This window comes from Opisthocomus hoazin, chromosome Z (genome assembly GCF_030867145.1).
Source record: "Opisthocomus hoazin isolate bOpiHoa1 chromosome Z, bOpiHoa1.hap1, whole genome shotgun sequence".
Classification (NCBI taxonomy): Eukaryota; Metazoa; Chordata; class Aves; order Opisthocomiformes; family Opisthocomidae; genus Opisthocomus; species Opisthocomus hoazin.
In genome coordinates this window covers 62,485,988-62,630,166 of record NC_134454.1, presented here as the reverse complement: position 1 = coordinate 62,630,166, position 144,179 = coordinate 62,485,988, and the positions used below count along the sequence as shown (strand labels likewise).

At 40.1% G+C, this 144,179-nt stretch overlaps 1 protein-coding gene across 2 annotated transcripts; it reads left to right on the top strand.

Annotated features, from left to right (window-relative positions):
* Positions 1–56,259: 56,259 nt before the first annotated feature.
* Positions 56,260–127,081, top strand: ST8SIA4 (ST8 alpha-N-acetyl-neuraminide alpha-2,8-sialyltransferase 4). 2 transcript variants are annotated; one of them, XM_075411241.1, is made up of 5 exons: positions 56,260–56,698; positions 61,237–61,368; positions 72,045–72,302; positions 84,516–84,809; positions 122,165–127,081. In XM_075411241.1, exons 1-5 carry the CDS (start codon positions 56,586–56,588, stop codon positions 122,445–122,447), a joined length of 1,080 nt encoding a protein of 359 aa, XP_075267356.1. In that variant the 5' UTR covers positions 56,260–56,585; the 3' UTR covers positions 122,448–127,081. The 2 variants fall into 2 exon arrangements, with proteins under 2 accessions (XP_075267356.1, XP_075267357.1); XM_075411242.1 differs by lacking the exon at positions 56,260–56,698 and adding an exon at positions 58,631–58,771.
* Positions 127,082–144,179: the final 17,098 nt, after the last annotated feature.

Genomic DNA, 144,179 nt, shown 5'->3' with positions numbered 1-144,179 from the left:
GCATCTGTGAAAAGACTCATCTCTGGGTTATTAAGTGGTTGATCTGTTATGTTTTCTCGAGACTTGCTAGTAAATGTTAAAATTTGCGTACAGTTATGAGTATCTTTTTCACCATCAGCTGGAAAAGGTAACAGTGTGGCAGGGTTAAGCATGTTGCACCTTTCCAATTTCAAATTGTCAACTAATAACAATACCAATTCATAACGATGTGCTCTTTGGGGTGAAAGAGACTTTTCAGCATATTGTTTTAACAAAGTTTCCACCTCACAGGGTATGCATACGGTTAGTGCATGTCCTAAAAGAATTGACCTAGATTTGTCTACCATCTCAGCTGCAGCTGCAATTGCTCAGATACAAAACGGAATTCCTTTTACTACAGGATCTAACGTAGCTGAAAAATAAGCTGAGGCCCCAAAGTTTGGACTAAAATTCCTCTGGTTGTTCCCTTTATCTCATCACAATTAAGTTTAAAGGGTTTGGTATAATCAGGGAGTCCTAATGCTGGGGCATTCAATAAGGCATTCTTTAGTGTTTGAAAAGCTTTTTCTCTTTTTAGATCCCAATGCTATAGGTTCCACCTCCTCATTCCTAGTTGCTTCATGCGACGGTTTTGCTATTTCACTAAATCCGGGGATCCAAGGTCTGCAAAATCCAACTTGCCCTAAAAATCCCTTAACTGCTTCTTAGTGTTAGGTCTTGGCAGTTCCTGTATAATTTTAACTCTTTCAGGATCAATTTCTTTTTTTCCCGGACTTAATAAAAATCCCAGATATTTTACCTTAGTCTGGCAAAACTGCAGTTTGGATGGAGAGACTCGATGACCCTTCTGCACCAATAGACAACACAAATATTTAGTATCACATATACAATTTTCTTTTGTCTTACTCACAAGTAAAAGATCATTCACATATTGTATCAAAACAGACAAACAGGGAAAATTTAAATCTTGTAAATCATTTTTCAAAATCTGAGATAAAATAGTGGGTGAACTAGTAAAACCTTGCAGCAATCGTGTCCAGGTTAACTGTTTTCCTTGCCAGGTAAAGGCAAAAATATGTTGACTTTGTTCTGCTATTGGTATACAAAAAAAAGGCTCCTGTTAAATCAAGCACAGTATAATACTGGCCCCAAGGTGGTATTTGAGTTAATATTAAACTCGGGTCTGGAATGACTGGATGGGGTGCAATGACATGCTCATTAACTGCTCGTAAATCTTGAACAAACCTGTATTCAGCGTCTCCGTTGTTGTCCAACCTGTTTTTACTTACAGGAAAAATTGGAGTATTATAAGTGCTCCTATATTCTTTTAGAATTCCCTTTTTTAAGAATTTATCAATTTGTTTACCAGTACTAGGAACTGCCTTTGAAACTATTGGATATTGTCGAATAGAAGGATGTGTCCCTCCTTTTGTTTGGATTACCACAGGTTCAGCTGATTTTAACAGCCCTACTTCATCTCCAGAAGTGCTCCGTAATTCATGAGGAATATCAGAGAGTTCCACAGCGATTTTTTCCCTCCTTTTTATTTTCTGGTATTTTGATTAAAGACATTCCAATTACTATTAATTGGATACCAGTTGGAGTTAAAGAGATTTCAAATTCTTGCAACAAATCCCGTCCCAGCAAAGACACAGGTGTTTGAGGGGAGACAACAAACTTCCCCCAAGCCATTTTTCCTCCCAATACCACCAGAAGGGGAAGTGAAAGGGGCAATTCCTTACCTCGCACCACTCCATATACTTTTTTTTCTCCTGATAATTGCGGAACAAATAAAGTTTAATAATGATATAGTTTCTCCCATATCTACTAGAAAATTGACAAAAGTACCGTTTACCTTTGCTGTGACGTGACCGTTATGATCTACCTTAACTCCAACCGCGTCCATCAATTACTGTGAGTGAGGTCTGGGAGGTCTTTCTCCGTAGTTTGTAACTTCGACTGCCTAAGTCACTGGTCTCAAGGGGCATGCATGCTTTATATGACCTAAATTACCACAATAAAAACATTCAGGAGTGTTAAAATAAGGGGAAACAGAGGGAGGAAGACCTCTGCCTCTTTGGCCTCTTTCTCTAACTCCTACAATTAATTTCTATCGCAATTGCAACATACGGATTGTATGGCTTCTTAACACAGCTGTGTTTACACAGCTGAATCTACGCTCTTGTTCTAAGATTTTATTCTATTCTATAATCAATCTTTATAATCAATTTCTAACAGTCTAGAGAGCACTCTATGTGAGTAATAAAAATAATCCTATTAATTATGAATAAAAATTGCTCATAGATTTTTTTAATGTAAGGATCAGCATCTATTTGTGGAGAATGTTTGTGAAACGTAAGAACAAAGAAGGATCAATTTAGATGCAATTTTAAGGACTCAATTTGATTCATTAGAAAGAAAAATTGTGACATAGTATATCTCACAGTTAATCATCAGCTTCTCCAGTGCTGTTCATAGATGCTGACTTCTCTTATGTACTAAGGCATTGCATGATGAAGAGAGAGGTTACTTGGCAAATAGCCTGAAAATTTGTACCGATTATTAGCATTTGCATGTTAAAGACACATGAACATCCTGCAAAAAGCACGGCATTGAGATGATACCCTGGAAATATATAAGAGACATAATTATTTTCTGAGTCTTCCAAATATGTATCATTCTTAACAATGAATTCTACCCACATACCACACCATAATGTTCAAGGTGCTATGGAGGAATTTATTATTTCTTATTTTCACAGGCATCACAGATTACCTGCATTAACACGACATGCATTAATGTGCCACTTTGGCAGAGCTGAATGCCAACTAGCATACCAAAAGTGCTGACATCTGTAAAATTGTCCTGCTAGTTTGCTGCTCCTTTCACAGCAGTCCTGCAAATTTTTAATTTTTTTTTAAAAAAAGTGAGTTTATTTCCAGTCTGAGCCCCAGCTTCCTTTGGAAGGCAAACATTTTTTCCTCCCTTAATTCCTCAGTAACACTACATTCAGTAGGTACAGCTGCTTCTGGAGTGTGTTACTAAAACTTCACAAACAAATGAAAGAAGATATGTCATACTTTCTCCTCCGCTTAGCATGTTTTCATGAAATGTGAGTTGCTCACAGGCCAGTTTGAGGACAGAGAAAAGACTTTGCTGACTGGTTGCATTTTGGCAATACCTCTTCTACAGTTTAAATTAGTCTCCACCTAAATAGCCAGGACAATTAAACTGGCCAGGGAGGAAGCGCACAGGGATCTCAGGAGTTTGCAAATGGAAAACAATACTGGAATTTCAGCGCCTTCTGCATAGAGAATGTTCTAGTTTACTTTATGATAGACTTTGCCAGCAATTGTCATTACCCTTATTTTCAAGGCTTTATGAAATACTGACAGACTTAATTTCTTGTTTAAGTTTTGTGACAGTAATAGCTGTAAATGCTGCCTGGTTCATATTGGTCAATAAGAAAAAAAAGTAGCCTATCTTCACTGACATAAACTACATTTCACAAAGAAAGCAGATCTCTGGAGGCATCAAATTCATGCTGAAACATTCTTTTTTCTGGGATACTTCTTGTTCAAGAACATTCCCATAGCATTGCTTCCCGTTTTGAGAGCAGTGACTAAAACATCAGTTCATGAACCTCTGAAACTGCCTTTTTGCCCTGCAAGCAAAGAAGGAATTTTTCTTTCACATTCTCTGTACTATTTGCAGTACTGGTTTCTGAATGTTGTGACACCCAACATTAGGAAAAAATTGTCTTCAAAATCTTCAAAACCTACAGCTTCTAAATTACTGTGCAGTAGGAATGATCGTAGTAAACCTCCTGCTTTTTTCTTTCACAGAGGAAGTAGGATTTCCTGAGCGTACAGCCTTAGCTATCATATAATATCCTGAGAATATTTTCAGAGAACTGTGAGAGAAAATGTATTTCAAAAAATCAAGTAGTCCCTCAAATAACCAGAGAACAGAATGTTTCATTTCAGTACTTGTATGAGCTCCTGTTAACTATAAAATAGAGTATATGGCATCACTGTGCACTAGTTCTATATCTCTCCAATGATTTTATATTTATTACTTTGTATTATTGAATAGATACATGAACCTCTTTGTTTATTCCTCTATAATCTGAAATCAGTACATGGCACAGACTGATGCATACTGAAATTGGAAACAACAGGTTAATCACCAATGTCATATCTTTTAAACAGAAAATGGATCTGAGTTATTTTATAATGTCGGTTGAAACAGCTAATGATAGTTGATATCGGGACAGGACAATATTCACTGAACTTTGAGCTTGATTTTCATTGCTTAGTTTGTAGAAGGACAGAGGTCAAATTCCATGGGATAAGTACTCTGTTTAGAGTAACTTCGCTTGAGAACGACATTTGCTTTCAATGAAAAAGAGAGAGCAATGGAAATATATTCAGGTCTTTTACGAGTGACTTGAAAGCTTCTCCTCTGTGTTATTGTGATCTTCTAAGCAACAAATGATCTGGAAGCCTTCGCTTCTAATGCAGCTGATGTTCCCACTAGAATTTATGTGAGTTGTACTGATCTAAGTTTTTCTCTTTTCCGATACTTAGGCTTCTAAAGTGCACTTCATTCCAGTGGTGGCTGATGGTACCATCAGATACCATTGCATTAATCCAAATCATTTTCTTCCAGTAGCAGATAACTGAAAGTTGAAGTAGCTTCTTCATCATATTAGAACTTAGAAAATAATGTGATATGTCATACTTCTCTAAATGTATCCATATACACACATGTATTTACATACCCACCCACACTGTACATACATTTCAGATGATTCTTTTTGGCAGTATACTGCTCGTATCATGCTACAGGCTGATGCATCAATGGGAAAGTTTCACCATGGACTTCCTTTCACACATATTTAAGCAGTGTATTTTTTGCTTATTTCTGCTGTTACCTGATAAAATCAGAGGGATTCTCGGTTGTTTGCCTGTCTTTGTCTAACTTTCCCAGTTAGAGACAATTTTTTTTTATTTTTTATTATAAGCTATCATGAAAAGCTATGAAACTACGTGGTTAGTAGTAAAACCTAATTACAAATTCTTGTATTTTGCTGTTTATGAGTTTAGTAAGGTGGCAGTGCTTTCAAGACCTTAAGTTTGGGCAATGCTCATGTTCTAGTCTTTTGCTTTCATATCAGATACAATTCCTCAAATTGTAGCAATGTTGTGTAAGCCCTGAGAAGACCTGGGATGTTGGGCATAGAATTAGAAAGACGTGCACAAGAGTTTGTGGGTTGCTATTTTTGGCCTCTGAATGGAGAGTCGAGATGTCTGTAACTGCCCCAAAGCTTTTGTTTTGGCATGTCATTCCATTTCTTATATTCCATTTTCTCCCACTCTGAATCACAAGTAATATTCATCTTCCTTAACAAAGACAATGCTAACTTTGATCTACTATTAAGAAGTTTCTTATATTAGAAGCTTTCTTCCATGAAAATTACACGAAATACAATTCATTAAATTGAAACCACTTTCAATCACAAGTCCAAACTTAATAGTGTGTTCTAGCTTCTTTGCCTTCCTGTTTTAATTCAAAGTAAACATCACCTTCTGTTCATATGAATTTATAGCTATTTTGCATAACTAGAGCAGCAAAAACAGTGGATTGCATCTGTGAATCTTCACCATTATTAAGTTTATGCTAAATCTGCTTTCTAAAATTCAGATTATGGGGTTTTTAATGTTCTGCTCTTTTAGGTGCATCATGATATATTTATTTTTATAAGCCTGGTTTATTCTGCATTGCAATTTCAAACAAAATGTTTAAAAATGTTCACTGCAGGAAATGTCTCTACGTATTTTGCTTTGACTGTTGCTCACAGATTCCATTGTGACTTCTCAATGAACTACTGAAGCAGTTTCACAGATCACTTGCTTAAAGAATCCAAGAAAGAAGCAATAATAACAGCTTATGTTAGTCATTCTTGCCTCAATCAGTTCTTGTGACAGGCATATTATTTATTCCTGTTTGGATTTCATGCATGCCCTCTAAGGATGGTTGACAGATATATTTAAGACCTCAGTGAGGAAACACGAAAAGCAAAAGTAATGCATACTCTTCAGATTAAATTTAGCATATCACATTGCCTGTTGAGACAGAAAAAGACATCATACAGTCACTGTTTAGAGCATACATTTTTTTACGCTGAAATAGCAGGATTTCACTCATGGGTGACAATAGCTTCTGAATTAGCCTGAAAAGAAATAATATACAAATAATTCAGCAAAGAACATTCTTGCATTCTGTTGCTGGAAAGTCTCAGAAATAATTTTTAGTAAACAAGGACTGGAAACTGAGGTCCAAATTCTATTCTTGGAGATTCTAAATCTTGAGGAAAACGAGAGAAAGCTCAGTGCATTTTCAGCTGACGTGTGGAAACTGTTGGAGTTAATTGATCTTCTGGTCAGGATGTCAAAATGCATCTTTGAGTGCTACAATACACTGAGGTGGAGTACTTTGCATTTTCTCCTGATAGTACAGCTACTGTTACAGATAGTTTCGTGCTACTAGAAACTCTCACCTGCTTTGTAACATGTTGCTAGAAGCAATCTTAATTATTTTAATATTTACATGGGCATATCTGTAACATTAGCAATGTGAAGCAGCTTGGGATATGGACATACTAGCTGCACCACTCCCCAAACCCCAACACTTTTCTCTGTAGTAACTAAGGAAAGCCAAAGAGGTAGGCAGGTACTACCTCACAAGGAAAGTACTCCTGCAGTTATTCTGCTCAGTAAATTCTACCTATAATGCATCATTTGTCTTCATTTTAACTTTTTTTTTCAAAAGCTCTGAGCTTCCTGAAGCTTAGACATCCCTTGCATAGCTGTAGACAATCTCTGTTGTCTTACTGAAGATGCATAACACTGTCTCAGCAAGATCACCTTTCAGTCCTTTGAGCTCTGCATACCACTCCAATGGAGCTGAATGCAGAAGAGGCTCACTCAGTTACAGTGATGTCATCTGGACCAGTGACATTGTCACTTTCCAGTGTGAGCTCCAGATAGAGCTCAGCAGCTTTCAAGAGCTACCATTGACCCCCTGGCTATGCAAAGATACTGAGAGAAGGGGTACATCACTCCAAATCAAAAACGCTCTGCTAGTGGGCTAATGACAAAAACAGGTACTGACCCTAATCATTTAGTCATTGCCAAATATGCAATCACACTCCTACACTATGGGAATAAGAAATCTAATTTCTGGAAATATCCCTTATCTCAAATATTTTCTTACCTCTATTATTTGGTAATGATGTATACAGTTTGAGCTTGGAGTGTTACCATTATAAGGACATACACTGAACTAATACTCAGTTTTAAAATTTACTTGCATTTCTTGGTTTCTTTTGCATGACCCGAGTAATTAACTGGTCAGCTGACTACACATTTTGTCACTTAAAAGCTTCTTTCACTATAAAGCAAATTAATATCTGAATAAGCATCCCATGCCTTGCTTAGAATGAAAAGCTACAGATTTGGACAAAATACTTCAAGATGGCTTAGTTATTCGAACTGCTTACTAGCAAGTTAGCATTCAGATTATTCTGGGTGCTTTCAGTGATTGTAGTTATTGATAACAGAGCCATCTCACTGTCTGAAGATAAAAAGTAACTTTTCCATATCAGAATAAATCCTACTTTTCAGCATTCTCATGAATTAGATGCTGACAGGATATAATTCAAAGGGAGCTTCTTTAGGATGTTAAGCTAGTATATCATAACAGCAAGCGATGCCAAATGAATTCTGTAGTCTGAGCTTCTTTTTAGTTCCTTTCCCAGCCTTTCTTTTCCATGCATAAACTTCTGTCTTGCAGTGGTAAGAGTTGTGCACTATTCAAAATAAACTTTGCAAGATGACTTATACTGGAACTTTTCATATGACCAAAAGAGAGAGGTGGAGTAGGACAGGTCACTGTAGTGTTGCCAGACTCTGCTGCATGCTTGTCTTCCTTTCTTGACTGCTGTAATATGTTTGTGATGATGCTTTATATTATCTCTGTTTCTTTATTTCTTTTGTTCCTCCTCTCACTGAGCCTACAGTGCATTGCAATGAGAAGTGACACTAATGAATACCTTTTACTTGACAAACCAAGTATGTATAATAAATTGTCTGCTTGTAGCAACAGTGGCAAGACAGTGGATTATAGTTTTGTCAATGGATTAACCACTTTCATTCAGTGAAATGTGAAAGACAATGACAACACTGTTTTAAGATGAAAATTAAAATCAAAGAAATCTGCACTTAGGGTACAGAAAAACACATTGGCCATAACACATTGATAGTAGTTCATAGGATACTCTTGAGATGATGACATGCCCCCAAAATAAATGATAAATAATCATTCAAATGGTTTAGAATTAGTGATTTCTTGTTTCTAAATGGTAAAAGTATTCATTTTCTTGTATCATTCATAATGCTATTTAGTTGTGCATAGAAATTTATTTGATTTTATCTAGAATGGAAAATCCATAGATGCCTCTTTGTTACAAGGTGGCATAGCCTCCCTTTCAATGAAATATGGTGCACTTCACATTGTAATATTGCAAACAATAAATCCTGGGGTGCTATAGGAAGAAGAAACTTTCACAATTCACAAGAAGTTTTATTGGTCTTCATACTTTGGAAATTAAATCTTTTTGAGTAATTTTATTTGTATCTCATCAGTAAGGTATATATTCACATTCATACATGCAGTAATGACTTAGACACTTGTATGTCAAACAGTGATTAGTAATTCTCAATAGCAAAAAGTAGAATTTGCACTTTTGGGACAAGGGAACTAAGGTGTGTTAAATACAGAACACTACACAGCTACGAATCCTAAGGGCAATCAGTTTCCATCACATTTTCCCCTCTTATTCTCTTCGTTTTTCTTCCTTTCTGCAGAAGAACTTTTAAGAGCACCCTCTCAGATCTTCTGCTGTGTAATGTGACATCAGGGGCAGTTTAGAAGTATACACTGATTTTTAGACCCTGAGCTAGGGAACTCTTTAAATACACAATTTATTTGTTTCTAGCAAGTCTAATAATAATCCTTTGAAGGCACATGAAGTTTGGGAAGTTCCAAGGTGGCAAAAGGGGGAGTGATTGATACTTCTATATTTCCACTGTTACATTACCATAAACAAAGTTAAGTAATTTAGAGAAAAACCTCATGTATGATCCCACAAGGGGAGAGACACGCTAACTCTTCTTATTTCTATGCTTAAGAGTCACCATTTTTAAACTCAGACACAGAGAGTAAAAGAGGTATTATAACAAAAACCTTTTCTAGAGGCAGAAAGTTTGCACTTTTAGTCTGTCTCATATGAGTTACAAGCAGCAACACCTAAGGGACTCATCAGTCTTATCTCTCCTGCTACAGATTTTCGTCATTCTGTGTTCCTACTGCCTAGTAGAATAGGGTGCCTGTATTGAGTGTAGGGGTGTCGGTACTGGCAAGGTGGGGCTGCAGGGGTGGTCTCTGTGAGGAGGTCTGGGGCTGTCCACTGCTGGACACAACTGATTGCAGCTGTCTCCAACAGACCCACTACAGAGTACAGCTGAGCCCCTCAGCCAAGATAGTGGTGCCTCTGGGAAAACATATTAAAGAGAGGGCAAAACACAGTACAGCAGAGAAAGGAGTGAGGAAAAATGGTGTTAGAAACAGCCCTGCAGTCACCAAAGTCAGTAAAAAAGGAGGGGAAGATGGAGGAGGTGCTTCAGGCACAGTAGTGGAGATGCATCGGGAGCCTGTGGAGGGGATCATGGTGAAGCAGTTTATCCCCCTGCAGCCCTTGGAGGACCCCATCGGAGCAGCAGGAGGACGTTCCCAGAATTACAGTATCACAGAGTGGTAGGCGTTGGAAGGGGCCTTTAGGGATTGTCGAGCTCAATCCCCCCTGCCAAAACACGTTCACCTAGAGCAGGCTATACAGGACCGCGTCCAGTTGGGTTTTGAATACCTCCAGAGAAGAAGAATCCACAATCCCTCTGGCCAATCTTTTCCAGCCTCAGAGTGAAGTTCTTCCTCACGTTCAGACGGAACTTCCTATGCTTCAGTTTGTGCACGTGGCCCCTTGTCCTGTCGCTGGGCACCATTGAAAAGAGTCTGGCCCCATCCTCCTGACACCAACCCTTAAGATATTTATAAGCATTTATAAGATCACCTTTCAGCCTTCTCTTCTTCAGGCTAAACAAGCCAAGCTCTCTCCGCCTTTCCTCATATCTTTGTACCCTTCCTCTAGACTCTCCAGTAGTTCCTCATCTTTCTTGAACTGGGGAGCCCAGAACTGGACAGAGTACTCCAGATGGGGCCTCACTAGGGCAGAGCAGAGAGGCAGGAGAACCTTCCTCGACCTGATGGCCACACTCCTCTTAATGTATTCAAAAATACCATTAGCCTACTTGGCAACCAGGGCACACTGCTGGTTCATGGTTAACTTGTCTTCCTCCTAGGTCCCTCTCCACAGAGCTGCTTTCCAGCATGCCACCCCCAAGCCTGTACTGGTGCATGGGGTTGTTCCTCCCCAGGTGCAGGACCCTGCATTTGGCTTTGTTGAACCTCATCAGGTTCCTCTCTGCCCAGCTTTCCAGCCTATCCAGGTCATGCTGAATGGCAGCACAGCCTTCCGGTGTATCTACCACTCCACCCAGTTTTGTGTCATCAGCAAACTTGCTGAGGGTACATTCTAACTCTTCATCCAGGTCATTGATGAAGAAGATGAACAAGGCTGGGCCCAGTACTGACCCCTGGGGGACACCACTTGTCACCAGCCTCCAACTAGACTCAGCGCCGCTGATGACAACCCTCTGAGTTCTGCCATTCAGCCAGTTCTCAATCCACTTCACCGACCACTCATCCAGCCCACACTTCCTCAGCTTCCCTAGGAGGATATCATTGGAGACTGTGTCGAAAGCCTTGCTGAAGTCCAGGTAGACAACATCCATGGCTCTCCCTTCGTCTACCCAGCCAGTCATGTCATCGTAGAAAGTTATTAGATTGGTCAGGCATGATTTCCCCTTGGTGAATCCATGCTGACTACTCCTGATAACCTGTTTTTCCTCCACGTCCAGGATGACCTGCTCCATCATCTTTCCTGAGATGGAGGTCAGGCTGACTGGCCTGTAGATCCCTGGGTCATCCTTCTTGCCCTTTTTGAAGACTGGAGTGACATCGGCTTTTCTCCTGTCCTCAGGCACTTCTCCTGTTCTCCGGGACCTATCAAAGATGATGGAAAGTGGCTCATCTATGACATCTGCCAGCTCCCTCAGCACTCTTGGGTGCTTTCCATCGGGGCCCACGGATTTGTGGGTGTCCAGTCTACTTAAATGATCTGTAACTCAATCCTCCTCAACCAAGGGAAGATCTTCCTTTCTCCAGGCTTCCTCTCTTACCTCCAGGGACTGGGATTCCTGAGGGCCAGCCTTGGCAGTGTAAGGCTGAAGCAAAGAAGGCATTCAGTAACTTCGCCTTCTCTATATCCTCTGTCACCAGGGCACCCAAATCACTCAGCAGTGGCCTCACATTTTCCCTAGTCTTCTGTTTGCTGCTGATGTACTTGGAGAAGCCCTTCTTGTTGTGTGACATCTCTTGCCAGATTTAGGTCCAGGTGGACCTCAGCCTTACGCATTACTTCGCTGCATGCTCTGACAACGTTCCTGTATTCATCTCAAGTGGCCTATCCCTCTTTCCACATTCCATAGACCTTTCTCTTCCATCTGAGCTCCACTAGAAGCTTCTTCCTCATCCATGCAGCTGTCCTGCCTCCTTTGCCAGATTTTTTACTCAGGGTAATGGACCAATCGTGAGCATGGAGGAAGTGATGCTTAAATAGCAACAAGCTCTCTTGGACCCCTCTACCTTCTAGACCCCAAACCCACAGGATTCCTTCAAGTCAGTCCTTGAAGAGGGCAGAGTTAGCTCTCCTGAAGTCCAAGGCTGTGATAATATTTATTGCCCTCCTTCCTCCATGCAGAATCCTGAACTCCACCAGCTCACGGTCACTGCAGCCAAGGCTGACCCCAACTGTCACATCCTCAGCCAGCATATTCCCTGAAAGAAGCTGCAGCTGATGAAGAGGACCCACTCTGGAACAGGGGAAAAGTGTCAGATGGAAGGAGCAGAAAAGAAGAACTGTTATGGACTGACCACTGCCCCCATTTCCCACCCCACTGTGCTGCTCAGTAGAGGAGACCACAATGAAGGAGTTGAGTCTGAAAAAAGAGTGTGACTGTGGGGGAAGGTGTTCTAGTTTTTGTCTTCTTTTCTCACCATCCAAATCTAATTTGCTCAACAATAATTAAATTAATATTCCCAAATTTGTGTCTGTTTTGCTCATGATGGCAACTGGTAAGTGATCTCCCTGTCTTTATATTGACCCATGAGCTTTTTTCAATCTTATTTTCTCCCCCCGTCCTGTTGAGAAGGGGGAATGAGAGAGTAGCTGGATGGGAGTCTGGCAGTCAGCCAAGGTCAACCCACCACAGCGAGCAACATGAAATCTGGTCTGATTTATTTCTAGTTCTGTACTTAATTTCCCAGCCTAAGAAATATGATTAGAATAACTGAGGAATGCAAAATGGCAGATTTTAAAATGAGTATGTGCCAACCATTCTACATTTGGAATTCAGCTTCATTTTGTACAATATTTATGCGTGCATGTATATTTAGACAGTCTGGGCAAGATTTAAGGCACGAAATAGCATAGAAGTTGGTAAGAATTATAACACAGTTACTTACCTGCAAACAAGTGCTCAAACGAGCAGTCCCATGGACATAGCTGAAGTGAACTATTTCTCATTATCAAAAGTATTATTTCAATGCTATACAGTCACATCTTAGGTTGTGAAAACAAGTCCATATCTTCTGGACAATATGGCCAAAAATAAAATGCTGTGAGTGATGTCTTTTCTTTCACTTGTAGAAGTCAATCACTTTAAAATATTTCAGTGATTCTGCAGAGATGTCACTGATTGGTACTTGAGTTGCGCAACTATTCCTGTTGTTAATAAACAACAGGGATAAAATTTAGCTCACTTTTTCCTATGTGTCTTGTATTGATTATGATAGTTCCCAAGCATAAAAAGAGGAAAATAGTATATAAATCCTTTAAAAATATAATCACTTCACTGAACAACTATGTAGAAGTCAGGTGCTTAGCTTGATTTAGTTATATGGATTTCTTCTGTAGCCAGCAGACAGACAACTCCAGAAGGCAGTTCTACTGTTTACCATAGATTCTTAGTTTAGGATAGAATCAAACATCTTCTGAAGGTAAGGGAATTTGAAAAATATAGATGTGTTGATAAATGCCCACAGTGAATTTCAAAATCTCCTTAGGCCTTGCAAGACACTGAAAAATGTCTACTGATTATCTCCTATTTATTAGGCAGCTAAAACTACTCAAATTTTCTGCTTTTATATGGCAGCTGGCAGCACTGTGTTGGAGTTCTCAAGTTATATGCCAGAATGACTGTTTCTTGGCACACCAAGAATCACCTGCTACTAACTAATGGTTCCTCATGGATGGTTTATTCCGACAGTGTCTCTCTGTCTCAGAGTAATTCTTCTGTAATCATAATTTCCTGTTGTGACAGACCACTACGCTTGTATTTACTCACTTTCTGTAACAGTGAGTGAGTTGGAGGAGTAGAGGGCACTACGTAGGGAAGTGCGGTTGGGTACTGATCATAGGTGGACAAGTTTATTCTAGTTTTAATATTTTCAGTCTTGTATATGTGTGCACAAACCAGTATGTGTGAAAAGAAATAGGGTGAACAGGTGTCAAACCTGAGAAATACACGTATTAACATTTCAAACTGAGAGGACCAGAGGTGAATCTAATTGCAGTTTTAAAAAAGGTGTAATATATGTATATTCCCTGTTTGGGAAAGAAAAACTTATAAGGTATTTGAAGGGAACTCAGGAAACCAATGTTACTAGAAACAAACGGTATCATGGATTTTGAGGATTCACTCCCTCCCTAGAACTCCCAGATCCTCCTTTTGTGGTCTGTTTATTTTTCAAATAGCATGATGAGATACGTACAAAACTTTCAGAAATTTGTTCTCATTTTCTCCTCAATATTTTACATCAGCCTTTGTGCCTTCTCTCCTTGCATGCCAAAGGAACTTAGATTTCAAATTTTCACCTTAGGTTCCATTATCTAACACAGGTTTTCAACATAATTTCTTCTTCTCTTCTCCGCTCTCCTTCTCCTCAAAAAGGAACAACACAGTGCAAACCAAGCCAAATTCTCCTGCATTTTCACTATGTCTGGAATGATGTGGCAAAATTAATTGTTATATAATGAAACTGCAACACTGTTGGGTTTAATTTAACACAACTTGTAATTAATCTGGTCCCTGATTTTAACAATGTGTAAGTGTTCTAAGTCAAAGTCTATGGGATGAATGTACTTTTCAGACAACAAAAATTTTGCAGAGAGATCACAGAATCATAGAATGGTTTGGGTTGGACAGGACCTTAAAGATCATCTAGTTCCAACACCCCTGCCATGGACAGGGACACCTTCCACTAGACCAGATCGCTCAAAGACTCATCCAACCTGGCCTTGAATTCTTCCAGGGAGGGTGCAGCCACAACTTCTCTGGGCAACCTATTCAAGTGCCTCACCACACTCATAGTAAAGAAATTCTAATGTCTCATCTAAATCTACCCTTTTTTGGTTTAAAGCCATTACCCCTTTTCCGATTACTTCACGCTCTTGTAAAAAGCCCCGCTCCAGCTTTCCTGTAGGCCCCCTTCAGGTACTGGAAGCCTGCACTAAAATATCCCCAAAGCCTTCTCCTCTCCAGCCTGAATAACTCAAAATCTCTCAGCCTTTGCTCACAGGAGAGGTGTTCCATCCCTTGGATCATTTTTGTAGCCCTCCTCTGGACCCGCCCCGATAGGTCCATGTCTTTCCCATGCTGACGGCTCCACAGCTGGATGCAGGACTCCAGGTGGGGTCGCACCAGAGCAGAGCAGAGGGGCAGAATCACCTCCCTCAACCTGCTGGCCACAATTCATGTGATGCAGCCCAGGATATGGTTGTCTTTCTGGCCTGCAAGTGCACATTGCCAGGTCATGTTGAGTTTCTCATCAGCCAGCAACCCCAAGTCCTTCTCTCAGGTATGCTCTCAATCTGTTCTCCACCCAGCCTGTATCTGTGCTTTGTATCACCCCAACTCATGTGCAGGACCTTCCATTCAGCCTTGTTGAACTTCATGAGGGTTGCGTGGGCCCACCTCTCAAGCCTGTCAAGATCCCTCCACACCGCATCCCTTCCCTCCAGCATGTTGACCATACCACATAACTTGGTGTCATCAGCAAACTTGCTGAGGGTCTCCTCAGTCCCACTGTCCATGTCGCTGACAAAAATGTTAAACCATTCTGGTCCCAATACCAAACGCAGAGTAATTCTGCACTTGGACATCGAGCCATTGACCACAATTCTTTGAGTGCAACCATCCAGCCAGGTCCTTATCCACGGAGTGTTCCATCCATCAAGTCTTTTTCTCTCTAATTTAGAGACAAGGATATTATGTAGGACAGTGAAAAATGCATTGAACAAGCCCGGGTAGATGACAGTAGTTGCTCTTCCTTTTCCACCCACGCTGTAAACCCATCATAGAAATCCACCAAAATTGTCAGGCACGATTTGCCCTTAGTGAAGCCATGTTATCTGTCAACAGTCACCTCCTTATTTTCCCTATGTGTTATCATGATTTCCAGGAGGATCTGCTCCACGATCTTGCCAGGCACAGTGACGAAACTGACTGGGCTGTAGTTCTCCAGTCTTCCTTATTACCCTTTTTAAAAAATGGGGTTGTGTTTCCCCTTTTCCATCGGTGGGAACTTGGCCAGACTGCCATGACTCTCAAATATAATAGACAGTGCTTACAATGTCATCTGCCAGTTCCCTTTGGACCAGTGGATGCATCAGGTCCCATGGACTTGTGCACCTTCAGGTTCTTTAGATGGTCTCGAACCTGATCTTCTGTTCTTCATTCTCCCAGTCTCCGCCTTTAACATCTGCGCTGCACAGCATGGCTGAAGGACTTACATGTTGTAAAGGGTGGTGGAAAGCTCAGGTCTAGGTGAGCATTCCGGATTTGCTTTGCCAGCACTGTCATGTTAATGTCCAACACTGGTAAAGTGTTTCCAAGTTCAATGTAGTTTTCAGCAGCAACTTGTTCTTTTTCTGGAGTAACTTTTTCTAGAATCTTATTCCAAAGCAGATGCCAGCCAAATCATGTTATTTTGGTATAATTAAGGACTTTCAGCAGCTAAACTATGGTGGTCATAAACCAAACCACTGCTAAATATATCTGCAGTGATCAAAATTCTACTCTGTAGAGTTGGAAATTGAATGCCTTGGTGTCAGAAAAAGATGAACTTTCTAATAGCAATATGTGGTCCTAATGCTTCAAGTTCAAAAGTATTTAGAGTGAGTATGTCCATCTACCACTATGCAGCAAAAAACTCCTTGTTAGCGACTGATTTATGTCATTACAAAAAATTATTTTACTATAAGAAATAACATCCAAATTACACTGGCATCAAATTTACCATCTTGTATTATGATTTCTGAGCTTTTCTGCCCTCTGCTGATTAAATAGCCATCCCTAATATAGACAATTATGTATCCAAGAAAAACGGTAACAACTAATGTTACCACCCAGTAAGGCTACCTGGACCACCAGCTTTAGTTGCCAGATTGAGGACTGGACAGACAGAAGTGGCTGTAAAGAGTTCCGCTCTTTTGGTTGGCCTTTTTTGGCAGCTCAAATGGGACAGCTCCTGCAGAAGTCTGAAGAGACAGTGAAATGAGAACTACTGCAGAAGTCCCAGAGGGCTGGCAAGCAGGTGAGTATTACCCCATACAGATGTACTGCAGTCCTTCTCCATGGCATAGAGGACAGAGCTGGAGAGGACAGAGCTGTAAATGTATCTATACATCAAAAGAATCTATAGTCTTTCTTGCTTTATCTCTTAAGTATACTTGATCTAGCAAGCTTTTTGCTAAGATTTTACCTGTTTTCTTTCATTGGTTTACATCATTTAAGATGTAAACTTTAACTCAGATTCCTGGAAGCCTGCAAATGCTGGACAGCTGTGGAAAAATGATGCAATGGCCTGGGCATTTGCTTTGTGTTCTTCCTACTGTCACAAGGACTATAGTTTCCATCTAGAGAACCAATGGCACAACTAAACTCAAGCAGGCTTTGGTCATGTGAAGTTCAGCATTTGGATATCTTCACAGTGGTGTTAGCAACCAGGAAGAAGAGCTGAACTTGGTTCACAGTATAACCACAGCCAAAGTAAAACCGAGACTGAGTTTGCAGTGCGTAAATTCCTGATTCCTGTATGTTAAAAGACTAGGATTTATCATTTTACAGGTGACCAATGTCAAAGATCAAGTGAAAACCTTTAAAAGAAAAAAAGAAATAAGGGGTATTCTAAAGTCAAGAACTCTCCGAGAGTTACAAGCATTTAAGGAATACTTTCCTGCATCCTTCAGTTCCTAAAAGCTCATAAAATCAAACATGCGTTCTGTGTATCCAGTGTCTGCTTTTATTATATACAAAAGAGTTATAATCTGATATTTGCTCTAAAACATACAGAAAATGCACAAAGGATTCATTTTACTATTTATATCAGAGGAATGAGTAGGGATTAAGCGTATGTTCTGTTTAGACTTAGTGCTACAAGTTATGTGAGTAAATTTATCCCATAGTATAGTATAGTGTATTTTTTAGCTTTCTTTCTCCCATGTATTTTCTTTAGCGTTTTTAGATTCTTCTTTGTCAAGTGATACCCAGTGTAAGTTGCAGCTATTATTGATATTATAATCATCCCATCTTGCATTGATACCTTTCCTATAGCCTGCTCAAATCTGGATTTTAACATGGATGGGTTGTTTCGTGTTTACTGACAGGTTACGATTATTTTTCTGTTCTGTCTCTTTTCTTAGATAGGTATTGAAAATCAGATTTTGTGATCTTAGGATGCTGGCCTGCTCAGTACTGCATTTGTGACAGATGGTGGATACAGCTCCTGAAGAAGAGTCCAACACAAATGTAGCCCCTTTCAATTATTTCAGGAGGATTGTAAGAACTCTTTTTAAAGCTGGAGTTTACAGAAATATTGTTGAATGAAGTACAGATGAAGGACGGTGAAATAAAAATAAGTTTACCCTTGACATTCTAGTTCAGTATTTATTGACTGTGTTATTCAGGGCTTATTGGTGTTTTTCTTCGATACATTCCTGTGTGATGACTGCCTCGAAGCCTATGAACAGGGTTTAGGACTATTCAGCTTCTCTTCTGGTTGTTGGAAGATCTTGAGTTCTGGCTATGAATAAAATCCTGTTAGACAGGGGTTAGGATTATATGTTTTCATTTTAAGATAGGCTTTCTCTTTTCATCTGTTAGAAATTGCTTTTACTTGACGTAAACGCTGACAAGCCCATGAGTTACTATGGTCCCAGAGATCAATTTGTTTCACTTCTGGGATTCAAATGAAGCTTTCTCATAGGACAGAGATGCTAAAAGTAGTGTTAACGTATTTCAATGTAATATAGAAAATACACTCCCCATTTTACAATAACCTTGTGTAAAATCCCAAAATAATCTCCGAAATGTTTGTTTAAAAAAGCATTAACCTTTCCCCCTCCTTTTCCACAATTGCTTATATATGGGTTGTAATTAAAACTGTTCTACAGAGGAGATTATTATAGGTACGATATGTTTGCTTTAACTTCCCACTAACACAAAAATCCACCATCTCTACCTGTATCTTAAAGCTATTCACTGTTAATTCCCAAGGAGCATTAACACATCTGGTATCCATGTCAAGCAGAAAGCACCCAGTTACAGCTCTCCCTTTCAAATTACAGGCAGACGAAGATCACTCTGATGTGACAGAGGCACATAAGGGCTTTTGAGTGCTACAAAACAGATGTCATAAATAAGGACTCAACCTGTCTTCTTATGAGCAGGCAATCAGTTGACATAAAAACCTGAATGCTGCTTGTATGCAGTGCGGACTTGAAATCTGTGCTGCAGTCCAGTGCAGAGATGCTCCAAGCATATGCAAATGGATTAGCACATTTGCCAGCAGCCTTCCTGCTGCTCAGTATTGGCTACTTTGTCCTGCTTATCTCCAGTTGTTGCAGTTTATCATTGCTCGTGGTACCTAAGGAGTGCATTTGAAGGCAGTTCAGATATCCTACACAATCAGCCAACCTGCAATGTAGATATATTTTTGAGTATACTCCAGTGCTGCTTTCACTCCTAAGGCTAATGATAGCAGCAATAAAATCTCTTCTCTCTCCCTTCTACCATCCTTTTGCAGCCTCTAGAGTTGTTTCTTCTGACAGGTACTTCTAGAAAGCTTTTACAGTGAAGGCAGGTTTTATGCTGATACTGGCAGTGTTTTCACTTCCTGTAGTGCTACAGCTCCAGCTGCTTCTATTATCTGTCTCAGGCAAGAGAAGTTCTGGAAGACAAAAACGACCTCTCTTTCATAATTTGTTTAGAAAATTATTTCGAACTACTTACTGAGAAAAATACCATTAGTGACAGCTACCCTTCTTTACACCAAAGACCACTGCAAAAGCATTTTTTAGAGGGTCTCTAATCTCCTCTAACGCTGTAAAGCATAAAAGATTTAATCAATCTTTCAGACCTTGAAGGATATCATGAAGGAATTTAAGGCATTGCTTCTGTTCAGAGAATAAATGTAGCTTAGATGCTGACAGGTGGGCATTTAAAGGTCTGACTGATATGAAGATATAGTAATGCACTACAATTTTAAAGTGTAAAATTAGTCACTGTATCATATCCAAAGCAGGAAGATATTGCTTGGGGAGATGTAGCAGGAATGAAGATATCCAAGACATTACAGCTATGTCTGTATTAGTATGTTAAATAGCTACAGGGAAAGTTCCTAGGTAATGGAATTCAATCCTGTCTACTATTAAACTGCTAGAAAAATCTCTGCCATTATTTATTCTTTTATTTATTTTGGGCCCATGTCAGCTGGGCCTTTCCTTTCTCTTTCTGTGTATACATTAGAAGATAGTGTGGGATAGGAGTCCATTTCTACTGGGTAGCTGTGACACCTTTTTAAAGATAGCTTAATAGTGCAGACACATGTTGCTCCATGCTAGTTGGCCCCAGTAATAGGTGTTGTTCCTATATTAGTTTACTATATAGTAGTGAGTTTCCAGCATATTCTCGAATATCTAGCACAATGGTGCAAAATTTTCTCCCCAGGTGACAATTGTCACTGGAATTACAGAAGCGTGTGTAATCATATAAAGGAAACTACACGACCTTATTCCAATGAACTGAACTAAACATTCAGTTCTTGAAAATTGGTATGGTGGTATTATGTGATGGATGCAAAGCTGAATTAGATTCACCTTTCTACATTGTGATTGCCTAGTAGCTCTGGAAACAGGGCTGCAGACATGGCAAAGAATGAAAGGTGCTTGGTTTGGGTGCATTGACTGTTCAAATATACCTGAGTCCTTTAAGAGAGAAGAGGTTGGCAATGAACGGTCCTGAGACAATGGGGCAACATAAGAAGAACTGAAATGCCTCACTGTAACTTTCCCAAGTGGGGTATGAGATTGCTACTCTCTTGTGGTGCAAATTTAAACACTTTGGTATGAGGCAATGGGCCTAGCCAGAGTTGGTTAAATATTATCTTAATTTGTGAATAAGAGAAAGCTGGACAGTTTGAAGTATGTTGTCTCAGCTGAGGGCAGACCAGTAAGGAGGCTGTTAAAAGTAGAGCCTAGATAGAATAAATATTTATTTTAATTACAAATATTATAATTTCATAAAGGAGTTAGTTACCATAAGAAAAGTTTGTTCTCTTTTCCTCATAGGAGAGTCAGTTAGTTCCTTGTAGTATTTTGGTTTGACAACATGGTTATTTTTCTAGCAGGTCTGGACTGTCATGGGTAAATCAGGGCAGAGTGGATGAAGTGTCACAGTTCTCAGCAACACTGTAATAGCTACAGAGCAGTTGTATGAACTTGTTACTACCCTGCTACTTGAAAATCAATAACCAGTGCTGTATTTAGTATTCCTGACAGTGCCTGCTTGAAAATGTATGCTAAACCTTGTGCCTGGCCTTTTTAGACTTGAATTTAGGTTTTATTTAGATGATTGAAGTTTGTTCACCAGATTTATAGATGCATTTTTACATATGTATTTCTGAATATATTCCCCAGTTGCATCTTCCCAAAAACGGAACAGCATGCCCTGCTGTGCTGTTGAATACATTTCTTTTCTCTTATTCTCTGATCTTGAAATTGAATTCAGGAATGTGGAGCTGTATTATTCTTTATGTGTACCGGTTAATCTGTGATATAAAAACAAAAAATCTTTTCCCAACTGTTTTGTACATCCTTCTTAAATATTACATCTTAGCTTATTATGCACTTCTAAGTTATGTGCCCTACTTCTGCACCATCCAATCTGTAGTGTATTTAACATCACTATGCTTCACTGTGGTTTTTTTCATTTGCTGCTGTTTCCATAAAGCTGGTATTCTCAAAAATATTTGATATTGTGATCGGTGAAAGGCAGATAAATAGTCTTTTGAGGATCTGGGCACAGTTGATCTTTGTGGAAGTCTGTGACAAAGCAAGGACATAAGCATTCCAAAGACTGCCCAAGATATTAATGTATGTGCTTCCAATTAGACTGGTTAAACCAACAGTGATAAATAATCAGATAATTTCTTTGTATTTAAGAAGAGGTGGTGGTAGGAGGAAAGCTGATTGGTTTTTATGTACATTTTTGGTCTTCAGTGATATAATCCTATCATAAGCAGTGCATTTAGCTGCTTAAATCCTTCTAATTTCAGTACACGCTCAGAATTAAGCTTGGCCTTCAGCTATTTTCTAAGTGGTGTCCTCTTCTGTTAGTAAAAGTTAATATACACTTGCTGATTGATTAATGTGGTTAAAACTGGAAAAGAAAAAAATGAAAAATTGTAGGTGGCTAAACACTTCTCATTGTCCTTAAAAATTATTTACACATGCACTTTTCTAATGTATACAGAAAACCCTGTCTTTGTGAAACAAAAAGTTGCTTCTAAACATCAGCACGAAAAGTGGAAAGAAAAATCATTAAAATCTCATCAGACTGAAATACGAGTTATGTTCTGAACAAATAAATGCCTTTCTAGCTTTGGAATTTGGCAAGAAATTTCTGTAGTCCAAATGTTATTGGAAAGTATTGCAAATAAAAAATATTTAGAAAGAGAATGTTAGCTTGGGAAACTACAGGTAAGGATAGATTTTCCACTTCCAAAGTATTATTCAGATTTTTAAAACGTAGAGTAGCTGGTGAATGAACTGAGTTTTAAACACGTATATTGACATGGCCCACTGTGCTTGAGTAATACAGTCTGTAATTTGATGATTAAGGTACTCACCTAAGATACGAAGATTTAGGGTAGACTCTCTGTTTTATAAAACAAATGAACAACAAAACAGGAATATTCTGTTCCAGGGATCTGTTTTTCACGTGCTTGGCAAGTTCTTCATTAATCAGTATGATTTTGATAAGAAGGCTCAGATATGTTCACTACTAGATAAAATAAGCTAGTATTTTCTGATGGACTAGGGCAATTTGTATGAAAAGTTTGTAGACATCTTTCTGGCTGATAGACAAGGAAGGAACCTTATGGCCACATGGTAATGCTGAGGAAGCTTTCAATACCAGATTTCTGTCTCTGCTTCTACAGAGTAGCAGAGTTGCTAGCAAAAGCTCCAGATTTAAAGCATTGGAGAACCACTGAATTACCTTCTTTAATCTATCATTATCTTGCACCTTCTATACAAATAGTAATTTCTGGAAAAGAAAGAAACAGGGAAATGTACATCATTACAAATAAACTTAGACTTCCTACTTTGGCTGAAAAAAATAAAGAACATCTGAGCATGAAAAGATGCCTAGTGCCAAAACAAATCAAATATGTCTGCGTAGCTCTACAAGGAATACAAATTAACTTACTCGCATTTAAACAATAGTGAAAGAATTTGAACAAGGAAGAAATTTTTGGATATTGCTTCAAAAGCATCCTGAAAATATGAACTTGAGTTGAACCCTTTTATAAAAAGATAAAAAGCCAAACAAAAGCCATTAATATTGATAAAGGAGTGTGATACTTTTGCTGTAATTCAGTGTGTGTTTAATTAGCAAGAGATTTTTAACTTGGTGGAATGCATGAACTGGGTGGAATGCAACGTGAATCTTCAATACAAACCAACACAAAGTCTGTCTGTCTTTCTCTTTTTAGTTAACTTTGGACCTCGGAAAACCATTCCAAGAACACTTTGTCTGCTTTATGGAACTGCAGTATTAACAAGCTTGATAAACAAATAAGTTAATACAGAACTCTGGGATGTTTTGGTTATTTTAAATGTATTTCAGTTTTCCATCAGAACAACTTTGGAAGTACCATTCTACTATCAAAGCCTGTTCACTTCTGTGGTCTTTATGTCTAGAATGAGCAGCAGGCATGATCTCATTTACAACTGAGCACTGAAAACTCCATAATACTTATTACTTTAGAGTCTGGTGCATCCCATAGACCAGTGGAATAAAACTGCTGTTCTAATAAATGTAGGAAAGAGAGTTTATGGGGTCAGAAGTGGGGTTAAAAATGTAGTCAGTATACCTTGAGTAAGAAAAGTGTAAGAAAGCTACATCTCAGCTACACGAAATGTTCAATCTAAATTACCAAAGCTAGTGTCAGATCAATGAAAAGCTGGAAATTACAGGCAGAGTGAATGTATCAAAGCATAAAATTATTGTCTTGGACACACTGATTAGCTTCTGTGGTGCTTTTGAGTATTCCTCCCCTGACTGTGGTATAATCATTTCTGCATGACAACAGTTTCAGCAAGAGATTTTGTCAATCAGAGTAACACTGTGAAAGCATTGTTGCAAAAGCCAAGAGTGTCTGTTCAAACTCCTTAAGGCAAGGAGGGAATTCAACCTAGATCTCACTGTATGAGTGAGAGCTTTAAACTGAGAGCTTGGAACCGTTGTATGAAAGGGAGTACTTTACTACCAAAAGCAGACTACAATAGCACTATAGAAAATCATGATTCTCCCTCGGTTCTTTGAAGAATGGCTGGAGATACATTTGTAGAGTATGGATCATAAACAGCTTCTGATTAGCAGCTTAGTGGCCCTTCTGGAATGGCTCTTGCTTGATTTCCTTTGCTGACACTGATCGACTCTAAATAAATCCGCATTTTTTGAGCTGGAGGAAGAGGTCGTCTTCAAGAGAAGCTCTTTAGAGCTCCCAGCATAGAGGCTATCAGAGCATCCATGAAAGGAGGCAAAGCCTGAAAAAGTCAGGGAATAAAAAACATGTTTTGCTTGTCATAGCACTATGGGAACTAAATTAAGGTGCAAGAAAGTTGATGGTGATACTTCCTAGCTCTAGGGTGCTTACTTTGGTAAAAACAACAATACTCTCTCAGTAATGATACCACTATTTCAATATTTTCATGTAATGATGGAAATTGCCTCCTGTGACAATTGTGAGTTGAAAAAGACAATGAAACTTCATCAGCCTTCTCTGCTGATGTTTGAAGCTGTTTCTCTCTCTGACGACGTTTTAGCCCAAACTTACCTTCTGGTTAATAAACTTCAGACCATCATAATCTTTGGTATCTTGACCATTCAGTTTTCTTTTAGAGGCAGGGATGTAGCTATATTCTGATGGATTTAGACAAAAGATAACCTGCCTTGTATCTTGTACTAGACTGCTAAAATAAAACAACACAAAAACCCATCCAACTGAAAAGAAAAACCCCAGGCAACTACTAAAAAGGCAGTTTCAGAAGATACTTTAATTATCTGGGGGATGTGCAACTTACATCTACATAAATAAAATTAGGTCTGCAGAGAATGACATTCAGTCTTTCAAAATGCCATCTTAAATGTCATAAAATGTCATAAATCATTAATCTTTTCAGATATCTGACTAGTAAACTGGAATTCTTGAATAAGCTTTTATTAAAAAACCTTTGTCCTATAACAGAAGATTGGAGACTTTGATTTCTTTATCAAGAAAGCATTTCAGAGGGATTTGGAGTGAAAGGAAACTAAATTAAAAGTATTTTAAAAATATTTTTTAATCTTTTTTCAAATACATGGTACATCACCTACAGGGGATCACTCTCATAGTTGCTGCATCTGTTTCTTTGCTGTTTTTACCTCAAAAGAAAGTTCATTACAAGTCCCTTTCATTCTATAAGCACCGAAATCAGAAGTTCAGTTTCTAACTTGTGGAGGTGTAAGAATCATCAAGGAAATCACAGAATCACAGAATCACAGAATGTTAGGGTTAGGAAGGGACCTCTGTGGGTCATCTAGTCCAACCGCCCTGCCACAGCAGGGTCACCTACAGCTGGCTGCACAGGACCTTGTCCAGGCGGGTCTTGAATATCTCCAGAGAAGGACACTCCACAACCTCCCTGGGCAACCTGTTCCAGTGCTCCGTCACCCTCAGAGAGAAGAAGTTCTTCCTCATCTTCAGCTGGAACTTCCTCTGCTTCATTTTGTGCCCGTTGCCCCTTGTCCTGTCACTGGGCACCACTGAAAAGAGTTTGGCCCCATCCTCCTGACACCCACCCTTGAGATATTTATAAGCATTTACAAGGTCCCCTCTCAGCTTTCTCTTCTTCAAGCTAAATAAGCCCAGCTCCGTCAGCCTTTCCTCATAGGAGAGATGCTCCAACCCCGTAATCACCCTTGTAGCCCTCCACTGGACTATCTCCAGTAGCTCACATCTTTCTTGAGCTGGGGAGCCCAGAACTCCAGATGGGGCCTCGCTAGGGCAGAGTAGAGGGGTAGGAGAGTGAAATAGACAGAAAATTATTACATTGTACTTATTTTAGCATAGGATTGGAACCAAGCTTGAGCACAGGCTGAGACATTATAAGCAGCTCCACAAAAAAGAAACAAATGTAACTCTAAAAATGGGTACCGGCATAAGGATGGTGTCAATGCCTAAACTGGGGGGGGAACAGAGTTTCCTGATACTTTACCTAGTTTAAACAATTCCTTCATACATCATAAATCTGCAGATATAATGGTCTTACCCGCCTTGTTTTGGAAACTGTTAAGCCTGGTGACAGCTTCAAAGCAACTTTCTTTCATATGAGGCAACTTGTAGCTAGTTGGGTTTAAGATAATCACTCGAGCTCTTAATTAATACAGCAGCATTTTTCCCCCATTTATATGTTAAATTTTGTACACCTAAACTTAAACAGAAAGAAGGAAGCATTCGTCAGAACCTCCAGAGTGTCTTCTAATCCACCAAAAATAATCATCTCTCTTTTTAACTGACTATGAGGAGTCACAAGGTATTTGTTTCCGTTTTAGATCCAGTACTTTGTTTGGTGCAAAAAAATTAAGACATCATATATAGTTACATGTACATATGTATGTGTGTGTAGGCAATTTTTTATAAATACATATGTATATATACACATAGCGATATAGCTTTTAAGTTTCAGATTTGATCTGGAAATAGGAACAAATGCTGCATGGTGCTGATTCAAAAGTGTAGTAAACCGGCAGGTCATGGAAAATTATGACACTCCAGTATCTTGCATAGGTACTTAGAACCAGACCAGATATAACTTACAACAGGGACAAGAGATTTTGCTATGTTTGAAGGAGTTTGTTTTGGAGTACTAGCATTATAGATGTTATTTTATGACTATCCTAAATGTTAACACTATAAATACTTTTTCTGGAGCAGGTTCCTCCCAAATAAGGATAATCCTTTATTCATTGTTACAGGCTTGCTTATCTTCTCAAGTTTTCCATTGTCATAGTTTTCCACAGTGCCCACAGCAGGACTGGTAATCTTTTTTTATTGATTCTAGATGGAGTGCACATTTACGTAAGCATCATCTGTTTATTTTCAATTTAATTCTTGCACAAAAATAATCTGTAGTGCAGGTAGCAAGAAGAAGCTAGAGTGGTTATCGCTGGAAGAGAATACTGACCTGTGCAAAGTATACACAACTGTAGATTGTGCAGAGTAAGATCAGATGCTCTCTGTCCTTTATTTGGATGGACAGTCACCACACAGAAAGCAATCCTGATCTGAAGGAAGTAAATGAGAATTTAGTGTTGACATTATTCGATAAGGCTGCCCTGTCAATTGAATATAAAGCTCTAGAGCAGGTTTGCTCATGTCAGATTGTTTTACTTGCCCTCTTCCATTTAAATTTCTTGTTTTCAACTGTCTTACTGACCCTTCATGCTTAGAGAGGCCTGGACTGACTGTAAGGCTGTTCCAAACCTTTTGGATAAAGTCCTTCTGGGAATGGTCCTTAATGCACTTTTTAGACCTGTCTGACTTGATTCAGCAAGGTTTGATAGATGAGGGAGCAAGTTTAGGTCCATTTTAAAGTATCAAGCATGGTCCAATGCTCTGACTCTTGTTGCTAACTTCAGCTCAGGCTGAAGGACCCTTTTATTCTAGGCTTGCCTGTTATCTGTGTGGATAGTATATTGTCTGTTTGCTCCACTAAGCTCTGTGCTTATCAGCTTTTGAAGGCTTAACATATTGCTAGTATTTCATTGCTCTTCTGTTGAAAAAGAAAGATAAGAATATTCATCTCTGTCCTCCACTGAATACAGGGCTATATTTCTTTCCTTACAGGATATTTTAAGCCTACAAAACATGGGAGTCAGGAATGCAGGACGTGCTTCCTAAGTTTTACAGTGAACAGAAGAACTGGCCAACCACATAACCCAGGGTGGGCTGTTTCCTGCAAAGGTTTGCTGAAAGGCGTCTTTGAAATCTTGGCTATTCTGGGCTGCACGGTCTAACCTAGTGCTTCTTCACTCTAAGATTATGCTGCATTAAAGAGGTGACTGCTAAATGCAGGAAAGATGCAGGCATCAGAATGAAGGGATGTGAAGTTTAAAACCTCTTCTCTATTTGAACAATCTACAGAGCTGCCTTACAAATTCTCAATCTGGAATCACTTTTTATGAGGAAAGAGTCTAAGTTTTTGTCCAAAACTGAACAGCCAACAGCATCTAAACAATGCTGCTATCTAAGAAAATAAATTAATTACATGCACCTAATCAATGAAATGCACAGTAACAAATCCCCAGTAGGAAAGTAGGAAAGACACTAAAATACAAAAATGGCAAAATTATTAGCCATATAATGTAACTGTGTTGTTTCATGAAGCCTCAGTACCACAACAGGAAAAAAAAAATGTATTTACCAACATTGAAAAGCCCTTTAGGAGGATCATGGAGCAATACAGTGTTGAGTCTAGTTTCTACACTAGGCAAATTATTTTAAATGATAACAAAAAAAGAGAAGAATTCATTGCCATTAAAGAGGATCCAGATAATGTACCACTCTGATATTAAAGCAAATTTTAACATATACATTACTAAAGACACTTAAGAAAAACCTTACATTTCATAGGATAAAAAAAGACAATCTTCTTATGTACTAACTACTGATCAGAAATCATTATAAAGCCAGAAACGTACAGTCAGTTTTCACAAAAGGATGTTCCTTGAGGGCTGTCCCACCTGCCTCTGACATTTCAATCCATGCTTTAGAACGAATAAGGTCTTTAAAGGAAGTAAAAAGTGACCCAAGTATTGTGGGTTGGCCCTGGCTGTTTGGCAAAGCACCTGCACAGATGCTTGCTTGCTCCCCAGGCCCCTCTCTGTGGGCAGGTGAGACAACAGCAACACAGGATTGAGAAAACTCATGAGTCAAAATAAAGGCAAGGACATCATTTATCAATTACAGTAGAGGGCAGCCTGGGCTTGACTTCAAATTTACTGCCAGTTCACCTATTTAGTTACTGATTGGGGTACTGGGAAACAAAAACATAAAAACATATAGGGAGAAAACCACCTCCCATATTTCCAGGCTCAGTTTTACTCCAGACTCCTCATCCCTGTTAGTGCCATCAGTTACACATTTGGCCCCTTCAACAAAGCTGTGAGCAACACAGGGTGTTTGAGGTCAGGATGTAGCAGTTTCTCTTTTGCTCCTTGTTTGTCACAATTTTCCTCTGCACTGTTGTAGGTTCTCCAGAAGCTGCAGTCCCTTTGGGAGATTACCTGCTGCACCATGGAGCACCCCCTCCTTCTCCTCTGACCGTCTTGCTCCTGCTATTGTTTCTCATCCCTGCTTTGTTTTCTGCCTCTCTCTTTCTCCAGCATTTTTTGCCCTTCCTTAACTATCTTTCCACAGAGGCACCACCACCTTGGCAAAGAGGCTCAGCTGTGCCCTGTGGTGGGTCTGCTGGACCTGACTGAAGCCAGTTGTATCTGGCACAGGGCAGCCCCGGCCTCTTCTCACAGGGTCCAGCCCTGCAGCCACCCACTGCTGGCACCTGGGCACCTGCATGCAATACAGGGACTAAGCTGGAGGAGCAGCTGGCTACTACTTCAAAATTATTCAAAAAAAGACAAAACAAAAATCTCTACAAATGATTGCAGATACCAGCTCATTACAAGATAACATAATATGTGAAATGCAGAGTTGATAAATGCACAATGATGAACATAAGCAGAAGCACCCTGGACGCTGGTTTGACAACAAAGAAATCCGGAACAAAGGGCAGTTTTTCCAGCCAGGAATAGTAGTGGGCAGCTCAACGTTCAGTTCAAAAACCTAGAAAATGTTAGGGAAAAACAAAGAATGAACCAGAAAATACTACTATTGTACTGTCACATCTTGAATATTGTATGCAGTCAGGCCTTGTAATCCTATTTCAACATACTGAAGTATACAAATACAGAAAAGGATAATAACAATGACTGAAGTTATGGCATGATTTTTACAGGGAAACAAGTTAACTAGACTATGACTCTTCAGTGTGGCAAAGCAAAGACAAAAGCAAGAGATGACACATCCCTGCAAAATCAGGTATGGTAAGGAGAAGGTGAGTACAGACTGTTCATTACTCCTTTTAGCACAAGAGGTGGCAGGCATCCACTGAAACAAGCAGACAGCAGTTTCTTCTGGGCTTTTTTTAAGGGGTAATGCTTTTTCACAGTGTGCTTAAAATTAAACTGCAGAATTAATTTCCACAGAAGGTTGTAGGGGCCAAAAGTGAAAATGAATCTGAAAAAAAGATTAGGCAAATTAATGGAAGATAAGTCCATGGGGACTACTAAATGCAATCACCTGTCTTGGGATGTCACGAAACCACTGATGCCTGGGAACACATACTAGCAGATGCATCACTTTATATTTGCCTTGGAGAGCAGGCATTGCAGGACATTGCTAAAGGCAAGTTATTTGCCAATGTTGAGCCAATGAGACAGTCCTTAAACTCAAAAGGAAGGGAGTAACCTGACCTGGCCTAATTCCACTGAAGAATACGTGTACTAAAGAAAATGGTCTTTCAATTTTACCTGCTTTTCTCTGTCTTTCTCCTTTTGATAAACTGCAGGCCTTAGTTATGCATTTTCTTTTCATTACTTTTTTCGCCCCTAGAAAATGCAAGAGAGGGCAGTATGAAAATAAAATTTCAGTACCAGCTCTACAGCTACTTGTTACTGACCGATATAACCCTATTATCAAAGAAGGGTTAGAAGATATCGTCAAGAGTGATGTGCCCATGAAGCTCAGAGAATAATGCATGGTATGACTGACCACAGCTGTTGTAAAGAAGCTGACTTTATCCCAACACACAGAAGACTGGAAGGTGGCCTTTGCTTCAGGTAAACAGCAGTTACATGGATCAACTAGTGGTGTAAATGTTTCTCCCCGAGTTCATTAAAACAGTGTAAAAGTCTCACTGTCTCAGCTAGACCAGCATGGGACAGGGTGAATATGTGGCTCAGCCCAACGTAGAGTACAAAAATCAGGCAACTAGCAAAAGAATTTCAAAGACAGCAACAGTCTTGAGATGGCTTCAATCCACATATGCATTCCCACTGACTGGGGAGGCTCAGTGTTGTGATGGTGGGGATGTTATAGAGATCGGTACTGGGAATCACATTGGTACTGTGACTGAACTGTGTATTGCAACTGCTATATTTTGCTAAATGTAACTTACATTTGTATTGTGTTTTCAGCATATTTTGTACCATTCTGTTAAATCAGAAATATCATGTAACATCAACTATCTTCAGATAAGTAAATTTGATATTAAAGGTATCCCTCCACACATGGAATATATAAAAGAACTTGGATGGACTCTATTGGACTCCGACACTACTGTAAATCAGCACACTTCGTTCGAAATCACACAATTAATGACATTATGCTGAGGAGCCAGACATAGCTGAGGAATATTTTGAAGTTTCTGTTTGCTTTTCTGCAAATGATCTGTCAGGGCACATTTTAGTTCCAGTTTGGATGTGTTTGTAGATACAGTATTGACTGCAATGGTAGGCTTCTATTTATTTTTCAGTATACAGTCTGACACTTGATGAAGGTATAGTGTACAAACAGGACAGCAAAAAGGAATTTCAATCTTTTCTGCACGTTCATTTTATCATTTACAGCACAAATAAAGCTCGGCTCACCCTATCTACTTTGGACTTCTCTTCCTTGTTGTTGATTTCATAGGTTATATAAGTAAATATAAATATAAAAATACTACAAAGCATAACAAGATTTTCAATCCTCTCCTTTCACTTAGCTGCACTCCACTCATACCTCATTCTTAATAAATTCCAAACATATCCATCCTTTTTTTCTGACTAATTTCAGAGCTGATAAATTGTTGAGCTCTCAAATAATCTTAGCATGTTTTGAAAACACATGCTTTCTAACATTAAGTATTTTCCTCCAGCAATTAGATGTCCGTTGGTGTCTTCTGGATTCCCAGCTTTCATTTCCACAAGTTAACCTTGAACCAGTAATTAAATTGAGACTGCGTACCTGTAGTTTTGCCTTTAATTTTTAGCCTTTTGTTGACCAAACCAGTTTATGAAATCATATAAGTTGGAAACACCTGCCATTTTGTTGCATTATTTACATTTGCATAGCCCAAATAGTGTGCAGTTATTGCTGAACATGTGAATTGACTCAGCTGTTGTATTCATTTGGCTGCTAATACACTGTTTCCATTGAAATATGCTAAGGTCATCAATGTTAAATATGCCATTTCAGGGTGATGACCAATCTGCTTGAGTTTTCGTAGCGCTAACACATAGAGTTATAACAACAGTGAAATGAAAATTTTGATTTGCAATTCGAGGTTGCATTCTCTCATCTCTAATGGTAGGCAGAGAAATTACCTTATCATGAGAGAAAGTGTGGGCATACATAGTGTGCATGTAATAGAACAAAAGCTATAGTCCTTCTGAAGTACATAAAGCACATATATTCTTTCCAGTCATTTGACATTTATCTTGTTGTTGGCGTGGGTTATGGATCCATTGTAATGATGTGACCCCAATATGAGTATGTTCGTTCACCTTTATTAGTCAGCAAAAACAAGGTTTATATAGCAAAACTATTACAGCATCTGAATGGTTAAACCCCAATCCATATATAGGCAAAACTAATGCAACTCGTTGTGATTGGTGCAGAGCTGCCTTTCGAAGTGAAAACAGTGCTGTGGCAGGAAACAACAGTGTGGCAGGAAGGAAGTGACAGTGTGGCAGGAAACGGTGACGTTCCTCCTGCTCCAGTGTCCCGAGCTTGTCGCTCTGCCTTCCCAGCAGGGTTCCGTGTCAGCTGCTCCCAAGGCTCACTTCCGGATCGGAACCTGTGTTGCTCAACGCACCAAGCTATGTCCCCTCTCGTCCAGCCAGGACTCCACAATTCCCCCTTCTTGTTTTTGAGCAAGCCAGGTTTGCTTCGTCATCTTGGAGAGAGCCCTTTTAAGACAGCTAAAGCAAATACATATTATAATTCCAACAGCAAGTAACATGATACATATACGCAAAATTTCTACAATTAAACTGTTAAGCCAAGCGGGCAGATTACCAAAGAGCGAGGTGAGCAATCCATCCAAAAAATCCCTGGTCTTGTTGTATTTGATTGGCATGCTGTTCGAGCCATTGTAATTGCTTGTGGATGGACTTACTATGATCGGACAAGTTCATACAGCACATGCCTTCAAAATCCTCACAACCATGTCCTTGGGCCAGCAGTAAAAAATCAATTGCAGCTCTACTTTGCAATAGCGCATGTTGTAGACTACTCTGATCTTCTAGCAGGGATTGCAAGACTTTTGTGGTAACACTGGCTTGCTTCTCTGCCCAGCATGTCAATTTCCCTAGCTGGTTTAACGCTGTGCCGGCGGCAGCACCGGGCACTAATAATGCCATAAATACTTGCTCGGTGGTACTCGGGAGAGTGATTCGATCATCACAGTCAGGAGGAAGACCCGCAACACCTCGCTTGGGACGAGTTGTTACCTTCTTCCACCACCGTCGATCTGGAGTTAGCAATGTCAGCTGACCTAAGTAACACGGGCCGCCATAGATGTTACGAGGAATTCCTTGCCATGCCCTATCGCCACAGATTAAGAATACATCAGGAGGCAAGGCTTTAGGCGTAGCATTATTCCACAAGGGAGAACAACCTTCCATCCCGTAGGCGCCCAGACTTTGGGGGCTTCTTTTGTTCGTATCATTGGTACCACAGAAGGTGACAGCTCTAGAGTGGCCCTGATAGTCATAATAAGAAGCAATTGGAGTGACATTTGTCCACCCTGATTGGTTGAAGAAATGGCGATGGTTAGGCCTAGCAATAACAGGCCCTGCAAATACAAAACAAGTTTGAGTCCAGTTTTTGGTCATGTTACCAATCCTCATCGATCCTAGCAAGTTCAACTCTTGAGGATCCCAGGGCAATGTGCGATTCAGACCTTGTATGATCTTGGCACTGCAACCACTCACTTGAATCTCCTTTGTACATCTGCCTGCACTATAATTAGCAAAATGAGTAACATTGTAGCTAGGTACTCCTATTAGACAGGTGTGAAAAGGTTCTGTTGCAGAAGCAAGAGACAAACAAAATGCTGATTGGCCCGTTTTGTTCACCCAGGTAACCCACAGATTTTGTCAGGGCTCAATGCGGTAAAGGGTTTCTTCGCCTACTATAATCTGACAACATGTAAAGAGTACGGCTAACAGGGTAACCACTCGTTTTCCTGCCATTCCCTTCAAAACTGATGTAAGCATCGCACTCTCGTCTTTCCCCCTCCGCTTTGGGGACGGTTCAAACAGCAGGCACTAACTTACTTTAACTGTATTAAAAGAACTACTTACCCTTACGGTTTTAATTCTCTGGTTTGCTAACTTTACTTACTTCAAGCGGCTACAGAGATAAGCATTGCTTCCTTTTGTCTTGAGCTTTGTAACAATTAAAGCGCGAGCTACGCTGCGCCCTATTAAAGGCACTGATCACACCAATGCTTTGCAAATGATATTCGCCGCTGCCGCTACGGTTAGTAAGTGTAACAATTACATAAAACCCGAGGCTTACAGATCTTACAAAACATCACAGGTGGTATCGGTGACACGTACCTCCTGGTAACCACTCTTATACTCTTCAGGTTATTTCTACTTGATTGCTCTGCTCGTGAGAGTCTGCTTGTTGCTCCTCGGCTAACTTGTCTTGCTGATTCAAAGCAGGCTTCACGGCTTGGCTAGGCACCCAGACTGGACGGCGATCTGTGGAAACACACATATACCCTCGACCGTTGAATATCACTGGTACGGGTCCAGCCCATTCTCCAGTAGTCGGGTCTCTATAGAACACTTTAAACCGCGGTAAAGTCGTTGCACTATTGAATTTTAAGTTCTGGTGATGCATCACAACAGGCTTCTGATCACCCATAAGGCACAAACTGTTTAAAGTAAAAAGAACTCGATGCAACCTTGATTGCGCTTCTGTCTCAACTCCTCACTGTTTATCTAAGTAGTCTTTCAGCACAAGATGAGTGCGCTCTATGAGGCCTTGCCCTGTCGGAGAATGCGCAGTTCCCGTGGTGTGCTTAATTCCCCACGTCAACAAGAATGATCTCAACTTTTGACTGACGTAGGCAGGCCCATTATTGGTCTTAATTTCTTCAGGGACCCCAGCACTGCAAAACACGAAAGCAGATGTTTACTAACATGTTGCACTTTCTCCCCAGGTAAAGCAGTGGCCCATATCATTTTTGAAAATGTGTCTATTGTGACATGCACGTACTTCAACCGCCCAAATTCGGAGAAGTGTGTGACGTCCATCTGCCACAGCGCAAGTGCCTGCAGCCCTTTTCGATTAACCCCTTGGCCTATACCTGGTCCTTGGTTTCCGCACTTAGGACAGGCCTGTACAATATAACGAGCCTCATTCTCTGTCAGTCCAAATTGCCTTCGCAGACCTCTTGCATTTTGGTGAAAATTCTCATGACTCTGTCTGGCCTGCTGAAACTTGTCTACTGGAGGCATAGGGCATGCGGGACTGACTAAGTTGTCAGCAATCTGATTGCCGTGCCCTAGTCCCAGATCCCATTGGTGGCTACGCACATGAATGACACAACAAAGTACGGGCCGTTGAGACAGATCCCATTGGTGGCTACGCACATGAATGACACAACAAAGTACGGGCCGTTGAGACAGTACTGGATAAACAGCTTGCCTAATCTAGGGTTGACTGCCTCCCTAAGCAAGGCATCCGGTATTCGAGGCACTATCCCGGCTACATAAAGGGAGTCAGTTACAACATTTAAAGGCTCATTTAACCAATTAGTTAAAGCCCAGACCACGGCAGTCAGCTCTAAAATTTGTAGCGAATCTCCATCCTGTCCTTGTATCATATGATACACTGGCCCCCTTCTTGCCAAACACAAACTGCCTTAAGTTGCCTCCTGCCTGCATCTGTATACACTGTGATTCCTTCAGCCAGCAGCTTCTCCTGAAGTTTTAACTCTCAAGCCATAGATTACGCTTCAAGAACTGCCACAATCTCCCTTTCGGCTGTCGGGAATGTATCCTCCCATCATAGCCTAACAGAGCTTCCTGTATGGGTAGAGCATGCCTCAACCACCATTCCAAATCTGCTGCTTTGACCGTTATACTGATATCCTGCGGCTCTTCCCCTGATATTTCCACTATCCTCATCCTACCTTTTCTGATTAGCTCTCCCACAGCTTCTGACCTTGTCTGTGTACTAGTTTTCGGCTGCACACTTAAAAACACTCATTCTAGTATGTAAAATAGATCATCCCCCCTAATAGGCTTGTCAGTGGCAAAATCAGGACTATTCAACGATGCTGTACAGGAATGAGTCTCCCCCTTCTTGTTTTGCCACAGACAAACTAGGGCATATGGTGACTCTGCAGGGTTACAAATAAGCAAGGAAACAGGTAGGGTTAGCAATCGCCTAGCAGTCCAGGCTGTTTGAAGCTTCTGTACGATGTGTTGCAAAGCTGCTTGCTGTGTCTGTGATAGGGTGACTGCTGTGCTGGGATGTGAGCCACGCAGTAGTAATGTCAATGGTGCAATGTCAGCATTGGAAATACCAGCACAGTTGCGCACCCAATGGATATCTCCAAGTAAAGTCTGTACATCAGTCAATGTGCGCAAATTTGTCGCTAACTCCACCTTTTGTGGTTGGATCTTAGCGTCAGAGATGCGCCACCCCAAATACTTCCATGGTGCAGATCGCTGAACCCTTTCCGGGGCAATAACAAGGCCCTTGCTGGCTAAAACAGTACTCAGCTGTGTCAAGGAATCGTCATTGAACGCTTCCTGTTGACAGCAGAGGATGTCATTCATATAATGATATATGATTGTATTCGGCCATTGCTCCCTGAGTGGAGCTAAGGCCCAAGCCACATAAAGTTGACACAGCGTGATGAGTTTCTCATGCCTTGCGACAAGGCAACCCACTCATATCGCTCTGAAGGTGGTGCTTTGTTGGTTACTGGTATCGAAAAGGCAAACCACTGAGTGTCTCGCGGATGTAAAGGTATAGTGAAAAAACAGTCTTTTAGGTCAACAATGATCATATGCCAACCCGACGGAAGCATAGCAGGTGATGGCATTCCAGGTTGTACGGCTCCCATGGGTTGCATCTGCTCATTAATCTTACGTAGGTCGTGTAAGAGGCGCCATTTGCCGCTCTTTTTCAGAATGACGAAAATGGGGGTATTCCATGGGCTGACTGAAGGCTTGATGTGGCCTGCAGCGAGTTGTTCTGCTACCAATTGCCTTGTTATTTGCAGTCGCTCTTCTGCCATGGGCCACTGGTCAACCCACATGGATTCGTTGGAAAGCCAGGTTAGCGGTGGGTTGGGTGACTGCTCTCCAGTGCCCATAACTAAAAAGGGGTAGTAGTTAGTACAACTCCAATTTGACTCAAAACGTCGCGCCCAATTAGGGCTGGAAGAGTTTCGGGCAGCTGCTTTCGGGCAGCTGCATGACATAGGCCTTTAAACTGACCTCCTGCCCTTCAGGAAACGTTATTTGCACAGGGTATCAGCTCATCATGGGAGTGGAGTGTCCCCAACACCTGTGATAGCCATTGTGGGAACACTTAGTGGCCACTTCTCCGGCCAAATACCCGTACTTACGATTGTCATCCATTAACCTGTACCACAGGACAGGCTAAGGCTTGTGTATCTCTCATAACGGTGGCAACGTTCCACTGTCCATCTAGGATGGCATCTCTTATAACACTGCTCCAGCGGGTAGGTGTGATCCGTGCCGGGGGCCCAGCTAAACATCTCGGAGAGGAAGCCTCATTTTCCCGGTGGGGGGGGCTGGTAATGATTGACATATGCTGGAACTGCAAGCTCATGTCTTGAAGACTCTGCAAAGCTAACTGCAAAAGATCGCATGCTTTTTTCCTTGCAATTTGCCCTGGCCACCATCAGAGGGCATTCGGAGTGGAGACGCCTCGCTGGAAGATGGCAGGGGTGGATAGAGAGGAGGGGCCGATATTGCAGGCCACGCCCCAGGAGGGGCCGACGTCGTAAGCCGCACCCCTTCTCCCTCCCCCTGTGGGGGTGGTACTAGCCACAGAGGAGAGGCCAATGTTGCAGGCCGCGCCCCAAGAGGGGCCAATGCTGTAAGCCGCGCCCCTTCTCCCTGCCCCTCTGTGGGGGTGGTACTAGCCGCCTCTCCCCTCTTCTGGAAGGCAGTCGCACTTCCGCGCCCGACTCCTCCCCGCTCCCCGGGGGCGGTTGTACTACCGCGTCCGGCTCGCATTTCGAGTTGATCTCTTTAGCAGCAACTTCCGGTGGGCCACCCTCCTCCATGCCCAGACCGGAACCACGCTCCACACTTGCCCAAATCTCGGAAATTGTGTTACAGGTGATCCCAGCCATCCCTCTAACGGCAGGTAGCCCGAAAAGCCGTGATAATGTCCCAGGCTTAGGTGCGTGATCTTTCCCGGGCTCTGGAGCTAGCATCTGAGCTGCAGCACACGCCACCTCTCGCTCAGCTTTCATGGCATTTAAGGTCTGTAATACTGTTCGCCAGAGCTCACGGACGGCTTTTATCTCCTTTTCTTCCTTTTCCTCCCCCGTTACTGTCCTTTCCCACATAGCCTCTCCTAACTCTTGCCATTCCAAGATGGAAAACAGTAGCGGGGTATCCGCAAAGTGACCCCATCGTTGCCCCAGTTTAATCAACTTCATGAGTTGCTTTGCCGTTGCGTCTATTCCTCTCTTAGAGAGAATACCGACGAGCAACATTGCCGCAGCATCCACCTCCATGCCTGCGACCACGGCCTCCACGTTCAAATTTAGCTGCGCCAGGCAGCCCCAGTGTGGCTCGAAAATTCCTGGGAGTCAGCAGTCCGTGTCTGCCCTGCGCATTCGCACCCAGGCAGGACCCTCCCAGCCGTTGTTCCCACGCCCCCTCTCTAGCTGCTCACCACAGACCGAGGGACTCCTGCAGGGAAACTGTCCATCCGCTGCTACCAAATGTTGGCGTGGGTTACGGATCCGTTGTAACGATGTGACCCCAATATGAGTATGATCATTCACCTTTATTAGTCAGCAAAAACAAGGTTTATATAGCAAAACTATTACAGCATCTGAACAGTTAAACCCCTAATCCATATATAGGCAAAACTAATGCAACTCGTTGTGATTGGTGCAGAGCTGCATTTCGAAGTGAAAACAGTGCTGTGGCAGGAAACAACAGCGTGGCAGGAAGGAAGTGACAGTGTGGCAGGAAACGGTGACGTTCCCCGTGCTCCAGTGTCCCAGGCTCGTCGCTCTGCCTTCCCAGCAGGGTTCCGTGTCAGCCGCTCCCAAGGCTCACTTCCGGATCGGAACCTGTGTTGCTCAACGCACCAAGTTATGTCCCCTCTCCTCCAGCCAGGACTCCACATCTTGTAACTGTCAGATTTTCCGCCAGTTAATGGCGGACACAAATTGTAAGAATGAAATCGTCATGCTACAGTTATCATCTGTGTTCTTGTTAAACCGTTCACTTACCTCTGCACTTGCTTTAACTAAGCAAGCTGTCCAGTGAAGCTACATAAATACTCAGCCACATGCAAATACATTTTTCTCTCTGGATTGCAACATCATTTCAGCCAGCTCTACAGCCAACTGGAAATTGTTTCTTGACACTAGTCTTTGGATGACAGTTTTCTATGTTAATGGAGCATGCAAAGCCAGTGTATGCTTCCTCTTAAAATTACTTACGCAGTTTTGTCCTAGGAAAAGCTGGGAACATACATCCATCCTTGTGGGGACAGTGCTCTCCTGAGGCAAGTCCTGACATCCCATGCACTGCTGTTACACGTCTGGCATCCAGGCTGTGGCAACTGACATTGCATTTTCACATTATATTTGCCATGGTTGTGCTCTCCAGCCTTGGCATTGATGCCTGACATTTTTATAGATTAAATTGTTGGTTTAAGCTTGAAAGGCTTTTTGAAGTTGATAATTGATCTTGTCATTACAGCTGTGCAGTTCATACCATCACCAGTTTTATGGCTTAGACCCAGTGTAAAACCATTAAGCTCCTAGACCATGAGTAATTTTTCTGATTTGGAAATCATAATTAATGCTGTTTTCTTTGAGAGAAATCCATCTTACCTTTGTAACTTCATTATGACTTTGTTCTTTTTACTTCATTTTTTATCTCCTATTTCTCTACAGTCATTTACTCCAAGAAGTTTGACGTTATAGTCCTTCACGTTTTCTCTCTGCCTCCATGCTTTCTGTTTCTTCAGACAACTATTTTGTGTTCCATAAATCTATCTGTAGAGTTTGCTTCTCCTTTAGTACCTGAATCCTCAAAGGCCTTTTTTATCAAGGCTCATCAGTCAAGCAAAATCAATGCCACTATTTTTATTTCATTCTATTTTAAGTTTTGTTAATACAGACTTTTGACCTTTCACTCATTCTTCTTCCTGAGGCCAGTGAAATTATATCTTTTTCTGCCTCCTGTGCCCACCGGCTCATCATTTGTGTGCATTTCCTTAGCCTTGTTTTATGAAATTCTATTTTGATTATTTGGAAATTTCATTTGTATGACTTCCAAACAGCCTTTCTTTCTAAATAACATAGTACTACCTTCTAGATTTAGATAATTGAATGTTTTCAATCACAAAAATGTTTTGACCCTTGAAAGGATTTTCAGCTACTTGTATTTCCTTATGAAAACTACTTGCTAATGGAAAAAATATTAGCTCTCTGGCAAAGAAATCAGCACCCTCATTTTTGGTCTAACACTGAAAAAAACTCCGTTTGGAGAGTACTGTTATTGAAAGTACCTGTGATTTATTCTCTTCTATATATATTTTTTTTTAAACTGGACTACATTTCATAGAATAACAGAAACTGACTTTCAGTCTGTATCACATTAACTAAGCAAGACAGCTTATGATATTACATCGAAGGCACTGTCCAAGTTAGTAAATTTTAACTTTGTAGGAAAATAATGCACTGACCAATGACAAATAGAGATTGCCATCAGACACCATAGTAACACTTCCAAACTAATATTTTCTAAATTTGGCTGAAGCTGAAAGTTTCGTTATTTGTCTACAAAAGGAAAAAAACAAAAAAGAAAAAAATTGTGGCAATTGCATAGAATATAACTTCCCCCCAACATTTTTTTAGCTCCAGCACTTATCACATATCTGGCCCTGAGCTCTAGACATGAGTATCTTTAATGTTCAATATGCATGTCATGCTCCTATAGTAGTAACTTTCAATGAAAGTGTAAGGAGAGCATTAACTGGATCATATTAAATTTACAACACATGCTAATAGGAAAGTAAAGCGATTAAATTTTGTCATGACTGCTTCCTCTCAAATTGCAACTCTTGAACAGATGCTTGACTGCACTCATTCTCTTTATACTTCATTGTCATGGAAGTAAATGCAGTTTCTAAAATGAGAATTGTATAACATATATAAAAAGGATTATTTTGAAGTTTAAAATATTTCTTTATAGACAGTTAGCATTGTAAGTAATAATGACAAATCTCAGTATTTCTAGTGTGTTCATTACACACATCAGACAACACTCTTCTCCAACCTTGGATCTCTCTGTAGCCAGAAAAACCTCCGAAGTCTGGTAAGTATCTGCTTTATTTCAAATGGAGATAGCTACATGCAGCAGAATAACAAAGGTGAGGGGTTTAAAATTATTTTTTATACAATCCAGTACTAAAAGTTTTTGTGAGGTAACTATGTGTTTCCATTTTCTAACTGTGTTCAGCTGGATAGGCCAAATAGCACTGGAGGCAAAGGAGTGTGATCCCTGCTTGGAACAGGAAAAAGAGATATGAGAGACTATTTTGGACAAATTAGATGTATTCAGATTGTCTGGGCTTGGTATTAAAGATCTGACTCCATCTCATATTTAGTGTAGGCCATTTAAAGAAAAACTTTGTTATGGTAAAAATAGTAATTTACCAGAAGAGACAGGCTCCAGAGGCCGAATTAATCTAACAGTAAATTTGTCCCATTTATATTATATGTTTTCTTCTGGTCCCGAGACCGTGTGTTTAAAATTGCTTCCCTAATGCTTCAATAATGTCATAATTCCAGAAAGAAATTCAGAAAATTTTGAATTATTTTCACATGAATTAAAGGCAAAATATATCCCATCATCTTATTTCATCTTCAGCAGGTCTGCCCTTTGAGAGCTAATTATTATAACAGGTAGGAATAATTGAGGCCCTCACAGATTCTAAAATGATCAGCCTGTTCTACTCATGTTCCTGACAAAGTGGTAGTATTTTAACCTCAGTGTAGGAAGAAATTAACTTTTTTCTCTTATTGAAAATAGACTTTATAAAGTGCTAACTTCACTTCTGATTCCCAGCTAAAGTTTAAAATAACCCTTTCATTCCATTTGTCAATGTGTGTTCATATTGACATGTTTCCAGATTTACATGAAGAGAAGAAACAATTTACAGCATCTTTAGCACAGAAAAGAAAGAGACCCTTATAGGTCATACGGCATTAGAGATGACTTTTATTCAAAAAGACAGAAATTGCACTTAATTTGGAATTGATGTATAATTTGAAGTTTATTAGTGAACTCAAGGATATATTCTTCATTTTTGGGGGGACTTTTTTCTTTTTTTCTTTTTCTTCTGTTTTCTATTCGATCATCAAAGACTAAATATTGTCTGGATGATACAACCACTAGTGTCATCATTCCAGTGAGTCTATGATTGAAAAATAGAATGGAATTTCTCTTTTGCAGTTATTAAACAGCTGAAGCTGACAAATGGAGAGACCTTTCTCTCTTGCCTGTTTAACTGCTTCAAACAGTAAGAACATCATCTGCAGACATACATAATCTTTTTATATTAGTATAAGGCTGCAACTTATTGATATGGGAATTCTTCATTATCAGTCTACAAATTAATAATATATGTATAGAAGACATACCAAAAACAGGGAGGGACAGTATTAAAGAATCCAGCAGTTCAGTAAGTACATGTTTATTTTCTGTTTTTTTCTGATCGTGACTGAAAAACGCATCCCTGTTCAGAAAATTGTTATGATGTGAATGATTCTCTGAATAAGGTCTACATATGAAAAAAGGAAAAAAATGTGCAAGTAATCAGTTCTAACACATTAAAAATAAAACACAATATACAATTTAACAAGAAGCCAAAACGCTTTAGAAATAGATCGAAAAAATGATGTGTGTGGTAGATATACCAAAGGACTTCACTGTTATTTTTGGCAGAAGAGTTCAAACACTGAAATGTTCAAACATTATGTTTAGACTCTACTTCAACATGGAGTTACTAGGCACTCGTACACTTTAAAATTCACCCAGTTGTATGTTTTCTGAGTTATCACTCAGAGCTTGGGTATATTTAATGGCCAGGATTGTTGTTCATTTGCATACTAGAAGGTGAGATTTTTCTCTTGATTTTTGCATTTTCTCCTTTTGACTGGGCAGTCCCTGGTGGGTAGCTTTCTTCAAATAGTTTATCACTGTCTTTACCTGAAACTTATCTCTTGTTATTTAGTCTGCTCTAGTAAATGAGTTAATTCTAGGATGTATCCCTGTATATCTACAAAGACTCCTGACACGACTGATTCTGCGCCACTACCAACCTCAAATTCTTTGCTTTTTTCATCTGCAGTTTTTTTCAATAGCACATGTTGTTAATGTTGCCATTACTGTTTGTGTGATCTTTTGCCCATTGTCCTGCACTCTTTGGCATTTCGCTTTGAGAACTGTCTCACTTACTGCTCAGACAGCTTGTTTCAGTCGGTGATCTACGCTTCTGTTTTTTTCTGTGATATCCATGTTTAATTAGGTGGAATTTCTTTTTACGTCTGTTTTCTAACAAGAGCATTTGTGAAGCACTGTTTTCACTGGCCCTGGAGATATTTGTTGAGATTTGCAGAGCTAGCCTCTTTCCTCAAACTAACTTTGTATGTTGCCTTCTATGTCATGCGGAATGTGGTCACTGACTAACTTTTGCCTGGGATGTTCAAATACATATGACTCAGCTACACTGAAGACTTGTAGAAAGATGGGTCTGCAGTTTCACAGAGCATCTTGCAATTTCCTCCAAACCCAATCCTTTAAGCACGGATCAAAGAATTCTTTAAATTTTTATTAACTTAGTCCAGCATTTTTTCCTGCTGCTGGTGCAATATATCACAGGTTCCTGAATCTTTCAATGTGTAGGATTTCACACATCCAATTTCTTTACACTGTGATTTGCTTCAAGAAGAAAACAAAAGCTTTACAGAGGCTTGGACAGACAGAGGCGGGAGGGACTGTGGAGGCTTTACTTCATTTTTGCTAAGTATTTGTTTTCTTTCTCAAAACATGTAATGGAAATGTGACATGCACAAGTGATGGCAAGAGGAAAAATTCTAATTTGCTGGGCTTTGTCAAACGTCTCGTGGCATGAGGTGTTACCTCTGTTACTGAAAACCACTGAATTTAACATCTACTCCTACAGATCTCCTTAGCTGCATGATCCAGAAACTTGGTGGGACAGGCATCCAAAAGGTTGCCTTGTTTGGGTACTGAAGGATATCACTGGGAACTGAAGCAAGTTTAAAAGATCAAGGAAGCTGAATTTTCTTTTCTACCTTCAAATTCTTTCTAGAAGAAGGCAGAAAAAGCTCAGATATTCACTTTGGCTCCTGCTGTGAGACCTCCCCTCCCATTTCAACCTCATTTAAACTGATGAAAAGACCAACTGCATAAAGGTACATACAGCTTCAATCAGGAACTCTGGTTTTAAATTGTTTCACTTCTCAGATACAGAAACTCTAAGGAAGAACGTCATGAACACACAAGACAAGTTACAGAGAGACAGGTAGACTTCTTTCACTGCATGAGAAAGGGTAGAGCAGCCTTGGACTGACTGTCCACAGAAAAGCGTTCCCACCGGACACGTAAGAAATACAGTGACTGGAAGCAGGGGGCAGGCAAGTGTTCCAGCAGAGCTAAAAATGTAACTGTAAGAGACTGGCTGAAGTGGTGGTTTCAGTTAATGTTTACTTGAGACCTGAGACAGAAATTGAAGGTCCGCTTTACTTAAAATGAAAAGGGAACATACCAGACTAACAGTTTTCACCTGAAAAGTAAAAAATGACTGAAACAACAAAGGAGTAAGTCTTGCAGTCTTAATTCTTTAAAATGTGTCCTTCTTGAGAGAGACGGCAGTAGCTGGAATATGGAACAATCTATTAAAACAGACAGAAAGATGAAACCCACTATAACTTACTGGACCAAGAAGAAACTTGGAAATATGAGTGAACAGTGCTTTGATACAATGATTGCAAGTTCAAATTGGCTTAAACAATAAAATTCTATTCTGGAAATGTAAATATCAGAGTCAAGGAGAGGAAGATCTACAGGCTGTGACAGCCAGCAAGCCAGGGCATTACTTGGCACATGTTAAACAAGGTGCAAGAAATGCAGCAGAGTTTGCATCATCTGGTCAGCACCCTCACAGCATGCACAGTGTGGGTAACGAGAAGGACCACTGCAGAGCAAGCTGCAATGTTGTATTTTCACTTCTACTTTTATCTCTCTAACGGAATAAGAGTGAGCTATATCCTAACACAGGACTTTATTGTTAAGTAGTATTATTCAGCATGGTTATAAAAGCCTCACCTTATGAAAATGCTACTTTCAATTGAGTGGTAAAGGTTCAAACCTTTTGCAGGAGTTCGAAGACATTTCCCAGCATTTAGGAAGCCATCAGTAAGGCAAAAATCTAAAGATGAAACTGAGCAAATAACACACAATTCAATTAATCAGAAAAACTTCTTCTGGAGTACATGAGACAAAGCAAATCAAATGAGCAGTGCAGTGGGTAATTGCCTAGATTTGTGGAGTCAGGACAAAGGAAAAAACATTCTGCACACAAATCCAAAGAACTGGTAGCCTGACAGAAAAGATGTATCTATTGAGGACAGAAGAGGACCATTTGTGTAGTGTAGCATCTGTCAGTGGAGAAACAAGCCTGTGAACACCCAACATTTCTTCTGGAGAGAGTCTAGTTCCTCAGATTGATTTTTGGGTTGCCCTGTAGAAAGAATTTCACAGAGGAAAACAACAGAATAGCACAGCTGGGATAAAAGTTAAGCTAGCAAGAACACTGATTTTTGCAGCAAGCCTGAGCTCATTCATCACCAACTTGCTGGCTTCCCCAGACTGTAGCAGTACAAAGTTTCTTGCAAAAAAGCACATTTTTCTTGAAAATCATGAGCCTGAATTCTAAAATCTTTGCCCTAAGAACACTGCTTTGCAAGATGTACAGCTCAAATCTTGATAATCCGAGATGCTGACAGAAATACTAAGAGGAGTCCTAGATGTGACACATCCAGCATTAAGTTCTCCAGACAAGATTCTGAGAAAGGTGCTGCTAAAGCCCATTTGCAATGGTGTGGTCAAAACAGGCTAAAAAAGCACAGATGCTTATGAAAGACGAGTGTTAATACACTCATACTGAGAGATACTCCTACATTATACTCTAAAATCTGCAAGTCACTGATTCTTGGGAAGCAAATACCACCTGGAACTCATCACAAGTACTATATTTTTATTGCCAAAAGGGCTTTCTAAGCCCTTCCTCATCCTGAGAACACAGAATATTTCTGTGCTCTGTACCAAAGCTTGGGCTGGTAGGACCTGGCTCTAAAGGAATTTCCATTCACTGCCAGGGGAAGATTAACATAGTACACTACAGCTCTCTTCTGTCTCTCTTCCCTCTGCTTGGCATGTTTTTATTTTGAGGCAAAGACATGGAGAGGAAGCACAGACCTACATGTGGCACGTCTGTGCTTTGCCCTGTGGAAATTCTCTACTGAGAGCACATCACCAGACTACAGGACTTTGCAGCAGCTGAACAAAATTATTCCAAATTACCTTTTTCTGGGCACAAATCTGTATTAATCATATACTTCTGTCTAGTCTAGGATGAAGACAGATTTTCCCACTCTCCAGTCAGCCAAAATAGACACAGAAAAATAAGTTCTCAAAAATCTGCCCAGTTAGGTGGTGATTTCCTGTTCAAGCACTTCAGACTCAGATTTCTCCCTTCCTCTGTAATTAGAGAACATTTACATCTTGTGACTTATAGCACTTTATTTGTGTGCATATACATACACATTATTTCAGTCAGGGCTGGACCAGTGATTTCCAAACCAAACATCCCTTTCACTCTAATGTTACATTCAGTCTGTGATAAGCTTGGTAAATCAAATTTACTTTCCACAGCATTTCTCTGAACAATAAAAATAGTTATTGTGTTATTTGCTTCCATCAAAAATAGCTATGTTTGATTTTGTGACGTAATTTCCCTTAAAGAGCACTAAAGCATAAAGTATTCTAAGCAAAAATAAAAATTTCTCTGCCTTTCATTTAATGCTAATCATATTTTTAAAAGTCAAAAGAAAAAGTCTCTGAAATTGATACAGTGCTTAAAGATCCTCAGACGAAAAAACCTTAACATTGAAAAGCTTCTAAAGGACTTCTGTAACTGCAACTGGTTAAATTTTTGTATGCTTTTCCTGAGTCATCAAAATATGGAAAAAAAATATTTCTCTCTATACTGTCTTTGGGCAGACTACAAGTAATAGGATTAGCTTATTAATGCAATTTCTATGGGATACATTTGCACTTTTTGTAATTTTTTAAAATTTTTAGCCTAAGAGATAATGTTTAATGAAACACATTAAGCAGGGAATATCTTTCTTGATATGTAGTGGCTTGATATTTAGTGGCTTCTTACTTTGAGCATAGGACTGGAAGGTAGGAGAGCTGAAGTGATATCCTAACACTGCTGAAGTCAACCAAAATTTTAGCATCTACTTCAGCAGAGTCAGAAACTCAACCTTAGATCTGCTTCACATGTCTGCCCACTGACCCGGGTGACATACGGCAAATCCTATTTCCTTGTGCATTATTCTTACCCTGGTTGGTGCCAGGGCCTTCTGTATAGACTGTAACTTCTGATATGGGCTTTCCGGTGGGAACTTCAATACCTAGGACCTTGATCATCTGTGACTGTAATATCAAATCCTAGTTTGCAAAGAAGTATGGGGGGGAGGCGTGGGGGAGGATATGATTGCATTTTAGAGAATGACTTGCCCTGAAGAGGCTGTTGCTTAAAGATCTTACCTTGAATGTGGTAGATAGGGGTTTTGTCCTATCTTAAGCACTAGCCAATGGTGTAAGCCTCCTTCTCTCACTCATACTGTAAAACTGGCATTGAAAGCTGTCATTAAAATGAACTTGATCAAGCAACACAGGCTCAGAATACACTTTCACAAACAAGTTACCACAGTAGAGGGTATACTGTGAACTTGGAGCATCTGTTGGTTGTTATACAGTAACAGTTTGCATGCATGCTTTTGTCTGCAGGAAATATGAGATCATGTTGAGGTAGCTTAGCTGTGAACAAAAAGGGCTTGGCTGCTCATCTGCCCATACAAGGTCTATAAGCTGCTGAAGAAGACAGAAAAAAATCTTCGCTGACAGGGATTTGAGTCCAAATCTTTTATATGTAGGTGGGTGAAGAACAGACTAAATCACTGGTAGGTCTGACCTCTCCCACTGACCAGAAATTCAGTTTTGGACATGAAGAACATTTCCTTTTGTTGAAACTTATAAATATGCCATAAAAGTGTCATTGAATTACAGTTTTTAAATTAGAAAAAAAAAAAAGGAAAAAAAATCACAACAAGCTGTAGTCTTGATCTCAGCAAATGCCTCAAAGTGTTACCATCAAAGAGATAAGAAAAGACAGCCAAAGGCATATGGGAAGCTCTTTTGTGTGTCTTTATCTAAAACAAAGCAATAAAAGTCAGGCAATTTCGCAGTATCTATCTATATACAGTTTAACCACCATTAAATTAAACAAAATTAAAAATAGCAATAATAAAAGTGGGAATTAGTTCCCAAACTGTGAATTTCTCCTGCTGTGGTTTGAATTCAGACCAAAAGTTTCCTTCCCCGCCTCCAAACCTATAGCCTAGGTGGGTCTCCTGCTGAGAACTATTAGCAAAATGTTAGTTCTCACTGGGAGGCCATTCACAGTTATTAAAATATAGCAGAACCTCACAAATCTACCATACAGCTTCTCAGAAAATCCTTTTCCAGTTCTCAGACATGCAAAATCCATGCATTAATCTCTCATATTGTATTTTCCTTACACTGTATTTAGGAAATATATTACTCTGCAGGCAGTAATGAGTTATGAAGTGTTATAAATAAATTAAACTAAAGCATAGACTTTCAAACATAGGAAAAAGTCATTTAATGCTGTATATCCCTTGGTTTTCTAACCATGATTGCTCACTTAGAGAAAAAATAAATCAACATGCAAGCTCCACATTAATAGTTGTAAAGCAAGTAGTATTATGTCTTTCAGATACTTCCTTAAACTTCATTTCTGCAGTAACAACTGAAGTGTAGCCTGGTAGCAAGTGTGCTGACAACATGTCTTAACTCCCATCAATCATGTTGTTCCCTGTCTTGCATTTCTCTACTGCCTCTTAGCAGAGAGCAGGACTTAAAATTTCAGGCAGACCCAATCAACATTGCTTCTGAATAAGTACCTTTGTGCTGTATTTTGTGCATGGGTCTGGGCTGTGTGGAAACCTAAATTCACCTTGCTGCGATTCTGCTTTAGAAGCTTGCCTAAAGCACAGAAGAACAGAAGAGAAAGCTTGAGTTTGTTCTAAAACCAGCCTGGACTTTCAGTGCCATGTTGCATGAGTATGCAAGAACAGAGATAATCTAACTAAGTCTGATCTCACATTCTGTCTTGGGAGGCCTATTGGAAACACCATAGGGCTGATATGGGCAGACGGTTTGGAGTCTTCCTGATGTCCCATGTAGTAAGGGACTCTACTGCGATCATTGATCTGAGGCCACCTAAAACCAGAACAGAATCCATGCAGCTGAGTTAAACATAACCCTAACTGTAACCCCTAACCTCAAACCTAACCCTAAAACTAACCTGTAAGACCCAGTCCCTAACACCTAACATCCCAACCGTTAATGACCATAACCCTAATCCTAAACACTCTAATCCCTAACTCTAACTCCAAACCCTAACCCCAGCCCTGATCTCTCACCCCAAACCTAGACCCTAATCCTAACCCCTAAGAGAAGCCACTTTGGACAAAGTTTTCACTGTAGGCTTGAGCAAGCACAAAAAATCAGGACTAACCCAATGCTAACATATAGCCATGATCTTTCTTCATCACCTTTCTGCAATGTGGACATCTCAATTAACATCATAAGAAGGTATTCACAGTCCTTTTAAACTCTTCGTAATTTTCCATGACCATAGGGAAAGTCTCAGCGGGGCTGGACAATAGTGAAGTTTTTCTTGATTAACTCCCAACAGTCTTACCTGGAAATACTTAAACCATTAGGCCTAGGTTCAGTCTGAATGAAAAGATGCTTTGTTGTCCTTATGAAGAAAGGAGATGGAAGTTTGGTGTAATCATTAAGAGGAGTGCTTTCTGGACTTCTAATCCTTTATCCACTTATTTTTTAATTGTGTCTGTAATTTATAGATCATTAAACTGCAAGGATGGAAACATGGCCAGAAATTTTCTTTACTTTCTTTCACTTGACCAAAAAGAAACTTCTGAGTAAACAGCAGTCTCCTAGCTGAACCATGCTTTACGTTCTAGAAAGATTCTTCATTCAGACTCCAGAACATAATTGTATCTGAACAGTGAAGTGAACTTAGGGGTTGAACACAGGCTCAGGCACATTTCAGCAAGAGAGAGAATAGTTTTGTTCTCACAGGAAGGATAAATCAAGGCAAAAGGCAGACACAACTGTATGTATTTCATAGCTCAGCTTTTTCAGGAGGCCTAAGCTAGTCATGGTCCCCCACTGAAGCATTTTCTTCGACCTTGTCTGGACTCTCAACTTTTTCTCTCAATTCTTTTACTGGACCAGCTGTTTCTCTCTCCGCCAGTTCCCAACCCGTTAATCACTTCTTCCCAATCCTTCTTCTGTATCTACTTTCTCTTCTCACTTTCTCTTCTGTTAGTTTCCCAGGGTTCTCTAATCCTCATTTCTATTTCCTTATTTCTTCTGTTCATCCCAATTATAAAAAACACAGGATGACTGTATTTCCTATGGGCTGTCTTGAGCCTCACTGAAAAAATATGGGAAGTAGTGCAGCTCATCATTATCAAATTTCACACATACAGCCTCTATTAATGTGATAGCCATTTTGATTTAAAGCAGTGAGATTTTAGCCTTCCTGAAAGGCATACTAGCTGATAGTCATTTTGAATTAGCAGAAAATTTGCATATTTGTAACGAGCATTGATGGGACATTTGTAAAATCCCATGTCATAAAAGTAGGGATGAGATTATGACAACAGACAATGTCTTCTTTCAGGTTGGTCTCTATATGCATGATCACTCTGCTTGAAATGTTAATGTATTTTATATTTTACTACTGTAGAAAATTGTGCCTGGATCAGAGAAGTCTGAAATGCAATAACCACAACAGTGTGTGCCCCTAATTAAACATCCTTCTTTGCTGTTACCCTGCAACTTCACCTGGGGACCTCTGCACTGGATAAATACACTATTTCACAAAAGAACGTAAAACAGAGAATATGGCTTCTTTGGGACTTAGTTCCAATGCTTTCTAAGGAATTGGTGTAGCATTTCTGCTGAAGAAAAATATATTCTTTTCCTATCACACACACAAAGAAACTGCTGAGAGATTCAGCCAAGCTTATTGCAACTGTCTCCACATTATTGATCCTGTGGTTGTTCTGCAAGGTGATTACAAATACTAAGTCATCATTGCATATTAGTCACAAAAACAAAAGGGGAATTGAATCTGAATATGGATTTTGACGTGCTTTTTTTGTCTCTGAACATCAAGGGAAATTTAAGCACCACCAACCCAAACCTTCAGTCCTATACAGTTGAGTAACTACACAAAAATGCAGTTCACTGCACCATCTTTAATTTTGCTGCCTATAGAAAAGCTGTTTCATTATACAGCTGAGATATCTGAAATGCTGATATTTGCAATGCAGTAATGCTAAAAATGTAATACATGATTATACTTCCACTACAATAGCAAGTAGCTTATATTTCAAAGAGGAAGACATTATAACTGAAGTATGTATGGATGATGACAAGTAGAAGCATAGAAGATATTCAGATTTTAGCTGTAAGAACACTTCTCCAAAGTATTAGTGTTCTGTGCACATTAACATTAAGCAAAGAATGGGGATGTCTGATGTCTTTGCTTGAGCCATCAATGAAAATACTGAAGAATATTGATGTCTGCATGAAAACAGATCTACGTATCAGTAGTACTTAAAAATTTCTTGAAGAATCATTAATTGTTTTAACCAATTTCTTTTTTGAAAAAAAATAGTTAATACTATTAAATACATTGCATAGGACTAAAACAGAGTTTAAAATGTTACGCAAATCAAGAATGAAGCATCAGCCATGCTTATTCCTGAAACAGAAGCCTGTAAAAAAACACATGACCTTTCCACAATATTGAGTATTCTGTTAAAAGTTATTGTATAGGAATCAGAAAGGTCTACTTGCTGTAAATCAAGCAGATTTGCCTTAAAATTATATACTAAAAAACTAGTTAGACTGGACCTGAAAAAGTTACCTCATCTATCCTTCCACCTTGAGTTAAGAATCCATAGATTTTTGTAACTTGGTCCTAAAGAAATCCAGCGGTGGAAATGCTACAGGTTTCTCAGGCAATCTCTTCTAGTGCTTCTCTATCCTCAGCGATAACAAGGACAGAATTAAGTCAGGAGATAATTCTGGACACCCACACACAACATGATGTACTCTTAATGTAAAAAGGACTTTATATGGTAATATGTTTTAACAAATGTACATGTTTCAAGTTTCTAGCTACTTTCTTCAGCATGAAATGCAGCCTTTCAGCAACTCTTTGCCATAGAAACTAATTAGCACTCTGAAATCTGAAATGCTTGAATGAATTATTATTTGTATTGTTCATATTTTTGCTCCTCCAGTAGTTTTCATAAAAGAAATTTTACTGTCATCACCAGCTGCCACAAAATAGGATTTACTGAACATGCTTCTGGGTTCACAGAGCTAAACCATTCCTTTAATTCATATAAAAGAAACCATACTATTTGATATAAACTTTATTCATTATTTAAATATCATTAGATTCTATGAGAAAGAGAAAGAAATTTCAAGGCATAATCTAGGTAGCTTGTTAAGAATTACGAAGTGCTGTTGATGCTACATTCAAGAAAGATAAAGGAATTAGTGAAGTACTAGATAGGAATGTTTAAATTCTCCATACTGTAAGCACATTTTGTGTTATAATAAAATCTGTCATTGCAAATGAAATGTACCACCTGGCTCAATTATGTTATATATATCCTATATACCTATTTACTATATGCATCTGCCTATTACTTGTGTACATCAGAGGGCTAGAGAATAAGAGTGTATTAGGAGGGAAATCTGATCAGAACAGCTATGAGAGGGGTCTTCCTCACTGTAGTCACAGCTGTAAGGCTATTTCTGAAATAGAGATAAGGACTGATTTGGGAGAGCACAGAACAAGTTGGGAAATTGCCCTGGATCAACTCTTAGGCAACTCCTGTGACTCTAGGACCCTGCTACGGAGATAATCTTGGAGTTCAGAACAGCACATGCAGAAGGTAAAGACAGTGAATCATGGCAGGATCAGATCAGTGGAGATGATAGGTGGTGGAGTTGCTAACAACAGAAGTCTTCAAGAACAGGTTAGATGATATGGGTCAGGTACGTGAGTGACATCGCAAATCCTGCCTTGTGACAGGTGATGTGCTGGGTTACCTCTCAGGATCCCATGGTTCTCTTCAGTGTTTTTTTGTGACAGTAGAACGACAGGCACTGGAACAGCCTGAATTTTCAGGAAAATGGCCACAGATTATTAATGTGTGTTTTGGAGAAGTGTTTTTCTCCATATTTTACTCAAGTGTAAACTGACAGTTTTACATTTTAATAACCGAAGAAAAGTTTTGGAGTCTTGACGGGTTAGAGGGTGCAGTTACAATAATAGACAGGTTTCTCAAGGGTGCTGGAAGCTTCATAGAGCACCTGCTGCTATTGCTGATGGTATTTAAAACCACACAGACATAAACATCTCTCCCCTCCTGCCCCAAAAAAAGGTGTCTGCTTCCCTAGATGAGGCTGCTGTGGCTACCTGTACATAGAGTCAGTTTGGACTCAACTTCTTCATCCTCTCCAGGTGGTGGAGGTCAGTTTCAGTCAGGCTGGTTGCAAACAGACTGAGCACAGACAGAAAAGTGCACTGCTGGGCAGGGCACCTCATGACAATCATCACCACCAGTCCTCAAGTCTTATGGATGCAAGCAAGGGTTCCCTGTGTGGGATGAGGAATTGTCCATATGAAGCAGCAAGGGAGCTGGGTTTTAAGCTTCAGGGGGAAGGAAATGCAGCAGAAGGTGGGGAAGAAGACGATGAAGGCACACTAGAAGGCATGCTACTTTCTGAACATGCACATGGCCTGGCACGAAACCAAGAGTTGCTGTGGCTAACTGATATTGTAAGCTGCCGTTGGTAGTTTTGGGTGGAACTGAGTAAAACCACCACCGAAGCTGGGTGAATTTGGGATCCTCCATATACATTTTCAATATCTGTTGCTGATGAACCCTTCTAACTATAATCTAATACACAAAAATAATACAAAGTATAAGAAAGAGTATTACACATGTTCAACGGGACTGACAAGACTGATGGAATCCTAACTTCTAAGCTGAACAAGTGATGCAGTTTTCACAATGGTATTAAATAGGGTTCTGCATTGAATCCACTTTTTTTCTAGAAGAGACTGTCTGACATGAATTATACCAAATGAAATTTGAAGTTCACACTCACAGACTGAACAAGTTTTTCTCCTTTTGCCGCTGATGCTATTTAGGGGTCACTTCCTGAGACTAGGCTATGTGAGCCACAGCAGAGAAGAGCAGAGCAAACACAGCTTGTGGCTTGGGTGGAAGGAAATTTCAAAGTTTCCATTCCATTCCACTCAGGTTGAATGAAACGTTTCCCATTAAACAAAACTCTTTTTTAGAAAATAACAACTGTTAGCAGCCCTGACATTCTCAAGGATTTCTCTAACCACTCTCCACTTTAAAAGCTTGTGAGGGAATAGTCTCTTGGGAAAGAAAAATCTGTGCATATCTCCAAATATGTTTGCATCTTGCTGTGAAATGTCTGTTACCAACCAGTTTTGGAGACAGCGTATCGGACCAAACAGATGCAGGAACGGTTCTGTCATGCCATGAGCTGCTGTTCTTAACCTAAGCCTAGAGGAGAGGAGTCACACTAGCTTTGGCACAACCCCTACCTGGACCCCTGGGAGAAAGAGTGATGAAGCCTGCTCCATAAATGCAAAGCTAAGGGCCGTGGGCAGATCACACAAAATAAGGATAGTCCAGGACAGCCTAGTCACTTCAAAGAGGGCTAAATAATACTGAGAAAAGTGGATATGGCTCACGATTTCTTTTTCATGTTGCACTATGCATTTTAAAGTTTTTGGTTTGGGTTCGGGGTTTTTTGGTGCATTTCAGAGAAACTGTCCTACCAGAAAGTGACGGCCATGTTGAGACCGCGTAGATGAAACAGGACGCACGGGAGCGAGGGCCGGGCAGTGGATCTGGCCAGGTCCCGGGGCTAAACTCCCAGTGGGGGCTGCAGGGGCCCTGCCGTTCCCCTTACTCCCCTCGCCCCTCATTCCCCTGCTGGTGTCGGGGCCGGCGGAGCTACCGAGGCTGTGCTCCGAGGCCGGGGAAAACCTCCGCCGCCCTTTTCAAGCTCCAACTGTCCATCGGGGGAGAGAGGGGGAAAAAAAAAAAATAACAACCCCCTTGTCCTTCTCAGAACAGGAAGCGTGTCGCTTCTTCACCCACACTTCCTGACACCAACCACGCGACGGGGCACGACGTGCTCTTCGGGAGGGAAAGGGACCGGCTCCCCAGGTACCGCGGCGCTACACGGGCAGGGGGCCGCCGGCCCCGGGCCAGCGCCTGCCGCCCGCGCTTCCGCCGCCACCACAGCCGCTGGGCGCCCTCACAGCCCCGTGCCGGCGCTGCCCGCCGCTCACCGCTGCCACCACCCGCCGCCGGCGACGAGACCCGCCCCCGCGCGGGGCTCATTGGCCGCGCTCCGCCCGCCACCGCCCCGCCGCGAGGAGGGCGGTGCCAGCGTCGCCCCAGGGCCGCTGGCGGTGCTGCGATTGTAGCGGGGCCGCAGCGGACTGGGAGCGGAGCAGCGAAGGGAGGATCGAGGCTCAGCGGGCGCTCAGGGGCGGCGCTACGCGCTTATCGGCCCGGCTGAGGAGGGCGAGCCGCCGCCTGCGAGGCCGGCTGCTAGGCAGGGGAGGACGAGGCGAAAGAAAGACAAAACTAAACGCCAAACAGCTCCCAGCGTCTGCGCCCGCCTGTTTGTTTTTATTTTCTTTTATTATTTCGAAAAAAAAAAAATCGTGCTTTTTTGGCAATTTCTGCCTCGTGTGGAGTTGTTTTTCGCACGCCCCTGACAAACAAAGGAGAAGGGGGAGGGGGACCGCGCTTCGCAGAAGACATGCGTTCCGTCAGGAAGAGGTGGACTGTGTGCACGATAAGTCTCCTCCTCATCTTCTACAAGACGAAAGAGATAGCGCGGACCGAGGAGCGCCGGGAGGCACCGCTCGCCGGGTAACGGCCGGGAGGGTTCCCCGGGAGGGCGGCCGGGCGGCGCCGCTGTCTGAGGCCCTTTCCGCGGCCCCGCCCGGGTCTGCGGGTCCCCGGCGCCCCGCGGGCCGCGAGCCGCCGCCCTGCGGGTCCGCTGCGGCTTTGCGCTCTCGCTGGTGGGCGCAGGGGAGAGGGGGAGGCGTGTGCGGGGCGGGTGTGCCGCCGCGGGACGGGCTGTGAGCGGGTTTGGCTGGCGGAGCTCGGCGGACGCGGGCTGTGGGTGAGGGGGACGGGGGCGGGCGGGAGGCTGCCCTGTGCGGGGGTGTGCTGTGGAAGCTCGCCTGGCCGCGGCCGTTTCCGACGGGACGGAAGTGGTGGCGGCGGCCGCCGGAGTGCGTTGTGCCCCGCTCCGTGCTTGGGAACGCCCTCGGAGGCGAACGCACCGGGGTGCGCGGCCGCTGGCAGCCCTGGGTGGCCCCTGCTTCTGTCCTTCGAATTTGCCTGGGAGGTGTGCGCTTGACTTCGACGCTTCCTGGGGACCCTTGCTCTGAGAGTGTGCAGGACATCCCCCTCAGCTCCCGAGGCTCCTCCGCTGGAAACTCTGGTCCCTCGCTGAGACCCTCAGTTACTATTTACCCTCTTCTGCCGGTGTTCGGTTGGAAATACAGGGGGAGAATTCGCTTGCTGTTCTTTTTTGCACCTCAGCTTTCTCTTTGTCGTGCGATGTGTTTGGGTACATGCATGACTCTAAACCTCATTTTTCTCCCAACTTAAGGCTATCCTGTGAAGGAGCTGGGTTTTCAACCAAGCCTAGTTTTCCTTGGAGGGGTGTAATATTTTTTTTTTCAGAGGAGGGATGCGTGAATTCCGTGGTGTGTTGGCGAAATCAGCAGAAGTGGGGAAGGGGCTCGCACTTTGTGTTCGCTTGCGCATATCGGCGGGGTGGGGGGGGAAGATGCGTTCGCAGCAGATTTTCATCCTTTGGTGTAAGCCCATGCCTTAATTTGAGGAGGAGGCGTAAGGGGGTTGTAAATGTACATACGGGCCTGGAGGAAGCTAGGGCAGAGTTAAAGACAGAAAGTGTCACTAATAACCATAACCTTTAACTGCTAACGCAGCACTTGCCCAAGGCAGGCCGGTGCAAGCAGCTGGTCATAGCTGGGCAGCAGTGGTACAGGCACCTCCTGGGAGCAGCGGCTGGCCTCGCTTGTGCGTGTGCCTGGTTAACGTGATGCTTGCTTTCCTTGGCGGTACAGATTTTCACGACTTGCTGGTAACTTTCCCTCTTGTTCAGCCTGGGTGTTCGGCAGTATCTGCCACGATGCTGTGGTATCTGCATACTCACGACATGCATTGAAGTTTAACATTTTGCGGTTATAGGTGTGCAGAAATACATGTGAAAACGGATGTGTGAGGGAGAATCAGCGTTAAAGATAGCTGTTTCTTAATGCACACTCCTTCCTGTCAGGCTAGAGGTAGCTGCTAAAATGATTCAGAACTTAGTCTCTAGGTAGAATGCATATATATTTGTAAAAAAAGGCCCCTCCAGCTTTGGACAGATTGTTTGACATGATTTAAAAGGTACTAAAAAGAACTGATGATTTAACATTAAATGAAAGAAAATAAGTGTATTTAGTAATAAATATTAATGTCCTTAACAACACTTTAAAATATAGCTGTAATGTACTTTTGCCAGGTCATTTGATGATACCTCTACTTCTTTGGTATCAGTGAGACTTCTTGTCCAGTATTGTGCTACTCACTTTGGCTAAGGATATTGGAATATAGTTTCTTTTCTCAGCCTGTCTTCCCGTTCATTACTGTGTGAAGAAGGAAAAAAACACCTAATTGTACTGCTAGCGTGTGCTGCTACTACTGATGTTACACTTGCCCTTCTCCTGAAGTAAGGGCTCATACCCTTTGGTTGGTTTGGACTGGCCACGTGGGCAAGCAAAGTCAGTTTTCCAAGGGATGTTTTACTTCCAGAAGTACCAGTAATGCAGAACTATGAAGGCGCGAGGTGACCCATTTTATGGATGTTAGTGACACTGCAAGTGAATCCCGGATGTTCCAAAATGGACTGCGTGCAATTCTGAAGTATGTGATAAACCTGAAATCAGCTGTGTTCTTGTAGCAAAGTTTGCTAGGACAGTAATTGTGAAAGCATGCCCTTGTTTGACTAGACCGTAATGTCCCTTTAAAGGTTAAGCAGGTAATGAAACACAGGTACTGATTGGAATGCAGTGTTCGTAAACAGTGTTAACTTCTACTGATGTGGAATATGCTTGGAGACATTTGTATTTAATGAACAGTCCTCAGGAGAAGAGATAGGTCTTATTATGTTGGTATGATTGGTCACCAAGGCAAGGTAATTCAGAGTGAAGAGTGACATTGTCAGCTACAAGTTGCTGTCACACTATGGCATAGGTTTAATTTACATCACAGAGGATTTGCAGTGATTCTAGAAGATACAAAGTAGCCCAAATTTATGTCACAGTTGTTTACACAATGAAGAATTTTCTGGAATAAATTTAGCTTTTTATGTGTTAGCTTGTTTGATGTTACTTTAAGTGAAAATTAAATAAAGCAATACCAATAAAAGGGAGAGGAGCATGTAAGTGAACGCCTTTGTATTCAAGGTAACACTTTAACACAGGGTGCCTAGGACCTTCTTTTAGCTCACCAGAACATAATTTAACATTGTTTTACTGTGAAATATATGTATCTCACTGCAGATGTGAATTGCGAATATGGAAGACAACCACGTTTCAAATGCTACGGTACTTTAGGTGTTCACAACATATTTTTTTCCTAAGTTTTGTCGACTGTGTCACTGTTAAAGTGTCTGCCGGATATAGTTTAACCCAGCATAAACTGGAGACATCTCTGAAGTACTTTTAGACTGTGTACTTTACCTGCGTGTATTTTGGTAATTTTCCTTTAGATGCATACACTCCACTCATCTAGAAAATACATGTAATAAATGTATTTGCAACCATTATGGAAAATTTTTAGGGAATAAAACATTTTAAAATAGCAAAAAGTATTAATTACATTCTGGTTATTGAATTTAGGGACTCGTGCAGCATCCTCCTATGCCTTCAAGTTAGCGTGGTTTGGATAATTTGCATACAGTTCTGGTATCTACATGACTGCTTAAAATTGTAGGTTTTTCGGTAGGTGGCAGTCTTACCTATCAGTCGGTGCAATGTCAGTGCTGCAGCGTCTTGGCAGAGAGGGGATTACGGAGGGAGAGCATTGCTAGTAATGCTGGACTGTTATTGATGAGGTATATAATACTGATTTATTAGTTACAGGGGCTTGTGCAATCATAGCACTTTTTGCAAATGACTGCATGTTACTAGTTTTGTTAATTTAGCTTAATTAATATCCCATTGCAGGTTAGCTTCAGTTTAGTATGCTGTATAATTTACCAAATAGTAATACTTTTTATATATACAGCTGCTCTAGCTCTTACTAAGGGCCAGGATCCAATTCTTTTAAGAACCTACAGCCATGGGAAAACAAGAATCAGTGATTCCGTAGAAAGCTTACAGTCTCACATCTTTTGCATTTTGTTGGTTGAATGGCTGGTGGTCAAAAGTTTGCAAGCTAAGTGAAGTTACTGTTATTGGCAGTATTTCAGAGCACACTTACTTAGCAGATAAAGAGATTTCTGTATGTTACTGTTATATATACTCTGGAGATACAAGACATTCTACATGGTGGAATGTTATATCCAACAACTTTGAAGTATTTATGATTCACAGCTATGTTTGAACTCAGCTGAACATTGTTCTGACACCCAGATGGAAACAGTATGGAAGATAATGGAACAAATGGAGATAAAAACCGAGTGTAGACCTAACACCTTAAGTTGTGCTTGCAGTGTTTTAGCTTCACTGTCCCATTTTTGTGACCCTATTGCTAATATCATTGCAACTGGTAACGTTATGATACGTCGTCAGATGTTCAGTGGTCATCACCCGCAGCTTACTATATTTTTTTATTTTTTAAGGTTACCTTATCGAAGTTTATGAATATGATAAGGTTGATGAAGAGGGTAAGACAACAGAGGTTGTTTGGATGTGTGCATGCAGAAGTTTCAGGAAATCTTCTGGAAATTTTGTATGCCATTAGGCTCCAGAATTCCTTGCATGAAAGTCTTTTAGTATTAATAGGAGGCAAAGGGTGTCTATTAGGTCATTGTTGGACACACTTAATTCTTACTTTAGTACTGGAAATATGGAGCATAGAAGTGCAAAGTCTGCCTCACAAACATACTGAAGTTTGGTCCAGGTTCACCATTTGGAGTTTATTGTATTTTTTGTTATACCCATTTCATTGCAGATATTAACATATTTAAGCTCTTAAATTGCATATTCAACTTTTAGATATACATGGCCCATAGATTTCTTACAGGTACAGTTTGTTTTGGCAAGCAGAGAGATAATTGCTTCTTCTTGTGAATAAAAGGAAAGAGCACTGGTGCTTGTGATGTAAATAGCTTAAAATTAGCATTAGCCTTGATGTAATTGTGTCTTGTTTATATTGCATTGCAGAGATGGTGAACTGAGTTTGAGTAGATCAATGATCAATAGCTCTGATAAGATAATTCGAAAGGGTGGCTCCTCAATCTTCCATCATGCTGTAGAAGGTTGGAAAATCAATTCTTCTTTGGTACTGGAAATAAGGTGAGTGTCTCAAATAAAAAGCAGTTAATTTCCTATTACCTATAATTCTTTTCATCTCGTATTGCCTATAATTATTCTGGTCTGGAAAACAGTAATTTGATTTCCATTTGCAAGTGGATGTTTTATAACTGTGCCTATTTAGGTTCTTTGTTAAATGCAAATAAATTATGTTAGACTCCAAAGTCAAGTCATACTTCATAAGAATAAATAAAATGTTTTCACATGGCTGTGTCAGTCAGACCCATGCAGTCAATATCTACATTATGCATGTTCACGTTTGAGCTGGTTGTCTAGAACTCTTTTGCAGTCAGCGGTGAGAAACTGGCACTTCTAGGACATGATTCCCTCTCATCCTAAAGGTTTGAAATGGAAGAGATGGAAGTAATCTCAACATACCAGTTTTTCTCCCTGAACCACAAACGGAGCTTAGGCAGACAACTTAGATGTAGGAGTCAAGAGCTAGGACCTCAGGTGTTGCGAATCCAACCCTGTGCTTGGCTGGTCCAAGTCACAAGGTCAGATATTGACAATACCCGTATCTTACGCAGTTTCCTTTCCTGAAGTCAGAGAGGCCAAAAAGAGCCTTAGGTTCATGCTGAGGGGGGAAACACGGTAGCATAGTTAAAGTGAGTGATAGTTCTGAGGTGCCTTAGTAGTTACAGTGGGTCTGCTCACCTTGGGGCCTGACAGAAGAGAAGGCAGAACCCTCGTAGTGTGTTGTATCGTCATCGTATCTTCCCTGTCTTAATCAGGAAGGTGGCCAGTGAGAGAAGTATATGGAGCATGGGGTGGCAGTGTGGAGGGCTAGGAGTGTTGCGTTCTGGAAAAATGATAGAAAACTATTTTTAGGAACAATCACATAGCACAGTAGATATGATTTTCTGAAGATTAAGATTTTGAATAGGAATTTGATCTAATTAAGATGTGGTTTCTATGTCATTTCCCTTTCTATTTTTTTTTTTTTAATTAAAGGACAGCTTACAAAACCCTTAAACAGGCAGTGTTTCCATGTAGAAAAGCATGGCTTCTCTAAGAAAATTAGGTGGGGTATTTTTTTTCAATGACTGCTTTTTTACGTCCCTAATTCTAAAACATGCAGAAGATATGGGTAGCTCAGAAACGTATAAAGCTGTAGTAAAGGGCTGATGTTCTGGAAGTTTTGTGCTGTGATGGACATAGTGCAGCCCAGCTGCGAAAGCCGAGGAACAGAGAATCAGGGATGGAAAGAGTGGCAGGATTTGGGTAGGCAGCAAATTAATGTTCTGGAGCCTGTAGCTGTGTCTCAGCTGCCTGGCAAGTGCTCTGTGGAGCTCTGTGGAGTCCCCAGTCTCTGACTTAGCAGACTAAAGGACCCTTGAGCACTCGGCGGCTCCCCAGGTATCTGGGTTTCCTACTGGTGAAGACTTGATGATTGCCCTAAAATGCAGCTGAGGTGCAGCTCAGGAATGGAGTTTCTTCCAGGACTGTCTGTTCAGTTGCAGTCTGTTTGACCAGTGTATGGCTGTTCAATGAAAGCTAAGTTCTGCTCTGAAAGATAAGCAGATTTTCTATATAAGTAACAGTATTTAAAATGTATATTCATATAACTGGCAATTTAAGTTGGACAAATATGATTAACTTCAGAAGACTAGTGTTGAAATTTCAAATCATAGGTTATGGTTCTGACAGAAAATAGCACACTTTTTATTTGTGAAATAAACTGATTTGGAAGTCATTGAATGATTGTAAATAGAGACAGGTAACTCTTTTCAGACATTTTGGTGAGAAATTAAGGGTCGTATTTCAGAACCATTTAAAACTGATACACCTTGCTGCTCAAGCCAAACAGCAAACAAGTGAAAATATTACAATAACTTTCTGATTAAAATTGAGAGAAAATGAAGCTTGGGTTATGCTCATTTGACACCTGTTTCAAAACTAAAATATATCATTTAGACAAAGAGGTAAAACAGTAGAGAGTGCTTTAGATTTTTTTAAGCCTGTTACTACGCGTGTATCATCTCAATCTACTAAAATCATGTGTTTCAAAATCAGTTTTTTCCTTACTGTTGGGCAGGAGGGAGGCAAGTTCTCTCATTTTCTAAACCACGGATGTAGTTTTAAGAAACATCATGATGTGATTATGTAATGGTTTTCAAAAATTGTACAGCGAAGCATGTTTTTTTGTCTTAGTAATACAGTGAAGGAAAACATGTATTTTGTACATTGCTTTAAGCACTGAAGGTTCCACTTTATCACTGTAAAGATTTTCTGTACAGTAGAGAGCATAAAGCTAAGATATTTAGATGTGCACATTGCTAGTCTTGTTTTGAGATGAAATACCATGAACACTGAGGCAGAGAGCAGGGATTTTCACTGAACCAGTGAAAGATTTTAGATTAATGTGACTTAGGGCCAAAATTTGACATAAACTGTATGAAAGGAGTCTGTGCTACCAGCCAGTCATATTCTTTCCAGAAATCCTTTTTGCTAATGTGCATAGTATATTCAATAATGGTACTCAGCGGTGAGGGAAGGAAGTTTGGTGTGTTTTCGCCTGAGGAAGCCACATGCAGGCCCTTGTGATATGTGTTCCATTTTGATGCTGACTAAACAATGTGCATTCTTCTTTCACTTTTGCAGGCGGTTTGCTATACGCCTTTCTTCACTGTCACAGCAGTAAGAAGCATCTTAGCTGTAAATATTTTTACACTTACGGACCTATCAGGATTAACTTCAAATGTGTCTATCAACCTCCTAGATTGTTCATGTGGTTAAACTAACTGTTTAGCCCTCCAAAGTACATTACCTGCACTGTGTAGACTGTGAAGATGATTCATACTCTGTTATTGCAACTGTTAATGTGAACAGTGGTGGTCTTGTGGTGTGAGGTTGACCATAGCAAATAACAGTAGAAGAGAAACAAACAAAGAAAAAAACTAGTGCCTGTTGAATACTGTATAAAAAATTAGCCATTCTTAGCAGTGGAGATACAAGTTGTGAAACCATTACTGTACAACATTAAGACATTTCATATAACTTATAATTATCCATAAATGACCACTACTTTTGTGTCTTACATCAGCTTGACACCCACATTAACAATTTTAAAATGTAGGAAATATTTGATAGTGAGTTTTGCGCTGTGTGAGGACTGTTGATCAATGGTATGTCTGGACCTAGCTGGCTGGCAGATGCAGTATTATGCTTTTCTATTTGCTTTGCTGACAGTGAGCATCATCTCTGGCCATCTTATTTTTGCTCAGGGTAGTGACTGATCTATCAGCCTCAAAGGTCCTATGAATTCTTGGCAAGGCCAGGCTCAGATAGGAGTCAGTGACTGAAATAACTTCTTTATTGGGAGGATAAAGGGACCTCCCCATGGAAGGACGAAAAGCTGCCACTGGGTTTCTGGTGTCACAAAATGCTCTCTGGGACTTTGGAGCCAGAAGAGGCGGTCTAGGGAGTGTAGCAGCTCTTTTGGGAGAACAGCAACCCTTTGGAGATGTTAGGCTGTCATTAAAACAAAGAACAGACTTTCTGTGATTGAGGTGGAAGTGATGGGTATGATTAATTACTTCAGACTGTAGCAAATTTGCTGCCTTGCCAATCATGATTGGTCTTGTGGGAGAGTCATTTTTCCAACTGATGTTACTTTCTGATTGCTGTTAACTTCTTTGAAGAATAATTGGTAATTCCTGTGCCTAAGGGAAGAAGACTGCTTGCTTGGCTCCCCTTCAGTCTGAATTATTTCAGTCGCGAAGAAGATAGTGTCCACCATCTGCAAGGTTTTGTGTCTTAAGTACTTTCTACTCTCTGTAGCAATATGGGTTTTCCAGTTATGGAAATGAGGAAATTTTAGGTGCATTGAAGGCCATGCTTGCAGAAAGGAGAGATGTGACTGAGATGGTACAAACCTATTCACACAGGACTGGCACCAGCACATCTGTGACCTGTGTGAAAAGAACTACAGTCTGATGTCTCGGTGTGGCTCTCTTCTTCCACATGTTTTTTGATTAAATGTGGGTGTTTGTGTTGGAAGGAGCAAGCAGATGAAGGTTTTGAATTGCAGGAAGAAGGCAAAATGAACAAAAAAAAAAAAGTATGTCAAAGATGTATTTATCTCTTTGCAGTGTAACAGATGAGTGGAAGTTTCCTGTCAGAAAAATGTGAGAACTTGTAAGATGTTAACAGCATCATAAAAACAAAAAAGTGCAGCTTCCTCCTTAGAAAGTTTCAGATTATTATCATTGTTTATCTTTCAAGTTAATATGAAACAGCTATGGAGCAGTACAATTGTTCTGAAGCTTTTGGAGCAACATTCTGGGGCCAGTTGCACTGTTTCCTTCTGGTTTTCTGTGTCTCTAAGACATGCAAAGTGGGGCTGCTGAGCCTTGTTTAGTCATAATAAACCTTAAGAGCTTTTTTTCTCGTTAGACCATTGCCCCAACTGAAAGGCCAGTGTTCACTGTCAGTGGAGCGATTAACTCCTTTGACTCCTTTCTTTTGACACTAGCTTGCTTAACTTAATGAAAAGCTGACATACGGCTGGCCTTCACATGGTGAGCAGTAGTTGGGTCACAGTCTACATAAAAGCCCTCTTTTTCTTTTGCATGCTTGCCTGATTAGCAAGTGCTTCAGCTGCTGAAGTGACCTTTCTGGTCAAGGGAGAGTGGGGTGCCCTGAAGGGCACGAGGAGGGCTAGAATAGGGGCAGAGCCAGACAGCAGCTTCCCATAATGTGGCACTTCTGTTTGTGTGGTCCTTCATGGGCTGGGGAATGCCAGGAAACTTTCCACGGTAGAGTTGCATTTAGGCGTGTTTTTAAGAAATCCAAATCAGGGGTTGGACTAGATGACCTTTAAAGTCCCCTTCTAACCCAAATTGTTCTATAATTTCTAGATGCTGCTTTCCTTGAAGAGGTTTTCTTAAAACTCTTTCAGTCAGACTAAAGCCAGACCTAACACAGATACAAACACTTGCAGTCCCCGCTGCCTCCTCAGGTGGCCAACAGGAGCTGTAGCTGTAGCTGTCTACAAGGGCAGGCTGTGACCTTGTATTACCACACAGTTAATTCTTCTTTCGTTTTGTTTTTTTAATTAAACTAGTTTAGCTGGCAAAAAGTATATTTTACCTAGGTTGTAGACCTTGAGGATTTCAAAGACTGAAAACCGCCTTCTGCCTTCCAGCTGGGGAGTACAAGGAAGTGTTGGGACTTCTTAGGGTTAGAAAATCAAGTTGTTTAAAGTTGTTGTGTGAATCAGTCAGAGAAAGTCTGTAGGTGAGCAACAAGAGGGGTCAGAGATCTACAATATGTGACCTGTCCAATTAAAACATAAAAGTTTTAAAAATGTTGGATGACCTCTTAGCCTTGGGTAAATGAAGGCTGTTGCCAAGAGTCAGGAATAGGCTGTACTCCACAGGCAAGGTATAAGGAACAAGAACAGGCTTCATTTGCTGTGGGAAAGATCTGAGCTAGCACAAGAATTATTGTACTGCCGGTAAGGCTAGGGAAGTACTGACGGACTGTGTGGAGAGTTTGCGGAGTCCCCACCACAGGAGGTTGTTGGGAACATATTAGATAAACATGGGCTGAGGGTGATGTAGATAAAGTCACATCTTCAGTGGGGGCAGACTGTGAGCTCGGTAGTCACTTAGTCCATCTGTGTTTCTGTAACGTGGTTGCTGGTGAGCTAGCCCAGCTTCCTGGGTACTGAGGACGCACTTTAGGGGCTTCCCCTCATGGCTGGAGTCCAGATAAGTCCAGATGCTGCAACAGCGAGGACTTCTGACACTGTCTTGCTCGGAAGGAATGATTTTCCCAGGAAAAGTGTGGGAGGTCATATTTCAGTGGTCTTGATAATGTCAAAAATTGTAAACTTATTTGTAATCTTAGAAGTCAAATGTTTAAGTGATTTATTTCCCTAATCACACAATTCTGAGGCAGATTGAGAGAGAGTTTGCCATTATACAATAGTTCTGTTGTACAAAGGCTACAGTACAAAATAAAACCAGAAAAATGCTCAGAAGTAGAAGAATGTCACCATGTTGTCCCAGAGCAATACATATTTATGTCATTTGGAAAGCTATTCAGAGACAGTGCTGGCTGTTACATGTACTTTATCAGATAACTGGAACTTGTAGTTGGTATTTGAATGTTATGAACATCTGTTTCTCGCTATCAGAGAAGAAAACCTACGTGAACCACAGATTGCGACACCATGTTTCTGTGAGTCTGTTGCAAACAGCTGCTTGGCTTCAAATAAGAGCAAGCCATATCTGCCTCATCTGCACACAGAGGGCTTAGGCCACACCCCAGATACAGTTTTATTCATCAAAACAAATCTTGAAGACCACCTCAAATAAAACAGTTTCTTTACACATTTTAGCTTAAAGTTGCAGAACACCTTTGCTTCAAGGTTTACTAAAAATCATGTTGGTTTTTTACTTCCTCTAATTGAGCTTACTTTTGAATTTTATGTGCAGATGGGTGTGGATTAGCACTTACTTAAATTGTTTTGTCGTGTCTGTTTAATCAGAGTAACCTTCCTCTGCTATTTTCAGTGCTCTTTGTGGCACTGAACAGAGGTTTAAACATGTTGTTATTATTAACCAGCATCAAGACTGACTGAGACATTCATGTATGTACTTTCAGTCTTTGTCATATGCCTTAGTAAATTTTTTTTCCCTTAGCACTTATGTAAAAACGAGAAGTACTGCAATCCCTGTGGTACAGATGAATTAGTAGCACAGAGGAACTTAAAACGGTAGCATGAACTTTGCATTCTTAATCTTACTTCTTTCAGTATTAAAACATATCTGGATACAGTCAGATGAATCCATTAAAATATTTTAATGATAACATTACTACACATCTCTTATAAGGGATTCTTACGTGTACTGTAATACCTGTGCATACATTTTATTTAAAATGCTACTAAAAACTTCAGATAAGAAAACATTTTTAAATATGTGAGAAGATATTAAGATTCGGTGACTTTTGCCCATGTCAAAATTTTATTGAAAAATTAATTCTTTAGATATTTTGGAAGTTTTAGCTCTGTTGAATAAGTGGTTAATTATCTGAATCTAATTCAGGTCCACTTGAAACCCTTTGGAGGACTTCGATGAGCCTATGTAAGCACATAGATAGATAAATAAGCCTTGTTGGCAAGTAACCAAATTAATAATGGAAGCCAAGGCGCTTTTCTTTTTTTTGTCACTGTTTGGATAACTTCACTGCCTTCCTCTTACGTTTTGAAATAATATGCCAGATACTCTAATCATGCACAAATATTGCTACTTGTTTGCTAACAGAAATAGTGTTAGGCTCATTAATTCCAGGTATCAGGAACGGGTGCTTTAGATTACTAAAATGAATCTTCTGGTAATCACATGTGACTTTTTTTTAGTCAGAGCCCTAGGTTTCTGTACATTTTACATAATTTCTTTTGCTTTTTGTGATTGTTTTGTGGTTACCCCTTCTCATGTCGGAGTGCATGTGAAGCGAGTCTTTGCATAGCTTCGCTGATGCTATTGATACAGTGAATGGAGTTAAATCCAGCTAGCGGCCGGTCATGAGTGGTATTTCCCAGGGCTCAGGTTTGGGTCTGGTCTTGTTTAACATCTTTATCAATGATCTGGATGAAAGGATTGAGTGCTTCCTCAGTAAGTTTACAAATGACACCAAGTTGTGTGGGAGTGTCCCTCTGCAGAGGGATCTAGACAGACTGGATCAATGGGCTGAGGCCAATTGTATGAGGTTCAGCAAGGCCAAATGCCAGGTCCTGCACTTTGGTCACAACAATCTACAGGCTTGGGGAAGAGTGACTGGAAAGCTGCCTGGTGCCTTGGGGTGTTGGTTGACAGCCCGCTGAACATGAGCCAGCAGCGTGCCCAGGTGGCCAAGAAGGCCAACGGCATCCTGGCTTGTATCAGGAATAATGTGGCCAGCAGGCATAGAGGGGTGATTGTGCCCCTGTACTCAGCGCTGGTGAGGCCACACCTGGAGTACCGTGTTCAGTTTTGGACCCCTTACTGCAAGAAAGACATTGAGTTGCTGGAGCGTGTACAGAGAAGGGCAACAAGGCTGCCGAAGGGTCTGGAGAACAAGTCTTATATAAGAGGAGTGGCTGAGGAAGCTGGGGCTGTATAGTCTGGAGCAGAGGAGGCTGAGGGGGGACCTTATTGCTCTCTACAACTACCTGAAAGGAGGTTGTGGTGAGGCAGGTGTTGGTCTTTTGTCCCAAGTAACTAGCGATAGGATGAGAGACAGTGGCCTCAAGCTGCATCAGTGGAGCTTTAGATTAGATATTAGGAAAAATTTCTTTAGTGAAAGAGTGGTCAGGCATTGGAACAGGCTGCCCAGGCAAGTGGTTGAGTCACCATCCCTGGAGGTGTTTAAAAAATATGTAGATGTGGCACTTCAGGATATGGGTTAGCAGGCATGGTGGTGTTGGGTTGATGATTGGACTTGATGATCTTAAAGGTCTTTTCCAACCTATGATTCTATGATTCTGTGATAACTTTTGATGCATGCATCTTGTCCCTTACAGCCACCGTTCTTGTAGCTCTGTTCTTTGGTAATGAAGAATTTTAGTCATTTTTAATACTGATAGACTGGGCAATTCTATCTTTCTTGCTCTGTTTCATTTTGTAGCAATTTATATGTGTGTTGCAGGGAATCCACAAAGTGAGGCTTATCAAACCCATGGAGATTTTAAGTCCATTCAGTTTGCAGGCTGAGGTGAAGTCATCTTCTTTCTTTTACAGAAATACCTGGCCTGACCTTAACAAAAGCTATAGATACTCGGGATTCTAAAATTGTCTATCCTGCTCTGTTATTCTGAGTACCTCACAAGCCTCAGCACAAGCTGCTTCATTCAGACATGACAGCTATAACAGACAGCCCAAGACATTCTTTGCTTTTTTTTTTTTTTGTCCTAGTTTAAGAAAAGAGGTGAAACACTTGAAAAAATATTTTTGCCATGTTTCACTTCCCCTATGGCTTTTAAGGTTAGTTCCAGGCTGAGTATTTTGTGTCACTGGTTGCAAGGTTCAGATACATTCTTCCCACTTGAGGCAGTGACACAAGAGCTGGTTGGTGTGCATGGTGTTCCTGTTCACTTGTGGGGGATTATTTCCCCTTTATGTCTCTCAGTGGGTGTTGCAGCAGCTAGTTATCTTTTCCTGTTTTGGTCTGCTCTAGGGAAGTTCTGCTCTAAAAACTTACTACGTAAAACCAGCATTCTCTTACTCAAGAAGATGTCTGTTCAGTTTAAATTCCACCTTACCTGCTGACAGCAGTGGAAAATATATGGTTTTTCTTCTTGTATTGTTAGAGTTGCAGAAGCAAAAGTTTCTATTCAAATTAACACATAGTCAGCACCCTGCCCCAGCTCAGCAGTCCGCGTCTGTTCCAGAAGTATGTTGTACTTAAGTATGCGCTTAAGTTCAGGTGTGATCTTTATGCCTCTTCACAAACGTACATGCTTTGCAGAGCAAGGATGGACACAAACTTGTAAGGCTTTGCTCATTTGCAGTCCTGAGCTACCAGGGACTCCTGCAGCTCTGTCCTGGAGTCCTTTCCAGCTTTGTATACTAACAATAAGTGTGTACTGAAAACTGCTCAACACTGCCAGTGCAGGTATCAGTCATTACATACCTGCAGTCATTAAAAGCATCTTTTTGGAACTTATGTATTGAAAGTGTGTCAGTTTTTAGACGCTACCCCCACCCTGTAAGGAAGTACAAATACCATGACTTAACTTCTTCAGCTGACATTTAAGCAGACATTCTTCACCTGTTACTTGCTACAGACTGGGGGTATACAACTGTGTAGTTACTATAGTTCACTTGACCCATGGTAGCTTGTTAAACCCTCATATCTTGGTTGTGTGTGTCTGAACTTGGCTAATAGTTTAAACAATTGGTTGCCGAGAAGCAAGACAAAGAATTGGACTAACCTGATTCAAAGCAATGATAGAGTTTGTATGTGTTTCTACGAGTTCAGCTAACAGCTTGACTAGACCCTGAGCTGCAGTAGTTTAATATGCTGTATGTTTTTAAGCTGATTTTGTTTAAAGTGGTACAAAAGACTGTGGGTATTCTTTCAAGTTAATTGAGATAATTTTGGCAGAACTTAATTAGGAGCAAGTTTACACTAAACTAGTATGTTACTCTTGCGGTGAAACAAGGATCTGTAAGAAAACATGGCCGTTCCGGAACCAATCTGATCTGTGAGAGATGAGATTGTAGTGAAGTGTTTGTTTCCTGAATCATAAATACCTCATATATTTGACTAGGTTTCTATGAAATAAAACTGCTCTAGTCTTTTATAAAATATGTGTTTATTCTAAAGTTTTGTAAAATACTCAAAAATAGTATGCCTTCTAATTTCCAAAGTCATCTTCCCTTGGTCTCTCAGAGCCGTTGTCTGTAGGAAGTCACTAAGCTCTATCACTGTAGTGTTTACATGTTATATTGTAAGCGAGAGTTGAACTCTGTTCTAACAGCTTTGCTCTAACTCCATCCTAGAGCATGGGAAATGACCTTAGACTGTCTGGTGCTATCTACCCACTGCTTTGTGTTGTACACTCTCTTTGTGTTGTACGCTCTCTAAAGTCAGTATTACTATTAGATAAATACATGTGAACAGTGAGTGTCGGGTTTTATCTGTGCATTTTTCTGTCAACCCAGAAAGAACATTCTTCGATTCTTGGATGCTGAAAGAGATGTCTCAGTTGTCAGAAGCAGCTTCAAGCCGGGAGATGTAATCCATTATGTACTGGACAGACGTCGCACACTAAACATTTCTCAGGATTTGCACAGCCTTCTCCCTGAAGTTTCTCCAATGAAGAATCGCCGATTTAAAACCTGTGCAGTTGTTGGGAATTCTGGCATCCTTCTGGACAGTGGATGTGGAAAAGAGATTGATAGCCATGACTTTGTAATAAGGTGAGTTTTCATGTGCTGTTGAAGATGCAGCCTGCTATGTTCCTTGGAAAAAAGCAGGAGCAGATGTTTTAATCTGAGGTGCAGATTTCAGGCATTATCTGATAGACTAATATCCTTTACTGAGTGATTCCCCAAATTTAAATATATGCCCATATGCTTGACAAGAAGATTATTTTTACAGTGAAAATAAGGGCCAGAGGAGAGAGGTTTGTTGTTTTTATTCCAGACAAAACAAATACTCGTATGGAGGCCTTGGTGGAATAAATGCTAAATGTTTTCTCTTTCAAAAATGTTCTTTCTTAACTCCTGGCCAAGAAAGATGGTTTATTGTAAATTACTATGTTACTTATGTGCAGCATGGGGTAAAATTTCAGTGTGATGTATTGATGTTGAACCAGATGGCTGCCATTAAGGTAATTGCAAGTCACACATCTAAATCCCTTCACATTATTCTAAAAATGTATCTCTGCCGCTTGGGCAAAAATGTTAATATGCTTCACTTTCTATTCATTCTTCAAACACACACAGTAGAATACCTTTGGACTTCACATATCAATAGACAATAAAGAGGAATAGTGGGACTCATTTCACAGCCTGGCATTATATGGATATAGAGAAGGTTAGCGAAGAGACTGGTCCTTTTGCTTTTGAAGCAGAACTTTCAATTGGTTTGGTCTGAGAAGGGTGAAAGGGCAGAAAACAGAAGGGCAGTGACAGAAAACAGTATGGAAATAGTTGTCATTGCAAGCTATTTACTCGTTTTCTTACCTTGAAGAAAGATGGTGGCAAAAAAAAAATACCAAAAAGTATACGGAAAAGAAAAATTAAGTTTTTCAGTACATAAATCAAAATGGGGTATACACATGGAAGTTGTATTTTATTTGAAAGGTGTACTAGGAAGTGGCAACTCAAACAATAACGCACCACTCTATCATTTTCTTTAATTGGTTTGCTTGTACCACTCGTTTTTCAAATTGACATCCTTACTGCAGAAGGAATCCAAAAATAAATACCACATTTAGCCTGTGGTGTGCTTTTGTACTCTCTCAGAGATTAAATGTGATTCATTAAACAGGACTACAGAAAAAAAACACATACTGGATTTTCTAGATGAAAATTTTATTTCAGAAGGCAAAGTACCTAATTAGTGTGCTGAATTTCTTTGGATTCATCTCCCATACTCTTCCCCATGTTTTAACTAGCCGTGAAACTAGGTGATGATATCTGACAGAAGATTTTTAGCTGTTTCAAGCCATGTGGAGTAAGCATAATATTCTTGAGTATTTGTGTATGAGTAAAAGAAGAATGGTGAAATGTAATAGGAACATCGGGAAGTTACAGTTGCTAATCAGTTATTTAGATGGGAGGAACATCTCGTGGTGTATGACCAGTAAAGTAATCAGTATAGCAACGAGTCTGATGATACTGTGGATAATAATCTTGATAAGGTTCTAGGAATAGAATACTTGACGCTGGGGCTTTATAGAGAGTTTTAATAGAGTGAAATTTTTGGATTCACAAATCAAAGTTAAAACATTTTGGAAGTTCACAGATTATTTCATAGATTAAACTGTGATATTTATTTATATATGACTGGATGAGTACATGGGTACATAACATCCGTTTAAAGTAAATAGCAATGAATTAATTTGTATTTTGAGTTAAAATCAAAGCATTCTTCAGAGTCCTAGCTTCCTACATTATTCTTCTTCCATTTAAAAGTGTTGTATGCAACATGATATGTAATCATGTGATTTAATGGTACTGGCATACTTGGTAACCACTCACCTTATTGCTGTTAGGATTCTGGTATTCAAATCTACCATGGCACTATGTTGCTGTCTTTATTTTCAGATGATTTCTCTAGAAGCAAAATGCACTCATTCTGCTTGCCACCTGATGGTGTTCTCAAAAGCAGTCACTGTATGTACTGTATGCAGGTAGATGTATAGGCTGATGAGCAACACTTTTGTAGAATCTTCTGATGCTGAGTGGATTCTGCGTATATGCTGTGACAAGTATGTCATGCTATTTTGGTTGAATATATTAGCCAGTTAATTTTGATGGTACTGTATGTTCTTTTTGAGATCGGAAACAAAAGTGTGTGTTTTTGAGAACGTTGTTGCAGTAGTTCTAATGTTAGATCCAGCACCAACACCATTAATTTAATGATAAAACTGATAGTGACGATCTATGAAAGAGGATACAACAGACATCCAGTAGTATTTGCATTACAGTGCAATCAACTCAGTATCCTGAATTTTAATACTTCCGTACAGGTGGTATGAAGATGTTAGTAATAACTGATAAAGACACAGAATGTACGCTTTACTAAGGGTAAAGAAGTGTGTCAGTACCTGGCACTTTAATTAAGCTTCATAGTATCTGTCAATGTCTTTGAAAGTCATCCAAAGTTACTGATAACTGTCCATCTTCCTTTGAGACGACATTCCAGCATATTCAGTGCCTTCTATATAACAATGCCTGTCAAAGAACATAGATCCAAGAGAGACACTGGGTAATTAGAATACTTCTATTATGAAAAATGTTTGAAATTAGGGACCTACACTAGAGTCAAATAATATGCGTGCTTGCAAGCCAATATAAAATTCTGTCAGCAAATTTTACAGGTAAAACATTACAAAATTATTCTTCTTTGGATGTCTCTGGAAGTGCATAAATAAGGGTCATTTTTACAAGCAAGGTAATATCTTGTCAGCATAAGCAGATTTACTGTACTGACTGAATTTACTGAACATTTTAAAGTGGCTTGGTTTTAATTAGTTGATCACATACGTGCTTATTTTGTTCTCACAGCGTAAGAAATCAAGAGTCTGGGGAGGTGTCTTCTGCTAGGACAAAATGGATTAGTTCCACAACTTTAGTGACGTATGACTACTTTGACAAAAAATGTGACCCATCTAGTTAACATGGGATGCAAGGAGACTCTTTGCTATTAAAAAAAAAAACCTATGCTGACTATAAATTACTTCCTGTTTCACATATTCCTTTCCTTTCTACCTCTTATGTTTTTACACCCAGTTGCTTAGTCCTTGCACCTCTGCTACCTTTGCGGTGTTGAGTTAAAGCATGCTGCATTTGATACTCTACTGAGAAAGGGTCTAAAGCATTCAAAAATCTCTGACTCCGTGAAAATAATTTAGAAGGAAAAGATGAGATAATCAACCAGATTACATTTAAAATGTATAAATGGCAGAGTGCTGTTGCAGGAGCTGTTTTTCGCAGGGTGCTGTTTTCAGCTGTTTCTGTAGCTGTGGTGTCAGATACATGGTGCTCACTCCCTGTGAGATTTAAATGCAATACATCTTATTCCCCCATTGTCACACTGTCTCATGCTGAAATTGTCATGCCATGGCTGTTAGCTGTTACAGAAGAAATGAACTTGTTATAGTAAGTGGTGCATTTTGAAATGCAGTAGTTACATAGGACTTCCTGAAAAATACAACTGTGTTTTGAGCAAAGGTAAAATAACAACTCTAAACTATGTCAACTAATAACTTTCAGATTCCTGAAATTACTTCTGACAGCCAGTAAGTATCAAAAAGAATTCAGTTCAGCTTTGGGTTCAGAATTTGAACAATGCCAAAGAACAGAACAATTTTTTTTTTAATTAGTGAAATTCAGCATTTATGATGGAAGAAGAAAAGGACAGACCATCTAACCATACAATGGAGGTGTGGTTGCTCATTTCAGGAGAACAATTTACATTTCCCTGCTAATATTAATATGTAAGCAGAGAGTGGTAGTAGCTTCTTTCTTCTGTGTTGTTCCTTCAACTGATAGGAAAAAACAATCATAAATTTGTCAGAATATTAAGATTTAGGCTATTAATGTACTTACATGCTGGAACTTTCTTTTTTTTGTTTTTTTGTAACTTGTATCAGCTTTTATGTCCAAGTATTTATTTAATACACCTTGCTGGGAGCATAACCGCTGTGCCAGTAGAGATAGATTCTCAGAGCCAGCAAATCTGTTGAAATTGAAGTGACTAACAGACTTATTTTAAAACATGATTCTTGCCTTAAAAATAACGCTCGAATACATGATGACTAGCTTGTTAGACCTTTTTGAGCTCCCAAATGTGGCAGCTCTATTTTTGCTGTCTCTTCCTACAAATTGTTACACTACATTGAAACATTAAATGAAAGCAGAAGAAAGCCAGAAAGCCGTCATCTTCAGATGTTCTTGCTCAGTGATTTGGGTGCCAGAGAAAGGGGGAGTACCAGCGTAGCTCTTATTTGTTTTCAGTCAAGTTAGACACGTTTGGCCTCCACCTCAGGAGAACCTTGGAGAAGGCCTGACTTCTTGCAGCCATGCTTTCCCTTTTTGGCTTCACCTCATGACTTCTTCAACTGCTAGAAGGGTCCTTGCAAGACTGCTACTCCAGGCAGCCCATCATGGGGCAAAAGCTGATACAGCAATGTCTTCTTATGAAGCTGAATCTCTTGCTCAGTCAGTACATAGCAGCTGGTGCTGCCTACACGGGTGGGCCACAGTACTGGGTACCCTCCATAAGCATTAATAATTCCAACTTTGGTGCAACTTCCTATATTTTTTTAAAAAAGGAAGTTAATTCTTAAGTAGGTGATATGGGAGGAGATTTAAGGACAAAAGTGTAGAAGGCTAAGGAAACATCAGCAAGAAGCGACTTCTGTAAACACATACACAAATGATCAAAGATTCCAAAGTGGTTTCTTAAATAAGTCGGTGTCCTATGAGCATCCAAATGTAGAAGACATAGGGTTAGCCTGACTCTTTCTATAATTATCCTGAGATAAAAGGATAAAATTATTTTAAAGTTACTTCTCTTTTTGTTGATAATACAGAGCTTTTAATTTAGTAGCTTTCTGAGCAGTTTCAAATGCAAGAAAGCTTCACTAATCCATTTGTTCATTGACCAAGTATTTCGATATAGAGGTGTGATGATGTTCAGAACAGTCTTAGTCTAAACATTGCCTTTTTTGCTGTTCTTCATTTTTCAGTGTTTGAACTACTGTTTTTTTTCTACATTTCAAACTGGTGACCTGAAAGTGCTTCTCCAGAACAAGAAAATTATCATTTTGTCTGAATTTATTGCAAGAATAAAAAAAAATGTATTACCCTTTCTGTCCCCGTGGTGTTGCAGAACTGTTCTAAAGTCTTCTATATCAGAACAGTAACACTTCTTTAGCATTTTGATGATTGACCTATAGAATATGCCCTTTATAGACAGTAATACATAAAGGTACGTTCACATGAAAAGGTAAAGATAGAGGTATTCAGGAAACTACTAAGTTCCATTTCTCAGGTTTTCTTACATTAAAATATCATCTTCAGTATTTCACTGCTGTAGGGTTTTTTCCCCGTGTGCAACAAACTTTGTGATAGAACTTCCGGTCTTTGTTTTGGTGTCAAAGTAATGGTATTGGAAGGAACAGTAAAATTCTGTAATTCATGGGTAATGTTGCAGCAAGGACTCAAAATAAAGAGGTAAACAATGTGTTTTTCCACTGTTTCTAAAGTGGCACTTAGACCTTTTCTGTCACTTCACTGTGCTCTGTCTGTTGAGGATAACTTGCGTTGCAGTCACTTGTGTTAAGGAAGGTGTTAGGAAGAAGGAATTTAATGATTATCACTATAGGTTCTAGTTTGTGCAACACGAAATAAGTTTATTAGCAGGTGATGTTGCAAAAATGCATCCCTTCTGACTAAGGTGAAATCAGTTATAAATTCAGGATTATTTTGGACTTGTCTTATAAAAGGGAATATCAAATCCATAATGGTATATGGCGCATCTTAAAAGACGGCTATGATAACTGTGTGTGAATGGAATTCATACTTGTGCCTCTACACAGGTTGTAGCTCTCATGCAACATTCTCTGTTTTGCCATGCAGAGGATGAGGACTAGGATGAAGTGGGATATGTTAGGGGATTCCCTGCTAATACAGATCCCTATAGTTAATTTGCAGCAATTTTAGTTTTATCAGGAACTTAACCAGTATACAGAACATGTGAGAATCCATACATTTTACTAAGCGTTAGATTCGGCAGGGGGAGATAAGAGGTTTGTGCATGTTTTTTTGGTAAATATCCTTTTTTTGATGTGTGTGAAAGTTACCACAGTGCTGCTGCACACCTTTGTTTGAAGAATGGAGTGAAATGATGTGCTACATATACACAGGTATTAGGATGATGTGCTTCCTGCAAGTAAGCTGAGTAGAGAGTACTCCGTTATGTTGTCTGCTGCCTTGAACTTAACTTGTTTTTTCCCCCCTCCTGTGTACTTGAGCCGTGGATTTTACTTTCATATCCAAGTGTTTGTTTCTTAAATGTCAAGAATCTTTGAATTTAAGATTGCAATTTTGATTCTTACAGGAACATGGATATGAACCTCAATACAAAAGCTTTCAGGCTATTCAGGAAAGAGTGTGTGTTATTGATACCAGTTTAGGTAATGCCTTATGTTTCAGAGAGGTTTAATGTTATGTCTTCCAGCAGCAATCTAATTTTTATTTTTTTGTCTTCTCAGAGTGTATGTGGGTAATATTGTGTTGATGCATATTTTTGGCTTTGCTCTGCAACAAAAAGATACTAATGAAACAAAGCACATTTTTACAGCACTTTTGTGTGGCTTGGGCTTCAGAGTGGTATCTAAATACTCATTTCAACCTGTAAACCTCAAGTGCACAGATTGTTAAAAGAATTAACAAGTATACAGATTCATGGTGAATTCTTGCATTATTGCTTTATGAAGAATATTCTTCTCAGTGTCAAATAAAATTGAAATAGGAATCACTTTTACTCAAGCAAATTTTGATGGCTTTTATTTAAAATTAACTTGAAAATACTGGTATGTGGCCTATGAATATTACATACTGGACATTTGCATGCATATACATGAGCTGTATGTTTATTAGTGACCAAACAAGTTCAACTGAATTTCTGTGTAATAACTGACTTCTCATTTGAACATATTTTTGTGAATATTTTTGTGAATATTATTTCATTATTTTCTTTGTTAACGTCTGCTCTCTAAAAGACTAGGTATGTAATGGATATATTTGGGCCATAAAGCTGTAACAGCAAACCCAGGGTTGATTACTTTGATGTATCTGTGGTATAGGAGCGCTTACTCTGTTCTTCAGTCCTTTTTCATGACATACAACTCCAGCCAAAAAAGCAGTTTGCTTTGTTTTGCCCCCCACACTTTTTCTTAATATATCCCACTGTAACTCATATATGCAACAGACAGTTATGGAAGAAGCAGGTTTTCAATCACTAAGACTTCTTGGTCTGTGTATCTTAGGACCTCAGTTACTCTACAGATACCCAAATACCATGTGATATTTCAGATATGAACTAATTTTTCCCTTTGACTGCAGATGTCTTTTTAGTGATAGCATTGCAGTGCATGTTCCTGTTGAAAGTCTTCTATCATGCTGAAAGGTCATTTGTGGGAACCTTTGGATTTTTACTATGAATATTTTCTATACATATGCTTGCCTTTCCAGGATCATGATTATACATGAATACTATGTAAATTAGGTGGCCTTGTAAACTTACTGATTACTTAAATTGTATAATTGTTGTCTGATAGTAAGTTTAGACTAACCACCCTGTTGAAATGGCTGTACTTAGTTTTTGGATATGGTCTGGGCTGATGTCATGGGAAGAGCAGGGACTGCAGCATTAATTTTAGGTACCTTGCATATGATTGCCTATGATGCTGTTAATCACACAGATTATTAATATTTCCCACCCACTTAGGTTTTTTCCTAACCACCTCTCCCAGATGTACCAATCTTTGCCTCATTAGACCATATTCTGAACACTTCTACTGGAGACAGTGCTTAGAACAAGTAAGGGAGTAAATAATGACTCTGATTTTTTGCTAGTTTAGTGCAAGGGAAAAAAGAAGAAGATAGAGCTTCTGATTAAGCAAAATTATGTAGAAAAAAAATATCCATAAGTTTGTTAGCTCTAAAGAATATGTTTATAGTGAATTTTTATGGGGAAAAAAATCCCGAAGGGACTAATGAAAACCATTATTTTGCAAAATTTTTTTTTCTGGGGCAAACCACATTTCATTATTTTCTCTGGAAACAATCAATAGCTTGGGCTCAGGAGAAGCAGGTTTACAAATCTTTTTAAAATGTGATGTATATTCTTAATGCTCATATTTACAGCTGTTTGCTTAATTGCTCAAGTCAATCTTCAGTGCTGTGTGTGACTGTTAATTACAACCTGTGCTCATATTCAACTTTCAGGTTGACTAATATGAATGCCATACTGAAGTTTTTTTAGGATGAATGGAAGATAATCGTATGTTGCAGAAAATTGTGTTTTCGAGTCAAATTTTAAGCAATCATGTACTTGCAAGGTATCAATAATGAGGCATGTGAGAGAGGAAACTCAGTAAATTACAGTCTTCTATTTATTCTTCCTGATGGACTTGGTATAGCAATGACAACTTAAAAAAAAAAATAAAAAAAAGGTGTCATTTGTTGTGTACAAATTCCTAGGTACGTAATGGTAAAGTGGTGCACAGTGCCCCTTGCTTTCTTATCACTGTTGTATATATATTTGGCATTCTGTGCTTTAAGACAAATGAGCTAGAATTAAAGTATGTATCAAGGGAAGGGTATTACATTGCCTATTTCAATGTTGTTAAGTTGATAGGCTTCTTAATTTGACTTAAAAAAAAATAAGTAGATGTTTATGTGTCTCTGAATACTTGAAAGGGTCCTGAGAATTGATGAGAGATCATTGACATCCGCTAACAAAATAAGCTTAAAAATTCCAACAACTCGTGAAACTGTCGCATAGCATAGAGATGCATTAGGGGTTAAGATAAAAGCTCTGAAACAGATAACAAAAGCTGTTTACATGTACTCAGGTCTATATGAAAATACACAATAGATAGCTTTATTAGCCCTGAAACATATAAGGAAGATGGGGACAAACTTTTTAGCAGGGCCTGTTGCGCTAGGACAAGGAATAATGGTTTTAAACTAAAAGAGAGTAGATTTAGACTAGATATAAAGAAGAAATTTTTTACAGTGGGGGTGGTGAAACACTGGAACAGGCTGCCTAGAGAGGTGGTAGATGCCCCATCCCTGGAAACATTCGAGGTCACGTTGGAAGGGGCTCTAAGAAATCAGATCAAGTTGAAGATGTCCCAGCTCATTGCAGAAGGGTTGGACTAGGTGACCTTTAAATGTCTCTTCCAACCCAAACTATTCTATGAGCCTATGATTATACAATACTTTTCGTTAAAATTTTCTTGAACTCATCTGGAAATATGAATTATCCGGTACTAGTAGTTTAGGTAAGTGTTACAGTTCATCACTAATAAATAAACTCTTGAATGCATATGGAAACACTTCTGACGTAACAGCTCCATTTACTCCCTACTGAACAATGATGGGGTTTTAATTGATGGGGTTTAGCAGGTCTTTTGTGTTTTCCAGCTTTGTGGATAGAGTAAATATTCCATATTGACAGTTCTAATTTAATGAGCACTAGTATAATTATTTGAAGGAAGTAAACTCAAAGCAAATGAGAAGCAGCTTAATAAGAGTAATATTTTTATAACTTGGTCAACTACAGCTAATTTAGTAATGTTTATTTCCTTAACAAAGGTGTAAATTTGTGTAGAGCTTGTCTTAACATTTGTGTTCTACTATAATAATAATCTTAGCAGAACATTGCTAACAGCATCTAGTTACTTCTTTGAAAAGAGTCTTTCAAAGTGCAGATGTACTTACCGCATTATTTCAAACTTCACCATTGCTGCTAATACATATTATATAACCAAATTTTTAAAAGATCAAAGGTTAAGAGGTGCTCAGCATTTGGAAAGCAAAATGCCTTACCTGCTTCTAATACTATAATCAGGTGTCAGACACTAAAGCTTGAAAAATTTGACTAATATTCTAAATAACTGTTCGTAGACAACCCCATTCTTACTGAGTGCATTTGGATTGCACATTATTTACTTTCTGGTCATACTTGAAAAATCCAAATATGCAATATGTTAAGAATTTATACTTCTTACACTGTGTACCTTTCTAAAATACAGTATCTGAAATTAAGTATACTACTGATGAAGCAATAATGACATGCAAGGTAGGTAGGCGTATTTGGTATACCTATGATGATTTTTTCAGGATTTAGGTAAAATTACATTTATATGCTATTTTCAAACTACATACACTTTGAAAATTTAGGCACTCATGCTGTTGGCAGATTAGAAAGGAGCTGTCAAAAGATGTGGAATCATATCAGAACCATAAACTTATGTTATATGTGCACACTTTGCATATGGCGTACAGCTTTTTAAACAAGGTAGTGTTGGTACATAGGTTCTTCTCAAATTTGGACACAGAGCAGGATTTGCAGTGTCAAGCTCTGTCTTGTGTTTGTTAGTAATAGATGTCATCGTGTATATATGTGTGACTACTGAAAAAAACGCTGCTGTGGAAGAATCCTTCATTATGTTGTGCGGTCTGCCCTTAAAAGAGGTATTTTCAAGAGCAGCAGTAATTCAGTAAATTTGACTGGTTTATTTTAAGTCCTTGGTTTGATTTTTATTATTTTTGGACTTTATGGACCACCAGACTTTTGACAATTCCAGGTTATAGGTTCACGCATTAAGGTTTTTAGAAACAATTTTCAAAGCCAGTAGTGAAATCAGTGGGAGTTTTTCTTGTGCCCTAAATACCATTTTCTAAAAGATATTACTCTTACCAGTCTCTAATACATGCAGATGGTTTGTGGAATAGGTGTGTAAAGATACTGAAGAATGTAAATCTGTTTCCTAAGAAAGCTTACATCTGCCCAAATGTCACCAGAAACTTGGACTGCTTTATCTCCTAAGAAGAGATAGTTTTTACGGTCTTCAGAACATTTCTTTCTGAAGAAAACAGGATTCTTCTTTAGTTGATAATTACAGAATGAAAATAATGTTCTGAGGAATTAGTTGATAATTACAGAATGAAAATAATGTTCTGAGGAATTAGTATTACCAGTCAGCACCGGGTCATCAGTTGGTGTTAATCAATATTGTCCTGCTACTTCAGTTACTTTTACATGACATTGGAGATCAGGCCATTAGAAGATTGTAGGGGGTAAGCTTAAGTAAAAAGTTTACAGTACCAGAAAAGAATTGCAGAACTAATAGAATACTATTCATATTAGAAATATAATAACATGCAGATGTTTTGAAGGACTTAGTTGTGACATTGCTTCTTAGCATCCTTCACCTCAGTAGAGCGGTTTGTTAAACTGTGAAAATATTGTGTTGGGATACTTATTTGGGACATACTAGCTACAGGCTAATTCACTGAGGATGTTGTGGAGGTGATTTGTTTCAGTCAGATCACAGTGGTCACTGAAATCACAATTAATTTCTGAATTGCATTTTGTCACCTGTATCCAATGCTGCCCATGGAGAATGCTGCCTCTGTGTCATTACATATAGATGTATTTATATAACTGAGGTAAAAAAAATGCTGAATGATGGCCTGATGAGTCCTTTTTCTCAAGCCTAGAAAAAAGCACAAGGCTACTGCAAAATTAAGCAAGGTTTGAAAGTGAGACATCAAGGAAAAATTTAAAGCTTTTTGCCAAAAATTTAATTTCTAAATGCAATGAAAATAGTAAATTTCAAAACATCCGATCAGCTGCAGTGATAATACTAAAAACCAAAATACCAAAAACTCATTTAACACGGGTTAAGGTTCATTTGTAGCTCATACTTAAATACCGTATTGTAAAAAAAGTGCAATTAGTAACCTGTATAAATTATACCTTAATGGGCTAGCATGGCTTGCTTCAAGAGTGTGAGCTGTTGGTAACATGATGACAAATGAACACTAATGAAAGGTAATAGGTGTTAGAAAGCATACTCTTATTCATAAGGGCTATTTTAGCTGTCAGTGCGTTTTAAAGCATGGTGACATGATTTTCACCTGTATAAAGAATCTTTTTTTTCTCACAGCATTATGCATATTTAATGTTTTTAAATTTTTCTAATGAGTATCTAGGTTGGGTAAAATTCTGCGTGTTATCACAGCTATTATCACTGGTATTATTTTCTCACATTGAAATGGGCTTGCATGTTCATTTTCAGCTTTCCCTTCACACACACATTTTTCTAAGTTAATGTTTCATATTTATTTTCATTTTTCCATTAATTTCTTCCTCTTCAGGTGCAATCTAGCTCCTGTGGTGGAGTTTGCTGCCGATGTGGGAACTAAGTCTGATTTTATTACCATGAACCCATCAGTTGTACAAAGAGCATTTGGAGGCTTTCGGAATGAGAGTGACAGAGAAAAATTTGTGCATAGACTGTCCATGCTGAATGACAGTGTCCTTTGGATCCCTGCTTTCATGGTGAAAGGCGGAGAGAAGCATGTGGAGTGGGTTAATGCATTAATCCTTAAGAATAAATTGAAAGTGCGAACCGCCTATCCATCACTGAGACTTATTCATGCTGTCAGAGGGTAAGTGTCTGGAAAAGACTCGTCTGTCCTTGACACAATGAAGCTCATAACTAGAATTCCTAGCAGGGAGAAAAAAGCTGAAGTAAAATGTTAAAAGGAGTATGATATTTCCATTATTGTTGTAATGGATTGCATTTATGATAAAATAAGTTTGGTAATACAAGTCATCCACTCATTTAGCCTGCTCTAATGCAAACAACTGAAATGCATTGACACAATAACTTTTCGCTTTCAATTTTATGTACAGAGTTTTTTTACGACTCTTACAGTAATAAATTAATGAAAAAATAGTCTGAATTCAAATTGAGTCATTAAATCAGAGGGTCATGAAAGTGCTACATGTCTTCTTTTGGGCAAGACTATGGAGATAGAAAGCATAATCTAAATAGTGTAGAGGGTAAGGTAATAATCGTGTAAATGATGAAGTCTGGCAGATCTGACAATAATGAGCTCCTTCCTAAAACGTCTAGGATTTTGTAGTGATCTCTCCCCTTTTGAATTTGGCCAGATGCTTGGCAATTCAAAAATATTGATCACAATCCCTGAAAACATGTATGTAACCAGTTGTTACGAAAAAAGTGCATCCATGCTTTGTGCAGAGACTCTTTTTTTAAACCCCGTAATTAAACAAGGCTGTCAGATTAAGGATCCAATGTCTTTGTCACTGCAAGTAAGAGTATACTGGGCTATGTGTGAAAAATATTCGGAAGATGATGGTAGCGCAATATCTGTTCGTGCAGTGAATTATGATAGTATGATAATATTCAGCTTGAGTTCCTTGAACTATGCTGTCTGTCTGTGGGGTTTGGAGGAATGCCTTTAAGTGTTGGTATTGGCTTTATGCCAGTTAATGATTATGTGTCTGCCTAAAAAGTTCTTACTGTTACAACAGCAGAAATGAGATCAGAGGGGTTGATTGAACTGTAACCCTAATCTAGTATGAGAGTAGGAGAATAAAGCTTAAAAAGATGTTCTTCAGGATATTGGGAATTCTGAATGTGCTTTTCGCCTTCTGTCGTGTCTCAGATAGATTAACTGCTATGTTCTTCTTGTGGTACACTTCTGCCACTGGAAAAAAATAATCTGTTCCCTTTGAAATTTGGAAATCCTTTGGAAATACTTTATTTTTTTATCGAGCTACTCAGTTTCCATAGTTGTTTGGATAGTTGTTTTGTTATACAATTACATTAGCTATTTATGGGCCTCAATTGTGTTGAATGTTCAAGTCTTCAAAATGTGTGTAACATGGATAGGTGTAGCGGGTATTGTGTGTATAAATCTGAATAAATAATATTACTTCCAGTTTACAAGCAGCTGTTCTCATTTCCAACTGCTGCATCTGGACAAAACTATCACATGTGAATGGTAGTTCAGGATGTGCAGTGTTTCAGTTGGGCAATTTGAAGATCCTTTAGGGGGCTTTGTCTTAAAGAATTAGCACCTACATTGTCTCTCTGAAAGAAAGGCAACAAAGGCTCTGCCATCAGTATTGGTGTTGAAACTTTAGACTTTCAGATTATACCTAGCAGTGTCATCTGATATGATTGAACAAATGTGTCAGGTTGTTGGATCAGTGCTCTAGACTGTAAGTTCTCCACTTAGGTTCTCCACTTCAAACCTTGTTGTTCAATCACTTCGCTTTCTCTTTTTTGTTCTTGTGGGAAGTAACCGAATATCATCATGTATTCTTTACTGTTCTTTTTTTGTAATTTGAGTAAGAACATAACAAGAAGTCAAATTTACCTTTGTCTAACTCTTGCGTTTACAAAGTGAGGTGTATGTGGTGAATATGTCTTTATGAGTCAAGTTTGGAAGTGATACACTTAGCAGTAACGCATTTGAAACAAAGTTGCTTTAGATTTCTTTCACAGCAGTCTTAAAACACCAGCTAATAATAATGAGGTTTGTATTACAGCAAAGTTAAATCTAGTGAAAGAATATTGTGTCTTTACAGGTTGAATTACATCTTTCTAAGATCTGTTAGGTTTATATGTCAAATAGAATACCATGGTAGTACGAGAAATTCATAAGCAGAAACTGTTCTTAAATTAAAGTGTGCCTGAGCTAAAAATTAGTATTTTCTACAAATAAGTAAAGTAACCTGAAAAATAAAGTAAAATTTAAAGCTGCATTACCCGATTACCATATCAATCCATTTTGAGCAGTAAGACTTGGGAAAGTTTAAGCAAGTTACAACTGCTAACTTCAGTTCAAAACTAATGGACTAAAAGCTAAGTCTGCTGCTGTTTAAAACAGTGTGTGCAACTTACTCAGTTTTAAGGAAAATCTTCGTAGTACTATATTCTATCTATTGTGCTCACATTTATTTCAAATGTAGTGTAAACTGATGATATCAGCCTCTGAAGAGACACCAGCTAAAAGGAACTCCTATAAAACACTCTGTATTTTATGAATCTAAACAATTTTTGTGTATTTGTTTTGATACATTTGTATATTTAATGCTTTTGCAAGTTCTTTGCTTGCAAGTGACTTTGTGACCATGTTAATAGGGATGACCTAGTGGAGGCCTGTGTTGCTGCAAAACAGAAAGAGTAAAATAAGCAGATTGAAGATTCTTATTAGTTGAATGACAAGCAAAAACAGGAAGTCTACCCACAAAATTTTCATGTTAAAACATACAGTAAGACCTGTGCAGAGCACCTAATCTCCTGCATAGGGTGCCTGAGTATATATGCAAGATAGTGAGAATGCAAGGCTTATACTATGTCTTTCAGCCTCTTAAGCTGTAAGAGGGAGATACGAGTTTGATTTATTGATGAGAGCAAGAAGTGGTTTTTGTAGACTCTCTTACTTTACACAAGGAAACTAGTTGCATCTGAGCAAAACTAATTGCAAACTGAGCTCTGAGCAACCTGGTCTAGTGGAAGATGTCCCTACTCATGGCAAGGGGGTTGGAACCAGCTTTAAGGTCCCTTCTAACCCTAACAATTCTATGATTCTATGATCTGCAACCTTGGTTTTGTAGACTCTGAGCGTTCTCAGATAATTGTATGTTTGTGCTTGAATGTAGTCCAGTGGTTTTCATTAAAGACTACAGAAGTTTGGCGCAGACATGTGGGAATGTAGCATTTGCAACCACTGTCCTGTATTAGTATTTGTAGCATCCCCAAACTCCTCTTAACCTCCATACAAGTGAGTATTCATTTCTTTTGTTTCCAGCTTGTTGCCCTGATAATTTCAAAGCATTCTGGCTTTATTCTTTATTTGAATATGCATGTTTTGCATTAAGTAATAATTTATATGAAGATAGTTATAGCTGTTTGAAATTAGACTTTAATGATAAGAGACTCAGTCAAGACAGTGAGTGTGGGTCTTACATTGCTTTTTGTATCTTGAAACCCTCCCAAATTTGTAACAACTTAAACACAGTGAGATGTTTTTAGACTGTGCAAAAGACGCAATACCAGGAGAGTCTACTGAAAAACTGTCCTCAGTTTGAAAGCATGTTCTTATGGAGACGAATGACAGGTTCAGTTTTATGTTTAATATGCTAAAAGATTCCATTAAGCTGTTTTGGAAGACTTATGCACCCATACTGTTTTTCCTACACCTGTAGATGTGGTATACCACCGGGCTATACCATAACCATATCATTCAGCTGGTTGAAGCAAGGCTTTTATTTGAAACCTGAATGTATTATATTGCAACTACATGTCGTCATAATCTGAAAATATAAACCACTCTGCAACAGGCCTGAAAACTGCCTAAGAAGAGGTCTGTCCTAAAAAGTTACAGTTATAAAGTCTTCTTATTTTTGTGGAAGCAAACAAACTCCCAGTGTAAATTTAAATTGATATCAATATTTCTTTAAGTCACCTAAATATTAAAAATATGGAAATATAGTGTATTCTGTCATATAGTAATTAATATTTACATCAGTAAAGTGAAGTTCATAATTCGACTGACCATCTGAAATACTAACAGAGTTGTTTGATGCTGAAGGGTGCAAGTTGATGGCTGCAAGGTTTGGAATATATTGTCTTTATTCCTTTTTCTGTGTATCACACTACCAAGTTGTTCAGGCAAATTAGATTTTTAATCAATCTTTAAAGACTGATTAGTTTCATCAGTCTTAAAAGTATAAGGCACAGCCAGTTTCTGAAGACAGAACATAAACTTTCTTAGACTGCTATTCTGATCTAGTGAGGCCACATTCTATATTCTCATGTACTGTTTTACATAACAATAGGGTAGTTTTTCTGCAAGCAAATACAGGACTGAAACTCTCTCTCCTATTTTTCCTTCTCTTTTAATGAAAGAAACTTTCTGAGCAGCACAGAGTATTTGGGAGTTGCTTTTGATCGGATGGTAGAATAATGACTGCATTCTGAGAACATTTTGAAAAAAATTTTTTTTCCTGTTCTTTTGTGCACTTTTTGGGTCATAAAAAAGGCAATGTGGTGTTGGAAAAAGAAATTACTTGTTTTCAGATTTTATGCCTTATTAAACTTCTGTGACTGATGGCCACTCCTATAAGATCTCAAAGGGATTTGAAGTTTTAGAAACAGATTATGTAAACATGAAGTCCAACATGATAACTACTTTTTTATCATTAGCGTATCTTAAATGGCTGTTGGATTCAGATTTTTTACTTCAGTAGATTTACGTCAAGTGGTTTCATGTGATAATTTGTTTTCTCTATTTTGCTTTTGTTATTCGTGATCAACAAGTTTGTATTTCAAGTTAGAGTATTGGGTTTGGAAAGTGATTTGGGGGTGATCACGTGATTTTTTCAGAAATTGTTTCAAAAAGCTGTTTTATGGAACTTTTAACGTAGTTGCAGACATTAGTCACGAAGAAGTTGAGGTAATCAATATGTAACGGAGTTCAAGATGTAACTAGAATCTATAAATGAAGAGCTTAACTGATTAAAAGGATTTATTTGCTCTCTAATGCTACAGCCAGGAAGGTTAATTATAGTAAAGTAATTATAATAAGCAAACCAGACAACTTTTTTTTTTTCTAAATAGAATTTAGCAACAAATTTCAGAAACTTTGATTTATGAGTGGGCCAGAGATTTAATGCTGAACTCTTTCATTCGGATTATTTTTAATATAATTTTCCAAGTGAGATGATAGTCTTTGAGGTGTAGATGGTGTATAGAGTCTGGTCTCAGTAGCAGAGATCTAATGGAATATGCATTAAACAGTAGACAAACAGGAACTGAGCCTGCTGGGATTAGAGTCCAGATCTTGTTGTTTACTTCCAATGGTGGCAGACAACCAAACCTGAAAGTAGGATCAGCAGATGCTTTCTGCTGTGGATCCTGCCTTGCAGTTCCCTGGAGGGAGCAGAGAGGGCTCCTGAGACTAAGTATGTTGTTGGTACGTTAGGTGGAGGCCCAAGTAAACTCGCAGAGCCTTGTGTGGCTCTTCTGCTTCTCCTGGCAAATATCTGAATACATCTGCTGAAGAGGCAGAACACCACCACCCCTCCCCGACCTTCCAAGCAATATGGTCTTTTACAATACAGCAATTTTCTGAGAAGTTTTTTCTCAGATTTCCTCTCCCAACTCCACAAAACAAAGTTCTCACGTTCATCTTCATGTGTAAGAATGTTTTCTTGGCTTTTTTTCCTGTTGGAGCCATCCCGCAAACTATTAGTCACTCAGCAGCAATGTTGTTGAAATTGCTTCATGTAAGATTCCTTCCTGTATTTTGGGTAAGGAACAATCCTGTGGACATCCTGTGGGATATGCGTGTGCTCAGATTATTTCCTTGTTGACAGTGCATGCCAAAGAGCGGTATGAGAGTTGATCCTGCATTAAACATTGCAGAATTCCCATTGAAATCTCTGTGTTTTGCCTGTAAAGAGTATGCTGTGCCTATTTATGGTTACTTTTTCAGTGCAGCATCTTTTTTCCTTTATTAGTGAAAGCAAACAGCTGTTGTTTGAATGTAGTGACCTTTTAGACAACTTCACCACAGCTCTAGAGTCTTCTGCTGTGGGAATTACAGAAAAAATACTTTGAGAAACTCGAACATGCAGAAATCGGAGTTCTCCAGCAGCTGTGTGCTAATAAAGAAACAATTGCTGGGAGCAATCTATACTGTAAACACTTCTGTTTCTTTTCTTACTGCTAACAATCTTTACTTTTTTCTTTATTGCTAAAATACATTTCTTAAGAAAAAACATTTTCGAGTACATGGGTGAATAAATAATCACAGCAGAAAAGATTTTAAAAAAACAGTCGTTAGCCTAAAAGCACAAGAATATAAATAATACAAAATGGCCATATCTTTTGCATCATATCATACAAATATTCAAAACATTAGGAAAAAAATTCACACATTTCCCTACTTTTCAGTGGAGTACTATCCCATTTTTCATATCTGTGGGTGTTAAAATAGGAGTTCTGTATTGCAGTACCCTTGTGACCTTGTGTAATGTATCAGTAGAGCTGGCTTTGTTTGATAAGTTATACAAACAGGTGGGATGCCAGTTAGTTTGGATTTTGAGAACTTAATCTATTGTCTGAAGTTGTTCTTTAGATCCTAGGATCCTGTTCTAATAGATGAGCAGGAGGTGATGTTCCCATTCCTGAAATGGAGACACTCTGGGCTTGATCTTTCAGCCTAGCCACTAGGGATGCAGGGCACATGCACCTTATGAGCATGCCTCCTTATCTGGTTCAAAGTTTCTCAGGATAAGCTTTTATTTCCTTTGTACAAGATCTGCTATTTGATTGTCTTTCAGGAAGATTTAGCAGGGTCTGACAAGAGATATGTCACTTTGAGAGAAAGGAGAGCTTTTTCAATGGGCACAGACACAGCTGAAGTAGAGGAGGGCAGAAGGGGGAAACAAAGTGCACTAAACTTGTCTGCTTTTTATATTTTTTATTGTCTGGTCCATTCCACAAATTAGGCCATGAAAACCCTGGTCATGATGGTAGGTAGAGAACCATTGTTCTTACTTTCATCTACTTTTTGATAATAAAGTTCTGTGAGGTTTTGTTTTGGCTTTTTTTTTTTCTTTATCCCTTTTGCTGTGGTGACTGCTTTGTTCCTGATTATCAGCAACGTATGCACTTAAGACCTGTCCAGTTTACACTTCTAAGGTTGAATTTTACGTTTCCACTAGAGGAGAGAAACAGAATTGGTCATAAGAAAAATAGTGATGAACTTACCCATTTTCATTTTGCTGCTTAGTTTATCTACCATGAGCAACAGCACTGTACCTAATGCTAATGACTGTTAGCAGCTAAGCAGGGATTAAATAACACATAGTTTATTCATACAATGTATTTGCAGATTTCTATTTTTTTGAAAACTATTTTACTACTGTGGTATTATTATTTTTCAATTTTAGGATTTTTAAAATTTATCTTCCTTTCATAAAATCTGTTAATTTTTGTGTTTCTGAAAACTACAAAAAAGTGCAGAATTAATTAACTCTCACCTGACTATATAGGGCTCCTGTTACAAAATTTGTAGCTGTGCAGCTGAGAAGCAAACCAGAAACAGTTTTTATAGTCTGTGAGGGCCAAAGTATAGAGAGAACTGGAGTCGATACAAGGGTCATGCTGGGCAGATATTATTAACAGGATGGAGAGTAACTTCTCTTTCTTTTGACACGTGAGGTGAGCCATCTGTTGGTTCTGTATGATACCTATAAGCATGAGGAAGTTCTGTGAGGTTTCCTTCCTTTTTTAAAGTGATGTTTCTAAGGTAAAACTTACAATATCAATTCTGCGATTTTTGTTTTGATTGTAATACCTGCCAAGAGTTTTCAAAGATGTGTGCATTTAGCTTTGATCTTACTGAACTTTTGTGATGGGGAGCAGTTGTATTGAATATCCAGCCAGTAACAGATTTCTTCAAATGCTTAGTTAATTACTGAGGTAACATGGAAATCAGCAAGCGAAGCTCTAGGTTTATATGCTATATAGTATGGTATTTCCCTTTGGTCAGTTCAGGTAAGCTGTCCTGGCTGTGTACCTTCCCAGCGGTTTGACCACTGCCATCTGGTTTTACAGAATCACAGAATGGTAGGGGTTGGAAGGGACCTCTGTGGGTCATCTAATCCAACTCCGCTGCCAAAGCAGGGTCACCTACAGTAGGCTGCACAGGACCACGTTCAGGCAGGTCTTGAATATCTTCAGCACAGGAGAATCCACAACCTCCCTGGGCAACCCGTTCCAGTGCTCCATCACCCTCAGAGTGAAGAAGTTCTTCCTCATGTTCAGCTGGAACTTCCTATGCTTCCGTTTGTGCCCATTGCCCCTTGTCCTGTTGCTGGGCACCACTGAAAAGAGTTTGGCCCCATCCTCCTGACACCCACGCTTAAGATATTTGTAAGCATTTAAAAGGTCCCCTCTCAGCCTTCTCTTCTTCAGGCTAAACAAGCATCTAAACTCTTCAGCAGAAGTGGAGAGTTGTTATGATACCTTATCATATAACAAATTCTACTAGTTCCAAATGTATTTGTTAATATTTTTTTCCAAATTGATCCCTTCATCTGGAAAAAAATAATAAAAATAGAAAAAAAATTTTAAATACTAAGCTTTTTTCTCTCTTTTGACCTTTGTTAGATCTTTTCAGAGGGGCAGGGGCAAAACAAAACAAACAGCCCAGACCAAACCAAAAGAGAGAAAATAGAAATGGATACACATGCCTGTGATTTTTCTTTTTGTAATTCTGTATTATGCTTCTAGCTGCCACATTGGCATTAGGACAGCTAGATCAAGAACAGAGTATGGCATTTCTTTCTGCACAGATGACCATGACAGATGAAAGATGATGCCACCAGGTGCTGTCAGTTACTTTATACCCCAAGTCACCAAGTTGTTTGTGAAAATGAATAAACAGTCCAGTCCTTCAGTGAAGTAATAAACTGGGACAGTCGTTACAGTGTTGTCAGCATAGGAAGGAGAAGTTTGGCTTAGTATCTTCTGTAGGCTCACTTTTTAGTGCAGATGAGTTTCTTCAAGAATGCTAAAATGGGTTTGCTTGAAGTCCCTCAGTTCTTGTTTGTGTATAGAGAAAGACTTAAGTATTTGAAGTCAGAAGCACTGAGTAGCATTTGAGCATTTTATGTCTTGAAATTACCAAATGCCATGGCTGATGCCTACCTTCCTCCCAAATACAGCTTGTGGGGAAGCAGGCCGTGACTCCCTTTTACTCAAGAGTCCAGGGTTTAGAGTATTTGTCCATTGTGTATGAGAAAAGCTCCTGTTCATTCCTCTTTCTGAGGTGTACTGGGACTGGCTGGGATGGAGTTAACTTTCTTCATGGCAGCCCTGTGCCAAAACACAGGTGCTGTGTTTTGGGTTTGTGGGTGAAACAGTGTTGGTAACACACCAATGTTTTGGCATTTGCTGAATAGTGCCTTCTCTGTGTCTCACTCTTCCCCCCACAAGTGAGTGGGCTTGTAGTGGTCAAAAAGCTGGGAAGGGATACAGCCAGGACACCTAACCTGAACTGACCAAAAGGAAATGCTGTACCGTGTAGTGTCATGCTCAGCAAGTGATAAAACTGTGGTAGTGGAAGACGAGGAGCGAGGTTGTCTTCCAAGGTGTCTGTTACTGAAAGACGAGGTGGGCCTCAGTCTGCTTGTGGGTGGTGGTGAGCAATTGCCTTTTCTTGCCCTCTTTCATTCAGCTATTAAGCTATCTTTATGTTGATGTGTGAGTTTTCTTGCTTTTGCTCTTCCTGTTCTCTTCCCCATGCCACCAAGGAGGAAGCAGGGAGCAAGGGGGCAGCGATGTGGGTGCTTGGCTGCTGGCCAGGGTCAATCCACCACGTGAGGGAAGGAATTTGTGTGTTTGCTACACCAGCCAAGTACAGGCTTTTCAGGGACTAAGGGAAGCCTGCTAGCCTGTTCCAATTTGCATCAAAGAATTAAGAGATGGAGTTAGAAGGTGAGAAAAAGGGTGAGCATTCTGTATTTCAGACATTTGGGAGATAAAAGAGGCCACGTGGTTTGGTCAGCTCTGTTGTGCCTGATGATGTTTTAAGCACAGAACATGTTTTGAAAGAATGTAACTGATTCATCAGGTGATGCCCGTCTTTTGGATGGAATGAGATTTAAATCTCTCACTACTCCTCGTTTCCTTCCCAGGCTAGACTGAAGTCTCTGCGCTCTTGTGCATTCTGTTTTACGCATCTCTTTCAGCAGAGGTTGTTCTTGTGAATCCTGTTTTTAGGTGTCCTGCTGTCCTTATGCTCATGTGTAGATATAAGAACATGTCTATACATGTGGGAGGGTAACGTGTACGGATTCGCATTATGAGTTTAATACCATCAGGTTGCTGTATTGAAGTCCTTCCTTGAGATTTGTCCTTCAGTCTTCAACAAGTGAATTCATGGGCCACAGGAAAAATTAAGAAAACAACCATTACTTCTAAAATGTAAAAAAACCATTACTTTTATTTCTATCTTTTTTAAACAGTATTTCTGTATTAAAACAATAGTTGATATACCTCATGAGCACTGTGGAGACAGCTTATTTACATTTTCCAATCTGTATTTTGTGGTAAGAAGAGTCATCATTTGCACTTTTGAAGCATGTATTTAGTGAAGTAGTCAAAGAAAATCAATTTAGAGAAAGTTATTGCTGGAACTTGCTTTTCATTTTAAACTTAGCTGTACTTTGTTGGCTAGCTAGGAATTTCCAAGCAGAATGAGTAATCATTTTCTCTCATAACTTGCAAGCAAAGAAGATCTGTAAAAGGATCTGAGATAAGACCCTACTGAGCACAAGTGCAACTGCTGGTTTCAGAAGATTTTCGAGGCTCATGAGGGGTTTTTTATTTTTTTGTTTCCATTTCAGTGTAAATGTGGGCACACTCACCGGAAGTGTTGGCAGAGAGGAAGTAGTGGGTATACCAGAGTCATACTGAAACTTACAGGTGGCATGGCTTATGCTCGTGTCAAAATCTTTAGCTTCAGATAAAATGTAACATACAGGAGGGCCAAGAGGGCAGTATCCTCCTGTTTGTTCCAAAGTGCTCCTACAACGTAAAATCCATCTGTGGGCTTTGCAAACTGTTTGAAAGATTTGTGTTTGGCATGAACGTTCCAGATTACGCCTTTCTCACTGTTGGTCTGTGAGGGAGAGAGTACTGAAGGAGATTCAACAGAGAGAAGGTAGACTACAGAACATAGCTCTCAATGACAAGAAGTTTTCAGAAAATAATCTCAGTGTTGCTTTTTGTCTTCCCTTACAGAGCTAGCAGTCATTTTAAAATGACTAAAGTGAAACCCTGAGTGAGGGCTGATAAAGACAGGATCAAGGAGGGGACCCCTCCCTCAATGCTGCAGTGTGTTCTTCTCTCTAAGCATTGAGGAACACACACCTGTACCAGCTGAGAAGCTGCATGGTTACATGAAACCTCAGAAGCATAGCTGTGAGCCATGCTGTGGAGACTGTGTGCCGAGGAGAGGGTGCAGCATGGCTGGCTGTAGGGAGTTGCTGTAAGCTCGTACTGGAAACAAAATGCAGGGCTTGACCTGGAGATCACTGATGGCAATTGGGATTTCTGCTGCCTGCAAGGGATTTGTCATGGGTTTTCACAGAGGAAATGACTTGCTGTAGTTTGTGGGTTTCTTTCCCCAAGGAGCTTTCACAGTGGGGGCAGGTCCAGAGAGATGGTTACTGACTGGCTGTGGAGTCAATTAGAAGGCGAACTGAATGAATTCTGGGGAGGCAGTAGGATGGGTTTGAGGGGATATGGTTAGAGGAAGATCTGGCTCATGCATTTAGAAATATCAGCTCTGATGTTGTTAGTAATGAACATCTGTCCTTTTCCTGCTGAATCCATTTCAGGATGAAATGCTGTTGCAGAGTGCAAAATTTGCCTGAGATCTCCTCGTTTTAACTCAGATTGCTAAGACATTATTGCTATGTTGGTATGATGATCATCCCCTGAAACAGAGGTGAAAGAGGAAATATGTCTTTCTGGTTTTGTTTTCAATTTCTGTAAACCTGTTTATAATACGCAAAGCAAGTTCCGGGCATGAAATATCTGGGAAATGTGCCAATGTGTAAACACACTTCATTTCTATAACATTGATGACTTGAAGATGAATAGCTTAAATTCAGACTGAAGATCTCACTTCAAATTACTGTTAATTACATGGCTGATGGTAACTTAGTAAAGCCACTGGCAATATACCATGACTTTTAGCATAATAGTAAGGAACAGTAAGACAGTTCAGTTTTTGCTTAAAGGCTTTAATCAAGAAAGTGACAAGTATTTTCTTTCCTTCTAAAAGAATTACTTAAAATGCATTCACACAGCCTCTTTTTATTTTCTTTTTTAATCTGGCTACCTGATTTGTTTTGGGATTGTCATAATTCCTTTTTTAATTTATTTGATTTATATCAGCAGTAATAATTGAAAACACCTACTTGCTGGATGTCTCTGTTGATACATTTTAAAGTGCATGAAATCCACAGAAAGAAAATATAACAGGTTATACAGTGAAGAGGACACATCTCTCAATTTTTTTGGCAAATACTAGCCAATCATGACAAAGTCTTCTGTCGTATTTCTCTGCAGTCCTTTCTGAAATACATAGTAGAAAAGAGAAAGTGATTCAGAAGGCTGTTGTATCGGCAAATCTTGGAGGAAAGCAAGCTAAAGACGGGAGATCTTTCTGGATGAAAAACATCCATTAATCTCCCTATTTGAAAACCACAGGAATTTCTGTTGGGAAGTTATTGCTTTTAAATCAGTAGTGGGATCTTCAGTCTTTCACGTAGGTGTCACGTATTTGTTTCTGACCAGGTGCAGTAGTGACAGAAAACAGTTTTTTCTTGGTCTATTGCATGTCCTTGTGAAACCAGTTGGTGGGCTTGGCAGAACTCCAATCACATCTCATTGCTGCTAATTGGCGTTTTGCTTGGCATTATTTGCAATGAAGCTAGAGCTTAACAGGATATGAAAAGTGAGCAACAGTCCTTATTTAAAGGTGCTGGTCCTTTGGCATGGCAGTGTGTGGACTCCTGTGTATTGTTTAAGTGTGCTTTTCATGTTTAATGGACTTTGTAAGGCAATCTCTCATTTTTGCGCTCTAAATTAAGTTGCGGTGCAGCAGTTTGTTTCTGTTCAGTCATGTTCTTCAGCACATGATTACACATGGTTCAGTGAATGCTTTTAACTGTTTAAAGGTTTTGTGTAATGTTGATCCTAAGGAGTAACTTCTGCCTCCTTATTTTACTGAAAGAGTTTATTTTTATTTGTGTGAAGCCTGGATCTTCTGGTTGATTAATGCAGTAACAGCTGTGGGAATTATTATGCTAAAATCAATAGCTTTTATATCTGATTAATCTGCTCTGGTTTACTGCATTGATCAAATTTAAGGGCATGTAATGGATATTTTATATAATAATCACTTGAAGGGAGACTTCAGATTCTATTGATTACATCAAAAGAGGCCAGATTTTCTTCTACATGATTGAAATTAGTCTAACAAGTAACACAGCACTGAACATGTTGATTTACTGTATCTACGCGGAGCTGATGTTAGACATTATTAAATTCAGCCTTCAAGGAGAGTTGGGCACAAGCTGAAAGCAGTTTAACCTGTTTATCAGTACAGTGAGCAAAGAGCATGCTGAACGTATTCTTGAGTTCACAGGCTATATTTTTCAGCCTCAGTTTCAGTATCAGTGCCATTAATGAAATGTTTCATGGTACAGGGCATAGTACTCATTCTGGGATCATTTTTATATATTTCCCCCTATTGCAGGGGCACAGAATATAATCATCCACAGTAGGGAGCATAATGTCCTGTAGTTGTGTCTGTTGGCTTTTTAGGGTAGATTTAACAGTTGATAACAGGTGTTAGAAAATGGTCTCTGAAGAATACAGACCTGTGGAATAAGTGTTCTGGGGAACAAATAAATTATTCCAGGACTTTCTAAAGTGACAAAGGCAGAATTTAACAATTTGAGTAGGTCCTTCCATTATTGTGTTCCTAATTCCTTAATATACATAGTGGACATGCTGCATTTTATTCTTATTCCTTATATATTTGGTTTTTTGGGTTTTGTTGGTTTTTTGTGAACATGACAGCATTTGCATTATTTTGTAAAGTCAAGTTAGGATTTTTTGTTACAAAAATGTTTACTGGGCATTAGTGTAAGAACAGGTATTTGTATCAGATATTTGTAGGAAAGATGAGATCTAATGATGGAAACTAGAATTAGGCAAGTTATTAAATTTAATTACACCACTCCAATAACATTGTGTTGCAATTTTCATATGAAAAATGCTAATCAATTGTAATTTGTAGTAATGCCTTCATAAAATATTAAGAACTCTGTAGGTTTTTGAAATGCATATTTTATAAATTTAAACCAGAGTTGCCTGTGTGTTTCAAAGCACTTAGTGATGTCCACCAGTCAATATGCTGCACATTACTGTTATTATAACTTTGAAGTAAGACTACATTGTTCATTTTCCTTTACTAGCCTTTAGCTGCACTGTTGTCTTGTTCAAAGAGAAGATTTTTCCCTGTTCGTGGTTTGACATGGCTTTCCCGGAGAAGCATTGGCTGACGTGGTTGAAGAGTCTGATCCAATCAGTTCCACTCTTGTGTGGCGCATAAACCAAATTCCTTTTCTACTCCATTTGCCCATGTTTGATGAGAGAGATAGCTTTGCATGTGGTAATTTTTAATGAACATTTTGTCATGCCCTCACCAACCCCCAGAAAAATTCAGGACCCCAGAGCACAGTTTGACAAAGCACATAAGTTCAAGATTAACGTGAACATGTGATTATTTCATATATAATATTTCATATTATTTCAGTGACATGGTTATGTATAATTTCAGTTGAAACTAAAGTTCAAAATTACTTCTTTCATAGCTGAAATATAATCTGTGTAATTGCCATAATTTAATAGATATTTAATAGTCATGCAATACAGGAAAATTACAATTTTGCATTTATTAGAGGATTCATCATTACTGTGCAGGACATGGGTCAAATTCATTTCTTGGCTGCCTCATCTTTGCTGACCCTAGCCATTATCAAGGTTTCCTACCAAGGAAGTGCTTCAATAGGCTTTCTGAGGTTTGAATAGCTACTCTGAGACATGTAAATAAAGGCTCTTTCAGGAAGGGGATATAGCTGACTAGAAGGAGGCTGCTTATTTATCACTTGTCCCAGTCTCTGCCTGTTAAAATCACCACTGTGGACCAGGAGAAATCAGACACACTCTTCGGTTCTGATTTTTCCGTTTTAGCTCCAGCAATAGGAGAGGTCCCAGTGTGGGCTTGTGTCTCCGCCCTTCAGCTGGAGGCTTACCTCTGGTATCAACCTTGCTGATGCCACAGAACAAACTTCTGCCTAGGAAGCTAGCTGGCCATTACAGTTGGTCTGGATCAGCCCCCTGGTCCACGAAATGTGCCAGCAGCAGAGAGCAGTGGTGCTGTCTCTTGTGCCACCCCTGAATGGGAAGGGAGCCCCAGAAGGTGAGTGGAGTGAAAAGGAAGGTTTTCCCAGCAGTGGTTACCAGTCAGGGCAGAGCTTTTCCTTCAGTGGCAGAGGAAGTTCTGCTTCAAAAACAGACACAGCATGACTGTGAGTCAAAATATATGCTTAGGCTATAAGTGTTCTAAAAACTTCAACATCTCAGTGAAGTAAAATACCAGTCTTCCATGACTGCCTTCTCAATTGCTGTTAGGAAATGCTGTTTTTTCTGTACCCTACACAAGTTCTTTTGTCTCTCGCTTTTCCATACTTTCACTCACTGTTTTGCGTTGTTTACCCCATATTCTTGTGTCATCTCCAACCTGAATACAGCTTTTCTCTTCCTCCCATTCATCCCCTTGCTTCGTCACTTCTGTTTAATCCAAACTAATACCAATATACTTTTTAGAGAAGAGAAGAAGTAATATTTAGAATATATATGAGAGGGGAAAAAAGCAATTGACTCCCTCTAAAGCATACTTATATTTCTAGCCCCATTTACTTAAAATGAAACTTCTTTCTTCTGCTTACTTTTACAACTGCTCTCTTAGGATTGGGCCCAGTGTGCTTTCCAGAATGGAAACTCTACGCTATTTTTCCTGCCAAAGTTTTTTGTTTGCACTGTCAGTGTGCTTATTTTTTATAAGCATTATTTGCTTCTGTTGAACTGTTGATTGGGGAATGGAGTTGTAGCGGTGCTCCAGTCTTCAGTGTCTGAAGATTTGTGTAGAAGTCTGATTACATTACTTGTTACAGTGAGTTTAGAGGTGTTCAGATATTCCCTAGTGTGTGCTTAATCACAAAGGAAAACTTGATAGCTCAGCGTTACTTAAAGTCTCTGGTCTGAAGAAGTGTGTTCATCTGAAATAGCAGAAACATGCTGTAATTGAAGCACATTAGCCCAGCTGCATAAGCAAAGCAACACAAAGACTTTGTCCATTATGCTTAGCATATTCACTGGTCATGAGCATTAGCATTAACTCAATTTCTCTGAATGTGTTGGCATCTCCAGTCGTGAGTGACAGGGGACTGTTGGTGTTATCACTGGCTATTGTGTAGGTCTGTAAGACTGTGTGATACATGCATCCTTCCAGTCGACAAACTGTCTTACTCAGAAAAGCTTTGCTGGGTGTTTTGCGCCTTCCCCATTGGTCATGAAAGACAGCCAGGCAGCGAAAGCTTGGCCTTTCACACAAATCTGCAGAGCGTAGAAAGGATTGTGCTGAAGTGTCTTCTAGATTATACACAGACTAATTGTTCAGGAAAGTTCCAATCAGGTATTTCTTTCCAATGGTGTTTTAGGAAACTGGGAGATACTTGTTTAACAGAGGATATAGTGTTAATGAAAGGGTGTCATGAGGAAAGATTCCTGTGAGAGTGTGTGGATGAAGCCCAAGTCCTGCTGAAACAAATCATAATATGCCTATGAACTTCCCTATAACTGAGATTGTGCCTTTTCCTCTAACCTGGCCTTTATAGGGTTAGCATTTGGAGCAAGAAAAAACTTGAGGAGAAGAAAGAAAAAGCTTGCTAAATTTGTACATTGACAAGTCATGGAAAAGTTTTGAAGGGGAACATCCATCAGTCAATTTGTACCTGTGCTTTGTAGCTATAGACATAGGAAAATAGTTTCTCATCTGTGAATTCACACAGAAGGAATGAAACAAAGGAAAAAGGAGGACTATCAAATGAGGAACTGATAGTCCTAATTTCCTATTAGGAAAATAGTTTCTCATCTGTGAATTCACACAGAAGGAATGAAACAAAGGAAAAAGGAGGACTATCAAATTGTGGCAAATACTTGCCTGGGTTTGATATTCAGCTTGTCGATTCTATTATAGTTTTTCCTAGTTAATCAAATGCTTTGTCTTCTGTGGTGTTTTCCCGGCATTGCTACTGTACCTTGTTGCAGACATTTGTTTTGTATTAGCTTAGATTTGACTGTTTATGAACCATCTAAACACATCTCCCATCTTCCATTGCAAATCCTGATAGTCACATACATGCTTTTTGATCACCATTTTTACACCTAAGGATCACTCTGTTCAAGTGTTCTGAATCATTTTTTAAGGTTTTATCTTAGCCCTTAATATTTTCATGTTTTTAAATGGTTCCATGGGACAAGAGTAAAATATCTGAAAAAATAGTCTTTCTCACTATTGGAAGTGTAAGAAGAAAAAAAAAAAAAGCCCACTGATGCCAGCAGCTTTTAAGCAATGTATAATAAAAAATCATTTACTTGATGCAGGTTCTGTCTATATTAATCAAAGCAAGATTGATTGGAACTTACTGACACACTAACTTTTATCTTGTAAGTATGAAGGTAGTTCATTCGTTTACAGTAGAGAGGGGAGTAAAACAAAGAAATAGATGCAGTTTTATTATTTATCACTGGTGGGTTCTAGTATATGGCCACAAAAGAAAAAATTAAAAAAAAAAATGTTTTCCGACTAGGTCAGAATTTGTTAACCTAAAGGAAGCATTAACATATCTTCATAGCTTTGTATATGATCTGGCAATGTATGTCCAGAAAAGCGAATTGTATCCTGGGCTGCATCCAAAGCAGTGTGACCAGCAGGTTGAGGGAGGTGATTCTGCCCTTCTGCTCCACTCTGGTGAGACCCCACCTGGAGTCCTGCATCCAGCTCTGGAGCCCTCAGCACAGGGAAGACATGGACCTGTTGGAGTGGGTCCAGAGAAGCGCCATGAAAATGATCGGAGGGCTGGAACACCTCTCCTGTGAGCAAAAGCTGGGGGAGTTGGGGCTCTTCAGCCCAGGGAAGAGATGGCTCTGGGGAGACGCTATTGCAGCCTTTAAATACTTAAAGGAGGCTCAAGAAAGATGGAGAGAGACTTTTTACTAAGGCTTGTAGTGAGAGGACAAGGGGCAATGGTTTTGAACTGAAAGAAGGTAGATTTAGATTAGACATAAGTGAGAAATGTTTTACAGTGAGGGTGGTGAGACACTGGAACAGGTTGCCTGGACAAATGTGGATGCCCCTCCCTGGAAGTGTTCAAGGTCAGGTTGGATGGGTCTTTGAGCAACCTGATTTAGTGAAAGGTATCCCTGCCCATGGCAGGGGAAGTTGCACTAGATGATCTTTAAAGGTCCCTCCCTACCCAAACGATTCTGTGATTCTATGATTCATAGAATTCTGTATTTTGTTGTGTTATCTTTACTGCAGGAATAAGTCTGTCATAGAAATAAGGTAGACACGGAACACCTCAATGAGAGATATATCTCTTTCTGCCAGACCTCAGGAAGGATCTGATTTGCCAGAAAGGAAAACCTTTTATCCAGGAGTTTATCTATTAGCATTCTTAGTCTGTAAAATATACTCTAGGTCTGTTTTAGTGCACCTTTGCTATGTACCTATGTGCACATCTAGTGCACCTGTGAGCTCTAAAAAATTGTGACTTATCTTAAAATGAAGATATGTTTCAGTCTTAGAAATGGTTTTGCGCATCAGTTGAGGGAGCAACACTTTTCAGCAGAGGCATGTACTGTGCTAGAAGGAGTGTCAGCTGATGACTTCCGTGACTCTGAAGCAAGGATAAGTGTTTAAGTTGCTATGCAACAGAAGACTAACCACATTTGCTGTCAAAAGTTTAGCACTGTTTTTGGTGTAAATGGATTCCTAAGGGTTTAATGCCTTTAAAAAATACATTTATGGGTATTCTTTGCGATTTTCGGTAGCTGCGTAAGGAAGTAGCCTCTACTCTCCCTTTCTTTCCTGTAGTGTGATGTATCTCAAAGAAGATTTATAACTACCCACACAGTAGATCAGTGTTTCTGAGGTGTTTTGAGAGCTGGAGGAGGACAACAGTCTGGGCAAACTCAGCATGCTTGGAGCAGTAGGGAATACTGACTGGTGGTGGGCAGGTGCAGAGATCATGACATGTTCATAGCAGTTACAAGTGCAGGTACAGCTCTGGTGGTGTGGCCAGAGACAGTGAGTAATTTCTGTGGCATGAAAGTCACAGTGAAAAGAGAAGTGATTGAAGTGACTTCACAGAAGCTTGAACACTTTTGAGAAAGGAGGAGTTGAAAAGGAGCTGTAAAAGGCCTGTTTTTCTGTGAGAATGCTTAGCTGTTAAGCACAACCTGAAGACTAAGCTGTCCCATAGATGTCAGCAAAAGGTTTGCTCAGCAAACTTATTTTAAAAGTTGTCCTGAATGTGACTTACATTATGAGAAAAGCATGAAAATAAAGTACAAGAAGATGCCCTCACTACTGAAAAAGTACTGTGTGGCTAACCGTAGATGACTGAATAAATGATCTGGAGGATCAATGATAAGCAGGCAAAAAAGCCCCTCTACCAAAAACAGATAATAAATGTGACCTTGGCTTGTGGAATTTATTAAAGGAGTGTTGAACGGACCAAAGCTTAGGACCTGAGGAATTCTAGTACAGGTTTTCAGATGCACAAAAGAACTTGATAAGCAGATTCTAAAAATAGTATGTCAACATTAGAGGATGTGCATGCATTCCAGCCTACCTATGCTGGAATGGCAGGCTGTGAGAAGATGGTTATAGTGAAGTGAATAGAATGAAATGTGGACATGATGATCCTCCTACGAGTAATTAGTTTGAGTAGATTAAGCTCAGTCTAGTAATAAAAGCATTGTGTTATAAACAGTTTCATTCTACAAGCTTCTCTAGGGATCTTTGTTTCCAGCTTGGTTCTCCAGTTAATTTAATCTTTATCACAGTAAATTTAAAATGTCCTTGTTCCACTGCTTTGATTTCAATCTTCATTGTCCTGAAAAATATGTAGGTGTTTCCTAGAGATTTTTCTGCATAAAAACTGCTGTTTCAGTGCCTCACATACAAGCACACACATGCACACTATTACTCCTTTTTTGTCTTTTTCTCCTTTATTTACTTACTTTGTTCTCCATAATAACCAAAGCATGACAGTGGCAAGTCAGGTCTAGCTATTGTGCTAACATCAGATTTCAGTCATTTTTTCCTTATGAGCACTAAACCCAGCCTATGCTACCAGGCAAAAGTTGGCACCTTTTCTCATGATCTCCATTCCTGGCGGATACGTAGTGTCTGATGAGAATCAAGGAGCATCCCTTTCAGTATTTGAAAAAGTGGTGTTGCTTTTTCAAATACAGTAGCCCAGTTTTAGTGAGAGACCTCAAACTATTGCTCAGATGTTCTAATTGCAGTCTTCAGGAAATGATCTTGGAGGCTGCATCTGCTACCTTTTAAGTTAACAGTTGTCATAGGGTGCCATTGGGTGTCTCTACATTAATGTTTTCAGTTTGCATCAGAAGGTTTTTTTTTTAAGTAAATGTCCTGATCGTTCTCTTTTTACTGTTCTTTATGTTACGGAAGGATCTTAAACTACATGATTTTTCAATTAAAATAAGCAGGAGCATTCCTGTCACTCACCGAGTACACCCCAACTCAGTCTGCAGTGAAAAAACCCTGTAGTGGGTATGGTGGACATCCCGTACTTGACACCGTCCATCTTACCCTACAGAGCATCTCCTAATGTTTCTCACTGCTTGCTAATGTAGCCATAGTCACAGGGGGAGCAAAAACCCAGGTAACTTTCTATGGGAGCATTTGAAGTACTTTTTTGCCCAACTCACTCTGCTTCTGAGTGCAACTCAAAACAGAGTAGAACTGTGGAACAACATAATTCTAAAAAAATAATTTTATACCTTGCATTGTAGTAGTCATTGTGTTGTAGAAGTAAACATAATAAATGGTAAATACAGAACAGTTTCCCCACCCTGAAAAAAAAGAAAGCAAGCCTAGCTCCATGCTGCAATAGTTACGATCAATTCGAAGGATGGATTCTGGTATAAGGCATTCTGATGGCATTCTGCCATGTGATTTGGCAGAAATTATTGACTAAAAAAGGCTAAAAAGATTCTTGGTACAGGACAGTATTCTGTAATTTTACTTTTGCAGGTGTTTAAACTCACTTAGCTTTTTTTAATGTTTGATGCTGAAGTATCTATCCATCTGTTAATATCTGACTTGAGAGACATTCTCTGTATATCAAGGAATACTCACATAAGAGTTTGAACTATTTTATCAAGAAATCTCTTCTAGCAAGTTAATTGCCTTAGTGTTTTCAGACTGAAGTCAGTTCAAAACATTTGACAGGCCAGTAGTGTATAAACAACACTCAAATTCAAAGTGAATCATTTTCCTTGTGTAATCTCCTTTGCAACCCCATATCTCTTACCTTTAAACAAGTTATTTTTGAACAGAGTTACATCAGTGTATAGGTCAGTTTAGGCACGGCAGTTACTTTGACGAAGGGTTACAGGGATGGACCTTCACTAATATTGTTCCTTGAAAGAAATCAGTATGTATTTCAAAAGGGCTATTGATGTACATGCAAAATTGATTTAGAAGTGCTGTAGACAATTTTGTTTTTTTGCTCTCGAGTACTTGTACTCGGCTAGTGTCAAAATAATGTTAATGATATTATCTTTATGAATCACCAGATGAGTTATGTTGCCAGTTTGGTCATCAGTATATTGCATGGAATGAAAGCAAATAATTTTTAATCACATCTTGTCTGTCTTTTAGAGCATCTTTTAGAAAGTTTTTTCTTTCCTCTACTTTAGTAGATTTTGAATGGCTTTGTATCCATCTGGGTACATAGGCATTAAGCAATTTTACACATACAGTGTACCTCATAGAACTGTGAAAATAAAAGCATTTATCAAAGTTTCATGGCTAAGTGAAGACAATTATCTGGCGTCAGTTGGAATACATTAAGTGCAAGCAGCTTTGCAGGCAGAAGTGTTTATGGAAACAGCTTGGATTTTTCTAAAATTTAGAATTTTGGTCCTACAGTTGAACTTCTGTTCATGTTCTGCAATGTCTTGGTCATGACAGCAGTGAGCAGGGTGCCACATACCTCACTGCTAAGCTTTGCAGAGGTGTGGACAGCGTGAGCTTCTCACAGACTTGTAAGAAGAGCTTGGTCTTGTAGGTGTGCTCTGAGGAGACCCTGTTTTCATACAGATGCATTGCTGTTTTATTCCAGAAGTTACTTGAGCAGATGGGCAGCACAGGGTACAGACCACCTGCAAAGTCTTAGACTTGCCTCATAGCTGTTGGAGACACTTCTGTGGAAAGGGATGTCATCTGTCTGTCCTGCTGGAATGCTTCTACTTTTAAGATCAAAAATTTTGGAAGTCCTTGTTATGAAGGAAGAATCAAGGACTCTGCAGCATGGGCATTTTATAGTTTGAAACTAGTGGTATTTTAACATAAAAAGCTCTTGTGATTGGTTCATCAAGGATTGAAGCATGGGTCTTTTCCTTTGGGTGAATGCTTTTATCAAATATTTAAACAGGTTTTTCATCTTCTAAACCTAATCCTAGGTTTAGATTTCCTTCTAAACCTAGGTCAATGATTTCTTTTTTTTATATGAAAACTAAAGGAGCTAGTGTGGGTTCTAATAAAAGTATTTTGATAGCTTGAAATTTTTTCAAAAGTGGGACAGAAGTTGAGACATGTTCCCAGTCTTAAACGTACCCTGTTTGTTAGTACTGAAGGCTTGTTTGTTCCTTCATACATGGGACTCACTGCCCCATCCTTCCATGTGGCTTATGGCTGGGAAGGATTCCATTTGTTACACCAAAATCTTTTTATATATGAGAAGAGTTCATAGGCTTAAACTGATCTTGACTTTAGCAAGTGTTTCTTAATTCACTGACAACAGAAGGGTAGTGTTACGCTGTATTTTGACACTTCTTTATCTTTAGCAGATCCTTTTCCTGTTGGTGATTTTCCAAAAATTGCTTAAAGCAGCTTTGGGAGCAGACCATGCTAAGCAATGTTCAAAGCGGAATAGTCTCCTACACCAGGGAAGCCGAACCATTTTATTTTAAGATGGGTAAAAGTGAGCTTTAATATATGCTTAATTACTTTGCCATAGCCAGTAAAGACTATGCTCATAGTGGTTAAAATTCTCTGCAATGAAGGTGACATGGAATGGCAACCTTCTGGCCATGCTCCTGTTTAGCTATGGCAACACAAGGTGCATAACATGACTGCATTCACTGTTGATATCACTGGTCTTTTCTTTCTCTTTCTAAGGAGGATTGCCAGGCAGAGTCCAGTCTCCTGAGTGGTACTTGAAATGTGCTTTATAAGCAAGAATTTGAATTTACTTGACAGTATAAGATGAAGGGGTAAAGCGAAAAAAACCCAAACAAAAACAACCCTTAACGTTAAAGTGGTGAATTGAGTTTGCTAAAAAGCAAATGACAATTTTGGGGAGTGTTTCAACTCCTCACAAAGTGCATTATTCCTTTTAATGGAATGGTTTTTTCTGCATGCAATTATATTTCTGTATTCAATTTTACACTGAAAAATGTAAAGTAGATCTTACGCACTCAGCAGTGTTTCCATGCTGGGTGTCACACTGTCAGTGTTATTGTTCACACTTTAATTCTTTCACATTCTAGATTACTTGTGCAGCCTTCTGCCCAAGGCATATCTCATTAAGAAGAGGACAAATAATGCATTTTTAATTAATATATTCACATAAATTGAGTGGGTCTGTTGAAGGTTTGTTCGTATCATTGATGTGATTAATCCCACTGAAGACACAAAAGCACAAGCAAAGGCTTTATTCTTTCTGAATTTGAGGGAATTATTTTAACTTAGATCTTCTAGAGAAAGTAGACGCTGAGTCCAAGAACATAAAAGTGGCTGTTTAAGTAGATCCCTCTCTAGTCTGTGGTGTTACTAGTGTCAGATAACACAGAATCTTGGAAAAAAAGTTAGACACAGGGAAAATGTCAAGCATTTACTCTATGATGTGTGCTTCCACGGCCAGCAGCTTAGCAAACTCTTGAGAAGGAGCTTCATCTACACCCTTGTGTTTGTGAATTCATATCTTTTTAGTCAGCTGGTCATTGTCATCCAAAACTTCCTGTTGCAATGAATTCCACTGTTCAATGGTGTGTTGTATCAAAAAGTACTTTCATTTTTTTATTTTAAACTTACCACTGAATAACTCCATTGGGTCCATAGTTTTTATGTTACAGTGCTTGTGTGAAGGCAGTAATTAAATTCCCATTTGCCTTCTTTATACACTACATAATTTTGGAGCTTTCTGCCATATCTCCGCTTAGTTGTCTCTTTTTCAAGCACTCTGTTTACTCTCTTCTCATGCTGCTTTTCTCATTGTCTTGTCCTGTTCTACATTATTTTCTGAGAGAGTGTAATAGAGACAATATACATCCTCTGTCTTCACCCACTGACATAGGCACTCTTAAGTAACAATAAAATGTTTTGTCTTCTTCCTTACAATCTTTTTTTGCTACCTTTTTATTAATACTAGTAATTTAACTTTTCAAACACCATAGAATATTTCTCAGAAAGCACTTTTTAAAAGTATTACCTCCATCTAATGGCTGTAGAAGGAACAGAATTCCGGTGACAGGCAATTGTGTATGAGTGACTTTGCTTGGAGATCAGCTTGCCTCTCAATGAACAGAGGTTGGTATATGATCTTTTGAAGTTATTCAGGGTTATGACATACCTATTTCCTCAGATTCAGTCCTGTCCAGAGAAGGGAGTTAAAAATCCATTGAAATATGCATAACCAGATTCTGATCTCATTTATACTTAGAAGTCCTATGGAGTTTGTAGATGTGGCAAATAAAGATGTTAAGTATGCTAAATTATCGGATATTTGAATGTAGCTCATCATAACAGGTTCTCCTTGTCTGAGACGACACATAACATTTTGAATACAGCCTGATCTCATGTTTCAATCTTGTCAGAAGTCATCTGTTCCCCAGTAGCAGAGTAAACAACTGTCATTTGAATTCCCCAGTATCCATTTAATGTACTGATGATTGGTATCAATTGTTGTATATATTAGTCATTGTAATAGAGTCTTGTCAGAAGATTGTTTTAACATGAACTATTTTTAAAACAGATGTCTATGTTTTTATGTGTTTATTTGAATTTAATTTTTGTCAGTAGCTGCAGAAAATTATTAGCTGGTAGTAACATGCTGTTCAATTAGCTTTTCTTCTGCAATCATGCTGATAGTAGTGCATTCCATTTTTATAAATGTAAATGTATCTTGCTAGAAATAGGTGAAAGTCTGGCAGTTTTGACTGTCAGTTAAACCACAGGTGATATTTTGATCTGGCAGAAACAGGTTCAGTATTTTTCAAGGCCAAAATATTGAGGGTCTGTGAACACTAAAACAAATGTAAGTGTCAAAGCAATCTTGTAACAGTGATTATGTATGTAAAAAATTGATGTATTTCATATTAAAGGCAGGCATTTACATCTTTAATTGCTTTTCTTACCGTTTTCAGGTGTAGAAGGAGTTTTTCCACTCATACTCCTTTCCATCATGGTTACTTTCATTTTTTCCAGATCATTGCAAATCATACCGGTTTACTGCTGACACAAGGCTTTAAGACCAGTGTACAGTACACCTGCTTTATGACGTGTACAGCATTATAACTGTTTCAAAGCCCAGTGGCGAAGAATTCATTACAACTATTGAAGTGTTGTGTCAGTGACTGGGGACAATCATTTTGCCAGAATGTTACTTCTGATCGAAGGAGGAGTGTTTTATATTCTGCTCACACTCTGTTTTTCATTTGGTTTCACTTTATTTCAAATTTCTTCTATGCAAGGTTGAGTTAAATAGTTTGCAGTCAGCTGAGGTTAAGAAAAGATGAATGTTTGTGTGGATTGAAAGACATAGTAAAATGTTTAAAAAAAAATAGAAATATACTCAAATGTATATTTAGAAGTCCAAAGCTCAAGTAGACTGAGAGTTTGTTGACATCAATAGAAACAAATTCTTAAATCTTAGTTTCCAGTGTAGTGCTATTGATTTTGATGGAGGTACAGCAAGTGCGGGATTGGAGGTTCCTGGCAGAGAGAAATTTTCTGATTTCTCCTTCTTTACTTGGAGTGGAATATCTTCTTGCAGCTCCTGGAATGGCAAGAATTGGCATGCAAATACCTCGAATTACAAACCTGTTACTGTAAAGGTATCTGTATTTTGCCCTGTTGACTCGTATGCAGTTTATGACCAGTTCTAACCTCCTCATGCATCTCTGAAGAAGTATCACCTTAAGAGTTTTTGCCAGACTTCACAGGCAATTCTCTGTATAACTTACATGGTTGTTAAATTGTGGGTTTTTTTCCTCAAATCTGTCAGCCTTATTTTGTATTTTCAGTCTTGTCCTCTACTTTCCACCCATGATATGTGCAACTTTCTATTGAAGGAGAACTACTGGTGGCTGCTAATTACAGTTTTCAAGCAAGTTTTTCTCCTAGATAGTAGGAAACTAATATTTTACCACAAAGTCAGGGTTTTTAGCTAGCTTATAGTAGTACCAAAATAAGCATGCACAAGAAAATGTCAGAATCTTTTGATTTCTGACAGTAGCAACTAGAATTTATTGTTTGTTGTCAGTGAACAAGAACAGAACATGATTTTACTGGACGATGAGCCCCTTCTAAAATGGACTTGCTTCATGAAAAGACAGTTGTACACTTTTACTAAGTTTAACTGGTAAAATAACTTGAGTATTTCATAAACATACTATGAGGAGAGAGCACTGGATGTTGTATAACTCAGTGGTAGCAAGGCTTTCAGCACTGTCTCCCACAGTATTCTTTCATCCAGGTTAGGGTATTGGATATCAGTTTAGGATGTTAGGATACTGGACAGCAAGGTGAATCAAAGTCTAGCTGGATGATTCCAACAGAAGCCTTATGAAATTCAGCAAGGGCAAATGTGGAGACCTGCACCTAAGAAGGGCTAATTTTTGCAGCAGTACAGTCTGGGTGCTGACTGAGTGGCTGGGATCAGCTGTGCTGCAAGAAACGTGGGCATCTTGGCAGGCAGGAAGAACACAAGTCATAGAATCATAGAATCATAGAAAGTTTTGGGTTGGAAGGGACCCCTAGGGGTCATCTAGTCCAACCCCCCCGCAGCGAGCAGGGACACCACTAACTAGATCAGGTTGCTCAGAGCCCTGCCCAACCTGGTCTTGAATGTTTCCAGGGATGGGGCCTCCACTGCCTGTCTGGGCAACCCGTTCCAGTGTTTCACAACCCTCATTGTAAAGAATTTCTTCCTTATATCGAGCCTAAACCTACCCTGTTTTAGTTTAAAACCATTACCCCTCGTCCTGTCACTGCTGTCTCTACTAAAAAGATTGTCCCCATCTTTCCTACAGGCTCCCTTTAAGTACTGAAATGCTGCAATCAGGTCTCCCCGCAGCCTTCTCTTCTCCAGGCTGAACAAGCCCAACTCTCTCAGCCTGTCCTCATAGGAGAGGTGCTCCAGCCCTCGGATCATTTTTGTAGCCCTCCTTTGGACCCGGTCCAACAGTTCCATGTCCTTCTTGTGCTGAGGGCTCCAGAGCTGAACGCAGTATTCCAGGTGAGGTCTCACCAGAGCAGAGTAGAGGGGCAGAATCACCTCGCTCGACCTGCTGGCCATGCTTCTCCTGATGCAGCCCAGGACACGGTTGGCCCTCTGGGCTGCCAGCGCACATTGCCAGCTCATGTCTAGCCTTTCGTCTATCAGTCCCCCCAAGTCCCTCTCGGCAGAGCTGCTCTTGATCCTTTCATTCCCCAGCCTGTATTGATACCGGGGATTACCCCGACCCAGGTGTAGCACCTTGCACTTGGCCGTGTTGAACCTCATGAGGTTCACACAGGCCCACCTCTCCAGCTTGTCCAGGTCCCTCTGGATGGCATCCCGTCCTTCTGGTGTCTCGACCGTACTGCTCAGCTTGGTGTCATCTGCAAACTTGCTGAGGGTACACTCTGTCGCTGTCCATGTCATTGATAAATATATTGAACAGCACCGGTCCCAGTACGGACCCCTGAGGGACTCCACTCGTCACTGGTCTCCATCAAGTCGTCAGTGTTTCTTGGCAACAAAGGGCCAAAAACATCTGGGGCTGTATTGACAAGAACGTAGCTGGTCAAATGAGGAAAGTGACTGTCCCCCTCCAGTCAGCACTTGTTAGACCACATGTAGAGCACTGTGCCCTATTTTGAGTCCCCCTAATGCAGGAAGGATATTGGATGACTTCAGCAAGTTGATCTAGGGGCTGGAGAGGTGGCTGGGCTGGAGCACAGGCCCTGTCAGCAGTGGCTGAAGGACCCTACGTTGAGAAGGAGGTTGGGCTAGAGTTCTGCTAACTTCCCTTCCAAAGTGAATGATCCCGTAATTCTGGTAAAAGTAATTACTGAGATATTTAGTTTTATACCCATTTCTCAATTTAAAATCAGATTATTTTTTCTAACAAGTAAGTCTTTCTCCTTTACCATAGTTGTTGTTATTATCTTAGTAGAGATAAAGAAGACTCTTTGCCAAAAATTACATTTTTACATACAGAATATTAAAACATCCAAGTCTTTTATTTATGGTGTGGAACTACATGTAAGAACTAGGTTTCAGTAAGATAATAGCATTAAAAAGGAAGGAAAAAACTTTTTTTTTAATGCTGAAAGCATCAGAAAGTTTTAAAATAATGCTAGCACAAATCCGTTATTGACAATACTTACTTTCAGTCTTAACAAAAATACTGAAACATGTCTTTGATTATTTTCACTTTTGTATGCAATAGACAGTGAAACATGCAGGATATCACAGTTCAAATTTAAAAATCACATGAAGTATCTTTGAAGTGTGTATACCCAGTAAAAAGAAAGAAATGTAGAAAAGAGATCCGTATTGGACTGGATGAAAGAGAAGGTCTAAGGTGTGTGGCCATGACTTGCCACATAATATGTCTGAGGCAGGTAGAAAGGTTTTGGAGACAAAGATGCTTGGATTTGGGATGAGGAGCTGAGGTGAAACTAGATGGGATGATACCAGAACAAAGGAGCAGTAGGAGAAGGGCATAGCTAGAAGAACCAGTAGCTGCTTGGGCATACCTTCTTTTCATGGAAGAGAGAGTTTCAGCAGTCATCTGCTACCATCAGGGTGTCCTGTAATCTTAGGTATTGTGCTAGTTTTAGTTACTGTTTGAAATCCTGATAATTAAGTGTAATTTTACGAAAATCTAATACATGAATGTGTCAAGATTAACTAAGTACTAAACTGGCCTTCCTTTCATTTCATATCGTTCAACATACTCTCTGTTCTTGCATGGTTTTTTTCATGTTTAGTGGTGCAGTGTTTTTTGCTTGCCACTGGAGGTTTATTTTTAACTTCTGTATATTAAACTGAAAGTCGTGATATATTGCCAGTGTCTTTGCTAAGTTGCCATCAGCCATGTAATTAAAAGTAATTTGAAGTGAGATCTGTTTGAATTCAAGCTACTCAACTTCAAGTCATCAATGTTATAGAAATGAAATGTGTTTACATGTTGGCACATTTTGATAAGTTCAGTAGTCTGCTTCAAAGCATGGCCCCACAAAGTTGTTCTAGCACAGTTATCAAGAGAAAAAGTGACTGGAGCACTGTAGCGGTGCACTGTGTGGCTGCAGCCTTCCACTTATGAGCTTAATAGTGTTGCTTAAATCAGCCTTGATTTTCTAACATAGCAAGATGCACCTGTTCCTTTGTTAATTAAACTTATTTCTCTGTCCAGCCTGAAAATCAGGAATTGGTCATGGGTGAAGATACAGAGATTAGTTGTAAGAAAGATGAGATTCTCTTTTGGATCTGTGTTGCTTCCCTCACATTGTAATCTTAGTTACACAAAAAAATGAGTGAATCCCAGATAAATAGGTAAGAAGTGTATCTTTTGGCTTAAAACTCATTGTAAGAAAACTCCAGAAACTGAAAGCAGGTGCAAAAAAGCTCGTTGGTTAAAGCATTTACAACATCAATCAACCTCTAACAATCGGCCTTAACTGAGTTTGGTATTAGAGTAGCTACCTCAGTGACTAAGAAGATGACACATATATTTCAGAACCAAAATCATAGAGACTGCTTAGAACACAACCAATTTTGTCAATTCAAGCAGAGGTTGGGAGACAGAGATGGAATGATATGCAGGGAACTTCAGCCTGGAGCACTGAATGCTTCTGTTTCATTCTTTGCATTACTTGTGGTTTTTTTCATCTGCAGTAGGCTTGATCTCAAGTTAGAAAATTTTGATAGTAAGTGCAGCAAGTACTGTATTTTGAGTACAGAGTTTGCGTATCTTTTTCATTTTTAAACAAAACCAAACAGTTAAACTTCCCATTTGTGTGATACCTGAATATGACAATGTCCTGGGTTTGGCCAGGACAGGGTTAATTTTCACCGGACTCCAGGAAGGGGCACAGCCGGGGGGTGGGGGCTGACCCCACCTGGCCAAACAGAGCCCGGTATTCCATACCTTGTGACGTCATTGCTGGGTTCCGGTGGGGGAGGGGCGGCCCAGCGGGGACTCACTCGTGGCTCGGGAGGGTGCGGCGCCAGTCCTGTTCGGGAGAGCGGGTGTGTGGGGTCGTGTGGTTCGTGTTGTGTTTTCTCCTTATCTGTACCGTTGTTGTTGTTGTTCCCTTTGTTTGCTGTTCTGTTAAACTGCCCTTATCCCAACCCACCAGTTTCTGCCTCTTTCTTTTCATTCTCCTCCGCACCCCGGCGGGGGGAGGGGTGGCCGCATGGCGCTTTTGTTGCCGGCGGCAGCCGAAACCAAAACAGACAAGCAGAAGAAATTTATATTCTAAAATTGTGAGAGGCTCTTTATTACATCTTATTCCTTCATTATATATTTATTGCTTCACAGAAACTCTTAATTAAGATGATGTACTGTCCTTTGCAAATATTTAGATCCACCTGTTTACTATTAATTTCATTCTCAGCCATGATGATCCTGTTCCTGGAAGGGTGAAATTCAGCTGGGATGATAGCAGTTGTGCCCTGTAGTACCAGATGTATCAGGTTGGATCACTGTTTGTCTAGAGCCATGTAAATGGCTGGCTGCACATGTTTAGAGTGAGTGCCAACTTCTGAAGAGACAAATAACAGTTTCTACAAAAATTAAAGAATTAGCTTTCACTTTTAATCTGTTTGGCAGTATCTGATATGAAGTGCCAAAAGTGATCAAGTTTGTCTCTTTGGGAACTTTTCTATAAGCAAACATTTAAAGTAAAATCTTCTAGAATTGGAGTCTTTACTTTGGATTGTTTTAAAATGTTGCGGTTTCTTAGAATAGGAAGCAAACTACTCAACATCTTGTCTCTGAAAACTCAGATTTATGAAAACAATGAAAAAATTATATGCAATACATTTGTCATTTGTACATGTACCATTCCCCATTGCATTTCCTGCTTTAATATGCTTTTTACCATCCTGTTTTTTAGAGCCAAACAAGACTCTGAGTCATTCCCTCTGTTGGCCTTGGAGAAGCAGTCACTCAGCCTATAACTGCTTTCTGCTTGCAGAGTCCTTCAGCTATCAAATAAGAAATGGAGTACAATGCAAATAAAAATTCTTTCACCAACATATGTATCTGTCACTCAAAGACATCAGCCTTTAGGCCTTATGGTTTTCGCAAAGAGTGAAACTGAAAAGACCAATTTCAATGGGATGGTTATTTTTAATGTTGGGTAGCATCTGAGGCTTTTAAGACATTTTAAGGTTTGATTAAAGATATATTTTTGCAATCCTGTCTCATAGGGTTTGGTGGGATGTTTCTCCTGCTACACCACTAAACGCCTTTAAAGCAATCTGGTTGTATACTCCAAGTTCCAACTTTATTGTAACACTGTTTAACACGAGGCTGTCTCTGGTCTGTTGAGACTCATCTCCCTTGACTCCCTGTCTAGGCTATGGTAGAAAAAATTCACAGCCTGCAAGTGGTACAGTGCAATGATTCAGGTTTGTGTGGTAATGCTTGCTTACCTCTCTTACTTGCAGCTACTCGTTCTTACAGTTTGACCAGTACAACTGTGTATGTGGCAACTGTTTATCTGAACTGGCAGAATGACTGGGTATAAGTTTCTAAATACCCTTTTTTGTTTCTGTAAAGTACTAACAAACTTTAGATTGAATCAGGCATAGGAGAAGCATTTTACCAGTAATAGGCTGGCACTATTTTAATGAAGTTTTATTCCTAAAGAGTGGGGATGTAAAATAATGTTGGTGGCAGACTTTGAAGTTACCAGTGTGAGCTATGTGCTGGAATAAGGTTCAGTTCCCGTGTTCTTTCTGCATCTACCCCCAATTTGCCTCTCTGAAAACTCTCTGCAGCTTCTAAACCCACAACTAGATGTTGTTACTGGCTCAGGAAAAACTGCCTATCCTAGTTTCAGCTGGGATAGAGTTAGTTTACTTCTCAGTAGCTTCCGTGGTTTGGATTTGGTGCAAGAAGAATGTTGATAACACTGATATTTTTAGTTGGTGCTGTGAAATCAAGGACTTTTTCCAGTCTCCCATAGTCTGCTAATGAGCAGGTGTGCAGGAGCTGGGAGGGAGCACAGCCAGGCAGGTAACCCAAGCTGGAAATATTCCATACCGTAGATGATGTGCTCAGTTAGTGAATGGCAGTTGGCTGAGGGGCATGAATCTTTTTTTCTCGTTTTCCATGAGTTCAAATCCTTTCTTCTCCAGGAGTTCAAATTTTTATGGGAGTTAGGTCTTTTTCGTGAGTTTTGCAAAATTCGCAAAATCCAAAAGTTTGGGGTTCTGTGATTGCTGCTCAGGGTCTGACTGCAAATTGGTCATCAGGTGGTGAGAAAATTGTATATAGTTTGTTTTGCATATTCATTACTGTCATTTTTAATATCATTAGTAGTAGTAGTCCTCAAATTAGTATTCCCTTTGTTGCCATATTAAACTGTCTTTATCTCAACCCACAAGTTTCCCTGTTCATCCGTTTCTCCTCCCTCTCCCACTGGAGGGGAAGAGGAAGGGTGAGCGAGCGGCTGCACAGTGCTTAGTTGCCAGCTGCTGGGTTAAACCACAACACTGTCTGATAGCTTCAGTCAGATCTATGAACTGTTGAGTGCAAAAGAAAACCTATTTAAAATTATTAGTGCAAGATTTTGCTTTTCTGGAGATTACCGTTAGCAACCAGGAAGCTTTACATACTTAATCACAACCAAAATAATTAAATCTTCACTTTTGTTTACCTCTGAAAGTTACGTTCTTAATGTGTTATATTTATTATGTCCGTTTAGTTTCTATTTTGACAAGCAATCTGTGAAGTAATCACTAGGCCAATCAACTATTCAGCGCAGGGCTGACTAGATGAGGTGAGTTGAAAACTGCAAGAGGTCAGAGTTTATAGCAAGAGACTATTCCCTGATCTGGCTGAAGAGTTGAACTGCAGTATTCTAGCATTTGCAGTCATTGTAACATCACAGAATCACAGAATCACAGAATAGTAGGGGTTGGAAGGGACCTCTGTGGGTCATCTAGTCCAACCCCCCCGCCGAAGCAGGGTCACCTACAGCAGGCTGCACAGGACCTTGTCCAGGCGGGTCTTGAATATCTCCAGAGAAGGAGACTCCACAACCTGCCTGGGCAGCCTGTTCCAGTGCTCCGTCACCCTCAGAGAGAAGAAGTTCCTCCTCATGTTCAGACGGAACTTCCTGTGCCTCAGTTTGTGCCCATTACCCCTTGTCCTGTCACTGGGCACCACTGAAAAGAGCTTGGCCCCATCCTCCTGACACCCACCCTTCAGATATTTGTAGGCATTTATAAGGTCCCCTCGCAGCCTTCTCTTCTTCAGGCTGAACAAGCCCAGTTCCCTCAACCTCTCCTCGTAGTGGAGATGCTCCAGTCCCCTCACCATCCTTGTAGCCCTCCGCTGGACTCTCTCCAGTAGCTCTTCATCCTTCTTGAACTGGGGAGCCCAGAACTGGACACAGTACTCCAGATGAGGCCTCACCAGGGTAGTGTAGAGGGGAAGGAGAACCTCCCTTGTCCTGCTGGCCACACTCTTCTTGATGCACCCCAGGATCCCATTGGCCTTCTTGGCAGCCAGGGCACACTGCTGGCTCATAGTTAACCTGTCGTCCACCAGGACACCCAGGTCCCTCTCCGCAGAGCTGCTCTCCAGCAGGTCCACCCCAAGCCTGTACTGGTGCATGAGGTTGTTCCTCCCCAGGTGCAGGACCCTGCACTTGCCCTTGTTGAACCTCATCAGGTTCCTCTCTGCCCAGCTCTCCAGCCTATCCAGGTCACGCTGAATGGCAGCACAGCCTTCCGGTGTATCTACCACACCTCCCAGTTTGGTGTCGTCAGCAAACTTGCTGAGGGTACATTCTAACTCTTCATCCAGGTCGTTGATGAAGAAGTTAAACAAGACTGGGCCCAGTACTGACCCCTGAGGGACACCACTTGTCACCAGCCTCCAACTAGACTCAGCGCCCCTGATGACAACCCTCTGAGTTCTGCCATTCAGCCAGTTCTCAATCCACTTCACCGACCACTCATCCAGCCCACACTTCCTCAGCTTCCCCAGGAGGATATCATGGGAGACTGTGTCGAAAGCCTTGCTGAAGTCAAGGTAGATAACATCCACAGCTCTCCCTTCGTCTACCCAGCCAGTCATGTCATCGTAGAAAGCTATCAGATTGGTCAGGCATGATTTCCCCTTGGTGAATCCATGCTGACTACTCCTGATAACCTTCTTTTCTTCCACTTGCTTGATGATGGCCTCCAGGATAAGCTGCTCCATCACCTTTCCCGGGATGGAGGTGAGGCTGACCGGCCTGTAGTTCCCTGGGTCCTCCTTCTTGCCCTTTTTGAAGATTGGAGTGACATTGGCCTTTCTCCAGTCCTCGGGCACCTCTCCTGTCCTCCAGGACCTCTCAAAGATGATGGAGAGTGGCTCAGCAATGACATCCGCCAGCTCCCTCAGCACTCGTGGGTGCATTCCGTCGGGGCCCATGGATTTGTGGACATCCAGATCGCTTAAGCGATCCCTCACACAGTCCTCCTCGACCAAGGGAAAGTCGTCCTCTCTGTAGGCTTCTTCTCTTACCTCCTGGGCCTGGGATTCCTGAGGGCCAGTCTTAGCACTGAAGACTGAAGCCAAGAAGGCATTCAGTAGCTCTGCCTTCTCCGCATCCTCCGTCACCAGGACACCCGCCTCATTCAGCAGCGGCCCCAAGTTGTCCCTAGCCTTCCTTTTGCTGCTGATGTAGTTGAAGAAGCCCTTCTTGTTGTTTTTGACATCCCTTGCCAGCTTCAATTCCAGGTGAGCCTTGGCCTTCCTCGTCGCATCCCTGCATGCTCTCACTACGTTTCTGTACTCTTCCCAAGTGGCCTGTCCCTCTTTCCACATGCCATGCACCTTTCTCTTCTGCCTGATCTCCGCTAGAAGCTCCTTGTTTAACCATGCAGGTCTCCTGCCTCCTTTGCTAAATTTCTTTCTCAGGGGGATGCATTGCTCCTGTGCATGGAAGAAGTGTTGTTTAAAAAGCGACCAGCACTCATGGACCCCCCTGCCTTCGAGAGCCCTGGCCCACGGGATTCCTCCCAGTAGCTCCTTGAAGAGGGCAAAGTCAGCCCTCCTGAGGTCCAGGGTTTTGATCCTGCTTATCGCCCTGCTTCCTCCATGCAGGATCCTGAACTCGACCATTTCATGGTCACTGCAGCCGAGTCTACCTCCAACCTTCACGTCCTCCACCAGTCCCTCCTTGTTTGTTAATACAAGGTCCAGCAGAGCGCCTTTCCTTGTTGGTTCCTCCACCACTTGCATCAGAAAGTTATCATCGATGCTCTGTAGGAACCTCCTGGATTGCGCCTGCCTAGCTGTATGGTCTTCCCAGCTGATGTCAGGGTGGTTGAAGTCCCCCATGAGAACCAGAGCCTGTGACTGTGAGGCTGCTTGCAGCTGCCTGTAGAAGGCTTCATCAACCTCCTCCTCCTGGTCAGGTGGCCTGTAGTATACACCCACCGTAATGTCACCCGTGTGAGCCTGTCCCTTAATTCTAACCCACAAGCTTTCAACTCCTTCTTCACTTGCCCCCAGGCCAAGCTCAATGCATTCCAGTTGCTCCCTCACATATAGAGCAACTCCCCCACCTCTCCTTGTTGACCTGTCTTTCCTAAAGAGTCTGTAGCCATCTATGACAGCATGCCAGTCATGCGAGTTGTCCCACCACGTTTCTGTGATGGCGACCAAGTCGTAGCCGTCCTGCTGTATAATGGCTTCCAGCTCCTCCTGTTTATTGGCCATACTACGTGCATTGGTGTAAACACACTTGAGCTGGGCTGTCAATCTCACCCCTGGCCTTGGCACTCCAAGCCTAGGCTCATCCCTAGTGAGCTGGGCAATATCCCCTTCCCCCTTCGAACCTAGTTTAAAGCCCTCTCAATGAGCCCCGCCAGCTCGTGGCCAAGAATTCTTTTCCCCCTTTGTGATAGCTGAGCTCCACTTGTTGCCAGCAGGCCCGGTGCTGTGTATACCTCCCCATGATCAAAAAAGCCAAAATTTGACCGATGGCACCAGTCCCTGAGCCACCTGTTAACCAGGTGAGTTTTCCTGCCCCTTTCAGTGCTGTCCCCTGCCACTGATGGGATGGAGGAAAACACCACCTGCGCCCCTGATCCCTCAACCAGTCGCCCTAGTGCCCTGAAGTCCCTTTTGATGGCCTTGGGACTTCTTTCTGCTACCTCGTCCCCGCCAACCTGCATTACCAAGAGGGGGTAGTAATCAGAAGGCCATTAGGGGTAGTAATCAGAAGGCCATTAACTCTAACATCTTGTTAGAGTTAAAGCCTGAACTATGAACCTTAGGTGGCCAGCTTTTCTTCAGCACTGTGTTAAATAACATCTCACTTCTTTTCTCCTAGGTGTAATAAACCTGTGCCAAAACAGTGTCATCATTTGTGATCTCAGTTTAGAGGAAATTTTTGCTTTTTTATAGTGTAAAATGAATGCATAATAGATAAAAAAAGTTTACAGGTTTTATTCACATGAAGTTGTATGAGAGTTTCTTAATGTACTTTTTCTTTTTTTACAGCTATTGGCTGACAAACAAGGTCCACATTAAACGACCCAGCACTGGTCTCCTCATGTATACGCTTGCCACCAGATTTTGTGATGAAATTCACCTGTATGGATTTTGGCCATTCCCAAAGGATTTACATGGAAAACCAGTCAAGTATCATTATTATGATGATCTGAAGTATCGGTACTTTTCTAATGCCAGTCCTCATAGGATGCCATTAGAGTTTAAAACATTGTATGTATTACATAACAGAGGAGCACTTAAATTAACAACAGGGAAATGTATACAGCAATAAAGCACATGTAAAGTACAAGAAGTAGTACAGAATACACACTTCATCATAAAGATGTTGTGGAATGGCAGTGGGATCCCAGTGAGGATGAGTTTCAATACCCATTAAGCCATCGGAAAAAGAAATTTTATCAGAAGTACATTACCAGCTATTACACCTGTAAAGTGCTATGTAACTAAGCTATCTTGACTGCAAGGTTCAAGTAAGTGCCACTTTCAGCAAGAACAAAGCTTTAATGTATACTCAGTAGTGTTTACAGGAACCAGTGACACATTCATCATGAATTAAAGAAGAAAAATATAGCCTGCTTACTGCTGACTTGCCACTGTGGTCAGACAGCCGACAGAAGAGATCCCTAACAGATGGAGTATTTTCTTGAGCAAATAAACCAGGCTTTGGCAGAAAAGTTCATGATTGAGTAGAGAAAGTGAACTCCGTAAGATCAAACAAATCAGTAAATGCCTTCAGTCAGAGGACTGTTTCTGGTCTTGTATTATAACCTCAGCTTTTGTTGCTGTTTTTCTTATTGCTGTTGGTTGAGTTTTGTTGCTTTTAAGTATTGGAGCCCTTAAAGGATTTTGAGGATGTTACGAGTAATTGAAAGTATATATCTTAGAGAATTGTCTTAGGAAAAAAAATGAGAAGAGTGGGAGGGTGGAGGAAGACATCAAATATTTTATCCATTGTTATTGTGTTGTAGCCTGGTGTCACGTAACCCTTAATGTCCCAATTGTTTTTCTAGCTACTGCTGTCAATACCCACAACATGGAACCTCTCTGAGGTCATTTTGATCCATTTTTAAAGAAAAGTTTTTCTGTTGTGTTCGGATTTGAAGACATACAAGAAGGTGCCCTTATTTTTGGTACCAAAGATTACTCTTATAGACATTTTTTCCTTTCTTGAAGAAATGGTGTAGATTTAGTACAGTATTTCTTTGCTGCAGTAGGGAACATATTGTTTATGTTATTTAAATTTTTTTAATTAAGCATGTCAAAGCACAGCCTCTTTACCGACTTTGCATATGGAATTTCGTTGTTCAGAAAAATCTATAGGAGTAAAGAAGTTATTTCATACATTCAAATATATATATACACATTTTTTTATTCCTGGTTGAAAGCAAAATACAAATTCTAAGGGAACTCGGGTGACACTGGACCATGTCAAAAAAAACCCCAAACACCTAGCCAATTAAATGGAAAATAAAAGAAATGTAGATCAAGCAGTTCTTTTAAAACTCAAATTTTTAGTGGTGTTGGATGATATCTCTCTCCAATATACCTTTTTAATATCAGCTTGGTGTTCTGATATATAATTGACTGAAATAACACAATAACGCGGGGCTGCATAATCTCACAGTATTTTTTCTGGGCATCATTCTTGTTTATCCATGAAACCAAGATTTCTTTCACTCTCTTCTTTCAAAAAAGAGAACAAGAAATTACAGGAGGGTGGGAGAGGGTGGAGTGTCAGTACAGCATATACTAAGATACAAAACCTGTCTGCATAGATACGTTTTAGTGCTGTTGGTGCAGGTAAATGAAGAACACCATGGTTCCACCATTTTCATGTCAGGCTAGGGTAAGGAGGCATGCAGATACAATGTATGGGTATTTTCATGTCGTGTTTTTAGTTCTAGGTTAGTTTCTCATCTCCAGATAAGATATTTGGTGTAACCATTGAATTTTGAACTAGCTTGAGCAGTTGAGCAGTTTTATATGTAGCACAATGCTCACACTAGGTAAAAGTGCCATTTATTGCCCGGTTTTCCTCTTAAGTTCACATCTTTCATCATACATGACTAGAGTTCTGTGATGATGCAAATTTTGTAGCTAAATCACTGCCTTGCAGACATTTTTGCCAAAAGCTGACGGGAAATAGAAAGTAATTCTGCTATACATAAGACACAGCAGTATCTTTCCGTATTCACCAGTCTCTCCTACTCAGGACAGTTTACTTTGGGTATATACTAAGGTGTGGGATGTGGTCCTAACACAATCATCACTGAAACAAGGTATCACAAGGAACTAAACAGCAATACATACTGAATATGTTTAATTAGTTATTGGTAAGCCAGAGGGTGTTATTTGTACACTGTGTAAACTTGCAGTTTAAGACAAGGTTATTTTCTTGATGAAAGGTGGATGTATTCCTGTTCTTCCTGTTAGGGTTTTGCTGCTGTTGATCTTTTAAAACATATTTCATATACATTGACAGCGTTCCTGTGGAGATGAAGAATTTGCAAGTGCCAGTCTAACAGAAGCATCTGTTTAGCTGTATCTTTCCTTCTGGGAATGTCTTGTCGTCTCTCTAGTGTCAAGCCATCAATAGAAAGGGACTTAGAGTAGACTAAAATACTAACTGACGTGATTTTTTTCACCTCAGAGAAGGTTTTGGTGCACCAACTGATTATTTCTCTGAGAGCAAAGTAGATCAGACACTCTAATTCCTATGGCAGTAAAAAAAAATTACTTGTGTAAGTGAAAATAATGAGACATAAATAGGAAGATAGATGAGAAAGTTGACATTCAAAAGTCAGCAGATGAAGAAAAATTTGGCCTGAGCTTATTTTTCAAGATTTGGATTTGATTCTCTGCTAGTGAAGTTAACTTTAGTACACAAGCCTTTTAGTCCAAATTTTTACCCTATCACTAAATCTGATAGAACATGATAATACAGGGCAAGGTTTCCCCAACTTAGTTTGGCACAAGGCATGGCAGTAGCACCTGCTTTCAAGACAACAGAGTTTGCCCGTACCTTCTCAAAACGACCTTAACCTCATCTCCTGCAGGCTTTCCACTTTCAATACTGCACACTTCGAGCACTCCGAGTCATGGTTTCACAGCTCTCTACCAGCATCCGCACTCATCCTTCTCATAGCACTTTCCTGTCAAACTGGCACCCAGGTGTGCCTCCCTACTGAAAGCACAGGACTCTTCACTAACCCACCTCCTGTCTCACCTGCCTCAGCTTTATCCTGAGCTGAACTGTAATGTACTTGAGTGGTAGGTTTCAAACCATTCTCTGAGGCAAGTAGTAGTTACAGTCTTCAACTGCATGTTTTCACAAGCACTAGGAGTCATTTTATTCTGTTGCTCTTGTATAGGATCTGTGCCCGTGTGGAGTCCAAAGCTTCTGGGGCTCGCTGGTGTGCAGTTTGTTGTGCTACAGATTGTCTATTTGGAGGTGGTTTGTGACGACCAGTTGCTGGCTACTCTAGGGTGACCTGAGGTGTGACATGCCCAGAGCTGTTCCTGTTAGGTTACGTGGCCTTGGTGGTTAGCCCTCTCACTGCTGGGAAGCTGTAGCAGTAGACTCATTGCAGACACCCTTTCTCACCTTTCCATTACATCTTCTAGATCTGCGCTTTGTGTATTTCTCCTGAGGCACCCCAGGCCCTGAATGAAAAAATAAACAGATTATTTCCACTGTGTGACTCTTTTTCCCTAAAGGTGACCCGAGGCATAGCACCAAAGGCTTAGCTACTGTATAGTGGAATAAATTTCACCTCATGGTCTTCACTGGGCAACAGTCAGCAGCTCAAGCCTCCATAGCTACCTTGGATGATTTCTGTTGTTTATATACATTCACACCTCCGGTGCTGCCTACAGCACAGATCAGATAAACAGGCTTTATTATAATTACCACTTTTATCATCCAGCACTATCAACAACGACTACGAAGTAGAAAGGACAAAAAGAAGAAGGTTCCCTAATATTGTCGTGATATCTGAGGAATGCCCATCAGTTGAGTGTTCCTCAAATTTATCCTTGTATCAGTCGTATCATTTGCCAGCTATGGTTCCTCAAATGGATGTTAAAAATAAGAACTGGGAGCTACATCAAGACAGCAGACAGTGTATATTTCTCTGAATCTTATGGCAGCTTTACATTGAACAACTTGATTTCATTCAGATAAATTTATTGTAAATTGTTTATTAATGTACAGGTTAATGTTTCTGTGGCAGAGAGTATTTCATATTTCACAAAAATGATAGATAAATGTATTTGGTTATTAAGTTTTCAGCTTTAGGACAGTTCTCTTTCCCACAGCTCTGAGCCACTCTCCAGATAAAAGATCTACTGAACCTTTCAACCCTTGCTGGTTTACACAATCTGATGTGTAATAAAGATTGTACCATTCTTTTGTTAAACAATATAAGCAACATGGGCTTGAGGTTAGCACCTTTCCTGTAACTGACTGCAATTTGAAGAACAGGTGTGGGTTCAGTACCTTTTTTAGTGTTTGATCTAGCAAAGTGCTGAGCACTTGTTGCAGTGACTTTCCTGGGAGAGACATGTCCAGGATTTAGATGGGGATCTAGATTAGCATATTTCAGGATATAGCTCTGAAATTGCACATTATTTATTTTTGAGAGCACTGTTACTTTGTGTAGGGAAAAGCACAATTGTTGTAAATGTAGATAAAATAAAGGAAGAGCGTTTACAGAGAGCTTCATTCCTGCACAGTACTATTGCTACTGAGCGTGTGTAATACAGTTTCTGTGGTTTAAAGGATTGATTTGTATTCTGTCAGGATTGTCATATTTGACACTGTTAATACTATTTCAAGTACAGCTATGGGGATTGTTTTTTATTTGTATAACTGTAAAATAAAGAATTTTTTCATTTTTTCTGCTATATTCTGTTCCATACTCCTTTTTAACACAGTTGTGATAATATTTTGCTGATTTTAAGAATATGTGCAAGGAGAGTGTCTGCTCCTTTAAGGTGTCTGGTCAAGGATTTTCTCAACAAAAAAGGGGATATTAAGAAGAGGAGGAAGCCATAAACAAGAACACAGAGAGACACAAACCTGACCAACAAATGATAAAGGAGGCAGCAATAAGAACCAAAACTGATCAGTCACGCGAACTGGTAAGGATATGTGGAGTGTAGGAATGCTTATTCCAGTAAGATTATCTGATCAAGGATCATGTCAAATGGGCTACTAAGCAAAAGGGGGAAGCAATGAAGTATGTGGAGACACAAGCCTGACAGGCAGATTATAATGGAGATAAGAAGCCAACCTTGTCAGTCACACTAACTGAATGAAAACCAAGAAACTGCTGGCCAACAGGAATCTGTGGCTGATAAGGATGCAGACCTGAGGGTCCAGGATGATGGAGGGAATCTGTGGGACTGTGAAAACTGATGAGGCAATGTGCGGGGGGGAAGAAGAGGAATACACAGAAAAGGGGACGTTCGCGTGTAAACTGAAGCTAGTCAGTACACTTCTCTGGCTGAGCCCTGCACCGGATTGCCACAGTCTGTCCTAACTCCCCATTAAATCTTTTCATAATTACCTCTCATAGTACTTTCACTCTCTATCCTGTGCATGTGAGTCCTGCAGGGACTCAGTGGCAGCTGCTGGTGGACCAGTGTGAGAGGCGTGGGTGCCCACAGCTGGAGTCAGACCGGGGGTATGGGCAGCCCTGGCCTGAGATGTTGGCTGCTGGAGCAAGTTGGGGAGTCTCAGCTGCTCTGTACAACTTCCTGAAAAGAGGTTGTGGTGAGATGGGTGTTGGTCTCTTTTCCTGAGTAACAAGTGATAGGATGAGAGGAAGCAGCCTCAAGTTGCGCCAGGGGAGATTTAGATTGGATGTTAGAAAAATTTCTTCGTGGAAAGAGTTATCAAGCACTGGAACAGGGAAATGGTTGAGTCTCCATCCCTGGAGGTGTTTAAAAGATGTGTAGATGTGGCACTTAAGGACATGGTTTAGTGATGGGCTTGGCAGTGTTACATTAACAGTTGGATTTGATGATCTTCAAGCTCTTTTGCAACCTGAATGATTCTAGAATTCTATGACTCAGTGCCAGCAGCTAGAGCAAGTGGTGTTTAACCACAGCTTGTGGGGTGGGAACAGTGTGTGTTCCCAAAACCAGCTGCTGAGGGGCACCATCATGAGCAAGTCGAGTGAGGGGGTCAGTGCTGGTGGTTGGTGCAGGACCACGGGTTGCAGCCGTGTGTCTGGTGCTGGCTGCCTTGGGGGGCGAGTGTCTGTATCCTCCCCAGTCCCAGTGTGTGCGGGGTGTACGTGTGTAATCACCAGCAAACTTCAAGCTGGACCAGCTGGCGAGTAGGAGACCCTGGGCTGGGCAGGGGTGCCAGGTGTGTGGAGAGGTGAGGTGGGCAGAGGGGCCATGCCAGTTGCTCGAGGGATCCGCTAAAGTGCGTGTGCTTGTGAACATGGAGAGTGTCCCGTGTGTGCTGCACTGGTGACCTCCTCTCTCTGCCAGCCTGGGAGGAGAAGAGGGCTGAGCCGTCTGCCCTTGTGTTTGTGTGAGTCCTCTGTGGGGGTGCTGTCGGGGGCTGCACTTCCTCTGCGGCCGTGCGTGTGACCGGCTGTGTCAGGGTCCGTATGTCTGTGTCGGTGCGTGTCACGGTGACGTGTGCTCAGCTTCACTTCTGATTGAGCCTGCAAATGGGAAAGTGGCAGCTACATCTGTCAGCCTAGGCAGAGACCCCGAGTCCCCAGGCACCAGGCTGGGCTTTGTCAGTCATGCAGGAGAGGTCCTGGCCTAAAGAGGCTGGAGGAGGCGGCCACTCATAATGCCCCATTAATACAATCTAATAAAATGTTTGAAGTGGTTCACATGAGAGCAAAACTTACCCAATGAGGGCCAGAATTAAGCTCTCTGAACGCCTCAGAATTTAAAAGAAAATGCAAAAATAGCTTTTAGAAATCATACACAATACTGCAAAAAAACATACACTATTCTTTAAGCCTGTTAATCAGTATCATGTTTCGATCAATAACAGATTTCTAAACCTTTACCAGCCATGCTGCAAAAGCAAGTACACAGCTCTTCCCTGGCTACAGAAACTAGAAAAAAAATGCCAGCCTTTCCATAAAAATTTTTATATTTTTATTCTATAATTGTAGAGTCAGCCTTCATACACTGTTGGAACTTCTGTGTATTTGAAAATGCTATGACAGTCAATATTTTGCTGAGCTGTGTCCTTTTTCATGGCACAGATGCAAGAGACCATATTTTGCTGCATCCTGCTTATAGCTCTGTAATATTAATTAGATTATTTTAAATAACTACCCATTTTTATTGGGAAAGTGCTGTCTTTTGATTACTTACTACAGCAAAAACATATAAGCTTATAATTGCTAATCAGTAACTGTGTCCATGAAAAATTCTTGCACTGTAATGAAGATCTGTTTACACTGGTAATATTCAGCTATGCTTTCTCCAGCAGCCTTTAACAGTGGCCTCCTGAATCATACCTTTCTGTATCCAGTTTATGTCTTCTTATCTTCTGTTTGTCTTTTATGTCCCAAAATAAATACATATTTAAATCAATTAGATGTTTTCATCATTTTGTTATTGCGAAACTTTAAAGATATTTGAAGTGGCTCAAGTGCTGCTTCTAAGCCTTAAACCTGATTAACAGTATGAAAGACTGCTTCTCAAAGTAGTACTGCCAAAGGAAATGTAATTTCCACTTCAAGTTTAGTTGTCACTTTATGGCACTCAGGTGTAACAGAAGTAGCCAACTGCAGAGGCTGTGGTCTCAAAGAACAAAGAATACTTCTTTCATGGAGACTAAAATGTATTCCAAGGGAAGTGCAATGAGAACCATGTAATGACAAAGATGGAACAAGAAGGATCTGTTTTAAAGGAAACATTATTGCTTGAGTTTCAGCATTCTTTGATTGTTTTAGAGCGAGTAGGAAACGTCTCCCCTTTAAAGGGTGTGTGTTGATTACAAGTCAACCTCTTAGTCTCCTCACAGCCATTCCATGTTTTCTAGACTGTTGTATACATAGTCTGGATATTCTCACCTTTTCCACTCATTTTACATTGCCAGAATTTGAGTGGAAATAGTGGAGCTGATTCTATTTAGTGCAGAGTGAGTTTAAAATAAGATGGTATTTAGTCTTTTGAAAGAGTGAGGAAAAACAGGTCTTGAGGCACATGTCAAATACTACCCATACGTCAAAGACTCAGAGAAGAAATACAGTCTTCACTGTTTTGCTGTTATGGCTACTGTCTAGAGTTAGATGGGAAGTTTCGTCCCCTTTCTCCTCTGTGGACTAGCATCTCTTGTGGTGCACCAAGGAGCATCCTCTGTTGAAGAGCTAGAGGGCATGTCATGACTCTTCTCCATTCTGAGAGGCAGTGTGAAGACTAAATTTCTATCCCACAGTGGAAAATGCAGATACCTGCCCAAAATACAACTCCTATAAAGCTCAGGCAAACGTTACAAAATAAAACATTTCCAGTCAGGAATGGCAAACTGCTGTGTTAGGACTCCTAAAGCCAAAACTGCATGTATGGACATTTCCAAATATAATGTAAAACATTTTCAGTCTCTTAGGTCTTTATTTGCTCCAGAGAAAAATAAATATAAAAATTATTTTTCCTAAATGATAGCATTTTTTCTTTGTATATCTGTGGATGACCTCAGAGTTTTGTGTTTCACAAGACAATCCTTCCAAGTCTTCCAGAATAGCTTAAATGGGACTGTTGTATTTCTCCTAGAACTGGAATATTTTATAGGTCATTATTGTTAATGCGTTTTTTTATTCTGTTTACTGTGATTGAACAGCTCTGAGTGTTACTATTATTTCAATGTGCAGAAAACGTACAGAAAACAGTTAGGAGTCTACTGAAGCAAAGTTCAGCTCCTGCCTTTAAACATAGTCGCCTTCTAATGGTCACTCAAAGGCATTCCTGGAAATCCCCCTGCCAAAAGAAGGCCTGTTAACACACTGGGTTGCTATCCAGGAGTTAAGCCATAGACCAGTGTAAAGCTGAGAAAGTAATTAGTTCCAGCATAAGAATAGGCATGGAGAGTCAGCCAAGGCCCTGGCTGTCTGAAAATATGCTCTGTACATAGAAGGAATCCTTCCAAATAATTGCCGTCATCCTTAATATCTATGTATATCTCTAACAAATGCTTTAAGGAGATGTATGCTTTTCATAGTTGGTCTTCTTACTTCAAGTTATTAAGTAATCAGTCAACTTCTGAAATCCTGACAAAGGGAAATCATGTTCAAAAGGATTTTGCTAATACAGAAGGGCTGGAATAGGCTGTTTCCCCGGATAGTAGCAGATAGGCAGATGCAACCTCTGTGTTTACTGGTGCACACTTTTTTTCAAATAGTACCTTATCAAAAAGTACTTCCTAATGATCTAGCTGTATTGTACAGATAATGTTTCAAGACTTCTTTTGCTTTCTTATTGCCTCACGAATATTATTCTCAGTAGCTTCTGTTCTTTTCAGAGATTGACAGCTGCTATTAAATACAACTAATCTGCCTGCTTTTGCTATCAGATTTCTCAGACCCACCTTCCTGACTCAGCAGCTGTTCTGGAGCATTCGAATCCTCGTCTCCTTCCATTGCTCTGTTGCACTAACAAAAAACAGCTTGATGTCTGGTAAGTTCAAGAACAGACTCTGACCTACCTGTTCTCACATTGTTTTCCTATGTAATCCTCTAACTGCAGGAAAGCAACATTCAAAGTGAAGGTTAATAACATTGTGATAGTATGAAGATAGCCAGAAAAAAAAACAGTAACAGAATAAGAGGAGACACTTTCAAAGGTGCCTCTCCTGAACCCCCAACTGCATAGCATTCACCCTTCTCCAGTGTAGTCCATTTGCTCTCCAAGCTCTGTGTTCTTACTCCTGCTGAATCATTGGCACATGCAAGCAGACTCCTAAAGTGGACTCCTGTGTGTGAAGAGAAACTATCTGAAACCTGAGGCACCGTTATGTAGCAGTGCACCAGCCTGGAAGAAGAATAGCTATTGTAGTATGGTACTCCATGTGGATGAATTGCTTCTTTCAGCAGAAGGCTGGAGTAGCCTGAGCAGTGTGTTATGGCAATGCTCTCAGCTTTGCTTCTACAGCTCATGGAAGAGTGTTGTGTGATACACAAACAGCATTCAGCACTATGATAGCTCCAACTCTGTTCATCAAACAAGTCCTCCTATGAGTAGTACAATATGTAAAGCCTGATTTTATGCAAAGTTATGTCCTGAAGTAACTTCAGCTCCTCCCATGCCAGCAACATCACTGCTTATCTACCTTTCACGTTTCCACTTCCAATGTCTTCCAAAGTCCTCTCACCGAGCTGCTTCCTCTTCCAATAATCCCACATCCCTCCAGTATCCACTATAGCAGCATGGGACAGAGGACTTCTTTTGCAAAGGCAGGAGAAGCTCACAAGCCAGGCAAGTAAAAGTGCCTATGATGCCAGTCTGCAGCTGTGCAAGAGCTAATATGTCGATGCTAATAAACCTGTATCCCATTTAGGCAGTGGGCTGCTGCTGTGGAGGGAGTGCAGGGTGCCACTTTGCTGCAGCAGCAAAAGTGGTGTTCACTCTCCCTCTCCTTGTATCTTATTTCCCAAAAGTTTTAGGAATTTAAAATGTCTAAGACAGCTACTCTTCTAGAAAATGTGGCTGAATTTGATCAAGGATTAGTGCAGAATCACAGAATCGCTTCACTTGGGATGGACATCTTGAGACCATCCAGTCCAAATCCTGCTGCTCAAGCTTGGTCAGCTAGAGCAGTTTGCCCAGGGCTATGTTGGGTTTTGAAAGTCTCCAGTTATGGTGACTCCACAACCTCTCGGGGCAGCCTGGTCCTGTATTTGACAACCCTCACAGTAAAAAGAGCATTTTCACATGGAATTTCCAGTTTTTAATTTGTGCTCATTGCCTCTTGTCCTGTCAGTGCGCACTACTGAGAAGATTCTCTCTCCCTCTTCTTCATTCCCAGCCATCAGGTATTTATATACATGGGCGAGACCTCTCTGAGCCTTCTCCAGACTGAACAATCCCAGCTCTTTCAGCATTTCATATGAAAGATGCTTCAGTCCCTTAATCTTCTTCGTGGGCCTCTGCTGGACTCATTGGCTAAGTTTCTAGGATGAACTGACAGAGAAGCAATGGCATCATAGAAGCCTTACTGCCTTAGCAAATCAGGCTGAAGTGAGCTGTAGATAAAGACAGTGATAGGTAAGTGTAGATAAGACAGAAGAATACCTGAAAAGAATTAAGGTAATGGTCTTCTCAATAAAAGTAAACCTTAGTTCCCAGTCTCTGCTAGCATTTGCCGCTCCCTCAACTGATACTCCAACTGGGGGTATCAGTTTTGACACAAAGGCAGGTGAGTAGAAATCCAGTCCATATTCTCTCCCTTTCATTTTTAGTAGCTTCTTATCAAGAGCATATGACGAAGTTCAGAAAGATGATGTGGAAATCCTGATAGGGAAAGTAACTTGCTTTTCAAGAACTACATGAGAGTCACCATGCAGCCCAGGAGAATTTTGTTCCTAGATTCTTGTGATTCACTAGACCACAATATAGCTGTTATAGCCTTAACATGTCTTCTGGCTTGAGCAGATCTTTAGGTGACTATGGTGAACAAAGTGACTCTAGACACACTTGTGTATTCATTACTTTCATATTTGGGGAAGGGTGTCAATTAATGGAAAGTCTATTAAAAAGATATGGCTTTGTTCTGATCTTTTTTTTAGAGCTAAATACACAAATATATCTGGAAACTGGCTTGCAGGCAAACACTTGTGATGAAAAAAGATGATGATATGGATTTTCTCCAATTTGCTGTTGAAACCAGTTGTAAGAAAAAGAGAACTTTGTGGTTTGAAAACTAGTAGTTCTCTAAAAGTAGGAACGTTTTCATCTCTATACCTTGTTTATTTGTGGACTTATTTGGATAACACATAGCACCAGAATATATGTTTGTAATTATTTGGCATAGAAATTATTTGTATAAGGTATATTTCTTAGCAATTGCTTAACTTTTTTTAAACAGTGAATTGTTGATAAATTTCAGCTTCAGTTCATTTGCTGCTATAATGAAAGTCAACAGAAAGACAGAAAAGAAGTGGCTGAGTTAAAACAAACGTCCTTCTGTTTTTACATAGTACATATCTAAATGGGTTTTGGTCACTAAGCAGAGGATCTAATCTGATGTAGCAGTACTCCTAGTTAATTAATATTTATAATGGAAAGATTTAAGACGGTGCTCTGACTTCATTGTGGGTTTTTTTTTCACCAAGAAAACTTTTTATTATTTTAATGAAGGTGTTTTCCTCCTCAGAGTTTTCTCGCTTGCCTGCTTCTCTCATAATTGTAATTAGCAGGATCCTTGTAAACTGGGAATACACCTGTGTGCAGCCAATGTTTTGTCACAAGGCAATCACTCCTGTCCTCACCACGTGACCTGTCCAGGTCCTCAGCTCCACCTTGTTAGGCAGGAGAGCTTAGAATGTGAAAATTATGTAACTTGGGGACAAGAAGTAAGTAGCAGTGAGCAAAGCACCATTAGTTATGGTACAGACACTATTTCCTACTTGCAAATCATAAATCTGGAAAGGGAGTTTAGACATGAAGGCAGCGTGAAAGAAATAGCATAAGATCTATGGAAAATGTCTCTATTGTCCTTGGACTTCACAAGAGTTGACACTACCCTCTGGCAGAACACAGTGTGGCAGGACTGTGCGTCTGAAAATATCTCTGGTTTGCAGTAGCACTGTTCTGCTTAGCTGCTGAAGAGAAGCATACAGGTTCTAATTTAAGCCAATTCTTCTTGAATTTCCTTGGCAAACTAAAAAAAATTTTACAGAGTAGGACAGATAAAACATGCAGATATATACATTTACGTAAATTACAAAGTAGAGGAATATTGCTGCCCATCCAAATTAGTTAAATGCATTTGAAACAATAAAGCTGATGAATAAAATTTCTAAGCAAACTTCTAGTTTGCCAAAGGCAAAATTTGTTACTTTCAAATGCAGAATGCATTGTAAATCAGGAAAGGCACATAATACATGGAACTTCAGGCAGCGCTCATTACTAAGGTGTATATCATAACTACGGATTTTTCCCTTTCTTGTGACTGATCTCACTGTTGAAGCAGCTGATTATGCAGCTGGCCAAGAACTCTCCTAAATGCTTTTCTTTTCCTTCGCTTATAATGGAGACACAATCTAAAGTGAAAAGTAGGCAAGGTGGAAAATCAATGTGTATTATATTATACAGACAGCAGAGCAAAAAGGGCATTGCTAAGTGTGATTACCTCTGGACTATCAGCCTGCATATGAAGCCACCCTATTTTCTAATAGTGCTGTAGGCAGCGTTTCTGTCCAACAATTTGTTAGGCTAGTATGGAAGACACACTTCTGTTGCTTGGCTTAAATGAAGTCCTCAGGGTCACCTGAATCACTGTCTTGGCTTATACTACAGTACAACATGTAAGATATATGCAGAGAAGTGGCTTAGATTTTAGCCTTTTGAAAATGCATTTGGTTTGGTGAAAACAGGTTTTTGTCAGCACTTAATCAAAGAAGTTTTCAGTATGCAGACTACACCCAAGATTCACAGTAGTTCAGTCAGCACTGCCTGACAGTTCCCTGGTGATGGGAAGGTGTTCCTGCAGGAGGATAAAAGTGTGCAGCAGAGGCAGCTAACAGCCACCTCACCAAGGAAGAGGGCTCTACAGGAAATACAGGTTTGCTTTAGAATCATGGAACTGTGTGCTATCAGGAAACACCCCTTTATCTACCCTGAGTTGTTTTTTGTGTTCATATTAAGCCAACAGATGTATGCTTGTTGAGAGGGGAAAATTAGCTTGTTCAGCACCAGTAATTTTAATTCTTTTTTTATTGACCTCAGTATAGAAATAATTCAGAAAACTGGTAACTGAAAGCACTTCTAGCTTTGCATGCTCTGTGAAACAGTTCACTGCCTATAGCACAAAGTTTCATACACAGACTTGAAGTATAACAGATGATGCTGAAGCAGTTTTATATTACCACAGTACTGCCAAAAGCTCTGAGGTGGAAAGGAGTTAATTTTTCTTGAGGTCAGTTTGGATATCTGTAGCAGTGTGACAGGAAATAAATGTGATGGGAAATCAGTCTTCCTTCTCTAGGTGCTCTTTCAACAGATCCTGGATATTATGAAATACTGAAACTGGTGGGTTCAGTGACAAAAATGTTTTGCCTGTTGACAATGGCATTTTTGGCTATAAGAGCTGAAAAAAAACCCCAAACAACTGAATCGGTGGGCTAGAGATCTGAACGTACTTCAAAAGGAAAGAGCATTTCCAGGCAATGATCATTAAACCGTATTTCAGTCCACATCAATCTGCTTTAGATGCCATCATGTTAAATCTCCCATTTATTAGCCAGGCCACTTACTAATGCTGTACAAAAAGCACTGAATTACTGTCCTGGTTTTTGCTGGGATAGGGTTATTTTTCCTCCCAGTAGCTGCTGTGTTTTGGATTTAGTATAAGAAGAGTGTTGATAACACTGATGCTTTTAGTCGTTGCTATGAAATCAAGGACTTTTTCCAGCTTCTCCTATTCAGCTAATGAGCAGGTGTGCAGGAGCTGGGAGGGAGCACAGATAGCTGAAGCTGGCCAATAGAAACATTCCATACCGTAGACGCCGTGCCCTGTTTACACATGGGGGTTGGCGGGGGGGCAGGGATTGGCTTTTCTCATTTCAAGGAGTTTGAATCCTCTCTTGTCCAGGATTTTGAACTTTTTCAGAAATTTTGCAGAATTCATCATTTCAGGGTTGCACAATCGCTGCTCAGGGACTGACTAAGAATTGGTCATTGAGTGGTGGGAAAAATTGTATTGTGTATAGTTTGTTTTGCATATTCTTTACTGTCACTATTATTTAGTAGTAGTAGTTGTAGTAGTAATTCCTTTGTTGCCTTATTCAACTATCTTTATCTCAACCCACGAGTTTCCCCATTTATGTATTTCTTCTCCCCATCCCACTGAGGGGAAAAAGGAGGGGTGAGCGAGCGGCTATCTAGTGCTTAGTTGCCGGCTGCCCGGTTAAACTGTGACAATTACAGTGTGGGGACTGTTTGACCAGCTGTATATTCTGCTTGTCTGTCTTTTACTCCTACAGAAAAAAAAATCCCTATTTCCATGCTTAAAAGTAATCTTATGATCAGATCATGAGTGTAAGGAGAAAGTAAACCAATGATAGCGATCATAACTAGAACATGTGATAGGCATAATTTTGATTTACCAGCTCTAAGAAGGTCCCTTTTAGCATTAACTCATATGTTTCTTGATAGTATAAAAAAAGAATAACATAGTGTATCTGGAAACAGAAATTTTTATGAAAAAATTAAGTCTTGGTCATGGTTGAGGGTTCCCACAAAAATATTTTTGAGTTCGTTTGCCTGTGTAGTTTCTATTTCATCATTTCTACATTTCTAGTCTCCTGGGTACACTTTGACTGCTGGCTGAATTTCCTGAATTTTCATCCAGCTGAGAAATGTGATGGTACAATGTCAGGTCAATACATAAGTTACTTTTAAAATCTTGTTTATGGGCAAAGAGGAGACACACTCTACGTATAAATTAAATAATTTATGGTTAATATCACTGAAATGTGAAAAATGGAATTCAAGAATCGTTATTAGTCTAGATCTGTTACAGAAAAAGAATAATAATACAGTTAGAATTCGAGGGAAAAAAAGTCTTAGCAGTAGTAAAAATACAATTTAAATTATAATGCACACACTTCATTTCTGGGTTTTTTTTTTTTTTTCTGGTGCTATGCTCATCCTTCCCCTGCTCCTTTTGGTCCTAATATCAATATGGTCATTCTCATGGTTCATGGTTACTTATGGGGAGTTGTCAACATCAAGTGTCCTTTGCCAGGAGGAATGTGTTGTTGATGTATGTAATTTCTTTCTCACTCTAGAATCTACTTGGGGTTATTTTTATGTTTGCTAAAACATCTTTACATCTTCCTTTTTTATTTCATGGAGCCTGCAGCTCCATGTTACACCCAAATTTACTATATACATACTTTAGAATCCTTTGGGTATGTTGAACACCAGTTCTTTGTTATCTAAAATTAGATTTTATTTCCAGCTACAAGTCTGCATTTTTTAACTGACTATTGATGAGTTGTTTATTGCTGTGAGGTCTCCAGGGCCAAGCCTGTGACTCATCTCTCAACCCACTGTCCTACTCCACATCCTGTGCCTCCACTTTGCAAAGTGTCTGCTGTTGTACCAGACCTGTGCTTCTCTGCGCTATATGTCAGAATAGTATCTCACGCTACATAGTGACAAATTACATTTGTTACTATCAATACAAAAACTGTTGCTGTGCCATACACAGAAAAATAATAGAACAAATTAGCCATAGACAGCTTGTCAGTTAGAGGACTTGCTATTGCAGCTAAACCGGGAAAAAAAATGCTGCAGGCAGGTCAAGAAAACTCAGACAGAGCAAACCTGTGACAAGCCTCAGTCCTGAGGCCTTTCAAACTCAGTAAAAAACATATGGCCTGTCAATAGGAATGGTAATCAGGCTTCACAGAGCTACATGGTTACACACAGGACTCGGGGTGAGCATGACCATGATCTGAACAGCCACCTATGGAATCCCACGTCCAAAGTTCCACTGACCTAACATTTCTGGAGTGGTTTCTCCTCCTTTTTTTCCTCAGAAATTTTGTCTTAGAACTGAAAAACCAAGTCATCCGAATGCCTTTCAAAGCTGTAATTGCTGAAATCAGCATAGGGTGGGTAAGGGAAGGAAGTATACCATTTTGATTTAGTGGCAAATTTCCACTAAATATGTATTAGGAAAAAATCTGGCCCAAAGATGTAATGATGTCGATGGTTGTTTTTACATATAATACAACTTTTCTCATGTTGCATCAATCTTTGGCTAAAAGAGCACAGAATAAATGTGCTTCACTTTGTAAAACACTTGTAATCATGAAATATGCCAGTTTTGATTGAACAACCACTTTAAGATAACTGTTGAAGGTAAAAGGCAGGCTGAAGATAAAGGAGAAAAAGAGAGAAAACGGAACCACAAATGAGCAGATGTAGCATTTCTTAGTTAGGGATATCACAACTACTAAGACCACATACTAGGTTTTAAAGCTGTTCCCACACACAAACAAGGCTTGAGTATCATTATGGAGTGCTCAGGAAGCATGCTCACTCCATTTGTTCTTAGTTTGCGTATGTATATGTAAGAGTACAAAGTGTTTTTGTTGGGTATTTTTTCAATCATGTCTGACACGTGAAGAAGAAATGGGTAGGAAATTCTATTATTTCTCAATGGCCAAGTTCTTACTCTTTCTTTTAAAGCAGTTGCCTGAAGTCCTCAAGCAATGATCTGTCCTTGTGAGCTTACATGGATGTAAGCTACATTTACCAAAGAGCACGGGATATTACTTGAGTGTTACTATTGTGAAGAAGTTACTGGAAGTTAGGGACTAGTGTTTTAAAGCATCTGGTTACTGCTTTGGAGCTTTGGAGTAACTTGTATTGCCTAACAGAACAACACTTGGGTGTCTGACCTGGTCTGAGATGCAGTTCTGATGTACATACCCAATAATGTTTCAGCCAGAGAGGTAATTCAGAGAAGGAGTAGGTGACTGTATCCCTGAAAGAAGAGTCCTGGCAACCTGGAACAGCAAAAACTCTACAAGTTTTCTCAGCTACTAGCATTAGTTAGCAATGTAACACTGTGAAATGTATCGTGTTGCCTGAGAAATGACAGAACATCTCTTCAAAGATAATATTTAGTGCTCAAAAGTCAATACAATCTTCATCGATCCTTTTGACCTTCCCAGATACTAGGCAAGGATTAGCTGGTGAATGATTTTCATTTTTCAGGCTCCATATATTCAAAACAATGTAAGTTTATGCAGAAGATTTGGTCAGTGAAAGGGCAATATATTAAGCCATCCATTTAGCTGGCAAACATATGTGAAATAAGAAATGATGGCAGGCTCATCTCTCTCTTGATTGTATGAAGTAAGAAATTAGTGTAACCTTTTGGCATTCTCCAAATGTATGGTTAAGTACCCTTTTTTAGCGTACCTCATGCTTTTAAAACAAATTCTGTCTTGTAGTTATCAGAGTGAAACAGTTAGCAGAGAAAACCAGCAAAGTTGTTCATCGCTTGCTGAGAATGTGGTAAGAGTCCATAACCTGTTTATCTTAATTCAGGTGTAAAGTTGCAGTCAGTTTTACATTAATCCCTACAGTTCACAGAATCACAGAATCACAGAATTGTAGAGGTTGGAAGAGACCTCTGTGGGTCATCTAGTCCAACCCCCCTGCCAAAGCAGGGTCTCCTACAGCAGGCTGCACAGGACTGTGTCCAGGTGGGTCTTGCATATCTCCAGAGAGGGAGACTCCACAACCTCCCTGGGCAGCCTGTTCCAGTGCTCTGTCACCCTCAGAGCAAAGTTCTTCCTTGTGTTTAGACGGAACTTCCTATGCTTCAGTTTGTGCCCGTTGCCCCTTGTCCTGTCGCTAGACACCACTGAAAAGAGTTCGGCCCCATCCTTCTGACACCCACCCTTGAGATATTTATAAGCATTTAGAAGGTCCCCTCTCAGCCTTCTCTTCTTCAGGCTAAACAAGCCGAGCTCCCTTAGCTTTTCCTCATAGGAGACATGCTCCAGTCCCCTCATCATCCTCATAGCCCTCCGCTGGACTCTCTCCAGTAGCTCCTTGTGACAGCGTGCCACAATAAGTTACGGCAGTCAAAAAGCAAGCAAAAGCAAGCAAAAGAAAAGCAGACAGAAGCAGAAGCACTTTATTGGGTATCCATAACATTTTTATATTCCCTTGTCCCCCACCCCCAGAATATCTTTGGTGAGGGTCTCTTGGCACGCGGTTCCTTTGTTCTTCTGATTGATCATCTTGCGTCGTTCACCCGACCTTCACGCTTGGCTAGGAGTTGGGGTCTCGCATCCTGTTTCTTTGTTCCTTTCCTCCTGTTCTTCAACCACAGCTGCACAATATTTTTTGCTCAAGGATATAGCTGAAATTCATCAAGATCATCAAGGCTGCCCGCGGCCCAGCTGACTCCCACATCTCCTCAGTTTTGTTTTTCTACCGAAAATGAAGTGTTTACCATCCTCTGCAGGGCCCTTTTCAGACAGGATAGCAAACATGGAATGATGAGAAGGAAGCCACAGATAACACACAATAGGATTAACCCAATCTTCATCAAACCTTTAAGCCAACCACGAATCCCCCAATCATTAAAAAGACTCTCTATCCAACCCCATCCATCATCAATTTGCAGGTTTTTAACTTCCTCTTTCAGTCGTTGAAGGCTACAGTGAATAGATTTTGAGTGATCAGAGAGATTCATACAACACATACCATCAAATTCTTCACATCCATGCCCTTGCGCTAAAAGTAAAAAATCAATTCCTGCGCAATCTTGTAAAGTTGCGTGTCTAACCACATCAACATCTAAAAATAAACTACTTAAGGCCTAAGAAGTAGCATTAGTCTTCTTGGCTAGCAAACATCCCAGTTTCTTCAGGGTAGCTAGAGCCTGGGAGGCTGCAATCCCAGGAGCTAAAAGTGATGCAATGATTATTTCACCACTATTCCAAAATCCAATATTGCCTTTGCAGTCTGGGGTAAAACGATGAATTGCTCTTTTCCCTCGGTATCGTGTATTTCGGTGGCAAATTATCATGATCTGATTTGGTGTTAAAATCATTAATCTCCCTAGATTACAGGGACCTCCCTTTATATGGGATGGGATGGCCGGCCAAGCACCATCCCCACAAATGATAAATACTCCATGGGGTAAAGCAAGTGGTTGGTTAGTTGATTTAGATATGTTGCTTGTGGTATAGTTGCACCAAGCACTTGCATTGTGATATAGAATGTTCAATGTATTAACACTCCATGCATGTGTTTGATTTCTCCCTGTATAGTTAAAAAACAAACAAAAATCCATTCATATGGAGCCAAGTAACTCTATCTTCTGAGGCTCTAATTGTTCCAACGGCAGCTGAACAGTCCATAGGTCCCACATATCAGTGACTGCCGTTGTTCGGGGGGACCACACTAATGAGTGCCGGTGTATGCGCCATGCATCCAAAGGGACACCAACAAGGCATGTTGAAAAGGGGTTTCCTGGAGATGCAATGGACAGGGAAATCAAATCTTGTCCTGTCACATTCGCTAGTGAGACCCACACATTTGTTTTGGGTTGTGGTGGCACCCATATTGCTTGCATACACCCCATCAAGCTTAAAAGGATCGTTACCATTTCCGTCTTATATACCAATCTGTGTTACAGCAAAAATAGCGGATTGAATAGATCTCACTTATGGTATTGACTCTTTTACAATGAATGCACAATGGTGTTAAGGTACGATTCAGATAAATGCATTGATTACCATTAAAATAAATCAAATAACTTTTACAAAATATACCATGTGCAATAATATATCCACAACAGCACTTACAGACTAAACATATAGATACCTGCGGCCTAGTGAGGCCTGATACATAACTCCTTACAGTCTCAAAGTGATCACTTCCCGTCAAACAGTGTGTTATTACTCACAGTGTCTTCTGATGCTTCAGCAGGCGCTTCAGGGTCTTTTGTGGTTGTCTGTTGCTTGTCTAGTGCCGGCTTAATGCACTTTGCTGGGAACCATTTAGGTCCTACATCTGTGGGAACACAAGCATACCCGCGTGCCCACATTAATAGTTCCCATGGGCCTGTCCAAGCTCCTGATGGGAAATACTGTACCAGCACCTTTGCCTGAGGCCCTATATCAGCACTCTGTAAAGACAGAAAATGAGTTAGGATAGGAGGTGATTCTCGAGACACTGGAAGCATTAGATGGTTCCAGGTGAACACGGCTTTGTGCAAATGGTCATGTACCCGGACGTTAGTTCCTGGGAACTTTCTGTCCCAATCAGGCAGCTATTTGCATGAGTTCTCTGTTCTGCGTCTGTCCAATCTGTAGCCATATGACACGCCAGGTCAGCCGATGAGGTTGCTGATCACGCGCTGTCCATGCGCTGGCTGGCAATACACAACCGCTGTTTTTTAACTCCTGATCATGTACTCGGCTACTTCAGCACATCCACAAGTCCTGTTTACTTCAGCATTTTTCTCTTCTGTTTATTACAGCAATCTGCTTTTGTCCCATTCCTCTACATCTCCCCCATTTTTATTTAATGAATTTAAAGCAAGTGCTACATTAACATGCATAAGCATCACTATTGGCATTATGGTCCAGTAACAGCCCCGCTACAGTGCAACACTAAAAACAAGCATAAGAGCACAAATGCTAATGAAAAGACATATAGATGTGAAGGGCATACCATAACCTGTCGGGTGTAAAGAAGGGTTAAATTAGCCTGAGAATGGTACATATTGATGGCAAATCTGTTACCTAACATATGGGTGTAGATTGATTTACTTGCATCCAATTTTCTTTCTGTGTGGATGGTGGGACCCAAGCACTGCCTGACCACAACATATCATTGTTGCCAATTGCAGGGGATGCAGCCCCCCATACCAGGCATCAAAATAATGGTGTATCAATGATATGAGCTCAGTAAATTTGCACTTGGGTTATAGGTATACTCATCACACATACAACTATCCATAACATTCAGTATCCATATTAATCACCTAGGTTAGGATCAATGTATCTAGAATCATGACATTAACAATATAGGGTAAAATTAATGCACATAACAGCATAAATCTGCAAACAACACCACATCTATTCCCTGTTGCATCAAATGCTTCTCAAGTCCCGATAAATCAGACTCAAAATGCAACAGTCTGAAGTCACAAACCTGAAATAATCAATACTTACAGAACTTACAAAACCATAACACACAAAAGCAGTTACCTAGTCCAGGCAAATCTGTTAGATCACAGAAACCAAATAAATCCATC

Bases quoted from the DNA above. Each gene is read 5' to 3' on its own strand.
- ST8SIA4 (XM_075411241.1), top strand. From the start codon at position 56,586: ATGCGTTCCGTCAGGAAGAGGTGGACTGTGTGCACGATAAGTCTCCTC. The intron at 56,699-61,236 runs GTAACGGCCGGG...ATTGCATTGCAG, and splicing joins CGGGAGGCACCGCTCGCCGG to AGATGGTGAACTGAGTTTGA. The intron at 61,369-72,044 runs GTGAGTGTCTCA...CTGTCAACCCAG, and splicing joins TCTTTGGTACTGGAAATAAG to AAAGAACATTCTTCGATTCT.